Source organism: Antedon mediterranea, chromosome 8 (genome assembly GCF_964355755.1).
Source record: "Antedon mediterranea chromosome 8, ecAntMedi1.1, whole genome shotgun sequence".
In the NCBI taxonomy this organism is placed as follows: domain Eukaryota; kingdom Metazoa; phylum Echinodermata; class Crinoidea; order Comatulida; family Antedonidae; genus Antedon; species Antedon mediterranea.
The window spans coordinates 27,790,609-27,930,087 of record NC_092677.1 but is presented as its reverse complement, the minus strand read 5'-3'; the positions used below and the strand labels follow the sequence as shown (position 1 = coordinate 27,930,087).

The 139,479-nt window shown below is 33.1% G+C and overlaps 14 protein-coding genes across 25 annotated transcripts; 10 read left to right on the top strand and 4 right to left on the bottom strand.

Annotated features, from left to right (window-relative positions):
* Positions 1-1,117: 1,117 nt before the first annotated feature.
* LOC140056612 (uncharacterized) lies at positions 1,118-18,715 on the top strand. The gene is made up of 5 exons (XM_072102041.1): positions 1,118-1,301; positions 14,072-14,164; positions 14,968-15,008; positions 15,571-15,633; positions 17,791-18,715. Exons 1-5 carry the CDS (start codon positions 1,235-1,237, stop codon positions 17,869-17,871), a joined length of 345 nt encoding a protein of 114 aa, XP_071958142.1. The 5' UTR covers positions 1,118-1,234; the 3' UTR covers positions 17,872-18,715.
* Positions 18,716-21,341: 2,626 nt separating this feature from the next.
* On the top strand, positions 21,342-25,174 carry LOC140056139 (dynein light chain roadblock-type 2-like). Its single transcript, XM_072101405.1, has 4 exons — positions 21,342-21,398; positions 21,916-21,991; positions 23,935-24,102; positions 24,468-25,174. Exons 1-4 carry the CDS (start codon positions 21,396-21,398, stop codon positions 24,512-24,514), a joined length of 294 nt encoding a protein of 97 aa, XP_071957506.1. The 5' UTR covers positions 21,342-21,395; the 3' UTR covers positions 24,515-25,174.
* A 514-nt stretch (positions 25,175-25,688) lies between these two features.
* On the top strand, positions 25,689-43,444 carry LOC140057840 (uncharacterized). 3 transcript variants are annotated; one of them, XM_072103602.1, is made up of 3 exons: positions 25,689-25,800; positions 36,105-36,621; positions 38,017-43,444. In XM_072103602.1, exons 2-3 carry the CDS (start codon positions 36,142-36,144, stop codon positions 40,045-40,047), a joined length of 2,511 nt encoding a protein of 836 aa, XP_071959703.1. In that variant the 5' UTR covers positions 25,689-25,800; positions 36,105-36,141; the 3' UTR covers positions 40,048-43,444. The 3 variants fall into 3 exon arrangements, with proteins under 3 accessions (XP_071959703.1, XP_071959702.1, XP_071959704.1); XM_072103601.1 differs by lacking the exon at positions 25,689-25,800 and adding an exon at positions 33,065-33,388; XM_072103603.1 differs by lacking the exon at positions 25,689-25,800 and adding an exon at positions 33,065-33,393.
* Positions 43,445-43,939: 495 nt separating this feature from the next.
* Positions 43,940-55,366, top strand: LOC140057841 (coagulation factor XIII A chain-like). Of its 2 annotated transcripts, none has more exons than XM_072103605.1 (17): positions 43,940-44,087; positions 44,696-44,758; positions 46,752-46,956; positions 47,239-47,340; positions 47,456-47,638; positions 47,973-48,233; positions 48,982-49,100; positions 49,293-49,397; positions 49,630-49,804; positions 50,056-50,197; positions 50,320-50,423; positions 50,608-50,859; positions 51,942-52,150; positions 52,547-52,622; positions 53,066-53,226; positions 53,607-53,749; positions 54,259-55,366. In XM_072103605.1, exons 3-17 carry the CDS (start codon positions 46,755-46,757, stop codon positions 54,404-54,406), a joined length of 2,382 nt encoding a protein of 793 aa, XP_071959706.1. In that variant the 5' UTR covers positions 43,940-44,087; positions 44,696-44,758; positions 46,752-46,754; the 3' UTR covers positions 54,407-55,366. The 2 variants fall into 2 exon arrangements, with proteins under 2 accessions (XP_071959706.1, XP_071959705.1); XM_072103604.1 differs by having other exon boundaries at positions 44,645-44,758.
* Positions 55,367-55,624: 258 nt separating this feature from the next.
* On the bottom strand, positions 55,625-56,731 carry LOC140057758 (histamine H4 receptor-like). The gene has a single exon (XM_072103480.1). The coding sequence runs from the start codon at positions 56,729-56,731 to the stop codon at positions 55,625-55,627; it is 1,107 nt and encodes a 368-aa protein (XP_071959581.1).
* Positions 56,732-62,602: 5,871 nt separating this feature from the next.
* On the top strand, positions 62,603-84,762 carry LOC140057757 (uncharacterized). Its single transcript, XM_072103479.1, has 30 exons — positions 62,603-62,698; positions 63,068-63,187; positions 64,437-64,541; positions 65,381-65,497; positions 65,768-65,890; positions 66,001-66,117; positions 66,558-66,680; positions 66,931-67,050; positions 67,243-67,374; positions 67,692-67,814; positions 68,336-68,461; positions 68,628-68,750; positions 68,987-69,121; positions 69,358-69,492; positions 72,074-72,193; positions 72,526-72,663; positions 73,114-73,236; positions 73,472-73,594; positions 73,964-74,083; positions 74,873-74,995; positions 75,353-75,478; positions 76,951-77,091; positions 77,538-77,657; positions 78,148-78,276; positions 79,089-79,220; positions 79,481-79,645; positions 82,208-82,357; positions 82,859-82,978; positions 83,210-83,236; positions 83,667-84,762. Exons 1-30 carry the CDS (start codon positions 62,638-62,640, stop codon positions 83,831-83,833), a joined length of 3,684 nt encoding a protein of 1,227 aa, XP_071959580.1. The 5' UTR covers positions 62,603-62,637; the 3' UTR covers positions 83,834-84,762.
* A 14,875-nt stretch (positions 84,763-99,637) lies between these two features.
* LOC140057756 (carbonic anhydrase 2-like) lies at positions 99,638-102,553 on the top strand. The gene is made up of 8 exons (XM_072103478.1): positions 99,638-99,656; positions 99,947-99,970; positions 100,139-100,306; positions 100,740-100,885; positions 101,164-101,262; positions 101,426-101,492; positions 101,852-102,018; positions 102,362-102,553. Exons 1-8 carry the CDS (start codon positions 99,638-99,640, stop codon positions 102,551-102,553), a joined length of 882 nt encoding a protein of 293 aa, XP_071959579.1.
* A 1,376-nt stretch (positions 102,554-103,929) lies between these two features.
* On the top strand, positions 103,930-111,117 carry LOC140056276 (carbonic anhydrase 2-like). Of its 2 annotated transcripts, none has more exons than XM_072101591.1 (11): positions 103,930-104,237; positions 104,941-104,967; positions 105,093-105,260; positions 106,005-106,150; positions 106,940-107,038; positions 107,276-107,342; positions 107,450-107,616; positions 107,883-107,979; positions 108,581-108,682; positions 109,838-109,963; positions 110,417-111,117. In XM_072101591.1, exons 1-11 carry the CDS (start codon positions 104,177-104,179, stop codon positions 110,500-110,502), a joined length of 1,146 nt encoding a protein of 381 aa, XP_071957692.1. In that variant the 5' UTR covers positions 103,930-104,176; the 3' UTR covers positions 110,503-111,117. The 2 variants fall into 2 exon arrangements, with proteins under 2 accessions (XP_071957692.1, XP_071957693.1); XM_072101592.1 differs by lacking the exon at positions 103,930-104,237 and adding an exon at positions 104,720-104,849.
* A 385-nt stretch (positions 111,118-111,502) lies between these two features.
* On the top strand, positions 111,503-119,234 carry LOC140056765 (cystine/glutamate transporter-like). Of its 4 annotated transcripts, XM_072102241.1 has the most exons (13): positions 111,511-111,611; positions 111,803-111,947; positions 112,565-112,727; positions 113,815-114,358; positions 114,784-114,909; positions 115,273-115,369; positions 115,466-115,510; positions 115,739-115,862; positions 116,156-116,259; positions 116,493-116,589; positions 117,037-117,186; positions 117,516-117,675; positions 118,118-119,234. In XM_072102241.1, the coding sequence occupies exons 4-13, from the start codon at positions 113,821-113,823 to the stop codon at positions 118,186-118,188; spliced, it is 1,512 nt and encodes a 503-aa protein (XP_071958342.1). In that variant the 5' UTR covers positions 111,511-111,611; positions 111,803-111,947; positions 112,565-112,727; positions 113,815-113,820; the 3' UTR covers positions 118,189-119,234. The 4 variants fall into 4 exon arrangements, with proteins under 4 accessions (XP_071958343.1, XP_071958342.1, XP_071958341.1 ...); XM_072102240.1 differs by having other exon boundaries at positions 111,512-111,947; XM_072102242.1 differs by lacking the exons at positions 111,803-111,947; positions 112,565-112,727 and having other exon boundaries at positions 111,503-111,611.
* Positions 119,235-119,246: 12 nt separating this feature from the next.
* LOC140056764 (cystine/glutamate transporter-like) lies at positions 119,247-120,799 on the bottom strand. The gene is made up of 5 exons (XM_072102239.1): positions 120,704-120,799; positions 120,433-120,536; positions 120,176-120,272; positions 119,776-119,925; positions 119,247-119,528 (listed from the first exon to the last, which is right to left on the bottom strand). Exons 1-5 carry the CDS (start codon positions 120,797-120,799, stop codon positions 119,247-119,249), a joined length of 729 nt encoding a protein of 242 aa, XP_071958340.1.
* A 108-nt stretch (positions 120,800-120,907) lies between these two features.
* LOC140057755 (Y+L amino acid transporter 2-like) lies at positions 120,908-122,447 on the bottom strand. The gene is made up of 4 exons (XM_072103477.1): positions 121,958-122,447; positions 121,515-121,640; positions 121,089-121,191; positions 120,908-120,965 (listed from the first exon to the last, which is right to left on the bottom strand). The coding sequence occupies exons 1-4, from the start codon at positions 122,445-122,447 to the stop codon at positions 120,908-120,910; spliced, it is 777 nt and encodes a 258-aa protein (XP_071959578.1).
* A 571-nt stretch (positions 122,448-123,018) lies between these two features.
* Positions 123,019-128,881, bottom strand: LOC140056642 (cystine/glutamate transporter-like). Its single transcript, XM_072102081.1, has 10 exons — positions 128,367-128,881; positions 127,350-127,475; positions 126,780-126,882; positions 125,535-125,579; positions 125,287-125,410; positions 124,988-125,091; positions 124,807-124,903; positions 124,348-124,497; positions 123,985-124,162; positions 123,019-123,563 (listed from the first exon to the last, which is right to left on the bottom strand). Exons 1-10 carry the CDS (start codon positions 128,860-128,862, stop codon positions 123,499-123,501), a joined length of 1,488 nt encoding a protein of 495 aa, XP_071958182.1. The 5' UTR covers positions 128,863-128,881; the 3' UTR covers positions 123,019-123,498.
* LOC140056643 (avidin-related protein 4/5-like) lies at positions 128,447-133,381 on the top strand. 2 transcript variants are annotated; one of them, XM_072102082.1, is made up of 6 exons: positions 128,447-128,499; positions 129,376-129,593; positions 129,754-129,841; positions 130,166-130,288; positions 130,369-130,573; positions 130,789-131,923. In XM_072102082.1, the coding sequence occupies exons 2-6, from the start codon at positions 129,537-129,539 to the stop codon at positions 130,823-130,825; spliced, it is 510 nt and encodes a 169-aa protein (XP_071958183.1). In that variant the 5' UTR covers positions 128,447-128,499; positions 129,376-129,536; the 3' UTR covers positions 130,826-131,923. The 2 variants fall into 2 exon arrangements, with proteins under 2 accessions (XP_071958183.1, XP_071958185.1); XM_072102084.1 differs by lacking the exon at positions 128,447-128,499 and adding an exon at positions 133,134-133,381 and having other exon boundaries at positions 129,178-129,593; positions 130,789-130,827.
* Positions 133,382-134,387: 1,006 nt separating this feature from the next.
* LOC140056364 (dihydroorotate dehydrogenase (quinone), mitochondrial-like) lies at positions 134,388-139,236 on the top strand. 4 transcript variants are annotated; one of them, XM_072101712.1, is made up of 8 exons: positions 134,388-134,401; positions 135,166-135,375; positions 135,742-136,009; positions 136,282-136,469; positions 136,627-136,740; positions 136,984-137,137; positions 137,268-137,427; positions 139,017-139,236. In XM_072101712.1, the coding sequence occupies exons 1-8, from the start codon at positions 134,399-134,401 to the stop codon at positions 139,066-139,068; spliced, it is 1,149 nt and encodes a 382-aa protein (XP_071957813.1). In that variant the 5' UTR covers positions 134,388-134,398; the 3' UTR covers positions 139,069-139,236. The 4 variants fall into 4 exon arrangements, with proteins under 4 accessions (XP_071957813.1, XP_071957812.1, XP_071957815.1 ...); XM_072101711.1 differs by lacking the exon at positions 139,017-139,236 and adding an exon at positions 137,941-138,226; XM_072101713.1 differs by lacking the exons at positions 134,388-134,401; positions 139,017-139,236 and adding exons at positions 134,455-134,530; positions 137,941-138,226.
* The last annotated feature ends 243 nt before the right edge of the window (positions 139,237-139,479 follow it).

Sequence of the window (139,479 nt, the reverse complement as noted above, 5' to 3'; positions counted from 1 at the left end):
TCTGCTGAAAGTTTTCATTTTCAGTATTTTTTTAAATCATCAAGATTTAGAGCGGTCGGCAAATCTCAAAGACACGAGTTCGTCGCCATTTTGCGTCGTATCGTGTATAGCGAAGTTATGAAGTGTAGACTCTATTACGTCATCAGTCAAATATATTATTCAATTTGGAAAAAGGTAAGTTATTGTTATTGATATTATTAAACTGTCTATATCAAGAAATGAACGCGCATATTCAATAGCATCCAGATGTATCTCTGGAAATCATCGCAGAAAAATGATGCAATGATTTGACGACGTAGTTACGTCATTAAAAAAATTCGAATTATTTTTCCTGGTTCATACGGTGTCAACATTTATAAGAAATTTTAAAATGGCAGAATATTAATTAATTTTCTTGGAAAACGTGAGTGACCGTGTGTGAGCAATGACTGTACCAAAGTAAAGCTCCCATATCCATTGTGACAATTTAACCATCATAAAAATGCAAATTTCAGCTGAAAAATAAAGATACGTTGTTGGTCAATGAAAGGATTTTGAGTTAGTCATCCACTTAGGTAAACATATATATGCAATATAATAAAATACATAAATGACATTTGAAATTAAATTTAATTAGAAATATTAATGTGTTTCGTGCTCTTAATACAAAACAAATCTAGGCACACTAAACCTTGGTTTCCACTTGAACACAATAATCTAATAGCGTACGCGCAGTGCAAATTCGTTGACCAATTACAAGTGATAGTTCAGACGTTCCATCGAGCCGTGATTGGTCAAATCAAGTTGCGCTTAGATCCTTACGTTGCGTCCTAGGGAAAACCAACTTATTAGGCGCAGACCTACATATAAACATTTAAATAAGGTATCGAAGATGTATTGCTTTTTCTCTCCAATAATTTACACTTATCTTTATATCTTTACTTACGCAAACCCATACATGATTGACTTGTGACATTACCATGGTTACTAAAACCAAGTAAACACACCCATTATGCAAGAAAGGGCGACACTGGTTGGTTCGTTGCATTTCAGCTGGAATCACTAAAGCACGCCCCCTGGGCTAAACTACTATTTGATGTAGAATAAAACATTTATATTTAAAGCAGGGATGCGGCGGCGGAGTTATAGGGTGGAACTGCATTTGATAGTTACTTGAGAAATAAAGCAGAGATACCATAGTTGTGATTAAGGTTCGCGGCGGCTCAGTGTAGTGTTGTTGAACAATACAACAATAATGCTTGTAATATCACCAACCAAATTAGGACTTGTCTTGGTTCTTAGTTTGCTGCTAACACATATAGGTAAGTTTTGTTCTTAAATCTTTTTTTATTCTGAAATTATTGTTGATGTTATTAAGTAAGTTTAAAATTTCCTGGACGAAGTCCAATGACAATGTTTAATTGGATTAAGTATACAATGTTGAAAATAGTTCTTTTTTTCGATGGAATCAGTGTAGCTTTCACTTAAAAATTACCAGAACTTTAGCATTATTAATTAACTTAAATGCTTTAAGTACTTAAGTACATCAACAACTTGTGTTTTTAATTTACCAAGACAGCTCGGTAAAATGTTTATCTATTAAAATGTAGCACTAAGAAAACATTGCAAGAAAGGTGTTGTTAGCGGGTGTCATTCAAAAGTGTCTGCTGTCCCATGGCTTTATTAATTCGTTGATAGAAATGTCAACAACGCGAAATTAATATAACGAGATATTATTTTCTGAAAGGCACGCATAGTACATAAAATCAGCGTAAGCAGACAGTTACTAACAACGTGATCCGCCCAGTGTGGATCATCTAATGAGGAAATAATACAGCATTAGGACCTATCAATTAGAAATGGTTAAATCAGAGAATGTCACTTCCCCAAAGGTGACAATCTGCTCATATGACATTTAAAGACAAGATTCATGACTACTATGAGAAAAAGTAAAAATTGAAAAAAATTTCAGGAGATAAAAAAACCCAACCAACCGAGATTCGAACTGCTATAATTAAAAAAAATCGGTCGAACCTATATTAACGATGGAAATTCTGCCAAAAGTGTGCAAACCGAGATTCTAACTGCTAAGATTAACTCAAAAAGCGTGCAAATCGATTTTTGAACTCGTTCGAAAAAAAGTTCTAGCGAGTGAAACAAATCGGTCCAACCATGAAGAGTATGCAGTATAGTTTTCTAGATATAGTCCAACCGAGATTTGAACTCAGAGTGAACAAAGGGTCGACCCAACCAGGGTTGAGTTTCTAACTCGAAAAGGTCTGCTAAGATTGAAAAAGAAAACACGACTTATAATCAAGATTGAGTTTCTAACTCGGAAAGGTCTGCTAAGATTGAAAAAGAAAACACGACTTATAATCAAGATTGAGTTTCTAACTCGGAAAGGTCTGCTAAGATTGAAAAAGAAAACACGACTTATAATCAAGATTGAGTTTCTAACTCGGAAAGGTCTGCTAAGATTGAAAAAGAAAACACGACTTAATCAAGATTGGAACGTCCTGCTTGATAAAACAAGTAAAACGTCATTAACACATAAGCAATCTAAACAAGACTGTCTTGAAAAACAGGTGTGGCAGTGTATTGATTAGGGAATGGAAGAAAGTCTCCATTACAATCCCACTTGGAGCCTACCTATTGATTGCGATCATAGTGTAATTTAATTATTACTATTATTGATTTCGTTAATAATGTAATGAAATAATGACTAAATCATCTGTAAGTTGAACAGAACGATTTGACAGGGTAACAGTAGGTTCATCAAACTAAGCCGTTGATATTTCATTTCTTAAGCTCTGTCTTCACTATCAAAGTAGTTTGACAAATACCCAAATATGGTAGTAATATGTTTAAATATGGTAGTAATACGACATCATCAATTCCATGTTTGTATTTATTATGTTGTGTTTATTCTTTTATGTTTTTTATGTAAAAGGGTCTTGTGAAAACAGAAGTGTAAACTTCTCTATGCAGGATCCTTGCCATCATTTATGCTATGAAACTATATTTATAAAGGATGAGTAAATAAATGTGAATTGGGAAATTATGTATGGATATATCATATTTTTTGGCACATAAAGTTTGATAATGTAGACAGAACCTTAACATTTTTTTTCACGTCGCCTAGCAAAATTCTGGAACTCCCGGTGGTGTGTGGAAACTCCAGAGTTTCGCTAGGCGACGTGAAAGAGGTAATATATTATGTATTTATGATTTACGGTCATAAATACGTTCCAAATAATTCGTGTTTGAAATTAAAATTATAAAACAAAATATTGTTTAAGACCATTTACCAATCAGCATCAAGATGTTTGCTATCAAAATAGGCCTAATATAATAGGTTAGGTTAAGTAATATACATCTTTTTACCAGGTCTTATATAAACGCGTTAAATATTCAGTTACTATACCAATGCATAATATATCAGGCTCTCTACATTCTTTGTCTTTTTTACCATGCCTCATTTACGTCCACCTTATATTTAAGTTAAAAACTGTTGATATTCTCACATTCACATTTATTTTACTCATCCTTTATAAATATAGTTTCATAGCATAAATGATGGCAAGGATCCTGCATAGAGAAGTTTACACTTCTGTTTTCGCAGGACCCTTTTACATAAAAACATAAAACAATAAACACAACATAATAGATACAAAAAAAACCATTTCCTATATACATTTTAGAGTTGTTCAATCATCAATTATTTCATGTTGAATGCTGTAGGATTTTTTTTATTAATATTTGAGTGTCTAATACAAATATTTCGTATCCAAAAAAGAATGGTTTAAAACGATTTTGCAGACTTGAAAATGTCTTCAAAATATGAATATTTTACCTTGTCGTCACATACGTTTAGGAAATGTCTATGCATCTAATCGAAAATCAATTTACTTTAGTGGTTTTAAGGTATTGTTTCTTAGCGTAGTTTTGTTACAATCTATTATCATTCTCTGTCGTCTACTTCATTTTATGTGATTTATGCCGCTTCATCTGGGAATGACAGACTCTATCAATCTGTTCAAATCTTAAGAGAATCATTACGTCATATACATTAAATGGTTGCTTCTCAGATAGATATGAATTGCGCATATCATTTTGAACATGCAGATGCAGGTATGTATTTAGTTTAATCAGGGAGTTGTAAAATAATAATATTTTACAACTCCCTGGCTTAATAGGTCCCTTATTTGTTTGATAAAACAAATAAAGTTTTCCTGTTAGTTGATATGAATAGAATATAATTTCGACTTGCTTTATCTTTGTCATACCTCTACATCTTTCCTATTTTGTCTTCGATCTCCTTGTTTTTTTCTATTTGTTTGTGATTTAATCATTAATGAATTAGTTTAGTAATTTCTCCGTCCTCAAATTTACAACAGCTTTCGTTGAATCCACTCACGACTACGCAAGTAAAAAGTATCTCTGATCATGCGCGAAATGATTATATACTCAACATCGTAGCCGAGTGGCGCGCGTCTCTCACTATCGCCTTTTAGACGCGCGTGTACATTTGTTAAGGTTTTGAGTAGGAGAGGGTACTAAGCAGCGTCGGGTTTAATCTTCAACCAATACGTCATCATCCGTGCCGCCACCGATAACATAGTGGATTCACTGTATTAAGTAATATAAATTACTTTTAGTAGACCAATTCAGTCATATTGAACATTTTAGTTTTATCACGTTTTAATACAAATGTCTATATTATTGAACAGATTATTTGTTTTTATGTTTAATTAAATTTATAGAGTATATTAAATATTATTGTATAAAGCGGATTCATCAGGTAATCGTATTTCAATCTCTCGTGCATACCAACACTATCAATTTGTCCCATTTAAAGATTAAACTATCAGTTTGAAACTTAGCATCACATTGAAGCACCATTAAGTGTCTACTTTGTGAGAGAATAAATTATCCATAGTCCCAAAAAATAAGTTGAATAACCACTAGACAACAAATCCATCTTAACGAACATTGTCCAAATTTAAGAACATACTTAAAAATACGAACAGTTGTCTTAACTCCCACACGAAGGATAAACAGGAACGGACATTTTAAATCCGGAGAAAGAGAAATTAAAATGACGGAGGACAGGTTGGGGGCGTTCTGAAACGTTATTTCCACGTAAATATAAGCCCAGGTATAATTCTGAATACATTAAATCCGATTCATATCCGTCGTCTTAAAGCTTGGTTCCCACTAGAACGTAACGCAGATGTAAACGCATAACAAGCGAGTTGACCAATGACAAAGTGACATTATAATCGATTGCTTGTGATTGGTCAAATTCGTTGCGTTGCGCTTACAACGACAATATTCATAACAATGGTTGAAAACGGGCATTTGATTTTCTCTGACATTTTTCGTTTGTGTCTTTTTACAAGAAACAGCCTTTAAACAAAAAAAAATGCTGTAATCTGGTAGTAAGTAAAGAGAAATATTCGTCAATTTCCAATTTAAAATAGTTCAATAACCACCAAACAACAACCCAAATTTTACAAGAAGAGTAAATAAGCTAATTTTTAAATACATAAATACAATTATACGCGCGCGTAAACACCTCATTACAGCCAATTAAATGGTTTTTATTTTGAACTCTACTCTAAAAATAAACATGATTTCCGACAATTTATTTAAAATTTTAAAATAGTACTATTAAATTATAAGAACACGACCATGATGAGCAAAACAAGTCATTTCGACCAATGATGACGTCATCAATGAAATGCCTTAAAACGCGTATTGAAAGTGGGCACGTTGAAGTGATTGATCGTTGCATCAGAGTAACGATTCAGAGTTGAATAGATTGTAGCTTTCTTTCTACCTTAGTAAGTGAAATGTCCACTACGGCAATGATTGATGCAAAAATATGACTTTCATGTCACGTGATGATGTTCAAGATTACGTTCAGGAGCGATCAATCGAATCTCCACTTTTGCGCTTGTTGTTGATTTAACCTTGTATTTTAATCCATGCGTGTAATGTTTTTACCAAAAGTTCATTGTGGTGTCGTCGTCGGCAAATCTTGCCATGTGTAAACGCAAAGCGTACTTGAGCTGAATCTCGGCAGGAGATAGATAATTGGAAAGGTGTATTTGGCACTTACATACAATCCATTGCATTCATCTTTCATCTCATCAATATTTCTATTTATCTAAAGATTCGTACAGAAATCCTGTTGCTTTATGTTCAGACTATGTAATGTTATTCAATTGTTATTCGATATACGCTACACTCATATACTTTACATAGTTATGATTCCAATCACACCAAAGAGGAAAACGTTATTAGATCAGTTTGTTTGTTTGTTATCCATCCACGACCATTTTCTTCCTTTTTTAGATACCACTAAAGGTTTCGACCAATTAACCAAACGATGTATTTATTCGACTGTCGCTTGTCATTGGTTAACTAGCTTGCGTTGCCCGTACATCCTTGCGTTGCGTCCTAGTGGGAACCACGCGTAACTGTAGCTAACTTGCCCTCGTGTGGTTTATGACTTTCTTTTGCATAGGCCTACTTAACTTATGATAGAACACGCTTGCCCTCGTGTGGTTTATGGCTTTCTTTTGCGTAGGCCTACTTATGATGGAACATTTTTCTAGGGCCATGATTTTTGTTTGTTTTGCTGATACTTGTTCTTATCACTTTTCTTGAGTTATTGTTTGGAAAGTGAGTTTGACCAAAATCAATAAATAGTCTTTCTTTTGTTCTTATACAAACATCTATCTTGATTGAACGTCAATAATTTTGGAATAAGCATATTTTTCTTTAGATATAATTGAGCCTATTTATCTCAATTACCCCCATAAGCAATGTCTAAGAAAGTTTTGGAATTGGAAAATGTACATTTTTTTTTAAATGTTACGTTTTAATGTCAACATAATAATATCTTTGAATCAGACGGTTACCTAAAGCATAATTGTTAATAGTTGTTATTAATATTTAAAATTAAATACATTAAATAATTGCCACAGGGTGTTTGCGATTTTGGATAAACATCTACATTTCTATTTTTAGTATTTAGACCAAAAAAAGAAAGACTTGAAATCTTTATTACGCTTTGATTGTCAGATTTGGAACAATAAAACTAAAATAGTTTGTGGGAGGATAGCCTACTGCGCTCAAACATGAAAGCGAATATTCAACACATTTCCCATCAATGGTTAAGTAAATATAATTTGAACTTGAAAACAGAAACCTTACAAATGGATGACAAACAATTAGATATAGCTATTATACTTACTAGCCATTATCACGAGTACTGTCATACCTCATTCCATCAGCATTAGCTATTTCTTGTGAAACTCATGTATAGTGTCCATGGAATCAAACGAAACCGGTGATTACAAAGAGAATCCGTAGTAAACAGAAATGCAATTATTTTGAACCTCTATGACCTAGACAAGTAACAGGATTAACCGGAATCAATTCTCATAAGACCGCCATCATCATTTTAATAATACAAATAAAATGAGAAGTTAAAGAGAATATTTCTATATTTAATTGAAAACAGAGGTTGTCTTTCACGCTTTACTTCATGATGAATAGTTGATAGAAAAAGTATAATGACACTTTAAAAATATTTCTTAAAATTTTCCATATAAATTATTAACGATGATCTAAAAATATTTAGAAATTTCATATAAAATGATAGTAAAGCAGATGTATACATAATAGTTAGTAGAAATTATTTTCTGTTTGAATGGAAAAGGGAGGACATTATAAAGTAGTTCTCTTGCAACTTAAAAGATAACAAGTAATGTTTCGAATCTGTAATGTAGGATTGAGTTTACCTGAACAAGGCGATGACAATATTAATAGGCCTAGAAATTACCCATAATACCTCTTTGTTAGGTATCTTGGCTGGATGTGGTAAACGTGACAAATTTTTTAAGTTGCATTCTTTTTGATCATTCACGATTATAGATAGAACATCGAATACTAATTATACTTACGTGCATTTATTGGCGGTACATCATTTTAATGTACATATTTGACTTGAATAATCTTTGTCATCTTATGTTTTAAAGTAACCTTAGTTACTTCTTTCTACGGATATTAACTCTCGATGACTCGAGTGGTTGACGCTAAAAAAACGCAGTATTTGAAAGAATAATGGTTGCTAATATTAGATATGACGTAACCAATGGCATTTGATGTCTTCGGCATTGCAGAATTAAGATTTACCAAAATTAGCATCAACTTTAAAATTGTCTGAAGCAATTGCAATACGTCTTTTATCGTACATTCTGTCAGTAATATGCCATAGTGATATCACAGAAAGTGGACGCGACGCGCGCCCTACAAAATGCATGTCATTTTCATCAGCTTTTGATCGCTTCATTTCTCAACATGGTTTATTTTGGTATTTGATAAATATATTAAAATTTGCATTTACGATGTAACACATAAGGTGATAAATTAAAATTGAATTATGTTTTATAAAACATATAAAATATTGATTTTATATACAGTATCTTCCACTTTTATTCATCATCTTTTTGTCTTTGTATTTTATCGTGATACGTGATGTGTGTAAGCTACAATCTAGAAGGATACTTATATCTAGGTCCAGTTCATTAACTTACTTACTGTAGTGTGAGCTCTTGTAATTAATTCTGTTTGCACATTTTGAATAGGTTAATTGGTGGCTTAATGTACAGTTAGGTGTTCATTTTGTATTACACACACTTGTCTATTCCGTTAGCTTAGCACCAGACAAACATAAAAATACAAATGTGTATCAATTTATACACACTCCCCCTCAAAACCTGCCACATATCTACAAATTACTGCTCTAAACTACTCCAGCTCATTATAAGTTTCGGAAATATTCACTGTTTTAGGATCCTATCAAAGAACTTAGTTTGTCGTGAGATATATATCAATCGTATTGCATGATTACTTTTATTTTTCTAACTCAAGTCTCCACAACGCTTTTCCTTTTCAATCTATCAAATATGTTAGAAAATCCTGTATATAAATAACTATGGTTAAAGTAAATGATAAATTAAGTAAATTGTAATCAACCAACAATCTTGTATTTAAGCATACATTACTTTACTACAGAATTAAATGTAATTGATTTGACTGCTAACCGACATCAAACCTATTTGCTATTGCTGATGCCAAATATGTATGTGATACGACTTTAAATGATAAATGTATATTGAAATTGTTCTCCTTTCGCATTGAAAACTATTTATAACTTCTCATGTCTCTTTGACTGAGTTTCTTGTAAAAATCGGCAGTATAAGCAGAGGAACAAGCAATTTCATTTATCCTTTAAAAATACTGTATAATTATAACATTTCGGACAACATTGGGTCTATGTAAGCAAGCGAGTTGACCAATGACAACCGACAATTCGACAAATCCATCGTTTGTGATTGGTCAATTCGCTTGCGGGTGAAACCAGGCTTTAGCTGGTTGCTGTGACGCAGACTGGAGCAGCCCATGGGCTTAATCGAAACTATAAATAAACCAATTAGTAAAATAGTAATAATGAAGCATGATGAATAGTTAAAATAATTCATAAATGGAGTTATCACGTGAGAATGTTTTGTTAACTAATGAGCTTGTTGATCAGCAAACCGATATTTAAAAATAAAATACTTTTGATTGTAGAAATCAAAACCTACAATTAGGATACTTCATCTAAACAAATCTTATCACGTTAACCTACTAACAATATTTAATTAAAGTTTTGAAATGCATAATAATATAATATGCATAGATCAATGCCTATCATTATCTTATAAGTATGGCGTCACAAATGTAGCTTTTGTAGTAGATGTTCACCCTTTGCGAGGACCATCGCGTGACAGTAATAATTATATTACGTTACACATCATGAAGCGTTCGTTTTCACGTAGTTCTTGCAACACACTCGCAAAGACTAATCACAACTTACTGCCGATCCGTAAGGATCTAATGTTATTGTTTAAATTTTTTTTAAACCCCATAATTCAGAAAGCAATATTTAAGTTGTGGCGTTTAAAAAACTTAACTTTGACTATTTCACTTCGGCAGTCTATGTATTGTTTTTTACTGTCACCGGTGATGCGTTCAATATTTTTTTCAAACATCTCGAAATCTGTCTACACTATCAAACTATGATGTGAACATATATGGACATGATGATGTCATATCACTACCATATTTAGCCATATCACTACTGTATTTGGGCACATCACACTTTTGTCGTCAGACTAGTTTAATAGTGTAGACAGATTTCGAGATGTTTGAAAAAAAATATTGAACGCATCACCGGTGACAGTAAAAAACAATGTTTGAATCTGCGCCAATTTTATTACACAGGTGTAAAAGTTTTTAAATTAAGAAGTTCAATGCATTGTGGTTATTGTATCCTTCAAAATGAACTTTGAACTTCTTAAATACACACACAAATACATACTGATGAATACATAAACTGTTTCTGAAGTGAAGTCCCAATACAGGCTGTATTTCAATTCTTTGATTTATGTATTATACATATTCGTAATGGATTTAAAAATCAAAATTTTGTTTTAAAATGCATTGATAACATTGGTAACGGTTTTGCATGCAATTCTTATAATATTATGCAATGTTATTTACGGTTGATGCATTTAGAAAATTAATGTGAATAATGTGTTGAAGTAGTGTTACTATATAATAAATTAAAACAGACATTCGATTATTTATAAGGCATTTTTTCAAATGAATATTGGTCGTGATTTCTAAAATAATAAAAAAACGTGTTCTAAATTAAGTAATAGTTAATGATGTCGGTAGTAAAACTGCTAAGGAAACAATCGAAACTGATGCATTTGTTGTTAAGTTTCGTCAATAATATAATAGTATGTGATTTTGTCAAACAAAAAAAAGAAAAACGCCAGCAGCATTTGTTCTATTTACCAATTTGTAATATACTTGGTTCCCACCGTATGGACGTAAGCGCAACGCAAGTAATTTGACCAATCACGATGGATTATCTGAAATGTCGCTTGTGATTGCGCGTACGTCCTTGCGTTTACACACATCGTCAATTGGTATTTATAATTTTTTTTAGCTGCTGCAAGGCACTAACAACGAGTTTAAAGTTTTCTTTTCTTTTCCAAGAATATGTCTGCTTCATTTTGCAATCAACCATTGCCCTAATGATGTCTGGGTATTGTATGGCAATTATTCATATTATATCATTATTGTTTTCTAATTTGTAATAATATTAATATTTTTGAATTATAAATTAATAAATTTAATTGAATTGAAAAAGAAAAGATAAAATGCCTTTAGATATTTGATATACGGTATTAAAAAGATTTACATCCGGGCTATCGCTGACAACACAGATCACTGTAATCTAATTCGTAAATTTGATTCTAAATGATAAGACTATTTATTTCGTTTTGAATATAAAAAAACAAGATTATGGTCGCTTCAAGCAAAACTAATATTGTATCAAATATTGACGTAATATGTTTTTCTAATACAAAATAATGAATGATTCCTTTTTGTTAAATAAACAAGTGTTTGCAACTAGATACTTGAGATTATATTGCAAGTGACAATGTGTTCTTTCCTTTGTGTTGCTGCAATTTTATATTAATTCAGAAATGTAATTCCTTTGATACATTATAACATTTCCTATAGTAATTAGTTTTACTATCGTTGCTTCTTAATAAATCATATAAAAGGGTCAGACAATATTATGAGTTTTTAAAAGAATTCGATACAATTGTATCGTTATCATACATTTTGAAAAGAATATAACTAAATATGCGCGTACATATCACACTTATGCGCGTATGTATCACAATGATGTGCGTGCATTTCACAATGATAAAATATGCGCGTGCATCAAAATGTTAAAATATTCAACATTCAAAGTTGTTTTGTATCTTCATCCGGAAGTTATGACCATTTACCAACGAACCCCAACGTCAAAAATTCATAATTAATCTTGTTTTTAATCCAAAAAGAACATTCCAACGAAAATTATTATGACTAAAATGTGGTGACTATCAGGCCCAATTACTTACTAGCTTTAGGCTGACGTTTATGTGGCCCTAAATGCAATTTTGATGGCAAAACATCAACTTGATAAATACATTTTTAAACCATGTATTAAAAGATTTGTTTTTATAAGATGATAGTGTGTTATTTGATAGTTATTATATAAGTGTGTTTAAGGCTAAGACCTTGTGAACACAATGTGCGTCAACTAGTGCTTCTCTTCATTCTCTTTCAAAGAAAAACCTCTACACATATTTGTATAATAGTTTGTTTATTGTGAAATAAATTTATCATTTCACAATCTTCTTTTTTCGTCATCAAATTATGATTATTTCATGGTAATTTTGTTTCAATTTTAGCCGGGTTTTGTATCACTTCAACATTTTCTATCACTTTAACATTTTCTAATCTGTTTTTAATATCATTTTATCTTGTTTTATGAATTCCACTTTTCATGAATTGTATTACTTTTGTAATTAGTATTTTTATAATCTCCTCGGCCTTTCTCCTTCAATTGTATTAACATTTTATACCATTTTAACTCTAAAATAACTCTATCTTGTTATTGAGGATCATTGTTGTATTTGTATTTCTCTCCTCGTTTCCTTGACTTATCCGTCGCGTTTCCTTTTCTCATTATCCTCAGTATGATGTATGAGCCATTCAAAAGAATAGAATATGTGCAATTGTTTGCTAACGATCGAATGAATTGTAGGTTTCTTTAAAAAGTCAGAGACTATGTTATGTCAGAAATATAGAGGATTGAGGAATTGTGAAAACCGTTTCAGATCTTCAACACTGTACATGCAATGTATTTAATCAAAACTTTAAAAGATAGTAACTTGTATTGTATTATCATTTATTTAAGTTTTATCACTTTGTATTATTTAATTATTCTTCTAAGGTACAAAACAATATTGTAAGATTTTAACAATAAAGTAGACTTGTATCTTGTATCTTGATACTCAAAATATAGTACTGTATACTATTTACAATGAAAGTATCAACATCATTAGAAAAATCATAACAATCTACATCAGAGAAGAGAACCACTTGTTCCGTGAACACAGATTCCTCCGTCGAAATGTTTTCAATTATTGTTCATATCTATCTTCTTACGAATACCGTGTCCAATTAGAAGCATTTCACTGAAACTTGTTAATTGATTCGATATACATCTTTAGTCTTTTTTATATCGTCCACATCGGTCGACAAAACTTAATGTTTTTATCTTCAGTTCAATTATCTCTGTAATGGACACTACGGGGGTTTAATGGAAATGATTCAGATTGCTACGTGAATTCATAATTATGAATTATCTTAACCATTGCCGCGTACCGTCCACCTTAACTTTTAATTTTATCCTCTGGCAATGTATTTATATTAATTACTTTGTGTGAAGTAAAACGTATGTTGTAGTTAATTTACTGTTAAAATCTTTAATTTACTTTATGTTTTTGTAAACTTTTAAACTATCATGAGAGACGGGATAATGCCACAAAATAGCCCGTGGCTAAAATAGGGAATTATTGACATTTAAATTTATTTAATACATTTTTTTATGTTTCTCTGAAATGTAGATTAAAATATAAATTTCATTATTTTGTTTATGACGATATGATGTCTGGTGTTATTATCTCGCGCACGTGGAATAAATTCGTAAAATGTTTCAGTATTGTTAGGAACGTGACAAGATAGCGGTTTAACTGACCAATCACCACACTCCAAATCCACACGGCTACTCAAACCTATCCAAAGATATAGCATAAATTAATGACATTTATGGTTAGGCCTAAAGCTTGGTTTCCACTAGGACGCAACGCAAGGACCAATGATAAGCGATGGATTATTTTGAACTATCAGTGTCATTGGTCAACTCGCTTGCGTTGCGTTGCGTTGCGTTGCGTTCTAATGGGAACCACGCTTTAGAAAACAGAACAAGGGAAAAAAGATTCATAGTTTAAAAAAAATAGTATTTACTTAACTAAACTTGATTAACTTGATCGTTATTATTCTTTGCTTAAAGTTATGATATTAGACCTATGCAATAATCAATGTTTTCTTCCTTTTTTAGAATCTGCACAACTGGCCTGTTCTCGTTGTAATTCGAGAGCTTGTGTCTGTAGGTGTTTGAACAGAATTGCGTCATTAGACCCAACAATGTTACGTAAGTGTATCTTTCAGTGACGTATCAAGAGGGTCATGGTCTCTTCAGGGAGACCGCTCTTGTTGATTGTCGCAACATTATCACCCATGGATGTTTTAATTTCTTTAAAAATAAACCATTATAACGATTGCACTGCGCAATAAAGCGGAAAGACAGTGCGCATGTGGACAAATCAATCCACGCTAAATCGTTGAAGTTGAGTTAGTCATGACGTCACAGATTAATGTGTGCGCGTGTCTGTCACGCTCTATTGCTTCGTGCCAATCGAAATGAGGACAGTTTAAGACTGGTTCCCAATTGGATGCAACAACAATACAACGTTGTAGGTGTAAGGCAAGTAAGTTGACCAATTAAAAGCGACAGTTCGAATGATCCATTTCCCCGTGTTGTTGATCAAATTACTTGCTCTTATGTCTCTGTGTGTGTGTTGCGTCCAACCAAGTGGGAATCAAGCTTTAGAAAGGAATGCTTAATTTTTGCTAAAGCTCTGTCTACACTATCAAATTTAATGTGACAAAATAAATGTGATGTGCCCACATATGGACATGATGATGTCATATCACTACCATATTTGGAAATATCAATACCATGTTTGGGCACATCACACTTTTTTGTCAAAGTAGTTTATTGGTGTAAACAGAGCTTAGAAATAAAATCTCTATGAATTTACTATTGGACAATGCGAATGCAAACGTCAATGATCTTCGTAGTGTACCATCTTCTAGTATTGTTTATCATTTCCGCATTTCATTTACCTTCTAAAGAATCGATGACCGTATTGATTTCGTTTTTCTTTTTTTTAGCAAATTTTTGTAGAAAACGATCGTTTCCTGAAAGTGTCCAGGTAAAGTTTCATCTTTAATTGTGGTTTGTAATTTCAAATTTTAAATGAAAAACACAAACAATACAATGTTGTAATTATACCATTGCAACGATCACTACAACAACAGCAGCAAAAGCTTATGATAACATTTATATTAAAAATAATGATGATGATGATGAAGATGATTACGATGATAAATGATGGATGATGATGGATGATGATTATGATGACGATGAAAATGATGATAATGATCATGATGATGGATGATGATGGATGATCACGATGACGATGATAATGATGATGATGGATGATCATGATGACGACGACGATGGTGATGATGACGACAATTATGATGATGAAGATGATTGTGATGATGACGATGACGATGAAGATAAATATTTTACTCATACGCTCCTAGACACGCAACACGTTTCTAATAATTCTTGATAAAAACAATAATGGCCAACATAATGGCTATACAAACGCGACTTGGGGTTATTCACCGTCGTCAAATGCTTTCTAATAATGTTCTTGAAACTATTTTGCTAATATAGGTATAATTAATTTCAACCTTACTTTTTAGGGTCACCTCGAGCAAGAACCCACGCAAACTGAAAGTTCATCAGATCTATCAAGGTGTAAAAAGGCAAGTTTTTATGTTCAAAATGAATGAGAGTCGAGTTAACAATGTTAGTATGACATGTTGTCAAATATCAATACTGCGTACCATATCTGATACTTCTCAACAATAATTGGATGCTTATGTAATTGTTTTGTTAGATGGGCTGTGAAGTCGATTTTCACGCGAGTTCATTGCTTTAGGGCCTGTTCACACTGGGGAAAATACGTCGTTCTGAGGTCACTTAACAGTGCTGGAAATGTTCTAGCCAATCGGTGTTAATGTAACTTGTCTGACGCCTTATCATTTTTTTATTTAAAAACATACGTAAGACATGTCAAAAAGTAGAATGATCCGTTTCATTTGGGACATTAGCAAATTAAAATTTACGGAGAATGACAAAAATAATATTTTGATGGTTAAGTTATATTTCTACGTTTGTTAAATTGTTTTAAGTGTACATACACCACAGAAAGGCACATAACTTTTACATAAGAATTAAAGTGGTTGTACGCGCGCGTGAAACTAATGATACGAGTTTTACACGCATGCGTATGAATTCAATTGCCATAATAATGTACGCGCGCGTTAACTTTTAGGCTTTTTTTCTAGAAAGAAAAAGAAACTCACTCAAATATTTATCAAAATAATATACAGTGATAGATACCATTATTTCATCATGAAAAAAATAATGGAAAGAAATTTGATAGAAATTGAAATAAAAGCAAAGATGTCCATATAAAATGTCCGTTTTAGCATTATGAAATATAGTATGTAATCCATCGTTGACATCTCGAAATACGTTGTTGGAATAATATTTAGTTCAAACCAGACATTATTAGTTTTTGACAAGAACATCATCTTTCTGCTCGGACATTCATTTCTAGAGCAGTATCAATTTTTTAAGATGAAATTGATGTTTATACAATCTGCCTTGTCTGACATTTTCTATGAAAATAAAAATGCTGTCAAAAAAATGTGTTTGCCAACTCCGTCAAAGTTGAACCCACAAATACATAGTCGGAATAACAGGTAAAAATGTAATATTAATAATTAATTTTTATAAATCCAATATGAAAGTTTATGTCATTGTTTAATATTGAATTAAAATGGACATGCTCTCCGTAAAGACGCAACTCAAGGACTTAAGCGCAACGTAAGTGATTTGACCAATCACAAGGATTATTCGAACAGTCGGTTGTGATTAGTCAACTCGCTTCCGTTGCGTCTACGTCCTTGCATTGCGTCACTAGTGGGAACCAAGCTTAATAGACAAAAACAGATGTATTTCTTAATGGCTTTTTATAGCTTATTGATTTCTATTTTTCCTGATATATCATATTTCTGTTAAGCCGCTTTTTAAAATCTACAGTAGTAGTGTACCGTGTCATTTATTTTCATAATATGTCATATTTGTATATCATTCCTGATACTTACTGTGATATATTGTTTTTATTGCTGGATAATGTCAAATTGAAACTTAAGATAACCAATATAATTCTGTATAACTGAATTGAAAACATACTGTAGTTTTTTATTTTATTTAAAGAACTCTTAAAATGATGCCGATAATATTTCAGGCAAATCACATGGTTTTAAAGATCCCTCTAAAATTATTTACCTGAAAAAATGTCTGTCAGACAATGGTTTTTGGTTCAAATTAAACGTTTCTTTTCTCTTTTTATAAGTGAAATTATTTTTAAACTTTATTAAAACTGAAAAAAATTGCCTATTTAAAGTCTGATTTTATTAAGCTTCATTTGTTCATGTTTTTTGGGGGGACAATACATCTTTAAGCCTAATCTACCTTTGCCTAAGTAATATTAGTAGACCTAACTCTGAAAACAGCAGAAAACAATGTTCACCCTCTCCAACCATTATTCCATACAAAAGCGCACTTGTTTTTGGTTATGATCCTTGAATGTCACGTACAGTACTATGTGACGCCTTTACCTAAACACTAGCATCATAATACAGACCTCACATGTGATACAATTGTGACACGGTATTGAGACTTGTTGATTGTGTGTTTTGTTTATGTTTCGATTAGTTACACGTAATAATCGTGTTTTGTGCGCACGCGTCGTCACGTAGTGTATAATACTTTCACTTGTGGTGTAAGGATTTGGTTGTTGTGTTCTTCAGCGATTAATAAAATTAATCTTGAATTAATTATCTTTTCAGCTTATGAGCCTGATGCAAATTCTGTTAACGTCGAGCGCCAAGGAAAGGAGAATTCTTCTCAACACATGCACGGACTATTAAATTTTTTCTTTTGCGCATTTAATAACAAAATATTTAAAAAAAAAACATTTAAAATGTAATAAAAAAGATACCTTTAAAAGGAGAGAAAGCTGTGGATTGCATACTGATGTTAAATTGAGCAGAGTCTTGTGTTTTCCTCGTCTTAATTATCGCTTCAATATCCGTTCCATTTTGACAATCGAGGTCATAATATTTTGAAATGTGGAGAAAACTATACTGTCAAACTTGTAATGATTGGAGATTGTTTCACCGTAGGAAACAGCACACTAATAAGAATGAAATAGCTAGTATACCTACTTATTTTCTAAGTGAAATTGATGTATAGTCTTGAAGAATAATTAAATGACTACAGGCTTTACGTCGGTAATCTCATAACAATACGACGGAATACATACAGCAGCTAAGTTAAAAGAAATGTATCTGACGTTTTTAGAACGCTAGAAACGAACATTTAATGTAAACACATATTTTGACAAATAAATGTCAAAAAGATTAATAATAATTATATAACATATCTTGAAATGTCTGGAAATCGCGAGGTTTATTGATTTATTTTTAAATGGTATGTAATCACTAATGTGACGTCATTTATTCGACAACTGATGTGACGTCATTTATTCGACCACTGATACCGGAATATAATCAGATAGTCCATTATGTATAAATACATTCAATAAAAGGTTATTTTTCTATTAAAGTATTGGATTTATTTGTTTAAGTATTAAATTACTTTGTACTGAGAATTCATTATTATGAATAATATTTATTTGAAAAGTGTGTGTGAGTTATTTTGTTTACTTTAGTTTCAATGTAGAATCGAAATGAACAATAAATGGTTTTCAAGCTCTTGTTGTAAGTGTACACGTTGTTTTAATGTAAAAAAGTAATTTTTATTCGTTATGTCGAAAAGGAAGGTCAAAATGAATTAGTAGGCCTATTTTACCTCCATAACACACACTTGGTCAAGTGTATCTAAAGCTTGGTTTCCACTGGAGACAAAACGCAGGGACGTAACGCAACGCAAGCGAGTTGACCAATGACAAGCGACAGTTTGTCATTGGTCATTGGTTTTAACCAATTACAAGCGAAGTTATAGACAGTTAGCAATCACAAGCGAATAAGCCATCGCTTGTGATTGGTCAATTCACTTGCGTTGCGTTACGTCCTTGCCTTGCGTCGCTAGTGGGAACCACGCTTTAAGTTGCGTTTACGTCCCTGCGTTGCGTTTTAAGGGGAACCGAGCTTAATTGTCCCTATAATATCATAGTACAGCATCATTATGTGTTTCATAATGTGGGCCTACACTGAGTATCATAGCCCATAATCTAGACCTTAAACGACACAATGCAGCGCCACATGTGATACACATGTGATTCTGTATTACGGAATTATCCTATGATACTGGTGAAGATGTGGCGATACAGCACAGTATTCAAAACATCTTGTGTGTCAGTGCTGCCCCTTTTGCATTTGTTGCTACTATTTTGCTAAGAGAGAGAATAACGTTTTCTTTATTGCACTGACATTTTACCCAACTGTCCTCATAGGCTATTAATTTGCCTCTTTCTCTCATTATAAAGATACATCAACTGTAGTCATTTAAGTACATGTTACTATAAGTTGTTTCAGACAAACATCGCCACAATGTATTGCTAGTGTTGTTGCTGTTAAAGGTGTCGCCGCGAACGTTCATCGTCACAATGAATTGCAGTGTTGTTGCTGTTAAAGGTGTCGCCGAACGTTCGTTCATTTTGCTTACTATTATTAAAATATTTATTAACAAAAGTTATTGTATTGCCATATAGTTATTGCTTTATAATAATACAATTAACATAGTTACTATAGAATAATCCCTTGTGTGTGTGAATCTTCAATAGAAAGTATATGACGCAATAAGGACGTACGCGAAATGCAAGTAATTTGACCAATCACGACGCTGACATCCGAGCTTAAATTATGACGGACGTAAAACTTCCGCATAATTCAGAAAATTAAATATTATATAATGTATGGGTTCACTAATGGTTGCAAATTTTAAGGATACGTTTTACTTTATTCAGGTTCACACGGCGGCCGTATGCATAGCCGGCCACGCGCTTAATAAGATCACACCTAATGATTCAGTTGATGAGACGTTAAATTTAGCTTATTAATTTCAAAATGACATTTTCGGGTTATTAGTTATAATTTAAATTATATAACGAATAATGGATATTAATTTGAAATCAATTCCCCACTCATTTTCACATAATTACGTTTCATGATTCCTTTTGTAATACATTTCGAGGGAAATGTATTCGAATTCGTCGTGTTAAAGGCAAAAAAGAATACATTGTCTATGTCTATTCATATATATATAAATCAAGGAGGTTAAAATGAATTATAATTATTCTTGAAATGAGCTTGCAGACACGGCACTTGTTTAAAAGTGTTATTGTACATAAACTTTGTAATCGGTTGCATCCATCATTCCGTACGTACCTGTAGGCAGCATTCACTGTGTTGTGTTTTAGAAGTCTAGAAATAAGAGTATAAAAATAACACTGTTCTATGTATGCATGTTCAAAGCTTGGTTCCCACTAGCGATGTAACGCAAGGACGCAACGCAATAACGACGTACGCAAAGCAACGCAATAACGATGTACGCAACGCAACGACACATTGACCATGACAAGCGACTAAAATTTGAATAATCCATCGCTTGGGATTGAGTGAGAACCCCAGCTTTAGTAAAAATAAAAGGCATGAAATAAAATGAACCTGAGACATTTTTTCAACCTTAGAATGAAATGCTGCTGCTGTCCGTAGGTCTACGTCTGAATATATATATATATCTCTCTCTTCTTCGATTCCCTTCCCAAATGTTTGCTTTTAATCATAAACCTGATGAAATTAAATGTCATTTATAGTAATCAAACCATTTGAAAAATTCGGTCGAGGACAAATAGAAGATGAACCGAACTATTTTCATGATTTTAGTAATGTCTTTCTTTATTTCCATTCATAAACATTGAGCATAATACAAAGAGATAAAACAAAACAAAATTGAAATTAATTTATTAACAAAATCATATAAGATAAGATATAAAATAAATCATGCAAGCAAATTGAATGCTGAATATCTTTTCTGAGGCCTACATGCGCGCCTATAATGTTGATTAATTGATGATGATGACTTGGTGATGAAAAATGAATTATTAATAAAATGGATGGATTAAAAAGATGGAAATAACGACACGGATGGTGCTATGATAATGTTAGCGGAGCCTGATAAATTAAAAACTCTGATTTATGATGTAGGCCTATAGTAATGCATTTCATTGACATTCATATAGAATTAATTTGTATACAATCAAATCAGTAGGCTAAATTCTGGAGATTACAGTTATTATACAGTAGTTCTTATACATCGAAAAAAAACTCTATGTTGAGGGCGCTAGTACAAAATAAATTGTCTAATTCTTATTTGACGCATGCGCTTTGTAGTATTTTGTCCGTAGCAACGATCCAGATCGAAAAAAAACATGGTAAATTTTCTGCTTTTTCTTATTAAATTTTAAATTGAATATACGCTATTTTACGTCAGATATATATTTTAAAATCTAGAGTTGCAAACATATAATTTTCATTCTACTGATGTAATTATTTTAGATGCAAATATGTATTGACGCTAGGCCTGTCTGTCTATTTTTTTAAAAACTTTTGCGGTCGCTAGCCAAACTGCTGCTGCTGTCTTCCGGGTGAACGAGAGACTGCCTACATAATAGGCCTAGCCTTTTTTTTTAATGTTTTTAATTTATTTTGAACTAATAAATGCCGCCTAAGGCTACACCTTATTTCATTATCTGAATATCCGTCATCATTGCCCCACATTGATTGATATTGTGTATTCTAAAAAGTAAATTAATATTAATATTATACAATTTACATTAAAAATTAAAGATGGCATGATGGTTTTAGTTTATTATATGTTAAATGTTTTTATTGAAATTATATAGTAAATGTCTTTTAATTCGTAAATGTTTTTTATTGTATTTTATTTAGTCTGAGGTTGAAGAAACTTTGAAGAGAATCCATTCCCACAAGGGAGTGGTTGGTATAATTGTTGTCAATAATGAAGGTACAGTATAAAACAATATGTGACATTCAATCATTCATAATATACAAATAATGAATGTTTATGAGTGTAATGGTACAAATAATGGTACGAGGTGAATGATAGCCGAGTTGAAATATAACCTTTCATCATTCACCAATGCCATTATTTGTACCATTAGGCATTACACGAATACAAAACATTCATTATTTGATTTATATAACATCTAAATAAATTCCTGTCATTTGAATCAAATAAGGTAGCCCGGGCCTAGCCAAGGCTTAATACATTTCATTCACATTGATTAAAAACAGTAACATTTGGTTTTTAATAATTTTATATTAAATGTCATATTTATATGGATTTCATAAACACACCTACTTTTGTGTTAATTATGTCAACAAACGACCAAATAATCCTAGGCCTAGCAAGCAAGGCTAAAACGCGTAGGCTAGGCCTAGCTTAATACTATCATGGCCTAGGCTAGACCTCTCTAGGCCTAGCTTGGCTGAAAGGCAAAACTTCGACAGACAATTGGAACTTATCTAGGCTAATTATGGTTTTTCCAACAATTCCACGTCTTGTAGGGATGTCCCCATTAATTAATACAAATCCTAAAAACGATCTAAAGCTAATTTAAATGCCTTTTTGAATGAAATTAGTACATATATGTCCAAATCATACAAAAAAATCTGCTGCTCGCGGTGGTGTTTACAAACGAAACTGAGGCCAGACGACAGGTGGCGCTTTTGTATTTCACAGTACAGAGCCATATTACAGTATCTAAAATGTAGGGTTATGTATACTAGATTTTTTTTCATCCGCTGACCCACATTCGTCCAATCCAATTGGAGTATTTATCGACAACACCCTCACCTGGAACAACCATATCTCCCACCTTTGCAATAAACTTAACTCTTCTATTTTCCTTTTCTCCCGCACTAGATGTTTCCTTAATTTTTCCACTGCCCTTATTCTTTACAACTCTTTATTCTTACCCCACATCGATTACTGCCTCACGGTGTGGGGCTCACGGCCAGATTCAGAAACTTCAAAATAGAGCTCTCCGAACTATTCTCCAAGTTCCTTCCCGTCAACTTTTTAACACCATTTCTACTCTTACCGTTTCTCAACGCGCTGACTATCAAACGGGCTGTCTTGCCTATCAAGCCTCTAACAATCTCGCTCCAACTAACATCTGCCGTGGGCTTGCCAGAATTACTGCCAATGGAAGAATGGCTACCCGGCAACTTTCCAGGGGTGATCTCGTTGTTCCAAGACCTCAGTGTGAACTTTTTAAACATTCTTTTAATTATAAAGGACCTACATATTTTAACTCTTTAGACGTTTCTATTAGAAATTGCAATACCATTTTAAATTTTAAAAGTAAATTAAAGAATTTTATATGCTTAATAATGACTCTTTTTAAATTGTTATCTTCTTGACCTTTATATTTATTCATTATTCAATTTTAACTATTGTAATACATTTGTTACTTATTATGTTTTATGTCGTATTGTTGAGGGCCCCTTAAAATCAGCTTCCGCTGGCTGGGTCACCCTCGTGAAATATGGTTGAATAAATAAATAAATCAATCAAATGACAGGAATTTATTTAGGTGTTATATAATACTTAATAGATAATGGCTTCCTAAACTTAAAGAAAGCGTTCAAATTACTATTTATTTTTATATATTTTATTTTTATATCATCTGTCTTACAGTAAGTATGCCCATATTTAACTGCAAAGTAATGAGAACAGTAATTATATTGACATCTGATTACTGTAGATTCTCTCAATTTAAATGTTTTCTATAGGCACACTGTTCAGATAGTCAGTTCCATCAGTAACTCATTTAGTAATTAATCAGTATAATATACTGTATACTGTTTTATCCTATCTTTCTCTACAGTACAACAATGATGTTTTTCTAATCTGTTATTATTGCTTTTCTACTTTTTACAAAGGTATTCCTATCAGATCAACAATGGATAATTCAACTACTGTCCAGTATACTGGGTTGATGCACCAACTTATAGCTAAAACACGTAGTACTGTCCGAGAGATTGACCCCCAGAATGATCTGACCTTTTTAAGGGTTCGCACCAAGAAACATGAAATTATGGCTACTCCTGGTAAATACTGATAATTTAAACTATTACATAATGTCCATTAGTGAAATTTTGACAAGTCGTCTTGTTTAAAGAAACCAAGTATAGTCCCATGGGCCTACATATGAAATTTGGTGGAAATTAAAGAGTGATTATACTCAAATTGAATTAATAAAGTTCTTGGTTTCAGATTTAGCCTAAATTTTGCAGGTGAGAATATAAGTGGGCTAAATCACTATTATCTTCAATATTTTATTACCATTTTGTTTAAAAGAGATCACACTTTATTAAAATAATTAGAAAATGTTAACATACGTAAGGAATAGATTAAATTATTTTTAAATATTTATAAAATAACATGTTTTTTTGTTTGTGATGTTTTGTTACAGATAAAGAATACTTTTTGATAGTCATACAAAACCCAACCGAGGGATAAAGAAATTGTTACCATGGAAACGTTGTAAGAATCGCATGACTTTGTATATAGTACTTGAAGAGTCTTTTATTGAGGCTCACATTTCAGTCAACACTAAAATGACAACAATTTAAATCAACTTTGGACTTATTTTGCATTATTTTATGCGTGTTATTGAGTCACTTGGCTTTGCTGGCCTAGTTTAACTGAGGTACTCGAGACACTTGCTATGAGAACTACCTTTGTGACAGCCTTGCATCAAGTGTCTCATGTATTTATCCCAGTTTAAAAGCACACAAAATAAAATGTGTATACATTGCTGTTGTAGTTTTAATGTAAGTTATATAATAATAATATATATATATATATTGAATAAAATTAGCCATCAATTATTAACAGTTTGGATTTGTTTAATCTGTCGAATCCAATATTTAAGTCTTTTTGAATATACAGTACTGTAATGCTTAATCAAACTTTATGTGACAAAAAATGTGATGTGCCCATATGGACATGATGATGTCATATCACTACCATATTTGGGCACATCACACTTTTTGTCAAACTAGTTTGAACTTAACACAACATGTTGTATTTAATATACTCTCTACAATATTGTTTATCTTTATTATTTATTCCTTTCAGTAACTTATGAGAAAAATAAATACACTTGATGGCTAAAGATAGCAATTTGGTTTTCATTATTTTCATGCTTAGATGTTGAGAAAAAACTGTACTATCATGGTTTATTTCAGGAATCACTTATGTACTAATAATAGCATGTGTGTAATTGACATTTACAAAACTGGAAAACATTAATGTTACTTTTTGTGCTTCCTGGACCCCGCCCTAAAATAACATATTGCCTAATATGCATCAGAATTATTGACACGATAAAGGGAAAAGTTTGCAACGAATATCCACTCATTAAGTGTTTGTATTAATTATCCGTATTCGGAGTTTAACAACGTTACAGAATGTTAATTCAATGTATTCTTTATGGATTTTACATCGATGTACAACAGAGATGCTTTCACACGTACCTACGAAGGCAACAAATTATTTGTTATACTTTGCATGCTGTTATGTAGTACTGTAGTGTGAATCGAGTGTTTTAACTAGAACAGCGCCACCAAGCATTTTGTCATGTCTTGTTTTGGTTTTTAGCGCAGCAGCTCTCTCCCCCCGCCCCGCCGACTTCTATGCCTGGATTTGTCACAAAAAACTCCAGTATTTTTAATGTAGTGTTTTGGGTATCATTGGTTTTTGGGCACACCAACAATCTAATAAGGCAGTCGTCTTGCTTAATGGTAAGTAATAAAACTATGAATTACAAGGCTCCGTAAATGCTGTATCCAATATATTGCAGCTTTAGCCTAACCTAGGCTGCGCGGCGTTGAGGTGGTAGGCAGGCCTACTAGAGAGAGAGTGAATCATTGTCCAACGTGTACAGATAGTCCAGGGTAGCCTAGGTCTAGGCCTAGTCTGTATATTCCTAGCCTGTATTGTACTGTCTAGGTTAGCAGCCTAGCTAGTTCATGTCAGGTAGGCGGACATTAAGTACCGTTTTTAAGCTAACTAACCTTTTCTGCCTCGAAACCAAATGATAATCACTACACTGTATTTTTTTACACAAACATTTGACATTTTGATTTGTAAGTATTCCTTGCTTGCATTGGCATTATTGCATATTGTTATTTACCAGTTTTTAGCTAGGTGACCTTGACTACTAAGCCTAATTAATATTATAAAGTAGTTAATTTTTACTTTTCCTCCTGGACACACTGATACTGATAGTAATTTTTTTTTATTTGGATAATTAATTATAAAGTCAGAACTTATTAACTACTAATAATATACTACTTGCTGCAGTAGGTTTAACGTTTGACTGATGGCTGAGAATCACTGTGGCATCCAATCCATCCTTTAAAAATTGCTCTAAAAGTAATGTACGTATTTCAACATGCAATTCTAGCCACAAAAAAGTAGGACTTTCTCCTTAAAGTGATGCACAGCATGCACTCAAATTATCTCTTGCTAAAAATACCAAATCTAATTTATAACCGACTTAACCTGGTTAAAATTTGATTTTGTATTGCACTGAAGATGTTAAGACGCTGGCTAGTTTTCACAACAGGATATTTATCAGCTTCAACTATCAAGAATTTATCCTCAGGGTAGTAAACAGTTAGTCTGGTATATTTTTAGTATAAAGTTCAGTGGCTACTGTAGGGTTAAGGGACCTTTTTTTAAAAATATAAATAGTGTAGTAAAAAAATAAGATAAATAAACACAGGCCTGTTCCTTTTTGTCAAATATGACTAAAGCTTTATCTACACCTTGTCAAACTATTTTGACAAAAAAGATGGGATCAAATATGGTAGTGATATGCCCAAATTTGTTAGTGATTTGACATCATCATGTCCATATATGGGCACATCATATTTTTTGTCACATAAAGTTTAATATAGTGTAGACAGTACTTTGAGCATCTTCAGTCGGATGACAGTAAGTAACTGATTGATAACCTTAAAGCTTAGTCTACAGTAGTACAAATAATAAGAAAATAAACATGGCTATCATCAGCTTATTCCATTGAAGACTATTTTAAAGGTTAATCAGCTTTATTATGTTTTTGGTGTTGTGCTATTTTGGTATGTAAAGTTATTTTGTGTATATTCTATTTAAAGTCTTATTTGTTTTGTGTGATTTATCAAGAAAGATCTTTTGATTTTGTTAAATCATAGTGTACTTTGTGTTTATACTTGCAAGTCTGATGATAATCTTTTGTTTTTGTCAATGTTTTGACTTTATTTTGTAAAAATGTAGGATTTATTTGTATCCACTCGGCAGATGTTGTTAGTAAAATAAAAGTTCAACTAGACATGAAACTCGTCACTTTGACGAGTTAGTTATCCGCACGACAAACGCCACGTGCACGTCATACGTTGGAATATTGCACACAGAAAAAGATTATGGCATTATGACCTGAACTGAAGAATATCATATCTTGTTAGTGCTGAATTCTGTCTATTTTGTGTCATATAGTATATACAGTATAATCTGTATACATATTACATACAGTGTAGAATGGTGAAATTACGGGACCCACCGTTTATTCCAATTTTTAACATGGCGACGGTATTAAAATTAAACACTAAGATAGCAATTTCGGAAGGACATTATCTCACCAACAACATATTAACGTGTAGAAGAAATTTGAATACGTAGAATATGGATACGTGCTCGTTTAAATATGATGAACCATGAGGCAAAATATGAAAATACGACTTTTTTTATTCAACTGGCCATATGATGACTTCACAACATCTGATTGGCAAAATGCTCACATTAATTTGTATCTACAGTCCAATAGCTTCCAGAAAACGTTTTAATCATAATTATCACTTTTTATTCTTACGAGCTATAACAGATTAAAATTTACTGTAAAGATGAAATTAATAACCCTGTTAATTATAATTTTTAGGCATGATGACGTCATAAAAATTGAAATATTTTTAACTCATGCGAAAGATAGTTGATTGACGGTCTAGACAATATTAAAATCTCGGAGAAAAAGGAATACAGATAGGCGTGATGTGCTCCATTGAATATGATGAGCAATAACGAAAGAGACAAAAATCCTATATTTTTCATTCGTGTGGCCATACGATGACGTCAAAATGTCCGGTTAGCCATATTGATTCATGATCCGATATCTACAACTCATCAACTTCCAGAATATGAAATTTAAAAAAAGTTCACCTCGTTGTTTAGAATCTATGACTGTTTAAAAAAAGGCATAATTTTGACGAATTTTGACAAATTTTTAAACTTTTTCATCAAAAACGCACGTAAATTATCCAATTCAACGTGCCTGTATGACGTAATTTTAAGTCGAAATTGTTTAAAAGTTGGTAAAATTACTAGAAAAGGCTGAAAAAACATAAATTACACAAAAAAAATTGTTTTCAACGCTACGTTCGCACCATGCGCGTAAAAAAATGCGCGCGTGTGGGAATTTTTTACATGCTTAAAATTACATGAAACGCGTGCGCGCGTAACTTCGTGTGAAACATGCCATTTTTTCCCCATAGTCAGTTAGCGCAAGATATAACTTAAACTTTTGTCAAGTTTCATATTAAATTGTTATATGGTTTTCGATCTATGTTAAATACGCAAAATTCGTAAAAACGCGCGTAAGTCATGTTGCGCAACTCTGACGTCATTCAAAATAGGAGGTGCACAATTTCACATAAATGCCCACAAGTTGACAAAGTTATGTTTACACGTTTTTGAGTTACGCGAGACACAAAAATGACAGAAAGAAAGAAGAATACAGAAAAAAAAAAAAAAGATGATGAAACAGGACAGTTACAAGGAGTTATCCGCTCAATGCGGATAACTAATAAATATTCAATCAAACATTTGTTTCGACCAAAATTAAACATCAACAAATAAAACAACAAAAAAGTGCAACTTATAGAGATTCAAATAATTTACTTAAAAATAGAAAGTAATTATATTTTGAAAAATTAATTCTACAAGAAGTTGAATTTCGGGTCAAAACTACAGTACCACACCTTTTCTTGAATAAAAGGTACCGGTATCTATTTTTTCCAAAATTACACCTCAAACAAATATTAGCTAGATTTTAAATTTTCAACTACCAATAATCTAAATCAAACTGCTACAGTAGTGTACCATCAGCAATTGGTTTAAAATTCCTAACTTCATCTGACTAGCCATAAAGCCTTTTAAAGCTCAGGTACAGGCATAAATTTTAAATATAATATTTTGTTAATTGTACATAAATCAAATATTTGTAAGAGAAATCCAGACGAAAAAACATGAATTTCCCTTAATATGGTCAAAAACAAAATTTGGCAAAATTCTTCCATAAAAACCAGAAAGACTTTTTTTCAGTAGTTAGGTAGTTAACCTAATGTAATCAGATGTCTGGTGACTCCCTAGACGGTGAAAAAAGATGGTGGATATACGGTGGATAATTTTTGCTATAGCATGAAAATAAAAATCTGAAGTTGAATAAAAATATCAGAAATGTAATATTCAAGTTATATTACCTATATTTAGTCATCTGCTAACATTTTTTACCACACCATTTATTTTTCATAGCTTTTTAAAATGCCTCTCTATTTACAAAATTTGTGTACAAAAGAATAGAGATTTTACTGTGTAAGTTGAACTATCCCCCCACTGATATGAAAGTGCTTATTTTCAACAAGCTCGTGTAACACAAATAAAATCCCAAAAAATTATGAAACATAGGGGAAACTATAGATCGATAATTATTGGAATGTATGATCAATAGAAATTTTTTGCCCGCACCTGGCCTTTAAACTCAAATTCTTGGAAAAAATGTATTTGCTACCCAGATATCTATGGTGGGCAAACATATAGTAGTCAATAGAGAGGACATAATGAGTTTTTCTGTTAATGTTAACTGTGGACAATTACTAGAGAGTACAATGTTTGAGTCCCAATTTCTAACGAATCGACGTACATGTAAGTACGACACAAGTGAGTTGACCAATCACAAGCAACAGTTTGAATGAATGATCTATCGCATCATGATTGGTCAACTCACTTCCAAGCTTACTGTACATCAATTCATCTGAATGTCCATCATCGTCATCCAAGAATTTATAGTGTTCAAATATTAATTTTTACCAAGATGACATCTATAAAATTATCATTTTTGATCAAAGTACAACTGATTAGATGAAATCATAAAAAAAAAACCATCATATTTTTTCAAGCCAATTTGGTTCAATTCAATCTGTATTAACATTCTAGTATGAGAACTTTTGTTAGAAAAATAGATGAGTTTTTTATTCAGTGAGAAATGATTTGCGTCGGATACAGGTTAAATGTCTCTGAGGATTATAATAAATTGTAAATTTTTCCCACCATGAAAAAATGTAAGCATTTTGATATTAGTACTGCACAAGTCTGTTACTAATTGTTGTACAGACTTTACACATACTATATTGTACACATACAATATTAAACTAAAAAAATGAATTTTCACTAAAAAAAAAACGAGCAATGACTCAGGCTGCTGGTAAATCTAAATTTCAAGTTTAATACTGTAGCACACAAAGTTTGTATTGCGTTTTTGCCTATTATGCCATTATATAATGGTGGTATAGTGGACATTCCTATTTCACAGAAGGAGGCAAGAATTGTAAATTAAAATATACTTACTACAGTACATAGTACATATTATATAACACCTATATAAATTCCTGTCATTTGATTGGACGAATGTGGGTCACATGGCGTGCAATAGTACGCACTATTCAACGATCGTTAAATAGTACTTTTTGAAACATTTTTGTGTACGAAAAAAAAACGTCTAGATGTTATATAAAACAAATAATGAATGTTTTGTATTCGTGTAATGGTACAAATAATGGCACTTGGTGAATGATGAAAGGTTATATCAACTCGGCTTTGCCTCGTTGATATAACCTTTCATCATTCACCTTGTGCCATTATTTGTACCATTGCACTCATAAACATTCATTATTTGTATATTATTCAATATACTGGTTCTGGTACTGGTACTGGTTCAAATAACCGTCTCACAGAGACATCTGGTAGCCATTGACTTAAAGTTGGCATTTGGATGTGTTACTTTTAAATGTACAGTACGAGAATGACTACTACCAAAACAACTTATCAGTATTCCCTGATTCCAAGTGCTTTATCTCAGTAACTTCATATTAAGCTTGTGATTGGTCAAATAACTTTGCACTGCATCCTACAGTAGTGGAAACCAAGCATTCGTTTTACTTTTAAAGCTTTAGAAAAAATAACTTGTTTGACTTCACCTTCTATCAGTATAAATAAATTACGTCAAGTTTGGATATTTTACGCCCGTATTCTTAAACCGGACTTTAGTCGTACCGGTAGTTCGAAAAATGACGTCATTTTAATTCATAAACCGAACTTCAACTAAATCGACTAATTCAGGCCAACCTCGACTAAATCGAGACGGATTTTGATTGATTTTTTTAGTCCTGGAGGGGGCAGGCTAAAATGGTCGACTAAATGATTTTAAACGATGTTTATGAAAAACGTAACAGTCATTGAGTTGTTATATTGGCCAGATATTGAAGAATGAAATATCTATTTTTATATTAGCTTAATTAAATATACATTGGTATATGTTATAATAATGAAAATCATCTTTATTTACAACCGTATACAAATTACATTATTTTCTTCGCGCAAGTCCGGCTTGAACTACAGTACGTCACGCCATAGCAACACTGGGAGAAATTCACCACGCGATGGAATGTTTAGGGGCCTAGCGCTTTCTTGTCACGCTATGAAGTGCGTGGTTCGTCGCGATCATACTTTGTTGGAGGCCTAAAAAATATGAAAGTTACCGTACCGCCATGGTTCCTAAATATATTTCGAAGATTTTGTTTGTTGTGTTTATTTTATTTTAATTTTAATTTTATTCATCTTGTTCTAATAATTAACGATTACAATTATTTTTCATGTATATAGTCCTGATGCGTAAAAAGTGTTGTAAAAAAATGGAAAGTGATATCAATGCGCAAAATTTTGGCTGCTCCTCAAATACTCTCTTGTCATTGGCCAATGTATAGCCTTTGTTACCCAGACGTGTGCAACTCGACTAAAAGCTCGACTTCATTAAGTCGAACTGCAAACTTCGACTACTTCGTTTTTTAATCGAATTTGAAGTACTGTAATAGCTCGAACTACGACTTTTTCAAGTCGAACTTCGAACTACAACTAAAGTCCGGTTTAAGAATACGGGCGTTAAACTCAATGGGTACTGTATGACGTGAAAAATCAGCAAATGAACAAGATATATAACAAAACATGACATTTAAATTATAGTAAATTCTTGTGAATAAGATAAAATAGATAAAAATTGTAGAGATGTTATTATAAAAAATTCATTTTAAAGAAGGAATCTGTGTGATAAGTGGGTATAGTTCACACCAACTCATTCCAAATTATGTGGACTTTGAATTGAATTGTAGGATCGAAAATTTCCTTAAATTTGATTTCCTCAATGATGTGTACCTGTAACTATGGACACTGGCGATAATGAATCCCTAGATTAACTGTCTTTTTTCTTTTAAGCATGCGATGCTGATTTTCATACATTGTTCAAAATCAAAGCCAATTTGTTTTCTTAAGCTAAAAAAAAGCCTTAATATCTGTCTACACTATCAAACTAGTTTGACGAAAAATGTGTGATGTGCCCAAATATGGTAGTGATATGCCAAAATATGGTAGTGATATGACATCATGTCCACATATTATTGGCATATCACATTTTTTTGTCGCATAGAGGCCAAAACAAATGGAAGACTCCTAACTTTTCAGTGAAAATACCGGGTTTTCCCCAATTTGTATCAATGGAAAAAAGACAATTAATGCAGCAACTATACAACGTATACATGTATTATTTTTACAAAATGTCACAAATTGTAGGGAAGATGTCTTTAAAAAGAAATTGTTCATTCATACAGTATTTCACTTTACACAAACTAGTTTAGAGGTTCTTGCATGACATTTTGCGTGGTCATTTTATCAGGACTTAAACACACCTACAGTTAAAAGCATTAAACAATTAATATTATGAAAGCCAAATTGCCCTTAGAAAATCCACCAATTATAAATGCAAAAAACTATTTATAGATACTGACATCATCATACAATTGAGAATTCTGATTGTGGCTTGAATGATAAGCGGAAAATTTTCTTTGATGTATCACTGTCATATCTCAACAATACTTATTAGTTGAATGAATTACGACAGACGCACACCATCAAAACCACTAACAGCAGCAGGCTGCAGGTATGGATCTCTAAAACGCTGTGGTTCAGGTAAAGTACGTACTTGACTAAAGGTGTTAAGTTAGTATGTATGTGTGTGCTAAACATCCTGCTGCACAAAGTCTATATTTTTAAAGCTTAGTGCAAAGTTCATGTTTTAACTAACACATGCTGAGTCTATTATGTGTTTGTTCACAAATTAAAGTGTGCAAACTTTTTATCAAAATCTTTCTTTACATTACAGTAGTAACAACAAATTTCAAATTTTCAAAATAATGTTTTAATTTAGGATGTTCATAATGTATTAAGCAGATTATGTGGTAAACATTTTGTCAAGGGAAAATCTTTCTTTTAAAATGGTAAGAAAACATGAGTTGATTTTTGGTTGGACTTTACACCAGAGTTTAAAGATGGGTAAATTTTAATGAGCTCTGTGTACAGTAGTATGTTGTTATTGAATCAAAATTCTAAGTATAGAGTAATAGTATTATTAATAATGATATTAATTATGCATGCAATGTTTTGCCATCGATTGATTGTGATTTTTTAACATGCAATGTACAGTACTACCACAAGGTTCTATGGCACAGAGCATCTTTAGATTATTTCCATAACATCAGAAATTACGAGACATTGTATTAAAAAATAATTATTCCTATGCTTTAAATGCGTGTTTGCTTATGTTATTTTTGGAGAGCGGGGTGGGGAAGGGAGGGAGGGAACATTTTTGGAGAGCGGGGTGGGGAAGGGAGGGAGGGAACATTTTTGGAGAGCGGGGTGGGGAAGGGAGGGAGGGAACATTTTTCCCAGCATACAATCTCTTAGAAAAATGCTACACAAAAAATTCACACAGATGAGCGGTAACGGTAATATAAATAGAATCTATGTTTATATTCCTTATGACCATTTACGCACAATGCCGAGCGGACGGGCGTTTTTCAGCCCAGGATAGATACAGATTCTACGTGGTATGTGGTTTACCGTCTGTGTAAATTGGCCTTTACAAAGAATATTGTGGCAGCAACAACATCATTACTGTACATAATAATAATATTTCTTGGAATAAGACTGGCAAATGTTAGCTTACTAATTAACATATTTATTTTCTTTTAGTCTTGAAATCCTTGTGCGACAGCTCATTAGTGAAATGTCAACTCGCGGCATTCTGGATAAAAATTAACCTTTCTTTAAACGAGCTAATTAATTGACTTTTAAGACTGAGATCCATAAATTATTTGTTTTGCAGATTTAATACATTATCTGGCTGTATTACACAATAGTAACAAGATTATCAGTGACATTCTATACTTTATACAACCCACATTTGATAATTTATACAGAAGTATTGATAAAATTAAAAATCAAAGAATCTCTTTCTCATCTTTCTTAAGCTCTGTTTACACCATCGAACTAGTTTGACAAACCAAATATGGTTGGTAGAGGTATGCCCAAATGTGGTAGTGATGTGACATATCACTACCATATTTGGGCACATACAGTAACATTTTTTTTGTCAAACTAGTTTGATAGTGTAGACGTATCTTTAGTAGTACACTACTGTAAGTTGTTTTATAATCAAGTGAATCCAAGCTAGATAAAAATATTTCAACAAAAATATATAGTTAGGATACTGATCATGTCTAATGTTTTAGCTAAAATACTGGGGCATATTGAGGAAGATGAAAGGCCTCTAATGGCACCATGCCAACAAAACCAGCAGTCTATTGTTTTTATTTTATTTATTTATTTGAACAATATAAATATAAATAAAAGATGAAAAAATGCTTGGCAGGGCAGCTTAAACAAAATACATCACTGTAACTCAAATGAGTCAGCTACCCCTTATAATAGTACAGTACTAGCACATTTCCTAGGAAACCCTGTAGTATATTTTTATGAACCTTCTGCTTCTGTGGAGGAATTATTTTGTGTGTATACGCTGGGAATTTATATTTGTACAGAGCAAAATGGAACCATAAACCTAATAATACCTAGTCTTCTACTCTTGTAAATTATGTGAGCATGAAAATGTAAATTACTTTAGTTTTACATCCTCAGGTGGGTTACCCCTGCTATTTGTATTGGAATAAAGCATAACATAGAATTACTTTCTTTAAAGTGAACATTTGTTTGGCGATTGGGGATATTACCAGAAACCAACAATAGTAGAGATATAGTAATATTGATAGTATTAATAGTACATTGATTATAGAATTGTTTACATTTACTCAGTATACAGAACCTTTCTAATCTTAATGTCATGGACATACAGTAGAGTGAGAATTACCTTGTTTTATGATTTTAATTTGATATGATAATAATTTAATTATTTTGTCAGTTATGTCATTAACAATATTTTTGTAGTGTCAAATACAAACTAAAAGATATTTATTAATATTAATGAGGTAATGTTAATATTGCGAAGAACACATTTTAAACCCATTTATTCTTTTTGCCATTTCCTTGTGAAAACCATTCATTTTGTTCCTTTTTATTCTGTCGCCTGGTTAAAGATAATTAATTATAAGTTAATCCATTTGATAGGCTTGTTAAATTTTAATGTATTTATAGAAAACATATTTTATGAATTATTCATTATTATTCATACAAATGTAAAAATGGTATACTGTATATTACATACAGTATTTACATGAATAATTTGTGTTACCATGACAACCTTCTCCCAGGTAATATAATTACTGTACACACAAGATTTATTTAAATTGCTTGATGTATTTAAATCTCATTTTGGTTTTTTTTCTCGCAGAAATGTAGCATAAAATGATCTGCCTCCTCGCAAGACAATGACCTCTTCACCTAAAAAAGACACTGCTTCATTTGCGGAGGTGACTGTTATCGACTCCCAATACAACCATTTCCGTGACTATGTTGACATCATACGGGTTTACAAATGCAAGCTGTGTCCGTTCTGCAGCCCTCTGGAACATGTCATCACCAGTCACATGTCCAAGGAGCACTTCCCTCGAAGATGCTTTCTGTGCAAGCAGTGTTTGTTTGTTTTCGAGAGTCGTGAGCAGTTGATAGAACATATTGAAGCCGGGCACGGTACACAGACATTGAATTGTAGTTTTGGTGAACAGACTCCTCTCGGTAGCCCGACTCAAACGTTGCGTCTTAGTGGTGTATATCAAGGTGATGAGAGAACGGGAAAGAGATCGTTGGATGATGGCGGTGTTAACGGACAATCAGTTACCTCTAGTACAAGCAATCTTGCGAACATTCCTGATGAGTCTGCAGCAACATCTAATCAACCAAATCAAAATGTGAGTTTAAGATGAATTTGAATTAATTATTTATTAAATACTGTGTAACCTCTTCAGTCAAAGACTGGTCTCCCAGAGAAGAAGCAGTGTGACAGTATTTAGAGGCAAACTAAGTAGCTGTTTATGTGAAGCGTGATTTCATGCTTTTTTTTGCATCCAAACTGTAAAATCCTTTAGATCCCACGAGAGAGCGGCTAAGCATACCGTTACTATAGTAGTAAATTCAATGCAGGACCATTATAGTAACAGTTTTACTAGCTATTAGCGGTCTAGCGTTTGACTTACTGTAAAAGGCTTTACATACAACATTCCTAATGCTCATGTTATGTTGTCCTTCAGATCTGACATTTTGTTTAAATTTAATTGTAAATTCATTTAATAAAAAATAGATTTAGATTTTTAAAAAGATGTTTTTTTTTTTAAAATAAAACATACACTTAAAATCTCAACAAATAGTATCATCCTAACTACTGTAGCTTTAGAAAAACCAGAACATACACTCTACCTATAGAGAAATTATTCACAAAACATTCTAAATTAATTTTGTTTAAACCAGAGGTTTCAGTTTTTATTTACTACTGTATCACAAATTGTATTTTTCCAAATTTGTTTGTTATAATCCAGATAGCATGATGCAATTCATCTCTTTTGTTAATTTTCCTTGGTATGGTTAATACACCTGAACTATAGCTACACTATAATATCTTTCTGAACAAATCAAATTGCTTTAATTTCAATTAAAGTACACCTACTACTTTCATTCAAAGGTTGTGTCCTTAAAAGGGGATTCCCCATTTATCCCCATACAAGCATGACATCATTTTCTGATTTGTATTGTGTGAAAAAATCATGACAAACCCTTCTCGTTATAAAGACATTGGACACTAGCTTCTAAATCATAATAATGATTTGTGAAAAAGAGTGGGCGAGGTAATATTTATAATACCACATTTTGAGGTTATCCAGAGGTGGGGTTCACTATTTTGGGGTTAAATTTAATCTTATTGAAAAGCAAATTGAAAAACTTTGAATAAGAAATAAATATTTCCTAAGTATTGTAATTGCATTCATTCATCAGTGGAAAATTACTTCCATTTCTTGTTATTTGCATTATAAAATATACATACAAATGTCAATGTTTCCTGATTAAAACAGAATAATGTTTATACCTACAGTGTATCATGATCTTCAAATGGTAGTAATGGAAATAATATAAAATATTATTTTCACTTTCATTGTCCAAATTCTACAAGAATAGGCAATTGCTCTGTGAACAACAAGGAGCTTTTGCTGAAAAAAAAATAGTATAATCTAATTTATCTACGAATAACAAAATATTTAAAAAAAAAATGAATTACTGTCTCTTTTAAAACTTGTTCACATGTTTATTTTTAGGATGGTCCACTTTCAAGTCCAGGTGAAAATGAGATAGTTCTGCGAAGACCACCGTCGCCGCAACCCGTATCACAAAACTCTCCACCAAACTACTGTACCAGTAGCAGTCAAGAAACTAAAGGTAGGAACACTGATAAATCTAACTCTGGACAACTTATGGGCTTGGGTGTACGCAAGATGTTACAGCGACGACACAGTCTTGGTGGTAGTCATCCTGCTTCGGAGCTGCGAATGGGCTTCTTTGGCAAAGCTGTTAAAACAGAACCAGTCAGCCCAAAAGAATCGTCAACTATTCCTACTCGGGAGGAAGTCAGACCTGGAAATAAGGACATTGCATCAGCAGATAGTTTAACAGATTCCAATGAGAGGGAGTCAACGTCTAGAAGCAGTATGGTATCTTGTCCTGATGATTTAAAAACAAATGAAAGCGAAATTCACATAGCGCTACCTGTTCAACGGGATGTCGCTGTTGTTAGAGGAATCCCATTCCGACCAGAACCAACAGAAAATGTTAAAAATGATAAATTCCAAGACGGTATGGAAGTTGAAACACGGGAGAGAAGAGGTGCCGCATCACCTTGTGAGGAGCAGCAGCAGCAACCAAGAAATGATTTTACATTTAATGATACAGTTTCAAAGTTGCAAACACTGCCTAAGGCTGTTTCGGCTCTTGAACTCGGAACAAGGGCAGACCTGGTAACAAATACAAAGCTTGATACAAGAAACGACTCAAAATTGTACCAAAGAGATAAACCACCATCATCATTACGAGATATAGTTAGTCATGTTATGGAAAAACATCGGCATAATAATGAAACTGCACGGCGACCAGCCCCAATTCCATCTCCACGATCGGTTGATTTCTCAGGACAGTTACCTGGAGTAGATTACCATGGGCCTATAAAGACTAGGCCTAGAAGTTACAGCATCACAGAAGGAGAAATACCCAGCTTCCATAACCAACAGATTGATACCTTAGATAATTCTAAAGTAGGATTAAGGGATGAATTTCATGGACATTCAACCGATTTAAAACAGTATGGTCAAACTGGACGTCCTCCGACCGGTGCAATGCCACTCTGGTATCCCTACCATCAACAACCACCAGAGCGAGACCAAGAGAAGATACCAAGAATGGTGCCTTGGCCTTTTCCGGGGCACTTTCCCAACGTTAATCCATCTCTGACCTCTGCTAATGTTTCCACACCAAAGGCACCGGAAGAGTCTGTTTTATACCGCTACCTGCGTAATAATCCTCACATGAAACGCCGAAGGAATTCTATCGGAGTCATGAATCCAGTAGAAGCAAACAGAATGAGCCTGCCGTGGCCAACTCAGATACCTTCGAATGAGATGGTCGCAAGATTTGGACCTGTAGCACAAACTCACATGCCATGGGGTACAATACCAGGGTTTATGCATGGGTATGGACTTGGGGATAAGGTGCATTCACCTAATTCAATCGCAAAACACGGTAGTCAAGTTTCACCAAACAGATTTGGGGAATATTTAGCAGATATAGAGCGGAAAGAAGGTAACCAATCAAACAATTCAGACCAGACGAGCAGCGAAGGAACTCAAGATTTAGCTCAGGTTGATGACATCACTAGACAAGTGAACAGTGCCATTCGTAGCACCGGAGGATTTTATACTGAACAAAATGTAGATGATGGCGGCAACGACTACGATGTTGACGACGAAGAAAGCAGATCTGACGACGGTCGGAAACGCAGTAGGAAAAGCACGTTCAATATTTATCGGGAAATTCCGGAGAGGAAACGTAAGCTTGATAGAGTTGAGGAGGAGAAGATAAAAAAGAGTTATAACGCTGATGGAAGCTTTGATTACTTTACACTGACAGGGTGGAAAGCATATAAATGTGAACTGTGCAAGAAACGGCGATTTAAAACAGCGTCCGAGTTAGAAGATCACAAACGATTAAAACATTCAGGGGACTTGAACCAAAAATCACGTAAACTAGTCTTTCATGCTGTTCACGTTGATGAAAATGAATTTGATGAATCAACCTGATAAAACATTAAAGAGTCTAGCTTTGTTCTTGAAGAATTTTCTGTGAAGAGAATGTGAAGGAACTAAGTGGCAGCAGAAGACAGTAGATGAAGAGTACAGTCAAAATTGTTTAGAATTGGCGAAACCTTTAGAGGAAATATGTCGAAAAGAAGAAAAGTATTTTTTGTAGAAACGTAACGAAATTTGAGATGATTTTATGTATAAAAGATTACATGTAAATTATGTAAAATGTAGATGATAATTTGTGTAGTATGTTTTGAGAGCAGTTTTCTTTTTTCAATGCAGCTGTTTGCCAATGTCTGCCATACCAAATATGTGGATTTTTTTAATCCAAAAAGTTTGTAAAAATATTTTGAACTGAATGTAATGTAAAATAAGATGCTATGCTTTAATGTTCAAACATTTGGTTTGAGCAAATGTTTTTTTTTTATGTGACGAGCGAGAGTGAACAGATAGTAGAAGTTTGGCTTCTGTTTTGTAGTACGTTGTTGCGTACAAATATAAAGTTGTTTACTGCAAACAAATATAGCACAAGTACTTTTTGTATTAGGTCTTAAATACCTTTTTAAATAAATGCAATTCACAAGTGAATCCAATATTGATTTTAAATCATTTTTAAAACTGATTTAATGATATCATTTAATAGCGATCCTAATTTGATATGATAGTTAACTATTATACTATAAAATAATAAGAGGCTGTGTTTAAAGATTCACAAAAGTCCAAATGTGTGTTTAGACGATTCTTTTTCAAAATGAAGATATTGTTAAAGACACCTTCCCTACGTTTTTTTAGATCTAATTTAAGATCATAAACTATATTTAATGTAAAAATATACTATATGGTCCTATTGCGATAACTTTTTTCGTCTTTAAACGGTTAAAAATGTGAAAAATAAGTCAATTCTAATAATTATAGCGGCCCGCTATAAATCCCAAAATGCATTGCGCGCGGATTGATATTTTTGTTTTTCTTCTGTAATTCACCCACTTTTCGATCGATCGTGAGGCCAAAACAAATGGAAGACTCCTAGCTTTTCAGCGAAAAAACCGGGTTTCCCCCAATTTGTATTAACGGAGTCTGGCGAAAATAGAAAGACAATTAATGCAGCAACTATACAACGTCAGGCTAGGTATATAGCTAGCGTACGATGTTCGTACGTTACCGATGTTTACCAGCTAGGCCTACAAAACTAAGCCTAGCTAGGCTGCCTAAAGACCGTCCACGGGAGGTCAGTCGCCGTGAGCTACTTAGGTAGTGCATTGTTTCTCACTTTTTATCATAATTTACCATAAAACGTACATTTAAGACAAGGAATGACCTGGTTTAATGTTTTTAAAGTAATATATATGTATTATTTTTACAAAACGTCACAAATTGTAGGGAAGGTGTCTTTAATGTTGCTAATCTGTCATTGAGGTACTTATATTTTGTCTTGATATTCTTGTACAGGAGGGCCCGGTCTCTTTATATACTAAAGTATTACACTGTGTCTACATATTTGTACAAAATAATATGTAAATTATACTTTAATCTGTTCCTCATATTCCAGTCTGAAATAGATTTGTAATTTCTTCCATTGTCCTACACCTGTATTAATTAAAAATGTCATGATGTAAATCTTTGTAAACACCTGGCCTACTGTAGATGCTAATTTAACTTGATATTCTGATGTATGTACAGTATGCCATGAATTTGATTGTTACCAGAATTAATTTATTTTAAAAGTTTACTGAAATATTTGTGTATTGAAGGAAATTAATTTATTAATTTAGACTCAAAAGATTGAAATATGTGTTTATATAATGGTGACGTGAAACCTGCTTTTTCAACAACTAAAAACAAATATTATATTGTAACTCTCGATATACTATTTGGAAAACAGACTGATGCCTTACTGATTTTTGAACGAGACTTAGGTCATGAGGTTGAGCGAAATCCTGGTATATTGTGGCAGAGAATTATTTTAACAAGTGATTATAAAATCCAAGAAACAGACTGATGTCTTCTGTGCCGAGGACGTACACAAGGCTTAGGCCGTGAGGTAAAGAGAGATCCTGGTATTGTGTGGCAGGAGGGGGCAAGTGTCTGTAGAAACTAAGCTAGGTATTAAAAAACCAGCGTAAAGTTGCGGAATATTTGTTTTAATTGTCGCTGTATTTCAAGTGTAATATTTTAGATTAATTTGTGTAATTTGTAAATATCAGCTGATTTGTGGGTTGATGGGTACAGGATATTAATACAGGATCAAAATGAAGAAGATGATGAATTAATTATTTGTTCTTAAAATTAACTGAGTCACCAGCTACAGTATATTGACCAAGAAAAGGCTATAGAATTGTCATAGGGTTGTATGTCAGATGTTACAGAATTCTATATCTAGATATAAAAAACTCAGTTGATACATGGAAGTATCAAATAATTAGTTTGTACCTCAATACTTGATCCAACATGGGTTAGGTAAAAGTGAAATTGGACCAGTTTACGGTGATTTAGAATGAACTTACTGTATGTTTGGATATTTTGTAGGAATGTAATATTCTGTGAAGATGGCTTCCTTGAAAAGTTATAGCGGAGGTTAAGTGGCCACTGAGCCACAAACAGCAAATGGTAAACATTCCATATAAACAAGAGTATGGGGTTCTTTATGTATTTTAATGTCACACTTGAATGTCAAGAATAAGTCTACAAATTTATCATTAATACATTTTGGAAAGCGTTTACAAATTTTAAAGTAATTTGTCAGCTGCTACTTTACAGATTTATTTTAAAGTTTTTCCAACTTTAGCAAAATCCTTAATTGACACAGAAGTGTTTAAGGTGATGTCATAGATAATTATAGTTTATCATAAAGCTCAAGTTCGTTCTAATTCTGCTATGCTGTCAGAAGGTTCGAAAACATTATTTGCGACATCGCCCCTTTAAAATTTCGGTATAAATCTTGAAAGTTAGAAAAAACTCTCAAAGAAGTCCGTCAAAACAGGAGCTGACAATAAATAAATTTGTTAAATGTACCATTATTTTTTTTAACACAGTGCATTTGATTAGTTGTGTATAATCATCAGATATTTCAAAATATTTATAAGTGAAACGTTTTGTGTCACTAAAACATTTTGGGTCTTAAATTGGTGTAAAAAATATTTAGTATTGAGTACAGTCACCTATACCCAATTTTAATATAATATGTTAATTGTAATTTAAAAAATGAATTCAAATTATAAAAGAATACATATTTTAACCCAAAGAATTGTAAGAAAAGAATATAATTATTTTTATGAAAAGGGTTTTACAGAATGTTTTGGGGTTTACCATAATGTGTAAAATATTTTACAAAGTTGTATACATTTGTTATGTACAGGTGGATATTATGCAAATAAAGCTTGCTACTTACACAGTATGCAGGTGTTTCATTACTTTGTGTGTACAAAGTGTTTACCCAAACTCAAAACCTTGTTCACGGCAAAGCAAATTCTCAATGTAAAAAAATTACAATGTTGCACTTGCACAAAATTATCTATATTATGTGTCCACATATGGCAGTATGATAGGCAAGTTCTATAATATTGTGTCACATATGTGTGTGGGATGCACCTGTTGCTTGTGGCCTATTACAGGCATCACATGTGTCACTGTATCATATAACTTGCCTACTGTAGGATATAAATTATAGATACAGTACCAAAAAGGCAGCTATGGATTTAAACAATGTATTTGTAGTTCAGCTTTTGCTAGCTTTACATCCTGTTTTGAATATTTCAAAGTTCACAACAAACACATATGAACACATACGTTATTTTTGCCATATTTTCTATTGTTTACAGTACAATAGTCAAACTCATAACAAATGAATAATTGAGTAATATCATTGATGAATTAATCCTTGGGTTTAAAGTTCTTATTGTCTATAAATACTGTTGGTGCACATTTTAAAGTGCAAGTGCTTGAGAATAACAGGTCCATACTTAAGTACAAACCTAGAGAGTGTGTACGTACTGCAGCAGAAAGACTACCTGTTTTAATTCTTTTCAGTTTTTATGATGGTAAGTATCACAATAATTAGTTTTAATGCGTGTAATTAACTTGGTAACATGGTATTATTTCTTCCCCTTCATTTTACATTGTTTCTTTGTACTCCCCAATTTTCTCATTTCATCCCCATTTTTCTTTTACCACTCCCTGTTTCCTCTATCTACATTTTCCCCCACTCTATCCCTGTTTCCCTTCTCTATCCAACTTTCTCCCTCTCTCTCCTTACTCCTCTCCTCTCTATCCCCGTTTCCCCTCTCCATCTCTCGTTTCTCCCTCTCTCTTCCCCAAGCATTTTTCTTATTTACCCACTGATAACCATCACATATAGCTCATATCAAGTTACTATCATATTTACTTTAATGTCTGATTATAGACATTATAAACATCCTCTGTCTGTATTCAATGTTTTCAATAGGAACCTACTGTTATATACAGTAAATACAAAGTAAACACTTCCTCAAAAGCGGAACAAAGTCCATTAAATGTCGAACAGAATTCAGTGGTTTTGTTCACCTATATTGGTTTTGACTGTATAATAATAGATTACAATCTTTATGTGTTGTTATAGATAAAGATTCAACATATACATTTGATTGCTGTTTTCATTTGAATTCTATAGATGAAGTGGGCCGTGTGTGTTGTATTGTTCTTCGTTCAGGAATTTGCTATCTATTGAGTTGAGGTAATATTTGATGTTTTTTTGATAGGTAAGGCTTTAGTTATCAATACAAAGTATTGGCTTGGTTGTAATTTTACAGGTAGGTTTTCCATTGGTTGCCTTTATTGTTGCTTAGGCTGAAATGGTATGCTATTCAGATACTACTGTATTTAGTGAACTATATCTATGGCTATACAAAGTAATGTGATAGAATTGTATAAGTGATATGCTATGAGAAACAGGTCTGTTGAGCTATATTGAAGCCCATATGGTGAGACTCAAAAACATCTGTGTACTGTAGATAAGTGCATGTATATACAGATTCAGTTCGTCATATTGTCATTGAATCTTTTACAATAGTTTATTGTTTAGTTTTCTATCCAGTATTTGTAGGCTCTACGTTGGCTAGAGAGCGAGTCCTGTATCGTTCTAAACATAGTGTAGTGAAATAAACTAGAGGAGCCAATCGTATTAAAACTTCAGCATTAGCATTCAACTAGGTACTTAAAGCTTAGTTTTAGTCATTTTATTGTGAATTGAACCGGGTCTTTCTTGTGTAATCAAGTACCTTATGCACACGGCTATACAGAGTCTCACTAATGACGTGAATGTACACAGGAATAATCCTTTTCAATCTCCATCTTTTACTAATCTGTTTTTAAAGTTCATCAGAAATCAGGATATTTGCAAAATAACTACGCATTAATGTACACATTTGATAAACATATGTAGGGATCTATTTATGATAGGGACTTCATACTATCATCATCAACATATGTAGGGATATATTTATGATAGGGACTTCATACTATCATCATCAACATGTGTAGGGATCTATTTATGATAGGGACTTCATACTATCATCATCAACATGTGTAGGGATATATTTATGATAGGGACTTCATACTATCATTATCAACATGTGTAGGGATCTATTTATGATAGGGACTTCATACTATCATCATCAACATGTGTAGGGATCTATTTATGATAGGGACTTCATACTATCATCATCAACATGTGTAGGGATATATTTATGATAGGGACTTCATACTATCATCATCAACATGTGTAGGGATCTATTTATGATAGGGACTTCATACTATCATCATCAACATGTGTAGGGATCTATTTATGATAGGGACTTCATACTATCATCATCAACATGTGTAGGGATATATTTATGATAGGGACTTCATACTATCATCATCAACATATGTAGGGATCTATTTATGATAGGGACTTCATACTATCATCATCAACATGTGTAGGGATCTATTTATGATAGGGACTTCATACTATCATCATCAACATATGTAGGGATCTATTTATGATAGGGACTTCATACTATCATCATCAACATGTGTAGGGATCTATTTATGATAGGGACTTCATACTATCATCATCAACATGTGTAGGGATCTATTTATGATAGGGACTTCATACTATTATCATCAACATGTGTAGGGATATATTTATGATAGGGACTTCATACTATCATCATCAACATATGTAGGGATCTATTTATGATAGGGACTTCATACTATCATCATCAACATGTGTAGGGATCTATTTATGATAGGGACTTCATACTATCATCATCAACATATGTAGGGATCTATTTATGATAGGGACTTCATACTATCATCATCAACATGTGTAGGGATATATTTATGATAGGGACTTCATACTATCATCATCAACATGTGTTTCAATATTGTCAGTATTTTCATCAAATTTATATTTCTCATTCAAATGAATAATTTTTCGTTATATCATCAGTTGCTGTTATTTTTATAGTATTTTATTATCATCATTGTTATTATAGTTTTAACATTTTAAAAGTTTTTTTATGATAATAAATGACGTATAAATCAACTTGATAAATGATATAACATAATTTGTTCTATTAACATTTGGTACACTGATGTAACCCTTTTCAATTGCCTCATGAAGGATGAAATAAAGTTGATTGGTTGATAATATTCATAATCATCAAATATTGTATTTTTTCTAGATCATGGGTAACCAGCCATCCAGTGAAAAGAGCAATGGGGCTTTAAGTAAAGACTCGCCACTCAGGAGATCAAACTACTTTAGAAAGAGTAACTTCCGCAGTGGAGGTCGAAGAAAGAAGAAGCATCCATCACCAGGGACACCCAAGACAGGCTCTCTTCGTTCATCTCTCAAATCGTCAGGCCCAGAAAAGCAAGCTTCACCAGGTATACTCATCTCTAAGTAGGCCTACCTGTGTTATTGTTAGCCAGTAGTTAGAGAGACACACCCATTCCATAACAGTACCCCACTTTATAAAGTAAATCAGATTTGAAGTAATTTCTTATTTCATTGTTACATTTCAATATATTTGCAATCTTGAATCAAAATTTGATAAAAAATAACCAAAGATGGACTTCCCTTCAAACAAATCAACCTCCCTCCCTCGCTTTCTAATCTAAATTTGAAGACTTATTTCATGTAAATTCTGATTGTTTTCAATATTTTAGGACTGATAAATGGGCCTGTTGCTAACCGTTTCCATAGCGACGATGGAAGGATGTCACCAAGAAAGCTTGAACCATGGAAGCTGGAAGCGCCCCCAGACACAGGTACAGGCTTTTAGGAATTTCTCATGTAGAACCTGAAATACTACATTACGCTGTGTTGCATGTTATGTACCATAAAATGTTTATTTAATTATAAAATTGTAACTTTTATTTTCAGGTGGGCAGTTGTTTGTTAAGGCAATTGAGCTCCATTGTCTGACCAACAAAGGGTTCCACAGCACCGAGGAATATCAAACAAAGGATTTGATCATCCGTCGTGGTCAGGCTTTCCAGATTAGTGTGCTGTTAGACCGTCCATATCAAGAAAACACCGACTTTATTAACATACAAATGAGAACAGGTATTGTGTCTCTACTACTTATTCTTAGCTCAGTTTAACAGCAAAGAATCTTCTTTTTCATACATACTCGTACATTTGCCTGAAAATTAGTAACAATTTGGTAAATTCAAACAAATAACTTTGTGGTCATTTAAATGCTGTAAAACTCTGTCTACACTATCAAACTTTATGTGAAAAAAATGTGATGTGCCCATATATGGACATGATGATGTTGTATCACAACCATATTTGGGCATATCACTGTCATATTTAGGCACATCACACTTTTTTCTCAAACTAGTTTGATAGTGTAGACAGAGCTTTATAATAAAATATAATATTTCTACATTTACAGGAACAGTTCATAAAATAAGTGATGGCACATTAGTTCCAATACCAATAGTAAAAGAATCAAATAAAATCAGTTGGAATGCTATAATAAAGAGCATTGAGAATTGCTGTTTAACCTTGATGATTTGGTGTCCAGTAGAAGCACTAGTTGGGAGGTATAAGTTGATGATGAAAACAAGAGTACAACGAGAAGGACTTCCCGAGAGGGTGTTTATATACGAACAAGAAGAACCTATCTATGTACTGTTTAACCCCTGGTGTGAAGGTAAAGGTAGTCTCTATGTTAGACTTGCCCCAAGTCTGTAGGTATGAAACACCATGTGTTCAGGGTTGGTAACCAACTGATATAAGTTGTTAATACCTGTTTATTATTTCCTTACCATTTGTATTTCTGTCTCTTGTATTTGGTATAAATTTGACTTATGATAAATCCATTTGAAAAATAAACTGACGATTGTTTTTGAGTAGAATATTATTCATTGTATTGCACAAAGTTTCAGATTATTTTCATTATATTCCAAGTAGAGCATTCTGAAATCACTATATTTGATTAAAAACCCATCATAGAATAATACATGAATTATATTTTAATGTAATAACTATTATTGCTTTGTTAATAAGTAGAGTTCACCAAATCTGAAATGAAACAGTTTCAGTAAAACTTGATTACAATTGATCGGCAATATCCTAGTTCAAAGTGCAACATTAAACCTTTTTACTGTTATTGAGTATAAAAGCTATTATGTAAATGGTGTACAGAAATAAGTAATACATGAAATACTGTAAGTAGGTTGGGTTACCATGTAGAAAAGGAAGATATAATAATAATATACAATTAAAATACAATACCATTCCTAATGCATAATTCAAAATTAATGAAAAGTTCTAAAAAAAGATTTTTTTTTTACCCGAAAAACTTGTAACTAGTCTTTTTAAATTCAAATGGTTTAAAAGCAGATCTTCTAGTTTTTGAAATATTTATTATTTATCTTTCAAGATTGTTTCATTCATAGATGATGCTGTTTATCTCGGCACAGATGTTGAACGGAAAGAATATATTCAATGCGATACTGGTTTCATCTGGTTTGGAACTGCAAAGCAACTCAGAAAGAGAGCTTGGGATTTTGCTCAGGTTTGTTTTAACTTGTTTTATCTGGTTTGCCTTGCTCAGGTTTCTTTAACTTGTCTTGTTTTCTTAACTAAACTGGTCAAAGTTGTTAACATACTGTAAGCTGTTTGAATAATCATGCTGGTAACAGCATTGTTGATTGCAAATAATAAAAAACATTTTAATGTTTGTTGGATAACTTCTTCTTTTTTTCAGTTTGATGAAGGAGTTGTGAGGTGTATGATGTTCATGATTGAATCTAGAGTCAAAGTTGCAGCACGAAATGATCCAGTTAAAGTCTGTCAAATTCTATGTGATGTGGTAAATATCAATTTATGCACTAATTATTAGTAATGATTATCAGCAGAGCCGTACGCAGGGGGGGGGGGGATTAATATATTTTTGGACTATTTTCATAATATTGAGTACTTATTTATTTTAAGACCCTATAAAATGTGGACCTTTTGCAATCTGTAAATAGCACACACCTCAAGGGCATTTTATGTGAGTGTGTATAAACTCACAGATTGCCTCTCTATTTTTTCACCTGCAGCTAAATGGTCATAATGAATACGGTGTTATGGAAAGTCGTTACAATAATAAATATTCCTTTGCAACTCCTCCAACAACATGGAACAGTAGCCGTATGATATTGGAAGAGTATATGCGAACCCAGAGACCGGTCAGATATGGACAATGCTGGACACTGGCTGGATTACTGACCACAAGTACGGTTAATCATTGTATATCTAAACTCATACATGTACAGTTTTACTTGTTAGCCGGATAACAATGATTTTTGATTTCCACTAAATTCCAGCCTATACCAAATAGAACAAATGGGATCGCTTCACTTAAAGTTAAAAACAAATCAACCATTTTGTTTGTGATGTTTTCAGTCGTACTGTAGTTCAGACTATCAGCGATTCCTAGTATTTATTTCACTAATTCATCATAATATCCACCATTTCTCTTTCAGTGTGTCGCTGCATTGGGATTCCTTCACGGTGCGTCACCAGCTTCAACTGTAACCATGACACCGAACAAGACACAACAGTTAACGTCCATTTTGATTCCAATTCAAATCAACCAATAGAAAACCTGAATGACCAATCCCTTTGGTAAGCTCTTTATACTAACTTTAACCTTGCAAACAAATAAAATAGAACACACATGTGAAAATTAAGTCTTTGCCAGGCAATGCACATCGAATTTAACTAATTGATGTTTGATTACTTCGTAGGTTCTTCCATGTTTGGAACGAGGTGTGGATGACAAGAAAGGATCTACCGCAAGGCTATGACGGTTGGCAAGCACTTGACCCGACCCCTCAAGAAACTAACAAAGGTATTTCTGTTTATTTTCCCCAAGTTGAGAGACTTATTACCTGTTTTTATGAATTGAAACCGGTACCTTTAAATGCTATAAAGCAAGAGCATCTACAGAATATTTCCCATGTGACACCAATCAGATTATTCAATCAATTGTTTTCTGAAGAGAAGTTTAAACAGCTTTTTATAAATTGAAACAGGTCTTCGTAGCATTGGTCCAGTACCATTAAATGCTGTAAAACAAGGTCATCTATATTACCCACACGACACCAATCAGCTTTTTACTTCAGTCAACTCACTCACAACATTTTGGACTTGCTTGGAAGAATTTGGTGTGTACAGAAATATGACTATGGCACAGCAAGATGATGTCAAAGGTCAATCCGTCTTCACAAAGCAACCAGGAAAGGGTGAACCAGAGGATATTACAAACCTGTACAGGCATCCTAAAGGTACCATTATTCAAAACAATTATCAGGGGCGGATCTAGGATTTTGAAAAAGAGGGGGCAGATATAGGAAAAATAATTGTCTAGGGGGGGTCCGGTGGCATGCGCCCCCCCCCCTCCCCCGGAATTTTTTCTAGACGCCCGGAAATAGCATCTGACGCGTTTAGGCCAGTCGATTCTTGTCATATAATTATCTGAATATAGTGGGTTTTATAGACAATATTTACTATACGGTAGAAGCGTGTTTTTTTGTCGCGAATTTTTACATATTTTTTACGCGATTGTTGGTTTCTTGGTTCTTTCAACGTTGCTGGGACACATGGACGTGAAGTTTTGCAAAGCCAAGGCCGGTCACGCGCAGCCGGGCCCGTGTGAAAATTGAAAAAGTTACGGGTTTTGATGCTTTAACCCAGCCGGCCTAGGACATATTTTCGCTGATATCTTAATCTAGTCTTTACAGTAAAGACAACATTAAATTAAAGTGTTTTTATATTAAAATTTAGTTTTACTTACACTTGTTATTTTGAAATATTAGACTTTAAAAGAGCACAAAAAACATCGTCGCGTTGTAAAAAATAAGAATTGTCACAAACAATGATGACGTAATTTATTAACTATTTGATTGGTCAGTCAGTTTTACCGATCGTAAGGTTGAAGTTGAACTCTGTTCAACTTCTTTTAAAAATTGAAGATTTTAACGATTTTTAATGTTGATTTGTACCCCCTTTTCCTGTAAAATCGTTGATAAAATCGTATGTAAATGGGTGCACAATATATATATATACCGTATTACAGAAAGGGGGGGGGGGGACCGTCTGCCTTTAAATCCCCCCCTCTAAATCCGCCCCTGATTATTTATTAATTATAACCATTAATTACCATTCTTCATCTTGCTTTAAAGTTAAAAAAAACCTCACTACTTCATTGAAATCCTTAAGGAAACCTAATCTTTTCTGATATTTAAAACAATTGGTGATCATTAGGAAAAACATAATGCTACCATCAATCCCTTTAAGATTTCCTTATGGCTATTTCCTTTCCCCTACATTCCACATTAATGATCTATCATGGTGTCTTATTTAACAGGAAGCAAAGATTACAAGATGACGATGCAGACAGCAAATGAACTAGGTATCCAAGCAGTTGAGGAAAGAAATGATAAACAAATACATGATGTCATCATCACAATTGAGACACCTAGTGATGTAGTTGTAGCGGAAGACTTTGATATAACTATCACAATGCATAATACAAGTTCAGAGGAGAGGAATGTACATGCTAAGCTTTTGGTGTTTGTAAGTTATCCATTTGTAAAATACAGTTGAAAATATTCAAAAAGAAAATTCTATTCTTTTGGTGTTTCTATATGCCAATTGTTTCCAAATGCGATTTGAGTCTAAGGACGTTGATGTTTTGTGTGAAAAAGTGTTATCGAAATGATCAAAATAGTCTAAACTGTTTCCAAATGTGATTTAAGGTTATTCTAAGCAATTTGACTTTGTTATACAATAGTTTACAAGTAAATATTATATCATTTTCACAAACACCAGCGTTTTTGTGTGTGTATACTGCAGAGTTTTTCTAGGCAATGTAAAAGAATTTGTTGTGTGACTGTATTGGCGATGGCTAGACAATTGCTAAAACTCGCACAAAAAATATTGGTTTTTTTTTAATTGGTCTTCTTTTCTTAGGCATGCTTCTACACTGGTGTTACCAAGGCACGATGCAAAGAGGAATTGCTAGCTGTTAATTTAAAACCAAGTGAAAGTAAGTTTTAAATAATCAAATCTTTATCATACTGATTTATAGTATTTTCAAAATGATAAGAATAAGGATATTAAATGTCACTAATTTAATCATTCCTGTGTACCATTATTTAACTTAATTTGTGAGACATCTAAAGAATTGATTGTGCAACCTGGTATGTACCTAACAGTATTAGTACATACTACTGCTTCCATCTAGTTTCTCAGGTTGAGCCTTCATTAAATAGTACAGAAGGACACACATACATATTATCATGGCTGTAGCAACCAGTGCGGTTGGTATTGTTTCAACCTGACCACTTTTTCACAGAGGCCTTTGACAACCCAGTGGCTTGAACAAAGATTGTTCCCATTTTCTTCCGAAAACCGGACCACTTTATTTCTTGTGGCTACATCATTGATCAATCTCTGTCCTTAGGTATTTTTATTTTTGTTCATTTAAAGCTAGTTCATCAGTTGTACATATGGCTGCATCAGACTACATGATGCAACTAGCAGATCACAGTTGTTTAAAGATTTACCTGGTTGGTACACTTGAAGAAACTAAAACGAAGCTCATCGCTCAATCGGATATGTGCCTTGCTCGTCCTCAACTTGAAATAACAGTAAGATAGTTTTTTATATTTAAAGATTTTCTTGTTAAAAAGAAGCCATTAGAAGTGTTAGAAGTCATCTGAAAAAAAACTGGCTAAAACAAGTAGTACATTAGTAGGATAATAACGATTTTGTTACAAAATAGATCTGCCAAATCGAATTCCAAATGTTTTCATAATGTTAGTAAGCCAAGGTCTGTCTACACTATCAAACTAGTTTGACAAAACAAGTGTGATGTACCCAAATATGGTAGTGATATGCCTAAATATGGTAGTGATATGACATCATCATGTCCTTATATTGGCACATCACAGTTTGTGTAGACAGAACTTTAGTATGTTGCTTTCTGAGGTCTCCAACTCTGATAAAATAATGTTAAATCTTGTTATAGCTTAAGAACACAGAAGGATTGAAAGCTGACGAGATATTCTTTGCTGTCTTCCATTTCATGAACCCAGTGAGCATGGCACTCACCAATTGTAAGTTATCAGTTGATGGTTGTGGTGTAGAGGCTGTCAAGTCAGTTGACCTACCGTAAGTACACTCACATGCTGAACAGAATGTATATTTCACCTTTCATTACATTATAAATTGTTAAACCATAGATGTGGGTAACTGAAATTGTTGTCATTTAAACTAACCTGTACTCATTGCCTTTTACACCTCCTATTAGTAAAGCATGCTGCAATCTTTGAGTAGTCCTAATATAATGCTCTGTCTACACTATCAAACTTTATGTGACAACAAAATATTATGCCCATATATGGACATGATGATGTCATATCATTACCATAATTGATCATATCCCTACCATATTTGGGCACATCACACTTTTTTGTCAAACAACTATGCAGTATTCAGTATTATTTCTACAAGTCTTAAATAGGTATATTTCAATTTATATTACAAAATTCAATGTAGATTGCATGTGATCCAAGAAAAGGAGTTCTTATAAATGTTTTTCTCCATTATGCATTTGCTTTTCATGTTTACTTACATTTCCTATTATGTTATTATTTTGTGTGTGTTATGTTTTATTGTAGAGATATTGAACCATTCCAAAATCTGAAGACAAAGATGAAGCTAAGATTAATTAAAGGAGGTCATCAAACATTAATTGCTGGTTTTACCTGTGATCAGATCAACAACGTTACAGGCTACATCGAGCTTGATATTGAACGACTTGTCTAGGCAAATCTCAACAACACAAGTGATTTCTAAAAAGGGGTAAAGGGAACCCCTCAAGGTGTAAACCCACTTTTTGTGATTAAGAGGGCTATCCCTCAGACCATAACATTGATGCCATTTTTTATGTGTTTGTTCTTTGTGTATGATTTCAAAATGAATCAACCAATATGAGAATTCAAGAAAACATTGCCCAACATATAATATCTTATTATCTTGTTATTTTACTTTATTTTCCTAATGTTGAGGTCAAGGGTCAAGGTGTTATCCCCGTCATCCCTGGACCCTTTACAAGTGCTGTCACTCTATGACAGATTGTGTGCTAATTGAAGAAACAAGAAAGTGCCACTCTCCAATTTCAAGTTTTTCTGTAAGGTAGTTTTTAGTTATCTTAAAGCTTTTCTTACATTATCTTACAGATCATTTTCTAACATATCATTTTCTTACATATCATTTTCAACATATCATTTTCTAACATCATTTTCTTACATATCATTTTCTAACATCATTTTCTTACATATCATTTTCTAACATCAATTTCTTACATATTATTGTTAAGCATATCATTTTCTTACATATTATTTTCTTACATATCATTTTCCTAAATATTATTTTCTAACATGTCATTTTAATTGAATTGAATTCTAACATGTCATTTTCTTACATTTTTATTTTGAGTACTTCCGTTTGATTCTGTTAACTATGATGTCATAGGATAGTCTGATTCGTTCTCCTTATATGGTAATTCAAAGCAGTTTAGAACATTTTAGGTAATTCTTTTTTGTCTCATTTATCTTATCCTTCCAACCTTGATAGAAATCATTAAATTTTTAATTTTGCTTTAACTTTCAAACATACTTTTTGTTAAACACAATACAATTCAAATATTTAATTTTAGTTTAATACATTAATTATATTTATACACAATTATAAATAGAATGTTGTTTAATAATAAATTGAAAATGTTATAATTTATTTAAATATTTAGGCTTATTGGCCGTATATAAAAATGATTGTAAATGTATATAATATGATATAATAGAAATTTTAATAAATGTAATCCAAATTTTATCTTCATTACAACACTTTTTTTGTACTGACAGAAAGCAGAACATTTCAATATAAGTCTAGTCTACCCTGACAAACTTTTATTTACAATCCCAGTTTGTCAAGGAACGTTTCCCAAAGTTTGTTTGTATAGAATGTCACAATTGTTTTCTTAATTTAAGAATTATTTGATATCTGTAAATTAGTTACATCTGTTTTAAATCTTTTACAACGGCAGACGATCTTCTTAAAGTTATTTTTAAATATTGGTTTTGTTATGGCATAAAGCAACGGGTTGATGGTTGAGTTGCACCAGAGTACATAGTTGACCAACTCCCAAACCGTGTTGCTAACACAGTCATCACAAGTCACTGACGTTATCGAAATGATGTAAAGAGGAAGTCTGCAAATTAAAAACGCGCTCACTAAAATCGATAGATTCTTAGCTGCTCGTCTGTGCTTGTTCAGCATTTGAGTGTTGTTTGATTTTTTACTTTTTTCAGAAACGAACGCGACTTGGTTTTTACTAACCAAACCTTGCGATCTTTTACGAATGTTAATATAAATTATTACATTAAAAACGACAATCGCTGTGAATGGAATTACAAATTCGATTACAAACAAAATTGAATTAAACGCCACGCTACCAAGCGCTTCCAATTCGCACTCTTGGGTATAATCCACCCAGTTTTCACCAATCCATATCGTCCACTTGAACACTGTTAACAAGTAAAATGTTATCACCATCGTCCAACTGGATATTATCATGATTAAGACGCGTGTCAGACTCTGGAATTTAAAATATTTTAACTCTTTCGTAACGAGCCAATAACGGTCCAAACTGATAAACACCATTGATATGACAGACATGAAGCATGCGATGTAGTCCGCTACAAGAAAGAACTGACATACACTCTTGCCAAACGGCCAATGATCGCTCAGAACCCAGAGCGAGTTGAGCGGTAAGGAGATTGCGCCTACGATAAGGTCCGCTACAGACAGCATTAAAATGAACCAGTTGTCGTATCGCTTTCTGATATTGACATCTGTGATGAAGCTAAGTATCACCAGAAGATTTCCAAATATAGTTACAGCGCACAACGAAAACAAAATGAACGATAGTACAATTGCTGATGGTAGCGGGAATGCGTAAAATGAATAGTCGCCGCCGCCGTCGTCATTTAAGCCGCTTCCATTGATTGACGGAGTGTTTATTCCAAATACAGTAGAGAAACCAACATTATCAACATTGCTTGGTAAAATAGTCGAGTTATTGGTGGACATTTTTATCGTTTTTGGAGCTCCACGTTGACACAAAATTTGTTTATCGGTATAACGACGTACTTTACTGCTGCCGGTCCAAATTTAAGAATAATTTATTACCAGCTAACTTTTCTAATTATTTTGTTAGAGTAAACTCAGTTCATAATTATGGCATAGGTCCTTTGATACTTATCGTCCTTATAATTTTGTTACCGATATGGGTAGAAACACTATCTGAGGACATGGTCCAATTTTATGGAACAGTATTGATGCTTCTATTCGTAATGCATCATCTGTCAAAGTATTTAAAAAGTTGTATAAAAATAATTTGCTCTTAACTTATCAATGAGTGTTACAAACATGTTTACATTTACATTGTTCTTTTGCTTTTTTTGGTTTTATCGCACTATCTTTGAGTTCATATGCCAACATGTTTAGCTAGTATTGTCTCGTCCTGTGCTTCAATTATGTTTGTATCATGTATTAATTATTTTGTTAAGGTGGCCAAATACTGTACGAGCTTTGCTCTTTGTTTGGTCATCCTTCCATTTTTGCATATACTCATTACACTTGTTTATATTGGAAAATAAAAACTGAAACTGAAACTGATATTAAACCGATATGAATCCACTACGGCAAGTTCTACGGTTAGTTTACTGATGATGTTCAACAAACTGATCGAAATTGGAATTAAAGGGTTTTAATAAGTGTATACCTATCGAAGGAGTTAATGTATAATTATTGCATCAATTTATAGCCTGGCTTCACTTGTAACAAACTACTTTATGATCCATTTTGCTGTGCGATTATTGTCCTCTCTGTATCATCAGATTAATTTGAAATCTTTCTGAAAAGAAACAACATTGTATTGTAATTAATTTTATTGATCTTTTTTTAATGTAATGTTTTAAGTTACATTGTTTAATTTTTTTTCCAGAATATTATAATTAGTTCTTATTTGTTGATTCGATAGATTTTGTGTAAAAAGTAATCACTAAAAGTAGCACATCGATTTGTCCGGATCTTATTCTAGCATTTTATCCAAATTAGTATTATTTGAATTGAACAAAAATTACTTACGGGAAATCTAAGAACATTCTTAGAAGCGTTTATAGAACATGACTTTTCTCTGGGGTTTCTTATTTATAATATGATGATCTTTTGAATTAATAACTATTATAATAATCATGTACAGTACAGTGAGAGATCCAATAAATTACCCACGTCGTATTAAGAGTTGTTCGTGAACAACGCGGTTAAATATATCGTTTGTTTCACAGTGTAACAACCTTAATAAGGATTTATAGCTTGTGGAACGTTTGAGGAACCTCGCTAAAACATAGTGTTTTTTTAGTCTACAGCTCACTATGTCAGTCGGTCGGTCGGTTGGTCGGTAAACACTAACTTGAGCGCGCGACTACTGTATATGGCCTTGTTATCTCTGATGTCTACCAGACGTATATTACTAATGTTGTTGTTGCTATTACATTGTTTGGTATGAATGCTGAGAAACCCAATAAATAATAAAGAGCTGGGAAGACGTCGATAGTATATTTATTATTTTAAGATAATGTTTTATTACAGAATTATAAATTCAAAACAAATTAAAATGTCGATATGAATCGTTTTCTCACTGTAAGCTACCGATCTCGAACCAGTCATAAACATTAAGATACAATACCGTAACAAATTGAATGCATGTAAAATATTTGATTTACAATATCTCATTTAACTAACAAGTTTCGAGATATTATAGCCCGAATCGTTGTTATGTACAATGATTAAACAATACTTGTAAAGAATAATTTATAAATTTTTTTATTAACACGCTATCAGAAATAGCCTATATAATAATATCTTAAGCTTCTGAAATGTTCTGTTTCGTAAACTGTATTATTTTTATGATTTATTGTTTCCAAATGATAGAATAACTAATCTGAGAGGAAAGCAAAGCAATTATTTAGTAGAACACTAATCATTATTTGTAACAAATTTAAGACAACCGGATAAACATACTTATCTATACCAAATTGTCATTACCGATGAAGTATTTAACATTAATGTGTTAACATCTAATTTTAAGCACAGTTACTTAAGTAAATTAGTATGATATTTGAGCGACAACTAGCGAAGCCTAGAAAAGTTTAATTACAAATTAATGATTCTTATTACATGCATCAAAGTAAAAACGCAAATGATTTTGGGTATAATAAAAGTTATTAAAATTCATCTTTAAAAGAGAGAGAGACTGAGGGGGGAAAATATAAAAACAATACAATGTAAATTGTATTGATTCATATTGAAGTTATTTATATAAAGAGATCAGGCACAGAACATTCATTCTAAACCGCCCATTTTTTATGAATTAATTTGTAACGATAAAGATGAGGAAATATCTGTGAGAATGAGAAAAAGTCGCCCCAACCAAAATGCGAACGCGGAACCTTCTGCTTGATATGCAGATGTCCTAACCATTAGACCAATTCTATAGCTATTCGTTGCCGTGTGTATACTATTGTAAATTTACCGTACTTTTGATATTTTTGTTAGTATTTCTCCTCATTCTTAGTCTTTCTCCTCCGCCCCCCCCCCCCCCCAATAATCATCATAAACATTCTTAAACTATAGAACATCGTTTTCATACTTACTCATGTATGATTATTAATTCCTTGGTAACTGTTGTAGACCTACCTCAGACCATCATAAACATGAAGGATTTTGACTCGTGACTTAAGTCATAATCACTTACCATCACGCATGATACTTATTACAGGCAAACATCTGCAAGCTAAGTTCTATATCTATAGATCGTGTAAATAGACTTTAACCGCTTATTAATATAGATCGTGTAAATAGACTTTAACCGTTTATTAATAAGACGACTGTAATTTAATTACTCTACTACCATCAATTTGATATTATATTGGTAAACATTAAGGTAATCATCGTCATCGTTTACCTGATTTGACCTGAAAATTATGTAAATTATATGGTTATTAATCGCGAATTCTATGGCATCCAATAGATTATGACTTGTCGCTTATTTATTTTGTGTAATTGAGGTACGTGTGGCTTTAATTAGGTGATCATTTAGAATAAAATGATCACCTATTGTTATTGTATGAAATCTTTATTTTTTTTTCTTTTTATTGTTTCTGTACACTATTTTGTGTAACAATTATCTAAAAAAGTTTAATGTCAATGATTACCAAAATTTCAGAATATCTTTCAAATAATAAAACTTAATCCTAATAAGCTTTCCAGCGTGATCACTCATCCGTGACGTCATTTATACGCCATTTTGCGAAAACACATTATCAATCATATCTCCATAATTCATTGTCACATATTAATGAAATTCACTACACGTAAACTTCAGGTCAAGGGTAAAAATATTAGCAAATAAAAACGCACGCGCACGTAGGGTCATGCACGTGAAATCGCGTGTTAAAAATTTAAAACGCTCAAAATTAAGTTTTGATCAATTTAGAGCATGAATTAGGCCATTTGCCTGTTTCAAAAATTTGTTTTTACAAATCTCATTCTACTCGCCATCCTTAGTACATTCACCAAATTTGAGTCAGTTCCGACTTAAAATAACGCTATACGCGCACGTTAAAAATGACAAAATGCGCACATTAATTTTACAAAAGTTCTGAAAATGGTGAAAAATAGGTTTTTTTTTAAATGAAAATAATTCTTCAGAATGCAAGATGACCCCCGATTTTTTAACTTATTCTGGAAGCCATTTAGTTGTAGATATGAATTCATGTACACATTTTACGTACAAAATGTTTTGACGTCATCAAATGGCCACTTGAATTTAAAAATTAGGATTTGTTATCTTTTTCTGTAGATTATCACATTCAACAGAGCGCATCTTGGTTATGTGTGCTCGAATTTCGCATAAATGTCAGTATGTGCTTGCTTAATTAATTATCTTTATCATGAGTTGACACTATTTTCATTTTAATGACGTCATCACGCGTAAAAACTTGAATAACGTAGGCCGTGTAATTTCACCTTCGCAGTAAATTTGAATATCTTACAGGTCTTCAGAATTGAAGGTTACCTTTTTTTCATATTTTTCCTCAAAGTTATACACATTTCAAAGAGCGCGCACAGCGCTTCTACGTGCCAAATTTTTTTCCAAATCTTATATTTTTTTGCTCAATTACTTATCTTTCGAAATTGTCATCTTAAAGTTTAGTTTGATAACGTCATCATGCCAAAAAATTAGAACATGTGTGTCCCGTAATTTCACCTATGCTACACTGTATATAGATATACAGTATATACTGTACATATTGTATATGGCATAATAGGCACAACTCAGCACTATAAGCGTATAATAGGATGGCATACATCAACATTTTCCGACCGTATGTTAACGTACGTGCATGTTTAAAAAAAATTAATTTCAGTAAAATGATAAAAATGATCACCTATAATTCGTCAAAGTGACGAATTAAATTCTAGTTGTATCTTTTATTTATTTGTTGCTGGTTTAATAACTTAGTTTGTCTTGCGTTTGTTTATAAATGGACTAAAAAATAGACTATTTCAGCTGTTCGAATGATCCATTTTGATTAATCAACTTACGTTGCGCTTAAACGTCATTTCGTTTCATTGTCCTAATAAAAGAATACCATATTTATTATGATTAGTTTTCGATATTTTATTAATCTTAATCAAATTATCGAACATGTAAGGTCAATTCCAGGGTGAATATGCATACAGATATGTATATGCTGTAGGTTTATTGACGCCGCTATGTTTGTATAATACATGTTATGAATGGATGGTAACCCTGACTTACATCTAACCAGCCAGTGCTAATATGATCGAATGAACCGGAACAAAACTAAGTAATGCATAGTGTGAACGTACTGCGTTCATCAACACGTTTCTAGAAACTCAACCAACGGGGTTGTTTTCTGTCAAAACTTCTCTACTTCAAATTTAGTTAACAGTTCCTCAAGCGAAGAATATCTTTTGAGTTTCACAATCTAAACTGACTGAGTTCGTGACAAAGTGTAACTCAAAACTTCTCTAGAAATCCTAGCTGTTTGTTATGCTTATTTTATTATCATATGAGTTTCAATAATAAAATGTGATTCTTTAATATTAAACTAGTTATACAGGATGCAATACATTGGTTGAAAGAGTAACTAATTTCATTGTGTAAGACACACATTGTATGTTATCAAATTACACAAATGCCCAGGCATTTAAATTCATTGTTAGTAATTTCTGTCTATTTCCGTTTTCTTGATGAATTTATCTTTTTCTATTTACTGCAGTTTAGGTCACCTCTGTCCCCTTTAAGCGTTTAATGTTTATGTTTATATATGCGCATTGGTCTAAAGTTGTCTTATTTCCACATATTATGGGTGCCTTTCTCAAGATAGCAAATAAATCAGGGCTGTGATTGTCCCACATGCGCACAATTGAAAAGTTTGGTGAAACCTGCACGCGCACGTCCTTTTACACATTTTACGCGGCGCGGATTGAAACATAAAGCTAACTACAACAAAAGAAAAGAATCAGATCGGCTACGTTTAGTAGGCATTACATAACGTTCTAAATTAAATCCTTACTTATTATTATCATCATTATTATCTAACAATATGGGGTTCTTTGAAATCATGACAATCTTTCTATTGAGTAACCTCCATCATCGACCATTGTGAAAGTAAAATCGCCGCCTCTCTGCGTGTCATTCCTACATCGTGTTTCGTTACAAATTTCGTATCGGCTAATTGGCGTGCAGTAAACACAATGAAATACATAAGATAAAATGAAGCATATAGGTTCTTTTGTTGTCGATCGTTGACAGAAATTCTACCAGGTACGAAGTAGGTTTCCGCATTTTAACAGTCGCTGCAGTCGACTGGTGACCCATCTTTTACCGTAGAACATCCACAATGATGTCGTCAATTTCTGTAGTTGTCTTTCTTGCGATTGTTGATGTCGTTATTGGTCAAGGTAAGAATAATCTTTATTCAAAAATCTACGCAATGTAACTTGACTTTGGATGCATGTATTGTTTTGTATTGATCAAAACATTAAGATAACAAACATGCATGCGCGCGTAAAACAGACAGATTATCACAACGTTTTACGCGCCGACTCTTAAGCTTGGTTGCCACTAAGACGTAACGCAAAGACGTAAACGCAGCGCAAGCGTGTTGACAAATGACAAGCGACAGCACGAATAATCCATCACTTGTGATTGGTCAACTCACTTACGTTGCGCTACACCCTTGCTGCATTGTGTCCTAGTGAGACGACAAGCAACTAGACACATCTGTAAATGTTTTATTGTCTATTTTAATTATTTTATTTATTTTACAGCATCTGTTTCACCGTGTGCAAGTTCTCCATGTAACACCAATGGAATATGTTCAATTTCCAGTGATTCGTCGTATATTTGCCTTTGTCAAGTTGGCGATATAATGTTTGAATGTCCACCAGGTCAGCCAGTATCAATATTTTGTTATTTTATATAAACTTAAATGTATTATTAGCTTTTATTAAGCTTGGTTTTCACGAGAAACGCAACGCAAGGACGTAACGCAAAGTGATTTGACAAATCACAAGCAATGGATTATTCTAACAACAGTCGCTTGTCAATTCGCTTGCGTTGCGTCTCTAGTGAGAATCAATCTTTACTTATAATGTTGACAATATTTCTTTATAGAAAATGTATTTATTATATATCTATATCGTTTCTGATTTATATTTTCACAATAAACAGTTATTTATCGCTGACAAAATACCACCATGAATAGACACGAATGTATCAATTGATTTTTAAGGATGAGTTGAAATCTGGTATTTGAGTAAACCTAAATATAAGTTGTGAAAGTTTACCATTGAACGGAACGCAAGTACTTTGTCCAATCACAAGCAACAGATTATGACGTTATCAAATTACTTTCGTTTAGCGTAGGCCTACATCCGTGACACAACGCAATAACGTAAGCCCACAACGCAAGAAGCGAATTGACTAATGACAAACGACAGTTTGTATCCATCGCTTGTGATTTGTCAAATTACTTGCGTTGTGCTTACGAACGACGTCGTTGCGTTGCGTCCGCGGGTGCGGCGTCCGGGTTTGATAAAAGTCGTAGAAGTACTGCAGTGAGATAGATAATTAGGCCTACATTTAGAAAGCCGCTTGGAAGAAAATCGGAAAACAATTACTATATTCATTAATTTTCACTTTTATCACTAAAGACAATATATAATGGATTTTTTTATTGAAACAAGCAAAATTACAAAGAAAATAAAACACTGCTGTCTGGCTGAATTGCAAACTATATTTACAATACATAATCGTTCAAAAACTTTCTTTCTGATAAATAAACCGAGCGATTTGTTTGTATTTCCACATTGAAACAGATTGAAATGTTGTGCTTGTCTGGTAATTGTCCACAGCACTCCTATCATTGCATGCAACCATTCGTAAAGTTTCGCTTTGAATAACCTTATGACGTACGTAATAACAGTATTTGCAGTGGAAAATTAAGCATAGAGCGAGCTCAGCAGCAGTTTAAGAAGTATACAACAACAATGTGCGGAGACAGAGACCGCATGTATGGGACTGTAGGCTACTAAATCTGAATTCTACATTTTAGTAGGTTCTAAGTTTTTGCACTGGTCACCGGACGTCTTAACAACCAAGAGAATAACAATTTATATGAATTGAATTATCTTTCAGGTTGCACGGACAACCCGTGTCTAAATGGTGGCGTGTGCACACCTTCTGGTAACCATTATCTCTGTGCTTGTCCCTCTGGTTTCAACGGTCCACAATGTCAACTCGGTGAGTTCCAATGTATTGTATTTCATATCTATTATCACAGAATTATTCTACATGGGTAAACATAGTAGTGGACATTATAAATATTCAATTGAATTAGTCAAAATATTAAGCATACCACAAGATACATGCGTAAAATAGGACACGATTATCACAGTCTACGCGCGAAATACCTAGATTGCACACACACCTGTAAAGTAAATGCATATTTAAAATATAATGCCCGTTTGTTTACGTGCTATAAGCTTAATACCGTAACAACTTTAAAGAGTGAGTGGCCGAGCGGTTAAGACAGTGGAACCGTAATTACGTAGCCATAACATCGGCAAGGGTTCGAGGCTCACTCGCTCCATGGTTCTGGTGGTAGAACGAGTCTTCTTGGATAAGGACTATAAACCGTAGGTCCAGTGTACACGTAGCTCATGCGCACTTTAAAGAACCTAGTACATCTTTCGAGACGAGTAGGGGGCTACCCCGGTGTACTAGTTCACACAAACACAGCCACTGTCACACACAGCCACTGCAAATTGGGACTGGACCGTTTTAGAGTTGGTCCAGATCCTTCACTAACTGTGTTAGTGAGAAGTCGAATAAATAAATAAATAAATAAATAAAAAAGACCATAACTTGGTGGCGCTTCTGTTCTCGATTTTGTAAACTAAAGAGAGGGGCTTAAATCTTTAAAGATGGGCATCTTTAGGGGGAAAAATAAATAGGTGGGGCCAGAGGGCTTCTTTCGAGGTTTTATGGTACCTGATTTTATTATTTTGAACCGTTGTGATTGAACGGACACTGAATTGTTTCCATATTTATGTTTTACCATTACATATTTATTATTTTAGTTGTGGATCCATGTGAATCAAATCCTTGTTCCAGTGATGGTGTTTGTGTGGCTCAGTCTAATAGTTTCATTTGTTCATGTACTTCATCGTGTGTTTCTGGATCTCGATGTGAAATAGGTTAGTAATCTCACCCTGCCGCACACCTCATTTCAATTATTTTCAGTAGTATCTGTCAGTTTCCTGTTTGTTACAATGGATGATATTGTGAAATTTTATTTTAAAATATTATTTGTTATATTCATATTCATTATATAGTAGGCCTATTGGTATATAAATATTAAGTTATATGGTCACAAGTGTATGCAATTCGGCCCAGGTCTCTGTGAAAGTATTTTTTGTCATAAATGAAAAAAAAAAATAACATATAAACGAATCAATTGATTTCAGAGATGATACCACCATGTGAAAACCATCAGTGTCAAAATGGCGGCGCATGCGTACCTGATTCAGATTGTTCTGGATATACATGTGTCTGTCCAAATTGTTTCACTGGTCAATTCTGTGCCACTCGTAAGTACAATACGCTATCATTAATTGACGCGCGTATACTGGCGCGTATTCAAACATACATGCGCCCAAACGTCTTGTGTCGTCACACGTTTTACTTATTATATTTAAAGCTCCGGCTTGTAGCTCATCTCCGTGTCAAAATGGTGGACAGTGTTACCATGACGTTACGTGCTCGGTGGCAACTTGTATCTGTTCAGGTTGTTATCAAGGCGATTTCTGTGAATTACGTACGCAATTTTTTTAAACATTTTATAGTTAAAATTACCGCTATAAACTAAATTAATTTTTATATGTTTATTTTTTTTATGTAGTGAGTGAGTGGCCGAGCGGTTAAGACAGTGGAACCGTAATCACGTAGCCATAACATCGGCAGGGGTTCGAGGCTCACTCACTCCATGGTTCTGGTGGTAGAACGAGTCTTCTCGGATAAGGACTATAAACCGTAGGTCCAGTGTACACAACTTGCTCGTGTGCACTTTAAAGAACCTAGTACATCTTTCGAGACGAGTAGGGGGTTACCCCGGTGTACTAGTACATCACCAACTGGGCCCTCTGGGAGATCAGTCTTTGACTGAAGAGGTCACCCAGTATAAAGATAAAACAAACAAACAAACAAACATTTTACGTGTTGTTTCACACATAAGTTGGTTTTCATTTTGAATTACAGCTCCTGCTGTTTGCGCAAATACTGGCTGTGTGAATGGAGGTATATGCCAAACTCTTCCTGGCACATGTTCGAGTTCAACTTGTGTTTGTCCAGCATGCTATACAGGGAGCAACTGTGAAATAGGTAAATCTCGATGTACTACTACTAGCATTCTTCAACATTTACGTATACAACTATTCCAAAATACTTCAATTTTATTTTATTCTCATGATACATCATAATATATAATAACAAAAATAAAGTTTAAAAAAGTAGAATGCACATAGGCTGAAGAAACGTAAATAAGCCCAGAATGCTTTAAGGCTAGTTCCGCCAGATAAAACATAAACATTTCAAGAGAATACAAACAAATACATATTTAGATTATTTTCAGAGTTTGACCCATGTGACGGTCATCTGTGTCAAAATGGTGGCGCATGCGTACCTGCTTCCGATTGCTCTGGCTATACCTGTGTCTGTCCTGAATGTTCCACCGGTCAATACTGTGCCACAAGTACGTATATTGTAGTGTATTTCAAATTTTATTGGTAAAACAATATTTCAACAAACAAAAATAGTCGTGCCTGACAGTGACGCGTTCTGTAAAACACTTAAGCCTTCTAACATATATATGATTTTGTGAATATTTACAATAGCTTTTTATAAAATGCCTGAATGAAGAAAATAATGTTGTTATTTCTTACAGTTATTACATCTATTTGTTCAACTTCTGGTATGTTGTGTCAAAATGGCGGACAGTGTTTTGATGATCCTATCCTCTGTAACCGTTATACCTGCAGTTGTACCCCATGTTATACAGGACCAAATTGTGAACAGTGTATGCATTTATTTCATTAAAGTAAAAAAAATATTAATGATTAAAATTAAGTTGGAGCATGTATGCAATTCGTACCACTTTATCTTCACCCAAGATCCACAATCTCTGAAACAATTGACTATGGGAAAGTAACAACCAGCAAAAAATAATCCCATAAATTGAGAGAAGAACTACGGTGAACAAAATTTCCAATAATAATAATTTTTTGTAAATGGAAGAACATCAATCTTGTTTTGAATATACAGTATAACAAATCTTTTTTCACTTAATTTAATGATACAGTTAGTTAGAAATTAGTTTAATATTTACTATTGCAGTTGTTAGTCCATGCATAGACCAAGCATGTATGAATGGTGGCGTATGTACACCAATGACTGGATCTTGTACAGAATATTTATGTACTTGTCCTCCCTGCTTCCTTGGAATTAAGTGCGAACTACGTAAGTATACATGGTCAATCCCGTAGCATAGTATAGTATTTGTACAGGGGATTTTGTTCACAAAAGGCACTTTTTACCCTAAATGGCAATTTTTACCCTAAATGGCACTTTTCCACAAAAAGACACCTTTTCCACAAATGGCACTTTTTTAAACAAAACACTTTCCGCAGACATCGCCATTATGTTAAGGCTATTTTCATCACTTTCCTCTCTAGTTTCAAAATAGAACTAAAGAAAAAGGAGTTTATTAAACACACCAGCACTGGCTATGAGCTTGATAATGGTTGAAACTCATCAATTTACTTCTTTTTATAGCAAAATCAAAATTGAATTTGTAATTATACAAACATCTGCCACTTTTAGAGAAGGAATCTTGCTTTTTCATGAGTAAACCGAAAACTTCATTAAGCAAAAAACATTTTTTATTATTAAATGTCGTAAACTTGTGAGTGAATAATTCATTAAAGGCAATTAATTAATTTATTTGAAGTCGTGAATGAATTAAATGTATTTCTGATTAGCCATACCAACTCCATGTGAAAGAAATGAATGCCTAAATGGTGGTACGTGTTTAATCACGGAGAATAGTTGTACCGAGTTCAAATGCTTATGTCTTGAATGCTACGAAGGAACATTTTGTGAAGACGGTATGTACACCTGAATTTTATATTTTTAGCTGCTTTTTCTGATGAAAAACTCCGATCCGAAAAAACTAGATTTTTCAGTATTTGTTCCCTGGACCTGACAGTAGTACATGCTGCTGTTACTAGCATAAATATGTCAGTAATAAGTTGGTTATTTTTCTACTACTAGTGGTCGATCCATGTTTAAATCATGCTTGTAAGAATGACGGAGTTTGTACCAATCTAGTTGGAACTTGTCAAGATTATGAATGCGATTGTCAGGGCTGTTACACTGGTGAAAAATGTGAAATGTGTAAGTAAATAAACAAATTATTACTAAATCAATTTCAGATACGAATGCTTTCTCCATTATATAATGCATTTTTAAAGTATTGCTGTTAAAGCGAGATAGTTTGGCACAGTCTTTGATTTTACTGAGTTGAAATTTTTATTTGCGTTCAGTCAAAATCGAACTTTTTATTCGTAATAATAATAATTATATAACATTTTGGGAAAATGTATGTACTTATTAATTATGTTTTAACTTAGTGGTCGATCCATGTGTAAATCATACATGTATGAATGAAGGAGTTTGTACGCCTACCAATCTTAATCTAGCTGGAACTTGTCAAGATTATCAATGCGTTTGTCCTGACTGTTACACTGGTGACAAATGTGAAATGTGTAAGTAAATAAACAAATTATTACTAAATCAATTTCAGATACGAATGCTTTCTCCATTATATAATGCATTTTTAAAGTATTGCTGTTAAAGCGAGATAGTTTGGCACAGTCTTTGATTTTACTGAGTTGAAATTTTTATTTGCGTTCAGTCAAAATCGAACTTTTTATTCGTAATAATAATAATTATATAACATTTTGGGAAAATGTATGTACTTATTAATTATGTTTTAACTTAGTGGTCGATCCATGTGTAAATCATACATGTATGAATGAAGGAGTTTGTACGCCTACCAATCTTAATCTAGCTGGAACTTGTCAAGATTATCAATGCGTTTGTCCTGACTGTTACACTGGTGACAAATGTGAAATTTGTGAGTAAATGAACAAATTATTACTAAATGAACTTCCTATACAAAAGTTTCCATTATTATTAGGTGATCATTTAGAATAAAATGATCACCTATTGTTATTGTATGAAATCTTTATTCTTATTCTTATTATTTATTTCTCTCTGTACAGATTTTGTGTAACAAATATCTCAAAAAGTTTAATGTTAATGATTACCAAAATTTCACAATGTCTTTCAAATACGTTAACTTAGTCCTAATAAGCTTTTCAGCGTGATCACTCATCCGTGACGTCACGTATACGCCATTTTGTGAAATCACATTATCAATCATATCTCCATAATTCATTATCACATATTAATGAAAATCACTACACGTAAACTTGAGGTCAAGGTAAAAAATATTAGCAAATAAAAACTCGGGCGTTTCAAGGTCATGCACGTGAAATCGCGCGTTGAAATTTTAAAAAGCTCAAAATTTAGTTTTTATCAATTTAGAGCATGAAATAGGCCATTTGTGTGTTTAAAAAAATTACTGCGCAAAAACACATTTTTGCGCACGCGATTTTTAAAAAGGGTAAAAAATAAAATTTGATGTATACATCATATTCTACTCACAATCCTTAGTACATTCTCCGACTTTGAGTCCATTCCGACTTAAAATAACGCTATACGAGCACGTTAAAAATGACAAAATACGCACTTTAATTGTACAAAAGTGCTAAAAATGGTAAAAAATAAGGACTTTTTAAAATGAATATAACTATTCAGAATGGCAGGTGACCCCCAATTTTTTTAACTTATTATGGAAGCCAATAAGTTGTATATACAAATGTATATACACATTAGACGTACAAAATGGTATGACGTCATCAAATGGCCACTTGAATTTAGAAATTAGGAATTTTTATCGTTTTGTGTGGGTTATCACATTCAATAGAGCGCATCTCCGTTATTTGAGCCCGATTTTCGCACAAATTTTAGTATGTGCTTGCTCAATTAATTATCTTTCTAATGAGTAGTCAACATTTTTATTTTGATTACTTCATCACGCGTAAAAACTTGAATAACCTAGGTCGTGTAATTTCAGCTACACCATACATTTGAATATCTTAAAGCTCTTCAGAATTAAAGGTGACCTTGAAGATTATAATTTATTATGAAAGCTGATGAAATGTAGATATGAATTCATATAAAAATTAAGCGTATCGGATGTTGTGATGTTATCATATGGCCAGTTGAAGTTAAAAAGTAGTTTTTAAATTTCTTTAGTCGAAGTTATAAGAATTTCAAAGAGCGCGCATTGCGCTTCTACGTGTCAAATTCTCTTCCAATCCTTATATCTATTTGCTCAATTCATTATCTTTCGAAATTGTCATCTTCGAGTTTATTTTGATAATTCCATCATACCAAAAAATTTGAACTTGATGTGTGTCCCATAATTTCACCTATGCTACACTGTATATAGATATACAGTATATACTGTACATTGTATATGGCATATAATAGGCATAACTCAGCACTATAAGCGTATAATAGGATGGCATACATCAACATTTTCCTATCGTATGTTAACGTACGTACATGTTTAAAAAAAATTTATTTCATTAAAATGATAAAAATGATCACCTATAATTCGTCAAAGTGACGAATTAAATTCTAGTTGTACTTTTTTCTTTTATGACCAATCAAGTATAATTTTCAATTTTTGAGTTGAAACTTTTCTTTGCATTCAGTAACTTTGTAGTTTTAGTTTTAAATAATAACCAATCGTTTCGGGCAATTTGTTGTTATTATATTTTGAATGAAGTGGTCGATCCATGTGCGAATAACGAATGTATGAATGGAGGAGTTTGTACCAATCTTGTTTGAACTTGTCAAGATTATCAATGCGTTTGTGCTGGCTGTTACACTGGTGAAAAATGTGAAATTTGTGACTAAATGAACAAATTATTACTAAATCAATTTCCTATACCAAACTATTTTCCATTATTATTGTTACTGTTGATCTTTTGGCACAATCAATTATAATTGTAAACGTTAATGAGTTAAAACTTTTCTTTGCGTTCAGTAAAAACTTAAATTTGTAGTTAAGTTGATACTTTCATAACTTTTATTTTTAATCAATGACCAATCGTTTCGGGCGATTTGTTATTATATTTTGAATGAAGTGGTCGATCCATGTGCAAATCATGAATGTATGAATGGAGGAGTTTGTACCAATCTTGTTGGAACTTGTCAAGATTATGCATGCGATTGTACGGGCTGTTACACTGGTGAAAAATGTGAAAATTGTAAGTAAATAATCCACAATCATACCATCAGTATACTATCGAAGGATCTTTTTGTTTGTGTGTGCGTGTGTGATATGCAATGCATAAATTCTTACTGTATGAATTTTGACAGAGAGACTGGCGGTTGGAAGTACCACTACTGTACATCAATTACGCAAGATTCTGATATTCGTGGCAATGCCTGTACAGATTGAAAAACAAAATTCGCACTGGAAACAAAGATTGTTAGATAGCATTCAACTCACATTCAACCTACAGAATGTTTGCTATAGTTTGATTGTAAAGATACACCGTGTATTTATTTGATTTCAGATACAGACCCTTGCCAATCTTCACCTTGCCAGAATGGCGGCTTGTGTTTGACAGCTGATAACTGCCAATCGTACCTCTGCCAATGTAACGGATGCTATGAAGGGTCAAGTTGTGAAATAGGTAGGCCTAGGCGGCAATATATTTTAATGATTGTGGTAACTTCCCTTAAACTTTAACCAGCTGAAGGGGGTTGAAGCACTTTGAAAACAGTTGAGGTTGACCACGAGGTTAAGAAGACACTTTGATCAAATATTGGCATTATAATCATCAAAATAGTGGTGTTGCCAAACATTGATTTTGAATGTTATGTTTATTATACCTTATGCAATAACGTACACTTCGTGTAGAAACTCAAACGGATACTTTGGTGTGTGAAAAGACTTCTCTTGACCAATGACTTTTGACTAAACTATCAATTGAATTAATGATATCTAAAATATTGTTTGTAACAGCTATTGCTGACCCATGCCAAACGCATCAGTGCCAAAATGGTGGAGTTTGTATCCGTATGCAGACTTCAACTCCTGCCTCCTGTTCCATTTACACATGTGCATGTCCAGCTTGCAATACTGGACGATATTGTGAAACATGTAAGTTGTAAGTGGGGATTAGATATTCCTCGCTTAATGATCTTTAAATTCTGAATTATGTTTAATCAAAATCAAGATCATTGCAGCATCATTTAATATACCAACTTTATGATTGGAAATATTAAATTATTATCTTTATGATGCAAGTAAAGTATAACGAAAGTTTAATGTAGAGAATGGTTATGCATACATTCTAGTTTATCTTTAAGCTTGGTTCCCACTAGGAAGCAAGAACGTAGACGCAACGTATCGACGCATAGTGCCGTAAAAACGTAACGTTACGCGTCAAAATTGGGAACCGAACACCATTGTCTGCTGCTTTGTGTACGTCGCAAAAAGTTATGCGAAATTGATTTTTTTTAAAGAGTATTTTATTACGTTGCGTCGGTTACGTTTCGTTGCGTTTTTTCTAGTGAGAACCCAAGCTTAACTCCTTTACATTCTTTAAAGTGGTAACAGGATGTGACAACCATGAATGTCAAAATGGTGGGACATGTCAACCAGTTGAAGGAACATGTAATCAGTATGTTTGCTTATGTGAATCTTGCTACAGTGGATCACTATGCGAGATAGGTAAAGTAGTATCCTATTATGCTATGTTTTAACAGTCTACATTGTGTTCAGATTGTTTTATCACACTACACTGTAATGTTAGTCCACATGATGGAACCTCTCTCCTTCTGTAATGACAAAGTTACATAAAACTCTACAGCCTGGTAGTGGTAGTGGGCAAGGTTACATTATATTGAAAATATCAAAAACGAACTGGAAGAATAAATACTGAATCCATTATTTATTGTCGTTTCAGCCCAATCTGATTGTAACGTGGATAGCTGTAAAAACGGAGGCACATGCGTACCTGGACTGACACCATGTGACGTCCCATCGTGCACCTGCCCACCTTGCTATGCTGAAACTCAATGCCAGACGTGTAAGTAATGAGGTTGTGTGTGTGGCAAGTATTGCTATATTTAAGCCAGTAATACCCTTCTGTTATTGGCCAATTTCTTTTTGCTGTTGGTTGGTTTAAAAAAATAATAGATTGTATTGTATAATTGACAACGTAAAAGACAACCTACTACAGTAAGTGTCTCAGTTGTCCAGGCTTCGTTTAATGTGACGTAAAATCATCTCGTATGGATAGCTGTAGTGTACTAACTGGTTGAAAGGGTAGTGTGTGGCTGGCTGCCATCGGATAAGAGTTTCTGCGGTAATCAATATAATATAATAATATAAAACGATGACTAAATAAATGTGAATGAAATGAATTGAATCATAATAAGTGTAATGTTATCAACAGATATAAGTCCGTGTCAAGGTATTGAGTGTTTGAATGGTGCTTCTTGTGAATACGAAAATGGCTCGTGCAGTTTCAGTTGCTCATGTACTGGATGTTTCACTGGACAACTCTGTCAAACCGGTAAGAAGTCATCAAGTATTATGGTCTGCCTTGATGGCAGGATCCTGGTCTGCCTTGATGGCAGGATCCTGGTCTGCCTTGATGGCAGAACGTTAGTCTGCCTTGATGGCAGGATCCTGGTCTGCCTTGATGGCAGGATCCTGGTCTGCCTTGATGGCAGGATCCTGGTCTGCCTTGATGGCAGAACGTTAGTCTGCCTTGATGGCAGGATCCTGGTCTGCCTTGATGGCAGAACGTTAGTCTGCCTTGATGGCAGGATCCTGGTCTGCCTTGATGGCAGGACGTTAGTCTGCCTTGATGGCAGGATCCTGGTCTGCCTTGATGGCAGGACGTTAGTCTGCCTTGATGGCAGGACGTTAGTCTGCCTTGATGGCAGGACGTTAGTCTGCCTTAATAGCAGGACGTTAGTCTGGCTTAATGGCAGGATCCTGGTCTGCCTTGATGGCAGGACGTTAGTCTGCCTTGATGGCAGGACGTTAGTCTGCCTTGATGGAAGGACGTTAGTCTGCCTTGATGGCAGGATCCATCTGTGATGAGTGTACACGCTAATTCACTACAAGTAGCCTAACTGGAAGCGAACCGTTGAGCAGAACGGTTTTACTCAAGAATAATGTCTACTTTTAAAAATAAGATATTCGAGTAATCAAGTAATTTCGACTTTGATTTAATAATTATTTTTTTTATATTTCGGAAAACGCCGAATGTTTTAAGTAGTTTATGTCAGCTGCTGATTTCAAGGATTTTTTTCAAAAGTTTTTCCAATTTTGTTTTTCATCTGAAAACTTTTAGAAATTGGTAAATGTTCCGCTAATTTATGTCTGAACGGAGCCACATGTGTCGCAGGAAATAACTCTTGTACAGACTACACATGTACTTGTCCGCCCTGCTACTCAGGACAATTCTGTGAAACAGGTAGGCTACCGGCTATTTTGTGATTTTATATCTACTAATATGATTTTTATAATCTACTACTTGAAAACAATTTTGTAATGTATATGTAAATTTATATTTTAAGTTAAGGGTGCCACAGATCAACAACTTTGCTTGCTTGTAGATATCATGTTTTTCACACTTTGCATCTGTTCTTCTTTTGATATATATTTTGAATTTTGTGTGAAAAATAAAGAATACTCAATCAATCAAAAAAAATCAATATCGATAGAAACAAACACATAAGATGAATATAACAACATTTAAAGGAAAAAAAACAACAAAGTGTGATGACGTGATTCAATCTGTGACTTATTTGTTGTTTTTATTTTTGTACAGACTTCAACATCGGATGTCAAAATGATCCATGTAAAAATGGTGGAACGTGTGTGCGTGCTCAAAGTAATTGCGCCGCCTATGAATGCAAATGCCCTATGTGTGTCACAGGTCATCTATGCGAGACTAGTAAGTTATACTATTTTTAGAAAATTTTCAAAGAAACTAAATTGTGCGATAAAACCACAAAAAGCAAAAGAATTTTCTGATGAGCTCAACAGTTTTTTTAAAATTAACATTAACATTTATTTGAGACAGTCCAGGAAAAATGAAAAAAAAAACCAATTTACATTTACATTTAGTTAAATGGTAGCAATAAATAGGAACTGTTTCAGGGATCGGAACTTTTTCAGGGATCGGAAAAGGAAGTGAAACAACGTATACCAACCACTAAACAGCAAAAAGACTTCGAATCGAATACTACAAAATAGTTTTGGCAAAAAAGTTCAAATGTTGAAATCTCCAAAGAACGTCCAGTAACTTTTTATGCTCGATAAATAAATCGGTCATTCTAGGCCTACACACAATTTTTACGAGCACCATATAATATATTCTCTTTGGATCAAAGCTGCAGTTGGAAAAACTGCCACCAAGTTTTATTTACATTGGTGAAACCCAAATAGACCCGGCTAGGCAGGATAGAAATCTAGGGGTTGAAATGGATGCAGGTATGACTATGATTTCTCATATCTCAAAAACTATTTCTACGTCGTCTTTTCACTTACGAAACATCCGAAGGATTCGAAAGTTTATTAATGAGGCAGCAGCTAAACAACTTGTTCATGCTTTTGTCACTTCACGACTGGATATGGGAAACTCATTGCTATATGGGCTACCACAAAAACAACTCCACAGGCTTCAGCTGATTCAAAATACAGCGGCACGAGTTGTTAAAAAACTACCAAGATATGCACACATATCAAATACCTTGGAAACTTTGCATTGGCTTCCTGTTAGGTACCGCATTGTTTTTAAAATATTACTCTTTGTTTTTAAGTCTATTAATGGCATGGCTCCTGAATATATTTCTGACATGCTTTGGCTGTATGTTCCCAGACGGAATCTGCGTTCTAGTGATACGCTGCTTCTACATCAACCTAAGTCTCACCACTCATGGGGAGACAGAGCTTTCACCGTTACTGCTCCTCGTCTATGGAATGCTCTACCGAGCTCTATCAGATTTTGCAAAACTGTTGATACTTTTAAAAAATTATTAAAAACACATTTATTCATTAAGGCATATGGAAATCATGAGGTTTCTTAAAGTTCTAGAATTGTATAGTATACTTTTTCCTAACCAGCATTATCTTTGGGGTGCCTCTGTCTTGGTTGTTGTCTCTGAGCACCCGGTCGTCTGTGGCAAGGCAAATGTGTATCCTGTTCCTTTGTTTGGTCACCTAGGTAGGGGTCCGGGACCGCGACAGAACGAGAACGGATGGGGACCCTCCAAAGAAATTGCATTTTATTTGTCGGGCATTTGTATGATTTGTTTTATTTTTTTTAATGCGCCTTGAGCACTCTTGAGTGGTATGTGCGCTATAAAAATCCTGTTATTATTTTATTTATTATTATTTATATTAGCTGTTTATCGTTTCCCTCAGAAATTCATCCATGCAGTACTGGTGATCATTTGTGTGTAAATGGTGCCACGTGTCAACCAGACATGTCAGACCTCTCCACATGCTATCGATATAACTGTACATGCCCTCCGTGCTTTCATGGACAATTTTGTGACGAAATGGGTAAGCTGGATTTGTTTTTGAAAAGATGACAGATGCAAATGCCAAAAAAAATACATTTTCCCACTCTAGGCTACGCGCAACGTACGAATTAATGTGACCAATCACACGAGAAAGCTATAATGTTCATCAATTGTGATTGGTTACATTTCGTGCGTTGCGCGCACGTATGGTAAACGTCATAACAACGGGAAGAATTTTATTGGGCATCTAACAATTATCTGTATATAATTTTTGAATTGATGGTTCCTATAGTTTATTTCTTTTTTATGTATTTTTTTTATTTATTTTTTTTTTATTTGTTCATTTATTTTTTACTTATTTTTTTTATTTATTTTCTTTTATTATTATTGTATCTGTTTATTTAGTTTTTATTTATTTTTAATTTATTTTGCTACCTCTTGAATGAACTTTTATCGTCTAATTATCCTACCTTTTTTACGCTTCAGCGTTCCCTAACCCGTGCTCTAGTAATCCTTGTGGCAACGATGGCACATGCATCAAAACTGATTGCACGACATTTGAATGCGAGTGCCAGGATTGTTATGAGGGAACACGATGTGAACTACGTAAGTGTTTATGTAAATAATTATACATCGTTTGTACTTCCTTAACGATGTTTTGACAATAGTATCCCAATTATGAATGATTCCACTGAACTTTCGAGTTAAAATAACGCATTTGAGGCATTTGATAAATAGGAAAACTGCCTTAAAATATCTTGTATCACAATTGAAATCAAACCTTTCGTTTATGTTACGTTATGTTCGTTGTTTATTTGTTGTATTACCTGTCTCTACTCAAATCATGGCTACCTTAAAATTGAATCTTTAGGTAATTCTAAATCATGAATTTTAAATGTTGTTCATGTTAGGGAGAGATTTTAACGATAAAGTGTGAATAATTAAACGTTTTACTTTTCGTCCAAAAAAACCCGTAATTCGTTAAGAATAGAAACCACGATCCCCGCATGGATCTGGTTATAATATACCATTTGCTTTCTAGATATGCCACTAAGAATATGTTTAAAAGATATATATATATATATATTTGTTAAAGGTAAACTGTCACCATGTGATACAAATCCGTGTAAAAATCAAGGAGAATGCCAAAATAATGGCCCGTGCGGAACTAATCTGTATTCATGTGTTTGTCAATTTGGATTCACTGGAACAAACTGTGAACAATGTAAGACGGTTTTTTTTTCTACATTATGATAATGAGTCCTCCGCTAACGAACGTCAAAGTATAGTGAGTCCTCTAATTTCGTACTGCGTAACAGTACTACGTTAAGATAGGGAGTTCTATGTTGACGTCATAGTCCCTAACCGTACTACGTTAAGATAGGGAGTTCTATGTTGACGTCATAGTGCATAACAGTACTACGTTAAGATAGGGAGTTCTATGTTGACGTCACAGTGCGTAACAGTACTACGTTAAGATAGGGAGTTCTATGTTGACGTCATAGTCCATAACAGTACTACGTTAAGATAGAGAGTTCTATGTTGACGTCATAGTTCATAACAGTACTACGTTAAGATAGGGAGTTCTATGTTCACGTCACAGTGCGTAACAGTACTACGTTAAGATAGGGAGTTCTATGTTGACGTCATAGTCCAAAACAATACTACGTTAAGATAGGGAGTTCTATGTTGACGTCATAGTGCATAACAGTACAACGTAAAAATAGGGAGTTCTATGTTGACGTCATAGTGCGTAACAGTACTAGGTTAAAATAGGGAGTTCTATGTTGACGTCATAATGCGTAAGGATAGGTAGTTCTCGGTTGACGTAATTACCATAATGTCCCCATCCGACGTAACTCTAGTCTAAACGTACCAAGTCCTGAATGATTCCGCCGCTGGTGTAATTCTGACGTACAGTATAAGTACGTCAGAATAGTGAGTCATCGGATGACGTATACGTATACTATGTCATGATTGAAATACTAATGATAATTTTAGTAATTTATTTAGATATTATTAATAATTTCTCTCCAGCGACAATCGTAAACAGCGACAGTTGCCTGAGTGACCCATGCATGAATGGAGGGTCCTGCATGACACTGGAAGATGGTCATTATGTGTGTTTGTGTGCTCCAGGGTACACAGAAAAACACTGTGCAAGTGATGGTAAGCAAAACAAATGTCCAGCATGTTCATCACCGAATAGTAGTTGTTTACACGTTTTCTATTTTTTTAGCCATAAGTGAAAGTCTGTATTAAGCGTGAAAAAAGGTGTCTAGAATTTGTTGTAACTTTGTACGAAAACAACAAGCTCTTGAGAAAGTACGACAGGTTATAGTGGTAAAGGGTAGTTTTTTGGGGTAGCGTTATGATGTCTGGGGTTATTAGATCACTCGTGAAGACCTCGTATATTTTATTTCTTTTAGAGTTATCCCCTGAGACTAATGCTTGTTCTAGTGATCCATGCGAGAACGAATCCACTTGTCGTAACAGCTACCTGAGTAGTATGGGTAACTCAGGGTTCTACCAGATGCAGTACGCTTGTATATGCCCTCCCGGTTTCACTGGAGTCAACTGTGCGTCGACAACACGTACGTATACACTACAAAAGCTCCATAAAGCTGTACATTATCAATCTAGTTTGACACAATGTGATCTGACCATATATAGTAGTGATATCCCCAAATATGGTAGTGATATGACCAATTATGATAGTGATATGACATCATCATGTCCATATATTTGATTTTGATTTATTCAATATCGGCTCATTACAATTACAACAGAAAAATATATAATGAAACAAAAAGCCAGGATTGTCACAAGCGAACCCAATCACTGTTTAAAGACTTTCCTTTATATGGGCACATCACATTTTTGTGTCACATAAAGTTTGATAGTGTAGACAAAGCTTTACAGTAAAATTAGTACATGAACTTTGTTGGTCCATAGTCAGTAGAACTTAATTATAATATGCTTATTCCCGTGTGTTCTTACATGATTTTACAGAAATAAGAAACTCGATCCGCGTGCGCTACGAACATCTTGTTAATGCGTCTAAATTATAGGGCTTTTGCCTCTAATAATTTTTCAACTATATTTTGTTACATCGTTCGATTCAAAAGAAATGAAAAGAATAAATATTGAAGAAATTAAATCGAAAAATATCAATCCTGAATTTATTAGAAGACTAAAAGTTATATGTTCTAAACAGCGAATCTGCTTAGTATTTTGCCCGGTATTTTGGCACACATAGTGTGTCATAATCAATCAAAATCAAAGAGTACACACAGTAGGCCTACAAAAGACAACTAAAACTAAGGCTTGAGGCAATTATGTCTAGACTTGTGTAACATTTGATCTATTTTAAATTGAACATTGCGTTGGCAACATCAGTGTGTTCTTGACTGAATACCTTGTATGCATACAACAACAAGTCGCTTTAAAATTGACACAACACTATGGCGCGCCAAGCTGTCATTTATTCAAGCAATAGAGATATCGCAACTAAGATATCTTTATTTCCGAATAAATGACAGCTTGGCGCGCCATACAACACACTGTTGATTGATGAATATCGTCTGTTCTACCACCAACGGATTATTTTGGCGCGCATTCTTAGAATCTTTTAATTGATCTTGATAATGACCTCATAAATATTCATTCAATAGTCCGATCACAATATTATTATATCATGAAATAAGTCAATATTTAAAAAGATGCTATTAATTTACCATTCCATAATATTTCGATTCATAGTAAAAACAAATTTGAATTTTGCTCATTATGCGACAACAATTCGTTATATGGAATTAGGCCTTCTACAGTAGTGGCAATGGACACGTTACTACCGTTAACACTTTGACTGCCAGAGGTTTTTCAAGTTAGAAACTGCCACCGCCAGCGTTTTTAGCCCAATTCGATGTTTATATTAAAGCTGATTGAAACCATTTATGTGATCTGATTTATATTTAATTTAGACTAAAATAATCATAAAGATTTTAGCTTTACAATGGTATCAAGAACGATTTTTAAATCACAATATGTAAATCGTAATAGTAAAATGAAAGTAACCCACTTTTTGAGTTTTTCGTAGTTTCGCGCAAGAAAGTCGAGATATTCGCGATTTTGTGCAAGACATTACAATATGAAAATATCGCCCGGTGAGATCAACAAACAACGAAAAAGTTACTTACACGGCACCGATAGGCCTATAAAAATAAGTTATCACTATCGAAAAATGTATTACATTTTATAAATCATAAATCTTATATCAATGTTTCGCCAAAATCCACATAGTAAAGACACCAGGCCTAGTTAACCAGGCCTAAAGTTGGTCCGGAACCGTTTTACGACTAGGCCTAGGCCTAGGCTAGCCTAGTACTACTAGCCTAGCCTAGATAGTAAACTGATGATAATATCCATACCATTTCAAAACAAGTTTGTTTCGTGAAACTCGGTCACTTTCAGTAAAACACCAAAACAATTAGGGTATACATACAATAATAAAATTAAAGACTTCATATTGAAAATGACTCCATTATTTTTTATTCAGATAACAAACAAACATGTCAATCCACAAAACCTTTGTAATGCTTCGGCGGCATAGCTAGCGCGCGACCGATACACAATGCGCCAAGCCATCGCTCTACGCGCTACTGTGATGCGCGGTGTTTGTTATTTCGACAGGTACCATTTTGACAATCGTTCGTAACCAGATTAGTTACTTTCAAATTGTAAAATATTGACGGTCCAGACCGAATATAGTGTTCATATTTATAGTATATACCAATAATTAACCTATCTACCGGATTTCGTAAAAAAACGCGAAAAACGAAGATCTTCGTGTTTGGCAGTCAAACGTTGTGTTTCCAAAAACGAAGATCTTCGTGTTTGGCAGTCAAAGTGTTAAAGTCTGATACAATTTTTATCCGAAACATATTTTTTAAGAAGAATATGAATATTCTCATTCATCCAGGTAGTATTAATTGTATAAAAATATCAAAATAATCCACGTAGCTAGCTATTTACTAAACAAGTCCAGTGGATTAGTTGATATCTTTCTAAAATTAAAATTGTTGAAGAAGAAAAAAATAATTTATTTAAATAATAATCATGAATATTGATATCATTTGAACGTTCTTTAATTTTAGAGAATGATCCTATTGGTGACGTGTGTAGCGTGCGTGTGTGTGACAATGGGGGCGTTTGTTACAATGTCTATCAGACAGATCTGGATATCAACGTCTACTTCTTTTGTGACTGTCCCGCTGGTTTTATTGGAAAACATTGTGCTGACACTAGTAAGTCTTTATAACAATATAAATATATCTGCATAAGAAGAAATATCACAAAATTAATTTAAACAATTATTTATTCATATGTACTATAAAATAGTTATGGAAAAATAACATAATACAATTATGTTTGTATAGTAAAATAGATAAAACCATATTAATGAAAATGTTATATATTATAAATATTCAATGTAGTTTATGTATAAATATAATATATATTTTTGTGGTACGCAGCAACCAGAGAAAAAAAAATCTTTTTTAATTACATTAATCTATTAATCATATCAATCTCATATCTATTATTAGGCCTAATATCGTTTGATGTGCAATATACCGTTTTTGTCATCACATTGTCACCATGGCGTCAACATACTTGACACGCGCGCGTTTAAACGTCGATGAAAATAATATTAGCATGCGCCCGTCATCATATGCCACTGAAAATATATATGTATGTAAATTGATTGAATTCGGTTTCAAGAGTCTTTTAAAACATAACCATTACAGCTTCAGATCCATGTAGCAGTAATCCATGTGAAAATGGCGGCTTTTGCAGCTCGTTTACAACTTCCTTTGAGTGTCAATGTACATCACCGTATGCAGGCACCACTTGTTCTAATGTAGTTGGTAAGTGCAACTTTAATTTAACACTTTCTCCCATACAAAGTTCTATTCATTGATATTATTTTCATTTCATTCATTTCATTCATCTTTTTATTTCGGAATATCATGGTGACATAATATTATATCCATAGCAAAAGAGAGAAAAAAAAAAATCTTAATCTATGTCAATTGTATGCGCAATATGTTATAATTAATTAATCAAACATATTTATTGTTGTTCTTTAATTATTGTAGGTAGGAAAAAGAAAAGAGAAATTAACGGTAAGTAACAATTTGCTATTTTAAATTAAAACAAGATAACTATTCTTAATGAGGATAGCATGTGGTAAAGTTGTTTTATATGATAGTGATGATAACTTTAAAAGTATGACAATATAGGCGAAATTGTGCGTGCAATGCAATAGTGACAAAATATAAGACGTGATGATATTGACGACAATGGACTAAGCAGCGATTAATATCCAAGTTCAAGTTTGTTTCAAACAATATCATATAATAAAATATACAGAACATTTGATAAATTATTAAATATAATTGTGTGAGGACACATTAAATCAAGGTTTTAAGTTTGGTCTTCCAGATAAAAAATATATGTAATTAATTTAAGAAGAAAAAGTGAAACATAGGCCTAATAGTTCTGATTTTAATTGTGGTCTAAACGTATAACTTTGATAAAATCCGTTTTTACTAGATGTATCGATGGTAGATTTAAGCTTGAGAGACGGAATACATAGTTCATCTGGGATCGGCACAGATCGAGTTATTCTAGCCGTATCAATAACCATGTTTCTTGGAATGTTGGTTGCTGTGGTGATTACATTTAAGAAAAAACATGTAATGAACGACCAGATTTCCTAAATTATACTTTGAAGTTATTACTCTCACAAATATAACTTACATAACATTATTGACTTTTTTAAAGTATTAAAACATGTAAAGTGTTTTACAATAAGGACAAATCTCCCTTGAAAACAAAAACAAATGTTTCCAGTAAAATAATGATCCCTTGTATAATAATAAATTATCCTTTAGACGCATCCAGAAACTAAACATATATTTTGTTGTTTAGCCTATATTGTTACTGTTAAGATTTAAATTTTGTATAGCGCGGTCTCACCGTATTCAACACTTGTTTTCTTTCAAATATAATATACATTTATCTCTAGATAAATAATTAGTTCAAATAAATTTTTTTCTAGGCCTAAGTAACTGTGTAATCTATAATAAATAATTATTTAAAATAAATTTATATATATATATATATACTGATTATTGCCGATTTTGGCACTATTTAGGGTACAGGTAGGTTATTATATTTTAATAGCAAAGTCATAACATAGTTATAATAGTTCATGCTTTATGTCTTATATATATATTGTCTATTATATTATATAGGCCGATATAAAAGACTTTTACGATATTTTATCATGAAGTGATAAGGTCTGCGACATGTATGCCTACCATACAACAAGTTCCAAATACTATTGAATGTACTGTAGAAACAAGATCACTCAATAAAACTTTTATACTTATGCTTTTACTTACGGAATCAACAGTTCCCAATCGGTATATTGTTGCAGTCATGCGTTTTTCAGGAATTTTTGACAACAAGCATGGCATTCAATAACTGAACGGGTTGAACAGTGGTTATGTCATTGTTCCGTAAGGCTAGACAGGATACATTCATCAAGACATCGGAAGATTTTCATACATTGTTCTATATTGTTTATTACCTATATCTACTCCATAAAGATTAACTATTTGTATAAAAATCTGTATCTGTGTCAAACCCATAAAATTAAGTTAAAATATGTTAACAATAGGCCAACTTTGTTTTTTTCTTCGGCTCCTCAAAAACACGAGGTGACAAATCGGTCAACTTGAAATGATTCAAAGGGCGGATCCGGGGGGTAGCGCTATGTGTTATCCGGTGGTTGTCTGTCTTCGTCAAACGTGGTCATACAAGGTAATTTGCGGATACAAAGGTGGGGGTAGATTTCGAAAATTACAATTTAAAATATAGGTTTTGTTCAGCGCCTAATTTTTAGGCCGTCGCCCCCGTTTCAGAATCCGGAGTTGTAGATAGCGGTTCAGTTTCGAGAAAAGAAAAAAATTCGATCAATCCAGACGACGAATATCAGTAGATTATTTTCTGTACGAGATCGTCCCAAACTGTCTCTTGATTGGTTAAATTGTTTGCGTTGGGACGTCATAGGATATAAGATATATATTTATTCGTCCAATAAATTTTGGAAATTTGTTTTCCTTTGGCATTGTCACATTAAAATACCTAAAATAAAGAACTCATAAAACAGTTACATACATAGAACAGTACAAATATTTTAAATACAAATGAGTTAATTGAGAACCAGGTTCGGTGTTGAAAACAGAGCCAAGATCAAGGTTGAAAACACTGTAGGTCTAGTCAGCTAGTAGTCCGTCTAGTATACCTGTATGGTCTAGTGGTGGTTCACCTGTCAAAGTAGACGAGGTAGACACATTAAATGTTTTGTAGCCCTCTTATAAATAATGATTTACTGCATACGGGTTACACGTTAAGCACCGTAACTTCTCCAATTGGATGATTAATGGAAACAGTCCTTGACGTATTGCGGCTTATCGCTTTATTAAATCGAAATGTCAAAACATTTTCAACAAGGTTTCTGTTTAAAATTTAATATATCATTTTTATAAAACGTTTCCTTAATGAGTTTGACCACCTGTATTCGATGCAAAACGTGCAGGCAGTGTTGATTACGGGTTCACTGATCTTTTTTATGACCTGGATGCATCTCATTAATTTTTTAATGAATGCACTGCTTTCTGCTTTCCGTGTGAACGGAACAATGTCATATTTTCAGAAACCCTATTTCTTTCTTACCTTTCTTTCATTACCCCTGACTTAGTTCTGTTTTCTTACAGTTCTTTCGTTTTGGAAACAATGCCCATGTCTATGAACCATGGAGTAGACGTTACCCCATGCTATAAACCCCAATGCAAAACATCTGCGTTAGTAGGGCAATATAAAATATAAAAGTGCATTTCCATTTTATTGGTAAAAAGAATAATATTTTGGCACACAGAATAGAACATAAAAAAGAATAACCAGAGACCGGAACAAGTGCCTTTAAATCGTTTTTTTTTTTTAATTCTATGAGAAGAAGGTTATGTGTAGGCTACAACTCATCAGGTAGGCCTACTATATTACGTGGTGTGTATATATACTAATTTGTGCCGGGTAATGAAGTTGATCATTGTTCTCGAATTATTTTTAGTTCAAAGCCTTTGAATACCCTTAGCATATTCAAATAGGCTATATATAGGCCTAAATACGTGTGTCTGCCACCCAGCATCAATATACCAATTAGCATAAATATGCTAATTTTCCCAAAATGGTATAGACCTAGTGACACTATTCTCGACTGCCGCTCCTGCCACCACCACTCAGAGAGCCATTCGCTCTCCTGCCACTTATACGCTGCCTGAACCTGACGTCATCGCGTAATATCGATGTGATGCGCATAGAGTACGCTCATCATGTTCGAATTTGATAACTTGTTGAAACAAAAAAGGTAAAATGCAGGTCTATATAATTCGTAGTAAAGGTTCTTAAACAATTTTTGTAATCATTAAAATGCTTTTTGAAACGGTCAAAATGAAGTGGTCTTTGAATGATAACTGGCGGGTGATCTTTGTACCGCCAGTAAACTGATTGACATGCTTGAGTGATTTTATCCACAGCTGACGTATTGGATTCAGAACAGAACTTTCATTTGGTAAACCGACTTTGAAAGATGAACACCTGGTATATTCTTGTCCTCGCCGCCTCAGCTGTGGTATCAATTGCTACGGCCTCAACAGGTAATTGATGTTTTTTTTTCTGAATCGAATAATAAGCATATTATAATAATATTTGTTTCATGTCATTATGTCTAGTAAATTATTCATGCCGTAAAGTGTATTTATTTTCCAATTTGGTGATTTATTAATTGGGAATTTAATAACATAATGTTAATAAATTTTATTTTTTACTGGGAATTGAATAGACTTGTTAACAAACAATGATCAAATAAGTACAATACTCGTACAAATTTAAACATCGTTTGAATTTTAAGTGGTTTTTACCTGTGAATGGAATGGCCATAGCCGCCTATATTTCAACCTAGGCCTACGTCGATGTCTAACTTTCAACATTTGAGACCAATTATGATTATTTTTATTGTCAGAGAGTTGTTTTTTTAGGAACGGTTCTCTATGTAGGCCCTACTATTAGGATTAGGTCTATTTTAGTTTTCAGCATCGTTTAAAATAAAATTGTTAGTAATAATAATGAGTAATCATGCTCAAAGGCGCTTTACAAGCATTATTACCCCAGTATTTTTTGGGATCAAACACGTATGGAAACATACTCCCATAATGCAGCCGGTAACCAGCGCAGTTGTGTCTAGATCTAACTGGGTACCCATTTATACACCTGGGTGGAGAGAGGCAACGTAAGTAAAGTACCTTGCCTACGGATACAAGCAATGCGGCGAGAGTTGGATTCGAACCTAGGTCTGACGATCGGTAGTCCAACGTCCAACACAATGCGCCACACGCCCTCACGTAACATTTGTCGTCTTCCAGGATAAGTCAAAAAACGGTACTTAGTACTTAGAAGGACTCGGTCCAAATCTAAATATAGGCTACAATATTCATAATTATTATTAATGATAACATTAGGAACATAAAGACAATTAAAACTAGCCTATTCTAATTCTGTATTAATGGAGTGTGTATTTATTATTTGTTATAACGTAATTAGAATTCAAAACTTAGTTTGTTTTAAAAATTAAAGAAGAATCTAAAAAAAATCGTTTGTTTCTTACTACTGGAATTTTTTAACGACAGGTTTACCAATTCAACTAAACAGCCTTTTCTTATGAAATCGTATTTTCTGTCCTATTAACTTATTTTTTAAGCTAATATTTATGATCATCAACATTTTAAAAGCTTGTTTTAAGCACCAACCAAAATTGAATCAGTTATATTAAAATGTAGTTTCCCGTTTTATGTTAATCAGCTTCGGCTGGATGAACAACACTAAATTATGTTGAAATAAATAAAATAAATGGTTGGTTCGACCTGCTTATTACCAGAGAAGAATGAAATTATGTCACTCTTAGTCTTTTCTGCTTAATACATAGTAATTTATACATAGTATTATATCTGTACTTTTTTCACGCTGCTGCTCTAGCCCGCTACGTCAAACGAGATGACTCATTCATTAGATGAAATCAAGCAGCAGTATAGTACCGTATTACATTTTGATATTTTTGTTAAAATGGAAACTCGACTATAATTAATTTATAGGTACCACCTGTTGAGTCCAAAAAAACGGCTGGGAAAAGAGTCTAATGACAAATCCCAAAGCATTTCTGGTATTTATGAGTCCCATGATATTACTATAATTCACTGTAAGATAATCATTGAATTATTATCAAAACAGTCCATTGAAGTTTTTGTTTGTAATAGGATACTTGAAGTATCTAGGCGTGATGAAGTGACCCCCAGACTTGACCTTAGCAATAACAATAAGCGAGCAGCGTTTTTTGTAAGAAATATTCTTGTTTTACACTAATTTGTCCACCTTTCATTTTTCTTTCCTTAAATTAATATTTATTTTTCAGTGTTATTAACCATTGGGCATTTGATACCAATGTATTCCACATCATTAGTTTACTGTGTTTTCCCTTATTTTCTCATTTGTTCTTCCAATCTTTTATTTTTATATCGGCATGGTGCCAGGTATTTGGAATACCAAGGAAGATTAAAGGTTAAACATTGCCTACACCACGCCTTGGGCATTTTGAAACAACGTTAGTTAGGCTAAATTGAACACCAAGTATGTGATAATCAATACAATAATATGTATTCTTCTGAGTTACACTGTGTACTATGTAAACACAATTTTTAATTCATAATAAAAGACAAGGAAGATTAAAAGTTAAACATTGCCTACACCACGCCCATAGGCATTTTGAAACAACGTTAGTTAGGCTAAATTGAACACCAAGTATGTGATAATCAATACAATAATTTGTATTCTTCTGAGTACACTGTGTACTATGTAAACACAATTATTAATTCATAATAAAAGACAAGAAAAAGATTACAAACAATAGCAATGATAGTAAATAGCTTAAGAAAAACAAAAAGAAGAGCAGACAAGAACAACAAGATTCTCGGATAAGGACTATAAACCGTAGGTCCAGTGTATACATCTAGCTCGTGTGCACTTTAAAGAACCTAGTACATCTTTCGAGACGAGTAGGGGGTTACCCCGGTGTATTAGTACATCACAGCCACTGATCACCAACTGGGCCCTCTGGGAGACCAGTCATTGACTGAAGAGGTTACCCAGTATAAATAAATATTTCAATCAATCAATCAATAATACATTTATATGAAAATACTGTATATAGGAAAAGTGTAAAAATGCATTTATTCCTCTGGCTTCCATAACTAAGGTAATAGCATGGGAATACCAGCAATTACAAACGAATTCTGATATTCAAAATTTATAAATATTGTTGTCATATGGGTAGGCCTATAGTATTGATAGTGACTACACCTCCCTCGGTATAAAAATAACGACTGAACTTTACCATTGTAAACGTTCGGTAGTATTTCATAATCTATATTCAAACAAAACAATTTGATATGAACAGTATATAAAATGAGTATATAAGATTGTGATTTATATGAACTTTGTACTGTAGGTCTATTCGCGAACCAATTTACAGTGACTTCATTTTAAGTGGTGACATATTTCAGTACGACGACTGGACCTAACATTGGACACAGGCGGTCAAACTTACAACACCTGTTGTGTGGTGTTCACTATATATTGAGTTTCGCTGCAACTTAAGTACTTGACCATGCCAATAATTGAAAGAAAACAAATTACCGGTACTGGAAGGATTTTCTTCCTATTATTTGTGGAGTCCCTCAAGGTTCCCTGCTTGGGCCTCTATTATTTTTATTATACATAAATGATATCCATAATGCCTCAAATATGTTTTCTTTTCTGTTGTATGCTGATGACACAACCCTTATTTACACTGATAAAAATATAGATTCCCTTTTTAAAATATCAACGGCGAAAATCTACCCAAAATGTTAACATACTTTTCTGCAAACAAACTTTCTGTTAATCTAAAGAAGTGCTGTTGTATGGTGTTCAAAAATTCTCAAATACCACTAAATACTAGTACTTTTAAACTAAAAATTAAAGATCAATTAATACCTATTGTTGAGAAAACTAAATTTCTTGGTGTTTATCTGGACTGTAAGCTAAATTGGAAACATCAGATTACTCAAGTCGAAAACAAAATATCCAAAAGTTCTGGTATCATATATAGATTATCATCTTTCATCCCTCAAAACATACTCCGGATTCTTTACTGTTCACTAATCCTCCCTTACCTCACTTATTGTAATATTATTTGGGTAATACATACCCGTCCTACTTAAACAAACTGTTATTGATCCAAAGGAAAACCGTAAGATACATAGCAAATGCTCCTCCTTTATCCCATTCCAATCCTTTATTTTCTTCATTTGGTCTTCTTAAAATTCAGGATATTAACCATCTTCAACAAAGTGTTTTCCTTTATTCATGGCTAAACTCGATCCTGCCATCACACTTTGATGATTTATTTAGTTTCAATCTTAATTTTCATAACCACAGTACTCGGAGCGCAAATCAAATACGTATTCCTTTTTTTAAAACTACTTCTTTTAAACATAGCATTAAGTTCACTGGTCCTAAACTTTGGGATAACGTACCAGTTAATATAAAAAGTGCTTTGTCTAAGAAGAGTTTTTCTTTTAAATTGAAACGGCACCTCTTATCTAGTTATGTTTAATTATCCTTTCACTCATTGTAGTTTTGATATTTTTAGTCTTTTCGGTACCCTGAATCTAAAAGTCTTCATTACTGTTTTTGTCCTGTTTCCGGTTCCCGTGTTGTCCTGTTTTTTTTTTTTCATTTTCTATGGGCTGCCTTATACAAGCTTTGCTTTTTAGGAATGTTGCCCCTCTTATTTTAATAATTTTTACTGTTAATTTTATTTTCTATGAAAGACAAGAGAAATAAATGTTACTTTGATTGAAGGGAAATTATTTTGTTGAAAAAATAAAATATTTTGTTTTCATCAGTCTGTCATAATTGTTCTTTAAGATTTAACCTTCTGACTCTGTTAACCAAATTAAAGAGAATGGGGATTATAAACGGACACTACCTGAGTAAAGAAAGAGAAATAGGATTACAGTACTGCCTGAGGAGAGAAAAAAAACATATTGATTGATTATTGATATATTATTTTATTGTCCGATTTTAATCTCGAAATGTTATAATTGGTTTTTTTACTTCGCAATTCTGGCATTGGTAATAAATATTGGCAATAATATTAATGAAATGAAATTATTTTATTTTTTCAGTTTTTACTTGATCTTGGAAGCTTTTCTGACTGGCTGAGAAGGAAACAATTTTTTTTAAATAAGATCAAAAATAAAAATAAATATTTATGTTGTTGCTACATTCGATTTCTGTTTCCAAAGTCGGTATTCTGTTTATCCAGTTGGTATTCTGTTTCTACAGTCGGTTTCTGTTTCTACAGTCTGTATTCTGTTTTATCCAGTCGGTATTCTGTTTCTACAGTCGGTATTCTGTTTTATCCAGTCGGTATTCTGTTTTATCCAGTCGGTATTCTGTTTCTACAGTCGGTATTCTGTTTCTACAGTCGGTTTCTGTTTCTACGGTCGGTATTCTGTTTCTACAGTCGGTTTCTGTTTCTACAATCGGTATTCTGTTTATCCAGTCGGTATTCTGTTTCTACAGTCGGTATTCTGTTTCTACAGTCGGTATTCAGTTTCTACAGTCGGTATTCTGTTTCTACAGTCAGTATTCTGTTTCTACAGTCGGTATTCTGTTTCTACAGTCGGTATTCTGTTTCTACAGTCGATATTCAGTTTCTACAGTCGATATTCTGTTTCTACAGTCGGTATTCTGTTTCTACAATTGGTATTCTGTTTCTACAGTCGGTATTCTGTTTCTACAGTCGGTATTCAGTTTCTACAGTCGGTATTCAGTTTCTACAGTCGGTATTCAGTTTCTACAGTCGGTATTCAGTTTCTACAGTCGGTATTCAGTTTCTACAGTCGGTATTCAGTTTCTACAGTCGGTATTCTGTTTCTACAGTCGGTATTCAGTTTCTACAGTCGGTATTCAGTTTCTACACTCGGTATTCTGTTTCTACACTCGGTATTCTGTTTCTACAGTCGGTATTCTGTTTCTACAGTCGGTATTCTGTTGGTACAGTCGGTTTTTGTTTCCAAAGTCAGTATTCAGTGATAAATGCCTTCTTAGCATATTTACCAATTGGTGTAAAGTACAAACGTGCGACAATGATGAATTTTGCCGTTGTATATTGTTTCACCGAGTACCCTTTGAACAGTCCATACAAGTGTTTATAATATATGTCACCACTTAAAATTAACCACCACTTAAAACATTCTCGGCCCTTCATTAAACTTTACTTGGATGACAATTACGAAGCATTTATTCTGTATTCGTGTCGTCATCGCGTATATTTCTTAGGGGAATGATCCAAAATATAGGATTATCAAAGGCCTAAACTTCGTCGCGTATATTTCTTTTTAGGGGCTGATCCAAGATTATCAAAGGCATAAGCTTAGATTATCAAAGGCATAAGCTTTAAATGGTAATACTACAATTAAATTCAATTCTATAAGTAACTTTGTTTCGGTAAATACATATTCATATTCATTCAAATCCATGAAGTGTATTTAATGACTGATGATAAAAGCAAAATGGAACAAGACGTGAGAATGTAGCTTTTGACGTGACGCAAAATGTGGTTTAACTGTGCTTTTCTACAGTAGATTCCTCCACATTGTCTGTCTTTTTTGACTGATGACACAAACAGGTACTGATACGTTTCAACGTTCGGTTTCATCCAGTACGCTTCAACTCTTAATAAGCCAATAATAATACAATCCAAAATCTAGACCCAAGGCTATAAATTAACAACTGCATAACAAATGTTTTCTTGTACAGATCCAATTGAGGCATTGACACTTTCTATGCTGATTATTAGTGTGTAGCAGAAATTATATTTACGGAATGTTGCTAATTAAATCTTTTTTTTTGGAAAACTACAACTGATTGTTGTTGTAAAATAAATACACGTGACTAAAAAATAATTATTATGATGATTTCTTTCAAATCTGGAATTCGTTTTCCATTTTGGTATTCAAAAAAATAACTGATGGATTTTTTGTAATTGTTCTGTCCAGTTTCGTTGTAAACTGTTAATAAAGATGTTTCAGTCAGCCAACAGTTTAATTTGGTTTTTCATTAAAATAGCGAATAGTAAACCTACCCTCACCATTTGTTATTTTTATCTGTTTGTACTACTTCAGTTAGTTCAATTTAATTTCCTTAGAAAAGGTTTATTTACCAAGCAATTCACTCGGCAATTCACTTGTCAAATATTAACCAAAAATTCAAATCATTGGTCAAATGCATAGGAAAATATGGTTTGCTTTCAAAATGGTGGTAGTTGGTTATCCAATACCGACTGTAATTCAAGTTCCCCTCCCTAACGTTCGAATATAGGGGGATTTTTCCCTTGCCGCTCAACTGAAATGTTAACTGGGAAAGTTTCATTTCAAGGCTACTATCGTACTACCCAGATCTTTTTTTTTTTTTTTTTTTTTTTCTCTTTCGTGGGGGTCACCCACATTTATTCATTCTTTTTACAAATATATATTATATAACATACATACATTTTTATAAAAATAAAGAACAATAAAATGCAATATAACAGCTAAAAAGGCACTATATCTATACATGTACATAAAATCGATGGAGTAAAAGTATGCTTTAAAAACATACATTTTATGTTTATTGCAAGTTATAGTAAAAGTACAACTATTTATCATTTAAATTTACTTTATATTAAGAAATGTATTAAAAAGTAGCTGTTTCTTTTATTATATCTTAAATCAGTACTCACAATTTGTTTCTTTATTTCTTTTGACCTTATATTACATCCGTTACAAATATATACACACATACACACATTAATATACCTATTTACATTTACGAATCAGTTTAATCTAGTTATTATAAACACATTATAATTATGCTACTTTTTATGTTTTGGCCTTGTATAACATTTGTTTCATTCCACTATTTCTATTCCTTAAAAGTTCTTTTCTTACTATGTTGGCCCTTTACATTTACCAGTTTGTTTACTTATATGTTTGACCGTGTGTTTCAGTCTATGTTTTACCCTAATACATTTATTTCTATCATGTATTAGTTTTAGTATAAGTCTAGGTGTTAGTTTTACACTACAGCTTGTACTAGTTTTATATTTTTCTTATTTTATGAATTCTAATAATTTAATTTTAACATCATTCCATTTTATAACTGCTTTATACTGATTACATGCGTATTCATTTTCTATAAGATTTTTTAATTCAAATTTAAACATATTCAAGATACTTTTTGATTCGTTACCCATCATGTTATCTAATAAACTAAGCCTTATGCGGGATTTGTATATACAAAACGTAAAGATAGATGTTAGCTCATTTACAAGTTTATCTTTGGAACCAGTAACTATATCAAACCAATGTATTGGCGTTTCATTAGGAAAACATTCAACAATAAGATTATTGAATTTCCTTCAAACTGGCTTAATCACTTTACACTTAAGTAACATATGTTCTTCGTTTTCTATCACATTCTTACATCTATCGCAAATATTAATTTTAGACAATTTCCAAATATGTAATCTTTTATTACAAACAAGTATGCGATGTAAAAGTTTAAAATTGAATTGCGCAACTTTTACCATATGTTTCATATCTTTGACTTTATTATTCCATATTTTGTTCCATACCATAGTCTTATTTAAAAACTCTGCTTCCCATTTTACTTGGGAGATTGGCACTGTCTTTAGTTCAAATATAAACTTATCATAAAAACCTGTTTTAACATTTGATTTGAATAATTCATTTTTAATATCAACATTAACTTGTTCTTTCTCTAATCTATGTCGTGCCAATACTTCCTTCCATTCAATAGGAATAGCATTCATGAGCTTGAAGTATTCTACCCAGATCTTAATAATAATAATAATAATATTTATTTGGTCATCAATGTAAAAATAACCAGGAATGAGAATAGGCTAAAGCCCAAACAGATTCTGCACTCACTCCATACAATACAAACAGTTAAGATAAACCATATACAAGAAAAATACAAATAAACTATACATAACATGAAATATAGTGTTTTGTTAGAGCAGCCTTAAATATTGAAATTGTTTGTGAATCTTTTATGTCATTTGGTATTTGCTCCCATAGTCTAGGAAAGGAAACAAATACAGAATTATGAAAAGTATTGCCTTTCGAATTCCAACGTAAAAGCCTACCCGGACATCTTTCACTAGTTTTAATATACTCATTGAAAGAATGGGGGCAGTAACCTTTCAATAACTTAAATCCTAATGAAAGTCTATGTAATTTAAACAAGTCATCAATAGATAATTCAAGCACTTTCAACCTATGAAAATAAGATGTGTCCCAGGAACCTTTCTTTCTAAACATTATTATCCTTGTTGCTTTCCTTTGTATACTTTCTATTCTATTAATATGTGATTTCTCAAATGGTGCCCACATTGAACAACAGTAGGTAATCACTGGAAGTAATAGAGCTTTGTATAAGTTCAACATAGCTAACCAGGACATATTTTTACTACATTTTGAAATGAAACCAAGCAATCTGCTTGCTTTACAACATATATAATTAGTTTGTGTATGACAAGACAACGAAATATTTACATAAACACCTAGAAATTTGAATTCTGTAACTTTAGGAATATTGTCTGATTCTATGGTATAATCCCAGTTAACTATATCTTTACATCTTGTAACATGCATTACGGCGCATTTGACAGGATTTAAGGGAAGTTTGTTTACATTTGCCCATTTAGCAATTGAATCTAAATCCTTTTGAAGTAATTTACAATCATTATTGTTATAAATAGGACGTGATAATGTGTGATCATCAGCAAATTGAAAAAGTGAAGAAGAAATATTATTTACAATATCACTTATGTAAATCAAAAATAAAAGAGGGCCCAAAACTGACCCTTGTGGTACCCCTGAAGTAACATTTACCCACTCTGACTTTTCTCCTCTGTAAATAACCCTTTGGCGTCTATTTGAAAGAAAATCTGTAATCCATGCATTAGTGTTCCCACCAATACCACAGTTATTAAGTTTCTTAATTAATCTTTTATGAGACACCTTGTCAAATGCAGACGAAAAATCAAGAAAAATAATATCAATATTTTTACAGCCTTTAAGTTCTAAGCTCTTTGCCCATGAATTAAAAACTTTTGAAAGTAAAAGTTCAGTACTATACATTTGTCTAAACCCAAACTGATTTTCTGAAAGGATATTATTATATTCTAGATATTCCCTTAAACGATAGCAAAGCAATTTCTCAATAATCTTACAAATTATGGGAGTTAAAGACACTGGACGATAGCTTTTCATTTCGTCTTTGGGTTTTCCATTTCTTTTGAAAATAGGTACAACATTTGCATCCTTCCATTGTTTTGGTAAAATACCTTTTTGTACAGTTAAATTAAAGAATGTACATAAAACATTAGCCAATTGTGCCTTACATGACTTTAAGAATATTGGAAGCAAACAATCAGGTCCTGGTGATTTGGATACATTTAACTGTGAGAGGGCATAAAATACCTCAGGCATCACAAAGGGTTCACATTCAAAGTTGGTAAGACAATCTATTGTATCCAAATCACAATGCTGATCATTATCTATGCAAAAGTTGTTTACAAATTGTGTATTGAAAAGATTAGCCAACACATTAGCATCAGATACTATTGTGTTATTTATCTTAAAGCTAATAACATCTGAGTCATTTTTTATAGACCTTATATACGCCCAGAATTGTTTTATATCAGTTGTAGCTTTGTTTGAAATATTTACAACATAATCCCGATGGCTACAATATATTGACTTTTTTAATTCCCTGCTACAAGATTTGAATTTATTTATGCTTTCTTCAGTTCCTACTTGTTTAGCAATTTTGTACAACTTTCTTTTCTTTGTGCAAAGCTTTTTGATTTCTGGAGTTATCCAGGGAAAAGATTTTGATTTTTTACCTTTCTTATTTGGTACAGATTTTGAAATTGCAAAATTGATATTACTAGAAATAGTTTCCCATATATCACTAATATTATTATATTGAAAACAATTCTCCCAATTAAAATTATCTAATATAGTCTGCATTTTTGAAAAATCAGCCTTTTTAAGAGCATATACAGTTTTAGTTATGTCCTTAGCACGTTTATACGACACCTTAACAGAGATCTCAACTGCTTCATGATCACATGATTCAAAATTATAAATTGTACGACATTTTTCAATCAGTAGTGGATTAGAAACAAATACTAAATCTAAGAAATGTCCTTTACTGTCACGTGTAATATACGATGGTTGTTTTAAGACTTGAACTAACCCAGTAGAGTTTGTTGCATCTAATAGACCATTCGCTAGGCTAGTTAAACCACTACTTTTATCTACCTGTATATCATTCCATTCAATATGTATATTAAAATCACCAATAAGCGAAACCCATTTGTACTGAGTCATTTTTCTTTGTACTTTTTCTAAATTGGTGTATAAAGCATTTGTGTATTGAATATTGGAAGATGGTGGTCTGTAATATACACCTATAAGAATTTTCCCAATACCAGTGTAACACTCTAACCACAATAACTCCAGTATATTATCATTTAGTTCATGACACTTAGATGGGTGTAATGATGTTTTTACAGCAATAAGTACTCCCCCACCATGTGAGTTTCTATCCTTTCTAAAAACTATATAATCGTTATTAAATATTTGACTATCATAAATGGAATTGTCAAGCCATGTTTCTGTCATAGATATAATATCATAAAATGAAGAATTAAATCGAGAATTTATATCATGCAACTTATTTTTAACACTTCTTACATTGCAATAGAATACGTTTAGCTTGTTTTTACTATCAGAACCTAATTTTGAATCTATCATAAAATCACTTTGGTTTACATTATTACTTAAACTATTATCATAAGTACATTCAGCATTAATTTTAGCATTAGTAATAGTAATTGGTTGTGAAGCATTAACATTGATTATATTAATTTACATTTCGTTCTTGATCGTTTAACACCATTAAGTTTAACACCATTAAGTTTGTGTCGGCTATATCTTCTTTGCCAATAACTCACTTTCGCATGTCTTGAACTTGGCATAGCTTTGCTTTATGTCCGCTCTGCTTGCATTTCCAGCAGATAACTGGACCTCCATGCCGACACACTCTATTTGTATGTCCACTTTCGCTACAGTAGTGACATCGAACATTCGCTGATTTTGTGCGCTCTTGTCTCTTGACTGGGAAGAGAATAGACACTACTTTATTTATACTCTTTATCAGTGTAGATGTTCCATATTTGTTAAGGTGGAGACCATGGCGTGTAAATTTGGAAGCATCATATCCTTTCTCGGAAGAGAATGCCAGAGTGTGGTCTATAAAACAATTTCCATAAACTGATTTCAGCATCTTATTTGCTTCTAGCACTCTCATATTTATTTCTGGATCATCCAAACGCGGGCAAATACTTGAAACATAGATGTTACCAGATGTTTTATGCCTCAAACGAACCATAAGATCACTGAAATCCTCCTTTAACTGATCTAATTTAAAGTTCAGCTCACTACAATCATTTGTGCCAACGTGCAATATGACATTTTGTACTTTGCTAAGATCCATTTGATCCAAAGTATCAGAAACCTGAGTTGTGATAGCACCGCGTAGTGTCTTCACCGCTGTGTCACACAGACCCTTAGTCTTGACTAATTTCAACATTGAGTCGCCAATTATTAGGTTTCTTTTATTCTGTATGGTAATATCAGACTGAAAGTTTTCAGCTGCATGATTTTTTTCAGAAGCTAAGGCTGGAGACTTAAATTCTTTCTGCAAAGCATTAAAAGAGTTGTGTAGTGCAATAGACTGTGAGTTTGACTTACACATTACAGGATTGCTAATGGGATGAGAAGCTGTATGAAACTCATTTTCTGTTAATAAAGCTTGAAGGCTGGCAATCTGAGTTTCCAAAGAGGCATTTCGCTCACATAACTCCTTAAAAGATGATGCAAGCTGAACGAAATTAGAGTTAACATCTTGGTACTCTTGCAACTTCCTTTTAGATTCAGCAATTTTGTCCTCACAGCTTTTAATCTTGTTCTTCAGTAATGGGGTTTGATCCCAACTTATCGGTGTCTGTATACCAATATCAAATGTTCTAGTTTTTGTAGTCTGAGTTATAGAATCGCAGTATTTTGGCCTAACATTTCCTCTTGATGGTCTTGACTTCTTTATACACCTTGGCGTTGAAGTAATTGGGTGTAGAAAATATTGAAATCCAGTATCCGATGTCATATCTTCGCATAAGGACTCACAAACACTTGATTCTTCCATAGTCTTATTAAAAGTCGCTGATGCTAGGCTCAAACTCAGGTTAACCATTGTTTCAATTGTATATGTTGTAGTAATGTATAAGAATTAGAATAAAGTAAGTCAACAAAGAACATACCGACGCACAAAACATAACAAAACCATACCATACCTCATCTTGTCTCTTACGGTCATTCCCCCTGTGCCTTAAAAAACTCTCCCTCTCTCCTTTTGTTAATCACCAACTCTTTTTGTAAGTGTACTATAATGTAAAAAACACACATATATACCGTATACAATATTATTAGCAGATTTGGTTATGAAATTAATTTTTGTTTTCTCTTTTTTTTTAGGTTGGAGTTACTCAGGCAATGACGGTATGGTATATTTAAATTTATAACCATGTCATACTTATATAAAACCTATCGTGAATATGTTTAGTAAAACATCTGATCGCTTTAGAACACATTAGTTTACTACCTCTTATCATCACATTAACCACGTGTTCTCCTGGCTCTCAATTGTAACACTTTGTGTTTCGATAGGTCCTGCTTACTGGGCTGAATCATACCCACCCTGTGGCGGAGAAAATCAATCGCCTATTAACATCGACACTTCCAGTACAGAAGAAGGCAATTTGGGAACGTTCACTTTTGTTGGATTTGGAGATGTTACAGAAAAATCCATGAAAGTAACTAACAATGGTCATTCATGTAAGTATAACAAATTAAGCACTATATGACATGACTCACGAAGTACATGACTAAGGGTATTTGAGTATTGTATTCATCGTCGTCATCGACCAAATCTTGATTTCATCTCTACAGGCCTTCTTGTCTTGTATTTAGAGTATATGTGTAATGATACCGTGGTATATATCAAGGCCTACTCAGACAGCATCGTAGGACGAGTCCTGACGAAACGTCTTGACTCGTCGGTGCTGTCGGAGTTGAATCCCGATGAGACGACTCGTCTTGAGATAGCGTCGGGCGTAGTTTTTAGGTCGTCGCTAGAACATTAAACATGCTTTACTTTCTCCCGACGAGACGATTCGTACTCAGGCCTCGTCGTACGACATTGTCTGATTTGGACTTTAGTCAAATCAACTTAGATTATGAAATATTATCTAATTTTGTTTTGTTGTAGTGCAAGTAAGTCTGACAGGAGATTATTCAGTTTCTGGTGGTGGACTTGGTGGTACCTATAATACTGATCAATTTCATTTTCATTGGGGTAGCAGTGATGCTGTTGGATCTGAACACAAGCTAAACAACGCTCAATATCCTGCAGAGGTTGGAAATAATTACAATAACAAATTTATTTTATTTGTCCTAAACAACACCAAACCAAATAATTTGGCAAAATATGTAAAGCACGTTGTTATAAAAAATAGCAACTATTAAAAAAATTGATTTTATACAAATGAATTATCGATACCTTTAAATGACATGCGCAGAGTAAGTTTGATAGAATCAATTTTGCCAAAGCATTGCCCCCTCAAGTTGACCTATTTTTCATGAGTCTCTCAGATGTGTTGTTAAGTTCTGCATACTTTTGTTTTCTATTTTAGATGCACATGGTTCATTACAATAGCATATATTCAAGTACAACTGACGCTATTGAACAAGGTGGTAGCACTGGACTTGCTGTACTTGGCTTTTTCTTCCAGGTACGTGTTGAAGAAAACTTTAATTTTAAATAGTTGGTATAGGCCTAATGGGGTGGAGGGGATAATTTTTATTGATGTATTTTGTGTATATTTCTTAATATCATTTCAAGTATGCCTATACAATGAACCGCCCTCACAAGAACGTAACCATTATTCTTTGTAGGTGTCTAACGAAGACAACTCAAATTTCGAAACTCTTCTGAACTCTCTAACGAATGTGCAAGAAGAAGGTATGGTTAGTTAGTTCTGTTTAATGTGCGAGATGGAGGTATTTCGTACGTAAGTTACGCCACACCATGGAGAAATAAATCAATAAAATTAAATTTCATGAAGCTGATTTGTAACCTGTAACTGTTATATATAAATTATATTATACGGTATGTTAGATATTGCCCGCATGAAAAACATTTTTGTTTTTTTAAATATGCCATTTTAAAGTGTTTTTGTCTTTTTTTAAAGTGAAAACATTCTTTTTCTTTTGTTTTTTTCCCACAAAACTATTTTATTTTAAATAATTAAAACTGCAAAATGGCCTGCTTAATTGTTGTATATTGAAATACTATTTATATTATTTGGTTTCTTACAACAGAAGCTACATACGACATTCCTGCAAATGATGTTTTTACTCTGGAGAGTCTTTTACCAGACAATCTTGGTGAATTCTACCGATATAATGGTTCGCTGACAACTCCGAATTGTGCTGAAGCTATCATCTGGACAATGTTCAAAGAGCCGATATCTCTATCTAGCAGCCAGGTCAGAATAATATATCTTTTGATTGTTGTTTCTCCAAACACCTTCGCATCGATGATAATGATCTGATGTCATATTGTGGTGATCCTGACGTCATAATATTGTGGTAATCTTGACGTCATATTGTGGTGATCTGGACGTGTGATCGCGATCGATTATTCATCGTTAATTTGCTTTTTTACAGGGGGTTTATTCGCTCTCACGCTTGACGATGGCGAGCATGCGAAATCGATACACTGACAATTAACTGAATACTGAAGATTTTGTTGAGGGTATTTTCATAGGTCTGGTTTATAATTTGATATGTATGCATAAAACTAACTTTTATTTACTTTTTTATTTTCAGATTCAAATGTTCAGAACTCTCCAAAACAGCCACAACGAGACGATTGAAGATACCTTTCGACCAGTACAAGCCCTCAACGGCCGCACAGTTATATACTCTGATCCGGACTACGAGCCATCTCACAGCAATATCATTGCGCCCTCAATTATGGTTTCGTTCTTGACTTTCTTGATCTTTTCTGTTATGAAGTAGATCTATCTCATTCTCTTTTGTACATTCTCTTTTTGTTACCATTTTTTTTTTCTGATCTTGTCGAAAAAATAGGAAAACACCGACAATGTTTCACGCAGTCCTTTCTAGCGCCCTCTATTGCTCAAAAACTCGCTTTACACCATGTCCTGCGCATGTCAAAACATTTTTAATGCTTATGTCAATTAATGATTGAGATCAAACGGCTTTAAATATTAGCAGGGAAGAGTACCGGCTATCTACTTGATTGATGACGTCATTATTCGCTTGCTGGTTTTGTGGGTTTTTATATATTTGTAATTTTTTTAAATTTTTATATTGCTTTTAATTGGTCAATTGCCTTGTGCGTTCGTTCAATCGCGTTTTACGATTTGCCACTTTTTGCGTTGTGTGTACGTTTCACAGTACTGTACAACCAAAGACTTTACATTCCAACACTGCAAGTACGGTACTGTACTAAAAGTGGTAAATGCTCTATGAAAAACAGCTCATAAGATACGAATGTTCGTAATTAGTTTAAAGCTTTAATGACTGTAACTTTGGAAGAATTAATTCCTTCATAGTATAACATAATAATATTTCAGTTCCGATATATTTATGATCAATAGACAATTATATATAAATAAATATATGCTAATTAGTCGAATTGTGCCATCTGCATATACGTGTTTTATTCTAAGTTTCTTGATTTATTTGTATGCAAGTATTATTTGAAGACTTCTAACAGGCGGCAGTTAATACAAGTTTCTATCTAAAATCACTGTTCCAATAGGCTAAACATGAGCCAAAGCATAAACAAACGCAATATATATTTGTACTGTAACATTGTATGGTGTTTTATTGTTTACTATAACGCAGTATTGTCATGCTCTCGGTGCCCCTCGGTGACACTTACTATTACATTTCGTTCAGTATGAAAGTAAAGTACGTGATGCTTAAATTAATGAACTAATCAAATGACACTAAGACGTGTACCAATATACAATCACTATTTAAATGCGTCATCAGATTAAAATCATGTCACGTGATTGACGTGAGTGTCTATTGAAATTGTCCTATATTTTTTTATTCACAAACTCCACACTACTGTATTATGTTTATCCCTTTATATATAAAGATGTGTTTTCTGTGTCAAATCCATAAAATACGATCGAACAATGATCCGGAAACGTAACATTGGTTGCGTTTGTTCTCCGAACCGCAAATACTTTAAAAGTCTACTACACGGTACATCATTGCGAAATTCTACACAATACAATGCATATCCTTCAATTTAAAACATTTATATATTCCAGATATTATTTATATTAGAATTTTAACCTTTGAATCGTGTTTTCACTCTCGTAATAGGCCTATGTTGTGACTCTTATTGATTGGTATCTGTCTAATACTAAAATACCAATCATTGAGCGGCATGAATGGACATTGTATACTACCATTCAATGATCTTTCTAATAGGTTAATCGTATTACTGCTACCCCAGATACGTGTCGAGTGCTCTTATTCATTGCTATTGTTTGGCTGGAGACTGTGTTATCTATGTTGACCTCCATAAGCCGTAATTATAGCAATAAATAGGATAAATTGGAAATGTCATTTGTATGCTGATACGTAAGCCGTAACAAGATGACGATCTTGTATAGAGCTATCCTCGCCTTTACTGCAGTGTCAGTTGCTATCGCCGCAGGTAAGAAATTATTTTACCATTTACAATTTTAGATTTTCAAACTTTGGAAGCGAATAAAAGTAGAAGACCATCTCTTATAATTATAATAAGTAGGACCATAGATAAATAAGTTGTTCAATATGTACTGTATATGTATTTTATTTTATTATATTACATATCTGTATAATATTTGAAATATAGTAGTTTCACTCTTTCCTCTGATAATTAAACAGTATTACCAAAATTAAGGATGATAAAAAAATCTCATTTCTTAATAAAATCAATAAGCCTGATTTTCTATATATATATTTTTTTATAATTATAAAGTATAAAGACACGTGACTCTTGACTTTTTTGCAATTAAGTTTTTGAAAATTAAGTTGATATTTTGGATTTTTGTTTACTGAAAAGATACCTTGTCAATTCAACAAATTTTAAGATAAAACACTACGCCTTTTTGGAAATATATCAAGTTGTTTTAACCTTATCATAATTTTCTTTTTGCAATTTGTAATTTTTATCTTTTATTTTAAAATGTGTGGTGAAACCAATAAAACAAACAAAACTATTCTATGAAATGGTGACATATTTGACGATCAAATGATTCAATCCGACTGGGTTTACGAGGATTAGGTAAGAGCAATGATATAATAATTATAATAACCTATAGTTATTCAAGATTTAAAGGCATTAATTTGGTATTTTTCTTTTTTTTTCTATATAGAAAAATGGAGTTACTCGGGCGAGGATGGTATAGTACATTTTATTGTTTTAACCATTCCATATTCATTATATCTTTCTGAAGCTATATACGAAAATATTTTGAGTTTTTAACCTCCTCATCATTGAATTAACTTAATTGTTTTGCTTCGATAGGTCCTGCTAACTGGGCTAATACATTTCCAAACTGTGGCGGAGACAATCAATCGCCTATTAACATCGACCCTTCCAGTGCAGAGAAAGGCAATTTGGGAACGTTCACTTTCGTTGGATTTGGAGATGTCGCAGATAAATCCATGGTAGTAACAAACAATGGCCATTCACGTAAGCATAAACCTTAAAATTACCGCAGCATGAAGCTACATTCACAAACTCTAATCAACCGGCACCGTTCAATTCTTTATTGGGTAATTTTTATTTATTTATTTGGAATTACACCTTTAGATCGGTGGCACACTTAGCACAAAGGTGCATCCTTCAAAATGAAATGTCACTCTCCCTGGTTTAACTAGCTTATTCCAGTGTCAAGTAGCTTGAGGCATTACCACTGTTCTATCACTGAAAATATCGGAAGTATAAATGGGGAATAATTTAATGTTTGATCGGTTAGAAATAAGTCTGCTCCGATAAGTCTATATATATTTATCTCTTTAATGGGTGTCTCTCACGTTTTTTCATTTCATTTATACATAAATTACATAGAATAAGCTACTTTTTTACACTACCTTCATATTTCTTATTGTATTATATATTATACACATTAAATATAAATAAGTATAAATGTATAATTCCTTTTGAAAGTAATTATTTCAACTTTAATCATGTTTTGCTTCGTATATAACATTATCTATACATAATAATGGTTTTGTAACTATATCATAATTTCATATAATAATTTACAATTTTATTTTTGGTTTTTTTTTTTTAGCCTACCGTATATTTTTAACGAAGACCCGAAGAAGTCTAGCTATTAAGCCAAACGAAACTGTTTTGAAACACCTTTCTCATTGTTTAAAACGTATGATCTTATTCCTATCTTATTCCTTATAATCTTGTTTTTTATTTAAGTGCAAATAGACCTGACAGGAGATTATTCAGTTTCTGGTGGTGGACTTGGTGGTACCTATAAAACTGCTCAATTTCATTTTCATTGGGGTAGCCGTGATGCTGTTGGATCTGAACACACGCTTAACAACGTTCAATACCCTGTAGAGGTAACACATGATTGATTTAAAAGAAAACTTGTCAGCAAAATGAGTTTTTATTGCCACCCTACAAATTTTAAACCAAGGCTATTATCCATTCATTTATTTGTTAAATCAGTTATATAACAATATACGGTATATAAATAGGATCAAGGCATTTACTGGTAACACAATGCAGTTATGCTTCAAGTAATATCATGAAAAGTGGTGTAACAATAATCATCACAAACTAATGCAATGGAGTCATCCTTTAATAATAACGCCGTACAATGATAGTATTAATTCATGTCCATTCTTTCAGTAATACATTCGTGACCAAAGAACATAACAAAATAACTGATAAGTAATGTTAATGGTGTACGTTCATATAGTCGCATTGTGTAGTGGGAAAAAGAATGGTGCCTTACCATTGATCATTTTGACAACAATATCATATTCAGTATTGATTCCTCAATCTTTATTTGGAATTTACATCAATTAAGGAAAACTTCATAAAGACAATCATTAGTACTTAGAACATTATTTCTCCATCTATCCCTGATTTAAATGAGTTTGGTGACAATATCGGGAGACCTACAGCCTTATCACCTACAAATCTTGCCTAAGTTCGACCTTGAGTCCGCCACTTCACTCTGGATTTCGGTTTATATTGAATGTAGGCTAGATTATTGATAAAAACACAGAAGAGGTTAGAATCTATTTCCAGCATCACCGCGGCCATTCTAAGCAGTTTCTTCTGTGTTAGTCTGCCGCTCGAGTTTAAGCTGTCTTTTATATTGTGTTTGTTTTCTATTTTAGATGCACATTGTGCATTACAATAGCATATATTCAAGTACAACTGACGCTGTTCAACAAGGCGGTAGCACTGGACTTGCTGTACTTGGCTTTTTCTTCCAGGTACGTGTTGAAGAAAGCTTTAATTTCAAATAATGTGGGGTGTTTTAAATCGGCCTACAGTATATCATAATGTGCATATTTTGGGCGAGATTTTTTTTGGTACTGAACTAGTATCTCGCCGCGTACACTCCTCGTATAATTTTTATTGATGTATTTTGTGTAGATTTCTTAATATCATTTCAAGTATGCCTATACAATGAACCGCCCTCACGAGAACGTAACAATTATTCTTTGTAGGTGTCTGACGAAGACAACGCAAATTTCGAAACTCTTCTGAGCTCTCTAACGAATGTGCAAGAAGAAGGTATGGTTAGTTATTTCTGTTTAAAGTAAAGTAGCCTACCAGCTAAGTTAGGTTAGATTCATGGACCGGACAAAAATCGAAATTTGTTATTTGGTTTCTTACAACAGGCGATACATACAACATTCCTCCAAATGATGTTTTTACTCTGGAGAGTCTTTTACCAGACAATCTTGTTGAATTCTACCGATATAATGGTTCGCTGACAACTCCTGGTTGCAATGAAGCCGTCATCTGGACAATGTTCAAAGAGCTGATATACTTATCTAGCACCCAGGTCTGCATAAATTGATTGTTGTTGCTCTGACTTTTCTTCCCTCTGATTACACATTCTAATTTCAAAAATATAATTATTGCGCATTTTACTGCACGCATGTGTGTTGCACTACTATATAGCATCGCAAACTGTAAACGAGGCGAGGATGTATTTGATCATTATAAAGTCTACTGACATTTTACATCAAATATCGCTTTTAAAGTTTGATACAAGATTGATTTTGTATCATTATAGATTTTCAGTTGTGTTTCTTTAATTTGTTTCAGATTCAAATGCTAAGAACACTTCGAAGTGGCAACAAAATTATTCAAGACAATTTTCGACCACTGCAAGCATTAAACGGACGTATAGTTACTTACTCCAGTACGTTGTTCACACATAAATCGTAAGGCTAGCGTGGCTTACGCCGGATTGAAATGCGGCCATTGGCGTATTCACTCGATAATGACTAGCATTAGAGACATTAGTGCAAGTTATTCATAATATTTGACGGTTTTAAATGTAGAAATTAAATGAAAAATCTTATTGCCCGCCAGCGAGTGCTTTCTTATTCTTAACTCATTTCTTTCCCGAAAGTCAGTTTGGCTAGTTCCGGAACAGCTTTCGGATAAAATTTACAAACATGATCTAACCGTGAAGTAATTGGTAAATTTGGAAATAAGGTAAACATTATGGTTAAAACTAAAAGTAGAGTAAATTTCGCACTATGGGGGGCATATGCTGGTCATGCGCGCGAATGACATTGATTGATTCTAAATATGAGAATCGTTCCTATGTAGTTATAGTTGCCGCCAAATTTTCTAAAAGATGGAAAGAAAGGTAGGCCTAAATAAGGTATTACTTTTCAATGAGTGTCAGTTGTATGTTATAATCTTTTATGATTTTATATTTTGAACCGTTTTATTTAACGGACACTGAATTGTTTCCATATTTATATTTTAACATTACAAATTTACTTTTTTAGGGGATCCATGTAACCCAGACCCTTGCCAATCTTCACCTTGTAAAGAAAAGGAAACGTGTTTGATAGAGGCCCAATGCCGATCATATTTTTGTTGTGTAACATGTAAGTAAAAATAACACACTTTGATTCCCATTAATTGAATCCAACACAACGACGTAAGCGTGACGTAAAGCGTGGTTCCCACTAGAGACGCAACGCAAGGACGTACTCGAAAAGCAAACGAGTTGACCAATGACAAACCACTGTTCGAATAATCCATCGTGTGATGGGTCAAATCGTTGCGTTACTTTATTTTTTTTTTTTTTTTTTTTTTTTTTATTTATTACGGTATATATAAAATTACAAAAACAATAGCACATAGCTAATAACGTTTGTATTACAATAAAAAATATTGAAATGAAATCTATAAAAACTACAATAATAAATTCGGAATATACAATTACAAAATTTCACAATTATTCACTAAAATTTAAAATATTAAGAATCTTAAAATATATACACAATTTTGGAAAATACAATTGCACTTTTATTTAAAAAAAAACGAAAAATTTGCATTATAATATACTAAAGTAAAACCTATCTGCACTGTTCTTTATTTGATTATTATTATTATTATCTTTTAGTATAGGTGGCAACATTGCACAATTATTCACTAAAATATTCACAACATTAAAAATCTACAAAAATATATTCCTTCCTTGCGTTGCGTTGCTAGTGCGAACCAATCTTTAGCGCAAAGTGAGTTGACCAACACAATTATGTGGCATTTCAATTTTCTTATGGTTGTAACGTCCTTGTTGTGCGTTGCACCATTAGTATAGTGCTACAGTTTTGGAGAATTCTAGGTCCAGTTGGCGACTACCCGACGACAATGCGTGTAAGCCATAGGCCGCCGAAAAAATGAAATCAAATCTTCTTAAAGATGTATTGTCCCCCAAAAACATGAAAAATGAAAATTAATTAAATCAGACTTTGAATATGTTATTTTGTAGTTTTAATAAAGTTAATCACTTCCATAGAAAAAAAATAAAATTATGTTTTCACTCTGACAAAATAAATGGTTAAATTCGACCAAAAATCCATTTTTTTTTCGATCCAATTTTTGGTCAAAGTGGATAACTATTATGTTACATTAAAATGGAATATTCAACAAAACATTTTGTAAGAATTATTTTTTCAGGGGGACAATACATCTTTAACTGCAGCAAAACCAGGAATACTTTGGCTCTCATTCTTCTTCTATACCATTGTTTTTAGATGACCCATGTGAAGATCAGAATGTGTGTATGAACGGCGGGACATGTTCTGTCGGCCCAAGAGAAACCTGCCTGCTATATGAGTGCACGTGTCCTCCTTGTTATTCGGGAACAAATTGCGAAAACTGTAAGTAATAGATTGATTTGAAGAGTTATAATGTATGTGTAGGCATAATATTAAATTCGTGTGAGTTTGCACGGAACAAATTTCTCTTCAAAAAGTCGGAGTCGCTTGATGGATATTGGACCGTAACATCATTTCATGACAAAAGAAATCATAAACATTTATCTACGTAGAACTATGTGTTTTGTGGATTGCGCCACAAATTGCGATAAGATCATGGAATTATTGGCATTCTTGTAGAGATTGATTGATTGATTGATTGATTGATTGATTGATTGATTGAACATAAAACAAGGTATACAAAGAAAAATTCGAAACTTTAATTAAAACTGGAACATTGCTACTTAATTAGTTTTTAAAATACAATTTACAATTTTTAAGTTTGATTTTAAATAAGTTAAGACACAGCTGGTATTATGATCAAAGGATGAATCAATTTGATTGGTTTGATTTCAGATACAAATCCGTGCGAATCTTCACCTTGTCAGAATGGCGGCTTGTGTTTAATAGGTTCCGACTGCCAATACTTCTGCATAATATAGTAGCCTGTGAGTGAGAGGTTGTTTCCAGTCACATCGATCTTTGTTAACATTTGTAATCGTGTTCTTTGTTATTTTTTAGGTGAATGTAATCTAATAATTGAAATTTGTAAAAACGTAGTCGTTTAGAATATTTCATGGGGAAATAATTAAATCATACCGTAAGGCTATAACGTATTTCAATGTATATCGGTTAAACATTAAATAATAATTTTGTTTCAAACAATAATCTTTTTGTAAAGGTACCAGTAGACTGACCTAATAGTAATAGAAAGTTAAGGTAAAATAAAAATTTACAGAAGTGTAATTTTTAATACTAAATGTTTTACTGTATTTGGATATTTCATGCCTACAGACGAACAAAAAAACACCATCATGTATAATAAATTACTTCAAGATGATAATGAATGATAACATAAAATAAATCAATTGTCATTACTGGAACAGTAGGCCTACATGTTTTTTTCATCTCTAGGTTTATTTTATTGTTTGTCTTCCTGTATGATTGTTTTAATTAAGAAAGAGGACTCAACCGATTAGATTACAGTAGGCTATAATACTAAAAAGTACACCGAAAAAAATGTTATTAAGCCTACATGAAATGTATTTTATAGGAGACAGTAAAAAGAAAAAATTCAATATTATGAATTTAAGTAATTGTTGACTTTCATTTAATAATAGAGAAAAGGAATTGACACACTCATGTAATAACAACCAAAAAGGCCTAATCCTACATAATAGTAGGCCTGGGCCTAGTAATTCGCTGAATTCAAACCAAAGACAGAATAATCAAAGTGTTTGTCAAACCAGGGAAAAGTTAAATTACAAACAATTGAACAATGAAGAAACGTTTCCAACGAGGTCAGTAACGGGGTCACAATTTTGTTTTTATGTACAATTTTGTTTTATTTTGCGCACGTTTTATACGTCGTGTCTGCGCATGTGTACTATCTTTGTATTGTATGTAGCTGCAGCTGTCTAGTCTCCTCCCCCTATTCTCCTGCACGCACGCTACACCCGGCAGGCCTAGCCTATAAAGAGCTAGCAGATGGAATGTTTTCCCTTGATTTTTACGGAACTTCGCAATGAATATCACTACTTGACGAATTGACGTGTGTAGTATACTTTTAATTTCTAGATTAATTGCTAGAGCCTCCTTTTTAGTTAGGCCTAACTAATAATAGTAATACTAATAAATACGGCCTTCCGTCGTCTAGTCGGGACCGTCTATCTAGCCTAGGCCTAGTCTATTCTTTAATCCATGGTCTAGCTAGCAAAACTAACAAGATTTTGTTTATGCTAGCGAGCCCTCTACATAGTTCAGCCTGGTGGAAAGCAGTAGGGAGAAAGAGAGGTCAACTCGTCCCATTGAAATTGAAGTAGCATATTTGTTGTCATCATATTATATTTATTATGGATGCAGCTCAGTGCTGTACACTGAGCAGTAGGTAATACTACTATTTTATTTACTAATAATTTAATAGAACTAGAGGGTGAGCTCGCTTCGCTCGCTCCCCCTCTAACTAGGAAGTGTAGACGATGGTTCTCGGAATGATAATGTTCTCCTTATACGTTTTCTGTCGGTTACCATTATTGAAAATGCTTGACATTCGTAAAACTAAACTACTTTGTATCACAGTGTTTTAGATGATTAATAACATTTTAAAGTATAGTTTTTATTGTTTGGTAGGGCCCTTTGGGGAGGCGGAGGTCATTTGAGGGAGGTGCTTATTCGAGGGATATATGTTAAATTTTTTAGTTTTAATAATATGGTAACATTTATAATCAAATGAAATCCTCTAATAGATATGAAAAGTGCTAAAAAAGAATAACAAATGCTTGGTAAATTGTAGATAACAGTGCGGTGAATTTTACTACAAATAGTATAATTGTGTTATTATAAATATGTGGATGGACGTTTATTAGATAGTTGGGTTGGGGGGGGGGGGTTTATTATTCAAAGTGATGTTTTATTGGAGAGGCGTTTATTCAAATGAATACCATCCTAATAATTATTAATACATTATTTAATTTAATCATCTTTTGAAACTAACTGTCGTGACAGAGTGGGCCCAAGAAAGAAGACATTACGGCTTGCAACATGGGCAGACATCTTGGGCCTAATGGGACACAGGAAGATCGCCTACAGTTATTCCTGCAAGCTTACTCAATAAAACTCAGCTATCGGGATTTCACTCGAAAAATGTCTTATCATCAAATCTCCCTATGTAATTTTATAATACTATTCCCCACAATATATTCTGATTGTTTATAGCGTATATTTAATTTGATCTTTATTAATTTGCAGTATAATTCCTATTATTTAACTACTGTACCTTCACACACGCGTGGTATCTATATATAAATTATGGTTAATTCTGACATATTTTTCGTCTTCCAAATGTCTTATCAAATCTCCCTATGTAATTTTATAATACTATTCCCCACAATATATTCTGATTCTTTATGGCGTATAATTAATTTCATCTTTATTAATTTGCAGTATAATTCCTATTATTTAACTACTGTACCTTCACACACGTGTGGTATGTTTTAAAATAAACAAAAAACTGAAATGGCTATGATTAATGGCCAATTTTTTTTTCGTCTTCCAAAGGGACACTGTATTGATTGATGGAAAGTGCCTGTTTCCAGTCACCTTTAGGGTCAAATCTATTATTTTAACTGCTCCCTTGTGTATAAAAGAGAGAAAATATTTGAAACTAAGGCGAACTTATCTTAAACCCGGAAATTACTTTGACCGGGAAGAATTGAAATTGAGAGGAAAATCCAATGTTGAAATCATAAATGTTGTTAAAAAACTCTTTATAATATCTTCCTAAGATATAAATATGGAACAATAGCGTCGGCGTGCACACTAATGTTATCAAATCTACGTTTCGCGGTACATCTCGGATAGATAAGGTAGGTATCCAAGGCGGAGATTTGTACCGAAGTTTTTGCATTGTGCTCGCCTATGTCAGAATTAACCATAATTTATATATAGATACTGTATTATACTTCTATAGGCCTATTACTAGCCTATTTATAGGCCTATTTCAATCTATATACCCTACATGCATTTTGAGGAATGCTGCAGCAGAAGCCAGACTGTAGTAGTAACTACTACTAGGGCTAGTCCTATTGTGCAATAGTACTAGGCCAGGAGGGGAAATTCAAGCTACTGTAGACTAGGCCTATGTAGTATCTGTTTCAACAATTAAGACTATATTAATAAGCAAAGTCATTTTATTTTAAATACTGTACAATTTTATAAGAGGAATCGCGTTATTTATCCCTTAATTTTCTTTTCAGATAAAAATGAACAACTTTATTGGACAGTCTGTACCGCTGCTTGCTGAAGACACTACAACAAGTGAAGAGGATGAGGAACTCTACCCTAAATCTTCCAAATTATCACCTGCTGCTGCTGCAGACGACTCTCCTATAGTACTTAAAAGGCAACTAGGCCTTGGTTCATGTATTGCATTAATAGTTGGTTCTGTTATTGGGTCTGGAATCTTCATCTCACCGAAAGGCATTCTTCAAGAGGTGCCCGATGTCAGTTTGTCGTTAATGTTATGGGTTATTTGTGGCGTTGCGAACACACTTGGAGCCCTTTGTTACGGAGAACTCGGCACTACCTACTCAAAGTCTGGTGGCGATTATGTCTACCTGCTTGAAAGTTTTGGACCGATGGTCGGTTTCTTGCGGATTTGGACTTCGTTGATCGCAGTACGCTCCGGAAGCATCATGGTTGTCCTTTTAACAGCTTCTGTTTACATTGTCAAACCGTTGGTTTCACATTGCCAGGAAGTTCCAGATATTGTTATAAGTTTGATTACCTTAATATCAATGTGTAAGTGTATATTATCTCACACTTATATCTTCTGTGACCCGCAGTACAGTATACAGTTTCGTTCCTTTTCCACTCTTCAAATGAATTTAAACAGTTTTAACATAAGTATATACAGTGTACTGTATATGAGTGGATGGAGGTCACAGTAAGTTCATTGAACTTTAAGTCAGGACCCCAGTGTCAATCATTTATAAAGCTACCATATTTGTGCATATCACTACCATATTTAGGCACTCAATTTTTTGTCAAATTAGTTTGATAGTGTAGGCAGAGCTTTAGATCAAAAAATGATGCCTTTTCTTCCTTTTTTGGAAAAACCAAACTTTTTAATCGCCATACAAACCTTTTCCTATACAAAATTATAATCTTGATTCTGTATATTATGTGTGATATAATTTTTATAATTCTACTCTTTTGTTTTATAGATTGTCTGTTTTACCTGAATTGTGTAAGTGTTAAATGGACGTCAAGATTACAACAGTTCCTAACATTAGCGAAAGTTCTTGGACTCATCATCATTTTGGTACCAGGGATATTTCTATTTATTCAAGGTGAAATAAGTTCCTATGCATGCATTTGGTTATCAATACAGTAGTACAGATCCTTGCACACAATATTCAAACACTAGATTTTTAAATGAAGGAGTATAGACTCTAGTTAACACAGTAACTCTTTTTTTTGACACACAAGGAATCTAATTTATTTACAAACAAAACTAAAAATGCTCGTAGTAACAAGGTAAAAAATAACTAGAGAATATGTTTTTAAACGTACCTCTATCTATCAACTTAAAACTTTTCTTTTTAATAAATAATGCTAGTATTGTTAGGCGATTTGTTGGGCGCAGTTTTACATTCTGGAATTAACTAAACCAGGTTGTCTTTAAAATGATTTCATTATTATTATTTTTTCAGGTAATAGAGATAATTTCTCAAATGGTATTGAATCACACATTGAAATCACAAAACTTCCTCTAGCTTTATATTCAGGGATGTATGCATATTCAGGATGGTACGATTTTATTTTTGTCATTTTTTAAAGAATAACTTTTGAGTACAATTTGTTTTTTAGAAAGTTAAAAAAAAATAATTTTCCTCTTATTTATAGGCAGTGTCTTCCTCAAATGACTGAAGAAATAAAGAGACCACATAGGTAAATAAACAGACATAAGCGCTTAGCAACATTTTATTAGGCGCTATATAAGACCATTATTATTATAAGAAAGGGGGAAGAACAATTTTTATTTAATTTCATACACATCCAACAGCGAGTAATTAGCCAATTAATACTAATATAAACTTAATTAAATTAGTAATAAAAATAGCATATTATAATAATAATTGTGGTTTACGATATATATCATATTTTGTTTGTTTTCAGAACCATTCCAGTTGCTATTATCATCTCCATGGTGATTATTACATCATTATACCTTCTGGTCAACGTGTCCTACTTCACTGTTCTGTCTGTTGACGATATTCTTAACTCTGAGGCCGTTGCCCTGGTGAGTTGCTTTACACCATTGTACCCAATGTGTACACACAATGAACCCCATTACGTTGTTGACATTCTACAACAAAAGTAGTTACAGAACAAAACTATAATATATCACATCGCAAACATGTTAAAGTGTTTATTCAAACTAACATTAATTTGTACTCTCTGCTGTATACAGTATATACTATTTTTCGGAAAGGGTCATTTCAGGTCGGTGGGTTTTCCCTATAATCCTAGCGTACCCTAAATTTGATGATCTATATGGTTTATTGATTATTAAACATTTCACTCTTTCGATAGACCTACTGGCAGTCTGCATTTAATAAGATGTCATGGATCATCGCACTAACTGTGTCAGCATCTTGTATTGGGTCCGCCAATGCCTCAATTCTTAGTACATCAAGGTCAGTTGGATTGACTGTGTTCCTTATTATATCAGATTCAGCAATAACAAATACAAATTGAATATTAGTTTAAAAGGTATTTAGAGAGCTTTTGTTTTGCGACGACCAACCTAAGTCGGGGCAATCGATGTTGAAACCAACAAACTTGTGTTTTGGTGAAGAGCGAGGACACACGTCCAATATAACATGACGTAGTTCAAAGTTACCTACTATCTCAAATTGTTTTCTTGTAGAATGTATTTTGTTTCATCACGTGAGGGACAGCTGCCATCATTCTTTTCAATGATTCAAGTTAACTGCAAGACGCCAATACCTGCTATACTTTTAATGGTTTGTCATTACGTTGACATTTTTTAAATTTTTATGTATTTACCACAAAACTATATGCTATAATATTTGTGAAATACTCTATTAGACTCATTGTTTATTTACAGTAATTTATATTGCTTTTCCATAAGCTCTGTCTACACAATCAAACTAGTTTGACAAAAACAAAGTGTGATGTGCCCACATATGGTAGTGATATGCTCAAATATGGTAGTGATATGACATCATCGTGTCCATATATGGACACATCACATTTTTTTGTCACATAAAGTTTGATAGTGTTCCATTTCCATCTGACCTACATTTAAATCTATTTAAAAAGCTAAATGAAGAATGAATGATTTAATTTCATTATCTTTATTAGTCTTGAAGTGCGTGTTTGTGAAGCATGCTATTTACCTTTTATCCATGTCTACAGATTCACATCACATGTTCTTTTATTGTTGGTAGGTTCCATTTTGCTTACTATGTTTAACAAGTAGCAGTGTCTACAGCCTAATAAACTACTTAAGTTTTACCAAATGGCTTTTTCTTGGATTATCTGCATCAACCATACTATACAACAGATGGAAGCATCCAGAATGGAACAGACCATTTAAGGTAGGGTGAAGTTTTGGAGAAGTAATTTTTTTTAAACAAAATATTTGGTTCTAATCCTTTTTAGTTAGAGGAAAAATAGCAAAATCAGCACTGTGGTCAAGTTGTCAAAACAATATAGATTATCTGATAAAACTCTTAAAAAGTAGGAAATCTTTTGCCATCTTCCCCTGACTGTTATCAGAAGATAGTATTTATATTAATGTAGTGTCATTATTCTATCCTGTATTTTATGTCATCAATTTTGATTTTCAATGTTAAATATTATTATGTATAATCATCAAATCATTCATTTGCAATCTATTGTTGTTATCATTTGTATATTGCTTCAGGTTCCCCTGTTGGTACCCATCACGTTTGTCTTGTTTTGTTTATTCCTGGTCACCTTAAGTTTGTACTCTGCTCCTATTGAGTGTGGTATTGGTTTAGGTCTGATGCTTTCTGGGATACCTGTTTACCTGATTAGTAGAAGACAATGCATTGGCAAACAAAGTGAGTACACCCATTTTAATTTTTACTGGAAAATCAGAAATTGCAACTAGCACAAAAATGTTAAATTAGAATTATTGGAATACAGTACATTTCCAATAAGAAAATTTGCGCTGGTCTAAATTTGTTCGGAATGTGTTTTAATAGTTAAAAATAATTGCGGAACTTTTGGACTAGAAAAAGTCTTATATAAATAGTCGCGGAAAACAGTATACGGAGATGAAATATAAACGTGTTTCAGCGAAGCAGTAGGTCATGAGGATGACATTATGCTGTCACGTGCATAGTTGTTTCGAGTCAGCGATCACTGAAATGTTACCAATTTTATGCAAACCCATAGTAAGAGGTTTTATGGTAAATAAGCCAAACTACCTTTGTTCATTTTGATCTTTGTCGAAAAAAAAGGACCCCTTCAAAAATTAAAATTCTGCAATTTATTTTTTAGGCTACATAACAACTTGGTTGCAGAAACTTGTACTTATTGTTCAACAAGAAAAGTGTACTTACATAGACTAACCTGTGTTGGTAGAGGAACTTATATCAGGGAGAAACAAAATATTACTTTTTACTATCTTCCTGGTTATATCATTATGGATATGAAATTTATACCGGTGTGTTTCACCGAATATATAAACCCACTAAATATATAGTGTGTGCTTTTGAATTTATATTTTAAATATATTTTATTTTTAATAAATTAGTAAAAGTTATAATATATATATATCTATTGAGCAAATCCACCTGAAGTAGAACCACCATTGAAAAATGTAACTAACACTTAAACGATTTTGAAGCGGTTGACATTTTTATATAACAAAAAAACTAGATGCAATATAATACATTTTATTATACATTTTTGTTTTTATTTAATCTAAGAAAACTTATTGTATTATTACAGATTTCATTAATGGTTTAAAGAACTAATATTTACATAATTTAAAGTCATTATTTTATTAATAGAATATTGCAATTTCATTTAGAAACTGCAATTTAAATTTGTTATTTATGAAATAAGAGAGAATCATTATATATATACATATATGCACCTCTGTTTGATATGAGAGAAGGATGATCTTAGCCAGGGCTCAAGGTTAATATTCGGGTCCATAAATAGAAAGTGATGCAGGACTATAATAAGAATTTAAAAGGTACAAAGTAAAGAATGAATCAGTTGGAAGGTGATACAGGGTCCATATTTCGACGGGGATACAGGGTCCATAGATGGCGAGTGATTCAGGGTCCATAGATGGCGAGTTATTCAGGGTCCATATTTCGACGGAGATACAGGGTCCATATTTCGACGGAGATACAGGGTCCATATTTCGACGGGGATACAGGGTCCATAGATGGCGAGTGATTCAGGGTCCATAGATGGCGAGTGATACAGGGTCTATAGAGAACCAGTAATATAAGGTCCATATGTGGAGTTTTATACAGGGTCTATATGTGGAGTTTTATACAGGGTCCATAAACTTAATATATAAATGTATAGTTCTAGTTTAGTTTTAACATTTCAATCCTCTTTTTTATCGCCTTCAACCACCAACATGAACTTTTGACAAAATAAATTGAAATTATCTGAAGATAAAAGAAAAGTATGAATTAGTGAATGTGTTTGAAGTATTCGTTGCAGTTGTATTATTATACTTTATATTATACAGTAATTTGTAAAACTCACCCATTCCTTCGTCAAACCAAGATGGTTTGTTTGTCCACCGCACACCTATGAGATAAAGTGGTATACCAGCAAGCATGATAGCTAGTCCAATCCCACAATCCTTTGGTGCAGAGTAAAGAGATACAACAACGACCAACAACGCAAAGCAGGTGAATATGATTGGTACTGCTAAGTTCACCTGAGAAAAAAAAATAAATCAAACATGAGCGTACTCCTAGAAAATGGGATTTGAGGGGGTTACTCCGGTGTACCAGTACATCACAGCCACTGATCATAACTGGGTCCTCTGAGAGACCAGTCTTTGACTGAAGAGGTCACCCAGTATAAATAAATAATAAAAAACAATAATACAGTCATTTTTTATCGGTACGTTTCGCCGTGTACTATTTTCAAACTATTCCTGATTTTTATATTAAATAACAAACCTTAAATGGACGTTCCCAGTCCGGATATTTTATTCTATAGTAAGGAACAGTTCCAACAGTGAGAGCGATAAACAACCAACGGGTAAAGCTTAAGTAGTTTATAAGACTGTACACACTGTCACCAACAAGTAGTATCAAAGCAATTGGAATCTGAAAATGAATAAACATGGTACATTGTACTCTCTGATATTGGATATATTTTTAGCCTGGGTGATCAACCAGAAATCATGGACTTCAGAAATTTAGCTAGTAATAGTTTTTTGTTTATACAGGTGATTTTCCAAAAGTGTGGTAGAATATAGAACTTAAGTTAAACTATATTCAGTTGTAGTAGAAATGCAGATGTAACACTAAGTAGTCTTTGGACCAATTGCATTGCAAGATAGCAGCAGCTAATTACCATAATGACTGCAGACGGCATTGGTGTTTTGAAGTTTATGTGAATCATTGATAACAGTTTAGGTAATTGACCCTCACGTGACGCTGCAAAGTTCATTCTAAGAGGAGAAACAAATAAGAACATAAGTAAAGGAGAATCTTCCAAAAAAGTAGAAATTATTTGGAAAAGGAACAAAACGGGAACGTATAAATGAGGTTGCATCTTGCATTTAGAAAAATGTTCGGTTCGAGTGTAATATAAATGATTGTCAACATTACCTTGAAGTGGACAAGATCCCGCCATTAATTGCACCTATACAAGAAAACGCTACCACAAGCGATAATATCCAGGCCCAGTCTCCAAACACCTTCTGACCAAAACTCTACAAAAGCAACATACTAAACGATAATGATGACTATAAAATGATGATTATTGGAGGTCTGATGAGAAAGATGGCAGAAGGAGCGAGGTTATTGCGTCAAGAAGGAATATAAAGAAAAGAATTGATGGACGAATTTGATGCAAAGAACAAGGCAATACGGTATTTACCAATGCAACGGCGTCAGAAGCGAGAATCTCAGCTGGTGATAGAACAGTGAAATATGCAATATTTGCCATGATGTATACACTGGTAATCACTGTCATAGCGATGACTGTTGAAACAGGAAGAGTTCTGAAAATTTGTAATTATATTTGTTTAATAATAATGCAAATTAGAAAGTACTTTCAATATACTAAAGAATGTTTAAAGATTTATAAACCGTACCTTGATGGGTTGATCACTTCTTCTACCATAGCAGCTGTAATTTGCCTAATGATAAAGACAAAATATATTTGTCATTACCAATTAACAAACAATCAAGAGGTTTCTTATATTGCATGTTGGATAGTAAATCTAATATGAAGTTATTGTGTAATACCAGTAGCAACTTACCAACCAGAAAATGCAAAAAGGCCAGAATAAAATGCAAGAGGAAGATCTATCCATTTAAATTGTCCGTCTCCTTTGAATGCGTCTTCAAAGTTTTCCGTGTTTCCTGAAAGAAACAAATTAACTTATCTTAACCATTAGGACATTTTACTTGGCGTAAACACGTGGTGCATACATTCATTCTTTTTCTAATGATATGGCTACCATCCTACAGTTGTGAGTCTAAATTTGCTAGTGTCTATTTGGATGAACCACTTTGACCAGTTTTTTGTCAACAATCGAAGAAACAAAAGAAGTTTGGACAATGTTTTATATGTGCTTTGAGCCGTATGTGAAGACGTTTGAACCGTTTTTTCAATAGTGATGAAGAGGTGGTCAATGTATCTGATGGATTAGGTCATTCTTGTGCCTCGCAGATAACATTCTTACCTTGGATAAGAAGCACGATACCGGCTATGACAATCACAATCAAACCAGACACTTTCACGATTGTGAAAAATACATTCAAACGAGAGGTTAATGGAACGCTGACGCAATTGACTAAGAAAACCGCACCTGCAATGAAAACAAACATTATCAGCTATTATTCTGTTTACATGAAGAGATAGCCATGAGCATTGACTGGGTCACGTCATAGACAAGTTAAAGTTCAAAAATTTAATATCCTACATAATTTATTTAACCAACTCTTAATATTCTACAACAAATCTTTCTCTAAGAACCGTGTCAAGAAAATAATTTCCACTTTTTTTCATAGATTACAGATTGTAAATAAATTATTGTATTACATGTTGCTTAGTGTTACTTTATTGGAACAATGATGTTGATTTGGAAACGTTCGGCCTGTTTAATCCATCTATATAAATACTTACACAAAATCGTGGCAGCAAGAAGACGGACAGCCAATCCTGGAACAGGACAACTAGGATAAAAAGGAGTTAAAATATAAGTAGCCGATGTTATAGCAAGAACTGCCCACGTGCCAGTCCTAACAGCTGCCAGACAAGTCCAAACTCTTAGAAACGCTGTCATAGGCCCAAACGATTCCAAAAGGTATATAAAATCTCCTCCAGCTTTTGTGAATGTTGTACCTAATTCTCCATAACTGAGAGCACCTAATGTTGAAATTAAACCACACACCACCCATATTATCATGGATAATCCAACTGTATGTGTATATTCTAAAATTCCTTTTGGAGAAATGAAAATACCAGATCCAATCACCGTTCCGATAATTAACGATGAAAATGAAAATATCCCGAGTTGGCGGACAAGCCCGATTCCTTCTCCATCTCCTGTACTTGATGTTATCGAACCATTTGCTGATATTTTGGATCCAATACTCTGCTTGCGTGTTTCCATATTGATGCACAACTAGGATGTTCCTTGTTTCACCAAACGTTGTGTATGATATGTCATAGCAGAGTTCAAAGTATACACGCCTTAGCTATCATCAATATTCTACGTTTACTTTAGTTGTTTGCATTATGATATTAATTATCGCTTGGTAACTTATCAACTTCAGTTGACCAATAATCAACTTTAGTTGGCAATTATTGTGTAAGGCACGTTTCTAAGTGGGGGCAATAATGACTTGTAATGGTTTGAATGATAATCAAATTAAAATTAATTAAATGCTCGTACGACATAGTCGACATTTTAGTATTTATCTCGCGACGACTTCACTGCATCTCTCCTCGTCAAATAATTTTGTTACTAGATTTTAAATCAACCTGTTCATCATCATCTTTCTATACTGTGAAGAACTTCTTTGTTCCTTGAGTATAGTCGAAACATTTATCATTTATGCAGTTGGGCTTCATGATTGTCCTTAAACTGTGTGTTCCACACGTTTCATATTATTATTACATTACTATTTTGGATTCCCTCTAGCCCTCTAGTGACTGGGTTAATATTAAAACAAACACTCTAATTGAAAATTTCCCGTAAGCATGTTTATTTAATCTCCTAATTGATACATTAAACAATGTTTGGTAACTTAAATGAAAATGCTATAATAATATGTCCACTGTATGAGCAATACACTTTTCTACGCCACTAATTCCTGCACATGCGTGATGCGTTGTATTTTATTGAGGTAGAGGTGTTAAACTGGTTTTCATTATTTAGAACTAAGCACTATGGTCCATTGCTTTACAGTAAATGTAAACTGTATATATATATTTATATTTGTTAGCTTGTTATTAATTAGTCGCGTTCGCATTGCTTGCCTTTCTGTCTGTCCTTATTACCGCCAACCTGTTCTTTACTATAGAATACTATTCACAATGGGAACATGATGATCCATTACACCAGTTATAATGTCTATACATAAACCTATCATTAAAACATGCAAGCAAATAATGACGTCATGCTGTAAACGTAATTGAATTATTTAAATCTCCTTAACCCTTCAGTACGTCTTCGTTTCTTGTTTCACCACAAGAAACAGTTTTTGAAAGAAGATCGTCATTTTTACTGCAAAGAAACCGAAATTGCTTGGTTATTGTTTTCAGATGTTTTTAATTATAAATTAAATGATTAATTAATTAATAAAGTACTTTTAATTAATAGTATACAGTCATTTAGCTGTATGAGTGTTATTGATAGTAGCATTTTGACATTTTCCAAAATGTAGAAGTATTACTGCACTCACTTTATCTAACTTTAATTAATAAGTTTTCTAAATTGATGAGAATAGTATTATAAATTTCCCAAATAGAAACTCAATATAATAATTTAATTTTAAATTAATCAATTTAAGAAGTAGCCTACACGCATGTCAACTTTATGACGTCACTGAAGAATTACATGATACGTAATTTGATTGGTGGTACTAATTTTGTCATTTTGTGGTGTAAAAGGGGTGCACAAGTTGTAAAGAAGTCAATAAACTCACCCGTCGCGTTGTTAACCCAGTCTGGTTTATTTTTCCATCGAACTCCCACTAAATAAACTGGTATACCGGAAATAAGAATCAGAAAACCTATCCCACACTGCCTTGGTGAGGAATAGAGTGACATGACAACCAGTAACAATGTGACTGATGTAAACGTGATTGGCACGAACAAAGGTACCTTAACAAATAACGAACACATAATTAATACAGTGGTAATGTTTCAAGATGGTTCCACTCCGACCATTTGTAATAAAATGCCAGTACACATTACCTCATGTACACCTACTCTAGTCCTCGAATGTTGCACGAATATTACACGCGAATAACTTACAAATTACAAAACACAAAAGTTGGATACTATACCTTGAATGGTCTTTCCCATTCTGGATGTTTCCATCGAAAGTATGGAATCGTTGCCACAGAAAGTGAGACAAACAGCCAACGAGTAAAACTTAAGTAGGTGATCAGGTCGTACACACTCTCACCACACACCATTATTACGGTTATAGGCAACTGTAAACAAAGATTGTTTTAAAAAAATCAATTTATCTCGATTCTAAAATACTATACAGAAACGGAGCGCTTTCGGCAAAAAGGAATAATACGTGAATAATTGTTTGTAACTACTGAGGAGTAGCTTTGCGTCAGAGTGTTGTTTTATAAATCACAAAATCCCACCCGAGAGTTACTTGCGTATTTTGTTCGCAAGTATTCACAATGTACTTAGTAAGTACAAATTACGTCAGAGTAGGGCAAAACATCTGACCAATTACGTGACTGATAACTATTGACGAATATGAAGTTAATGAATTAGTTTCTTACTATGACTGCGGCTGCCGGTAGTGGCGTCTTCTTGTCTATTTGTATCATCGATAGAATGTGGGGAAGATGACCTTCCCTGGCGGCTACAAACATAATTCTGAAAATTAAAAAGATAGTATAATTTATTGCTATTTTAAAATTCGATTAGTATTAAAGAGAGATCTATTTTGATGAACCATACCTTGAGGTACTGAATATTCCTCCGTTGATGGCTCCAATACATGACAATACTACGGCTAACGAGACGATCCAGCTAAAGCTTCCAAACGCCTGCTGAGCAAAACTCTAAGAAATATAAATAAATTATGAATTAGGTACAATAATTAAATTTATAGTTGTTTTGGCTCAGAATATAAGAAAGAAGATAATGACGTAATAAATCAATTTTAACTACCATTCTGATAGTTATTTCGGCTCAGAAAATAACCATGATGACGTAATGATGAGTAAGATAATGATGAATAGTAACAGATTACTAACCAGTGCAACTGCATCGGAATCCAGTAACTGCGTTGGTGTCAAAAGTACAAAGTAACCGACGTTTGCTGTTAGATACACAGTAGTGATAATTACCATAGATATGATGATGGAAAGAGGTAACGTTCTGTGGCAAAGAAAACGGATTAAATCTTAAGAAAATGATGATAAAAATTACGAAAAAACTAGAATAATTGCGACTACTATTGTTATAATTAGGATGAACATGATTACTAAAGGTAATATCTCACCTTGCTGGTCGGACAATTTCTTCAGCAAAAGTGGGTGTGTATTGCCTGTCAATTAAAAATAGCTATGAATTAAAAAAATATAAGAACAACGTACAATTTCATACTTTAATAAAAAGCCTGATAAGCATATACATACATATACATATACATATACATATACATATACATAATTTATACATATACATATACATATACATATACATAATTTATACATATACATATACATATACATATACATAATTTATACATATACATATACATATACATATACATATACATATACATAATTTATACATATACATATACATATACATATACATATACATATACATATACATATACATATACATAATTTATACATATACATATACATATACATATACATATACATAATTTATACATATACATATACATATACATATACATATACATATACATATACATATACATAATTTATACATATACATATACATATACATATACATATACATATACATAATTTATACATATACATATACATATACATATACATATACATATACATATACATATACATAATTTATACATATACATATACATATACATATACATATACATAATTTATACATATACATATACATATACATATACATAATTTATACATATACATATACATATACATATACATAATTTATACATATACATATACATATACATAATTTATACATATACATATACATATACATAATTTATACATATACATATACATATACATATACATAATTTATACATATACATATACATATACATATACATAATTTATACATATACATATACATATACATATACATAATTTATACATATACATATACATATACATATACATATACATAATTTATACATATACATATACATATACATATACAATTTTCACCTTGATTTTTAAGCACCGTACGATCCATGCCACATTTTTTGTTTGTTTTTTTAACAATATGTTTGAATTTGCAATTAAATATTTTATTCAATCACCGTCAAATTTGCAGGCCCTAAAATAGAACCTACCAACTGAAATGAAATATTCCCAACAATTCATTCAAAGCTAGGTATCGATCTCATTTTTCAAAAAATTTAACATTTTTTTCCTGATTTTTTTGTATTTAAGACAGGACTACAATGCAAAACAGGTTTTCTTTTACCTGATTGTGTAATTCTCTATAAAGTAGTTGTTAAATAAATAAATAGATTACAAAATAAATTTTAAAATACCATCCGGAGAAGGCGAACAAACCCGCATAAAATGCAAGTGGTATCTGCTGCCATTTGATGTCAATCGTCTTTTCAAACGAATCTTCAAAATTCTGTATTTGACCTGAAACACAAAAAATCATAACATCCCTCTAATGAAATGAACTGTTCCAAGATCGGAGCATTTGAATTGACAGTTTCAAACATAATCGGAAGCAAACATCCCTCTAATGAAATGAAGTGTTCCAAGATCGGAGCATTTGAATTGCACCGGTGTGAATTGACAGTTTCAATCATAATCGGAAGCAAACATCCCTCTAATGAAATGAAATGTTCCAAGATCGGTTCATTTGAATTGACAGTTTCAAACACAATCGGAAATAAACATTTTCGTTAATGCACCAGAGGATTTCAATAAAACCTTTATTTTTCAGTTCTTGTAATTTTTGTGATTTTCACGCAAATTAAACAACCTCGAAAGAGAAAGGGCTCATGATTGCCAAGTCTAGTGTCAATAATGTAAGAAAGAAATGATGCATACATGATAAACTGTAGATAGAAACGGTCAATTACAACAAAATATAACTTTACCTTTACAAATAAAAACGAATCCAGTTAATATGATGAGCGCTATCCCAAGAACCTTTGCGACTGTTAGTATCACTTGAAGGTGCGTTGTCAACGGAACGCTGACACAATTCACGTAGAAAATAAACACTAAAACCCAATTTTGGAGAAAAAAAAAGATTTTTTTTAACGTTATAATAATAAAGATAGAACGATTTTAGTCGCGTGGAAGCGACTCTATAGTTCACTATGTCGGTCGGTCTGTCGGTCTGTCGGTCCGGTATCACTATGCGTTTTATCGCTTTTTGACCTTATCTTGATATCAGTTTAATCTAGCTAAGTCAATTTTTCACAGTATATTCCTTATGGCCAGGAATCGATGTGGTTATGTTTTCACGGTGCGCAATAAAAAATTACGCGGTCTACGCACGATTTAACGAAATCACGTTTGTAATCATATCTTCACAACCATGAATCACAATTAAATACAATTTGGTACTCATAAATTTCAGGGCATAAATCATCATATGGCAATACAATTACGTGCGTAGCGCATGTAACGCATGCGTACGCGCGCTTAAAATTTTCAAAATTTATTTTCGATGAAATAAGAGTACGTTTCAGGCAATTTTAAGCGTTTACAAAATTGCCATGAGTGCGCGTTAAATGTTATTGCGTACTCTTTTTGACTGATTTCTGTTTTCTTGACTTACTTTTCAACTCGAAATTACGTTATACAAGCACGTCAAAAGTGACAGGCTACGCACGTGTAAATTAAAAAAATATAACTGTTTTAAAACATTTCAACATTTTTAAACATGTTCAGTAATTTCGGTCAGTTGGTAGGTTGGTCGGTCGGTCGGTAAACACTAGCACCATCTATATGGCCTTGTTAATTAAAATAAGGATCGAGTAGATTACATTTTAAATTTTAGAGATTGCCATAAGTAAACTGTTTAGCAAGCCACACACTGGAATAAACGTTTTAAACGTAGTTTAATGTGACTCTTTTCTTCCAATTGACGTGTTTATTACTCATACCTAAGATAACAACAGCGATGAGTCGTACTGATATATATGGAAGTTCTTCACAATTTGGTAGAAAAACTCGATGGAGATAAGTTGCAGCCGTCAAAGCTACAACCGCACTGGATCCTGTCCTAACAGACACGAGGTAAGTCCAGATACGAATAAAAGCAACCATAGGCCCAAACGACTCCATCAGATAGATGTAATCGCCACCTGATTTCGTAAAAGTCGTCCCGAGCTCCCCGTAACTCAGAGCCCCTAATGTTGCCAATACGCCACATAAAGCCCATACAATCATAGACGCTCCGAGGCTCCCTGTATTCATCAATATTCCCTTTGGAGATATGAATATCCCAGATCCAATAACTGTACCCACTGTCATGGTGATGCAGGCTACCATGCCTAGCTGGCGTACAAGATGTACAGGGCTAACTTCATCTTTATTCGTCTTCTTGTCAGCATCAGTTTTGTTGTCTGCTTGTGAACTGGATGCTACGTTCGCCTCCATGTTTATTGGCTATATGAAACCTTTTCACAAGTTTCACTTGATGACACGATTACTACATGCACAATTTTGGAATTGCCCATTTATTTTTATGAGTTCACTTTAGCTTGTTGTTAATTAAAGTATATAATTTTAAGGAAAGCAAGGATTTTGGTTTAAAACATACCAGTGACATGTTTTGAAATGATTCGATTTCAAAGTTTGTTTGTGTATATTTTATTTGAGAGTGCGCTGTTAACAAAACCATGTCAGTCATGACAAGATGGTAAAACAATCATGAAAACGGAAGTATAGTAACTTTTACCATGTACAGCAGTAGTACAGTACTGGTATATGTATTAAATAGTAACATTTTCTATGATTGATAACATGCTTGTACTTTATTGGATCCAACCCGATCCTTCCACCATTATACTTCCAACCTCAATTTTTCGTAAATGCTGGCTTATAGATTCATTTTAGAACTTCATCTATTTCCATCTTCTTCTTGTATTTCAACTTGGATCCACCAAGCAGTGCTTTTCATGAACTCAAGTTAGAAAAAAGAACTTGACACCGGGTCACCACAGGAATCGTACCATATGGTAACAGATTGATTGTGTAAGTTCAATTCAAACATCGCTGTTTTTATCTACCAAGAAGTCTATTTTCCGTGAAACTACTACGGTAATTAAATCATGTATCTACCACTCATCTTGATGTTCGCAGTCAGTGTACTTGCTAAGAACAGTCAGGTTAGTATTAGAAACTTTTTAAAATCTTAACATTTTTGAAATTCTACAACTCGTATATAAAAAAAACACAAATTGACGCCCATATGGGTCCAAAAGCCCCGTCGCATTTCGCTGCTTCATAATCAGAAAAAGATCTTCAAATATATTCATAATTTTATAGATAAATGACGTAGAAGAACCATCAACTGACTTGCCAGAAAAGGAACAAGAAAACTTGACCAAGAATAAAATAGGCAAATTTATTTCAGGTAACAAACGTTTTTGAAAAATAAGATTGTAAAAAACTATTATTAACGTGGATGCACCACACACCAGTGACCGATGCATTTCAAAAGCTAGAGTAAGTGGAGCAGTTGTAGCCTTCAACATTAATGAAGAAGAGGTCAGTTGTAGCTTTCAACAATGAAGAAGAGGTCAGTTGTCGTCAGTGACAAATTTAGAAAACAAAAAGGAATATAAATAAAACTGTTTTTTCTGACAGTTTACATATTTTCCTCCAACTACTTAATTAGAGCCTATCTCGTCTGAAGCTTGATTTATTAGAAATTCTTTTTACTGGTTATCTGCCTTAGATTGTAGCCTTCCGGGAACATGGGTCAACCGTCATGGATCAGAGATAATTTTGAATGTCACTGAAGAAGGTCACGTGACTGGCAAGTATTTGACTGCTGTCGAAGCAACAGAAGGGGCTGCAGGTAGGTAAACTATTTGCGCATGCGTAGTAGCTTATACATGTATAAATAAATAATTATAATTCTAACATTTTTTTTACCAGGAGAAGGACACGTTCCTATCTTTGGTCAAGCGTCACCAGGAGATCGACATCGGACATTTGGCTTTACTGTCAGTTGGAATGAAGGAGCTTCGACCACTAGCTGGACTGGTCAATGTTTTTTCTGTGACGGCAAGGAATTCCTAAAGACCACCTGGATTCTGACGAGTGAAGTGACCTCCTGTAACAAAGATTGGTTGGCTAACAGGTAACGTGAACAATTGCAAATGTTCCAACACACTGAGTTGTCCTATTTATTATACAACCAAGAGTAACGTGTACTTTATTGACACGCGGGAGGCCCAGTGCATGCTATGTATTTTTTCAGATTACACGTGCACACCGACTGGTGGTGTACGCTTTAACTATTTATAATTATGTATTATAGAAATAGATTGTTGGATTTTATTTTTCATATTTCAGAGTTGGTCAAGATGAATTCACAAGGAAGAAGATGTAACTCACATCCACGTCAAACAGCGAAAATGGGACATTAAGTGTTCCGAGAGCCGTTTTCATTGTTTAAGTTAGCCGGAGCCTTTTTCGATTGGCTATAAATAGAAAGTTAACGAGCATTTCGAGCGACGCGAGTTCTGACGTCCGTGTTTTATAGGCTGTCTAAATTTCCTTTTTAACGGGTTTATATTAAATTATATTGTTGTTTGATTTATTTCTGTTAATAAAGAACATTTATATTAAACAAAAACCACAACAATAGCAATTTTAGTTGATTATGGATTAATTTATTTGAATTCTAAGATAAACGTCTAAGCCAAGTGTAAACGTAAACAAAGCGAGTCATACGGCGAAAACAAAAAAGTGAAAACTAACTAATTTGTTAAAATAGCTAACATTAATTTGCAATTTTTAAATGAAATTCTGAAAACGCTATAATATAGTCTTATATGCATTTTCAAAGATTTCCAAATATAAGCTTGGGGTTATTTTTCAAACAAATTCTATAAGGAGTTGAAGATAGTGTATTTTGAGCGAAAGTGCGGTGCGCGTAGGCCTAGGAATACGCGGCAAGGCTGGAATACTCGTTTCCTTAGGCGACGAGAACGACGGAAAATGCGCTCCATCACTGTGCTCTCAATTTTAGTTCTTGTTAAGTGGATGATGCAGAATCTTATAATATGGGCATATAAATTTTAAAATAAAGTGCTCAACTTTCATTTTTCTTATAATTATGAAGATTAGTGTGAAGTGGGGACTGTTTGCATGCCTGAACGGCTGACTTGGTAAAATACTGAAAAATCAGTCAATTAGTTAGGCCTAGGCTAATTAATTAATGTACACAGTATATAATGTCATATTTTTATGAATAGAGCTAAAGCTAGTAGGCTTACTAGTAATCTCATAATAAATCTGTTAATGTCACCTTTCACTAACATATGATTGATTTAAGTATATGCTGAAAATGTTTACTTTTTATCGGAGCTAAAATGAAATTTCACGGTTCCCTGCTTTTTATTATAATAATGGAGCAATAAATGAAATACAAATACACACCAATTAACATTTTAACTTTTAATATTATCACAAATTGCACCTTAAAAATCAGACAACAAGTTTTCTACATGAACTTAGCTAACATTTTTTGTACTAAGCCTAATCTTCAAAAGATTTACTATTACTGTAGTAGGCCTATTACCATTATTTATTTGCCGATTTGAAATGTACATTTAAACTTTATTAAACTACTGCACAACAACCAACCGCCACTTGAACCTTTAAATAAGTAAATTAGGATAAGTTAAAGTTTTTAAAAAATAAATGTCTCTGGCAATACATCTATAAATATCAATAATTACAGTATTAATAGTGCTTTTTGACATTATATGCCAGAGGTAAATTAATATGACTCATAAGAAATTGTTGTTGCTTTAATGCTATTTGTATTGAAGTATGTAGAACAATCCTCTGGGGTCTGTAAAAAAAACAAAACATTCAATTAATAATAATCATTATTTAATTATATGTGTATATTTATTCTTATTTTCTTAGGCCTATAAACAACGCGCGCCTGACAATGAACACGCGCCAATAATGCACGCACTACCCCACTATTATAGGCTAAAGCCTGGCTCTCCTACTGTATTACTAGGCCTAGACTATATTGATTTATAAATAAAACAAAGAGGCTTTGTAGAGTTTTATGATTTAAAACAGCTTTCCTATATATTATATGTTGCCCTTATTAATTTACAAAATCACATTTTTTATCTTATGGCGTAAAAAATGATTTTAGCTACAACCATGTGTTCCATTTTCAATATAGTGAAATACCCAAGAAGGCACATGTTTAAGCAGCCATTAAAAAAAAATAAAAAATAACCCCAACGAGATTTTTTTATTAACTACTATTGAAAAATCAAATATTCAGAAACTATAAAACCCACCTTCTAAAAAAATTGCGTTGTTTTATTACAGCCTCAACAAATTAGACAAAATTTTAACATTCGAATAGCCTAAAATTGTTTAAAAAACATCGGTGTAATTCACCCTTGTTTCACACAAATATAATGGGTTCGTCGATTAAAAAACAATATCACGTGGTTCGTAGATGCCTCGTCAAAGGTTTTCATGAATTATTCATTAGTAAATAAAACCAAAAGTTCCAATTGGCCAGTTTGCAAAAGCCTAAGATTTACTTTTCAAAACAAAGTTGCTTCCGGGTAATTGTCAACGCTGTCTCGTGTGCAAAAACGATTCGCTGCCGATAGAGGGCTCACTACTTTTTGTCCCTGGTGAATTGAGTGTGAACTAGAAACACACACATTAAATGATAATAATAATATTTTCATCAATATATAAATTTAGATAGTTATTGCTACTGTTAACGGTTGGAAATATTAAAATAAACCTTTATGAACTGTAAAATATTAATAATAGCTAGCATTATTTCATTTCATTTGCCTAATTTTTTATATACCCGCGTATTATTTATTCGAATAAAAGCCTCGCTTTGAAGAAAAAAAATTATCGCCCGTTATATTATTGTTATGCCGTCGACGATTTCTGTATTTTGTGTTTGATTTAGTGTGGATTGAATTCAATTTACAAAAAAAAAAAATTTAAAAAGTAGGGAAGATTCTTTGGGACTTGAACCCACGAACCTCAGGTTGTCAAACTGTGGTACAAACCGTGCGCCACACAAATACAAAGTGTTTGAATCGTAAATTAGTTCAATTCAAAATTTTTTTTATTGATCTAAGCTTGTTTCATCTCATCACGTGAAAATTAACTTCAGTGATCATCATCATGTGACAAATACCGGCGAGTGATAAAGGCCCTTGAGCTCGCGTTGTCACATGAAACGCACTGATGGAATCGGCGAGTGATATAAAGGCCCTTGGGCTCGCGTTGTCACATGACACGCACACTGATGGAATCGGCGAGTGGATGAATTCGCACAGCAGGGATGCGAAGTTATTTTTAAATTTCATTCATTCTTTTTATTTATATATTATTATATTATATTTTAGCTAAAGGGCATGTTAATATTAACCTAAATAAACATAGAGACATCCTAAAAAAAAAATGAAATAAAAATTATTAAGAGAGGTAAACATTAGACATTTGTCTTTTATTTGTTTGCCGCATCGTCAGCCAGAGAGCTACGGAAGATATCTTTTGGTAAAGCTAGCTAGCTCTCTAGTCTACGAAAGCCCATTAGGGCCAAAACAAATATATTTACTTTCAGAAATACGAAATTTCGAATTATTAATTGTTATTTCGAATTATTAATTCGTTATTTCGAATTATTATTTCGTTATTTCGACTTAATAATTCGTTATTTCGAATTACTTAATTCGAAATTTCAAATTATTAATTCGTTATTTCGACTTTTTAACTCATTATTTCGACTTAATAATTCGTTATTTCGAATTATTAATTCGTTATTTCGAATTTTTGAAGGCCAGGTAATATATATATTTTTGGCCCTAATGGGCTTTCGTACTAGTCAATCTATAATACCTCTCTATCTGCCGACAATTTATTTTTGCGATAGCGCCGTGAGCGACGGAATATGGTATGAATTTCTGTTATTATTTTACTGTATTTTTATAACAAAGATTTTAGAAGATTTTATTAGGTTACAAATAGTAAATAGTAGGCCTAGTAGTAGTATGATGACTAATTTTACCATTTTCCTATCCTAGTAAGTACCAGCGTACTACTACCAGCTAGCCCTAGCCTAGGTACAGTCTGCAAAGGGCAGATCACTGATGTGGACGCGTGCGGGTTAGCTTCTGTTGTAGAGGAGTTAGGCCTAGCTAGGTCACCGTCACGGGTACCGTAAAAACAATGACATGCCCTAATTTTGTTGTTTGTTATAACATAATATGTAATTTTAAATCTCATTTATTACAGCTAGGCCTTCTATATGCCTATAATATTGCTTTGTTGCACGATTTTTAGTTTGTAAACTTAGAACTATCATCCACACATGGTTGGACGATGTAAACAGTTGTATGGGGCGCCACAAAGGAAAAAATGTGTCAAGGCAATCCAAAAATCTTATAACCGAAGGCTAGATCGTCAACTCCAATGTAATCGCAATATGAAAAATGATTCTTCATGTAGGGGGAACCAACAAGATGGCGGCTGCAATCAATCATTTGTGTGTAATAATAGTAAATGTAGTTGCTTAGGTTTATATAATAAACAACATACAGGTGGTAGGTTTAACCCGGAGCCACCTTTAAGAAGAAATAAACTGCATACTGTATGTTTCCCACGTATGTTTTAATCTGTGGTTAAAGATATCCTCCAGGTTCTATTTCTCTATTGCAGGGTAAGCTCCGTTCAGCAGGTTTGATAATCACCAGTGGTTCAGCAATATTTGCCAGTTATGCCGCCCTCTCTGGAAATCAGAAGTTCTACAAGCAGTGTTTAATGCCATGTTTTCAGTTGCTAGATGCAGAAACAGCCCATGTATTGGGAGTGAAAATGCTGTCTTTTGGTATTGTTCCATTTAAAACATATCAAGATCCTCCATCACTGGTAAGTTGGTGTCTTGCATAAAAGTCATAAAATACTTACTTTTATTTCATCCAATGTAAAATGAAAAATACAATTTTTAAATTTAAATGGAAGGTGAACCTTAATCTTTAATATTAATTTTACAATGTAAAATAAATATCAAAATGAAGAATGTTGACAGCATGAAGATAATGATATATAGAATGTCCAGAAAGGTTCCATATTGAATATTGAGTGTACTAGTACACACACAGCCACTGATCATAACTGGGCCATCTGAGACCAGTCTTTGACTGAAGAGGTTCCTAGTATAAATAAATAACAATTAAATTCAAATATGGTAACTAATTATACTCTATTACATTTTATTGTTTCAATCTTGTGCAGACAACAAGTGTTTGGGGTAGAACCTTCAGTAACCCTATTGGTGTAGCTGCTGGGTTTGACAAGCACGCCGAAGCGATGGAAGGCCTTCGTAAGATTGGCTTTGGATTCATTGAAGTAGGGAGTGTCACACCGCTACCACAACTTGGTAATCCTAAGCCTAGAGTGTTTAGGCTGACAGAGGATGAAGCTGTTATTAATAGGTATGGATTCAATAGTGTTGGACATCCAGTAGTAGCAGAACGAATGAAAAAGTTTAGGCAAAAAACAGGTAAAAAATAAAATTTACCCTGTCTACCGTATTTAATCAACATTGGTATACTGTAGTGTTTTTGTTTGTTTTTTTTAATTAAATATATTTTTTAGTAATTTATCTCATTTTCACTGTTTATCTCTACTACATACATCTTTGATGTTTTTGAAAAATTAGTAGAATTAGTAGGCCTACTTTGTGAAATTAAATATATATTTTTAGTAATTTATTTTTACTGCGTAGGCCTACTATTTTAGTATAAATTCTTGATGTATCTAATTTTCCTACAGAAAAGAGTATTGTTGGTATTAACCTGGGCAAGAATAAGACGTCAACAAGTGCGGTTGATGATTACGTTTTGGGTGTGGAATGTCTTGGTGATTTTGCAGATTATTTAGTTGTGAATGTTTCAAGTCCTAACACGCCCGGGCTGCGAGAACTTCAAGGAAAAAAACAGCTTCAGGAGCTGATTATAAATGTGGGTAGTTATTTCCATATTCTCAATTTCTTTTTTATATTTATGTATTTTTGTAATCATTAATTTATACTCTATTATAAGTCTTCATAACATAAAATATTAATTTTCTTTTCACTAGAAAGTACTTTATTCAATGTAATATTGTTGTGATTTCCAGGTGTTGAAGGCAAGAGACTCGTTGCTAAGCAAACCACCAGTGCTCATTAAGATTGCTCCAGATTTAACAAGTAAAGATAAAAAAGATATTGCAGATGTGGTGTTAGACCCTAAGGTCAGTCGTAAGGTCGTTTTGTCTACCTAAACACTGAATTTATATTATGTAAGCTTGACAACTATGACACCCATAGCCACTAATCGGGAGCCTACCATGTAATACCATCCCTGCCACTACCTCTGGCCGTTTTTACTTGTTGCCCTACCCTTGGAATACACCACTTTTTTCATTTCAAAAAATTTTTCTTGGTAATATCATAATCTTATTTCATTTAATTATTTATTTTACATTAATTTTCAGAGCAGAGTTGATGGTTTAATAATCAGCAACACAACTATTTCAAGACCATCATCATTGAAGAGTCAACTAAAGAGCGAAACTGGCGGTCTAAGTGGTAAACCGGTGACAGATTTATCTACAGATACAATACGAGAAATGTACAAACTTACTAATGGTATTGAATATTCATTTTGTCTTTTGTTTATACAAATTGTTTATTAAATACAAAGTACATACAAAATTAGTTGAATGTAGAAGTTGTGAATTACCAATAAATGTGACATTTGTTAATTTTATTTTGTAAGGAAGTTTACCAATAATAGGCGTTGGAGGTGTAAGAAGTGGGCATGATGCCTACGACAAGATAAAGGCTGGTGCCTCATTGGTCCAACTATACACAGCTATGGCCTTCATGGGACCTCCTCTTATAACAACAATCAAGAAAGATTTACACAAACTAATTAGGTAATATACTTTATGTTATTTTTCGATTTATGTTATGGTACAGTACATTTATTTTAGAGTTTTGCCACAGTTCCCACAATGCACCATTAAATAAATTAAGAGTTGAGAATATTGTAGATTTTCTAAAAATCAATTTGAAATACATTAACAGAAAGTGTAAATATTGTTACTGTATTAACAATGTTTTTAAATAAATTTATTTGAACCAGTAACAATTCACCTTTTATTGCCAGAAATTAAACAAAAAAAACATTAGCAATTTCAATAGGAAGAAGAAGAATTAAGAAGAAATAGATTTCTCTAGTCCAGTCTAACCTCCTTTACAAATTAAAACGAAAAAATATAATGTTATTGATTAATTATTAAGAAATATTCAATACCACTGTGGCTAAGACTCCTATCTGTGAGTGAGATACAAAAATATAACCGCAAAATATTTTTTAAGAAAAATAAATTCCCCTTTGTCAGATAATCAGACAAGTAAATTAATTTTAATTTTTCCATTTGTTTTAGGGAAGATGGATTAAAGAATATTACAGAAGCTGTAGGAAATGATCACCGATAGTTATCATCAATCATGTACTTCAACCTAGCTACTACTAGTAGTGTTATCTATTAGTTTCTAGCATCTTTCAATTCACAAGGAGTATTAAAATATAATAATATTTTGTGTTAAAAATCTATAGTTTTGTCTATTAAAGATTAAGATTACTGTATTAAATAAAATAATATTTCACCGTTTATTTTACTAGCTTTAGGCTGTTCAATATTTATATTATTTTTCAATAAAAACAATGAATGACGTCACAAAATGGTGTACATCATTTGTACTGTATTATAAACTCTTTCTAGATTTCGGATAACTTTCCCCAAAGGTATAACAATTGGATCCTACGACCAATTTCACAGCATGTATAAAAAGTGTCAAAATGGGTTTTTAGAAATCTCTTCACAACAATATTAGCACAAATTACGCGCATATAATAATTATCAAACTGTTGAAATATTAATATAAAATTAATTTAAATTATTTTCAGTAAATCAGTTTCGGGGAGGGGGCGCGGAGGGGTATGGGTGAATAATTTCTACTATGCCTGTAAATTAGTATAATGCAATACTACTGTAATATAAATATCTCCCTCTTTATTATAGAAAGCAGAGATATTACATTCAATGCCTAACGTCCGCTAGAGTGCGCTTTTTAATTACAAAGAACCCTCAACTACGGTCCATTTGAAGCAGAATTTAAATAACAAAATACGTCACAATTACAAAGAGCTTTCAACTCACCCGGGTTCAACGGCTCAACTAGTTAAACGTCAGGCAGCGGAGTGTCAACTTAAAGGTATGTGGTTCAAGTCTTTCACTAACCGTGTAATTAAGTTCTTCTTTCAGCAAAAGTAAAAAACGTGAAACCGTCTTCTCGAAATAGCGAAAACAAATAACACGCACGAAAAAAAAAACAAATATAACGCGAAAACAAATAACACGCACAAAAAAAATTATTTTCTTTTACCTCTTCTAAATAAATTCCCCTTTGTCAGATAATCAGACAAGTAAATTTATTTAAATTTTTCCATTTGTTTTAGGGAAGATGGATTTAAGAATATTACAGAAGCTGTAGGAAATGATCACCGATAGTTATCATCAATCATGTACTTCAACCTAGCTACTACTAGTAGTGTTATCTATTAGTTTCTAGCATCTTTCAATTCACAAGGAGTATTAAAATATAATAATATTTTGTGTTAAAAATCTATAGTTTTGTCTATTAAAGATTAAGATTACTGTATTAAATAAAATAATATTTCACCGTTTATTTTACTAGCTTTAGGCTGTTCAATATTTATATTATTTTGCAATAAAAACAATGAATGACGTCACAAAATAGTGTACATCATTTGTACTGTATTATAAACTCTTTCTAGATTTCGGATAACTTTCCCCAAAGGTATAACAATTGGATCCTACGACCAATTTCACAGCATGTATAAAAAGTGTCAAACTGGGTTTTTAGAAATCTCTTCACAACAATATTAGCACAAATTACGC

Coding starts and splice junctions, on each gene's coding strand:
- LOC140056643 (XM_072102084.1), top strand. CDS start 129,537: ATGTATCTACCACTCATCTTGATGTTCGCAGTCAGTGTACTTGCTAAG. Junction 130,289..130,368: donor AGCAACAGAAGGGGCTGCAG/GTAGGTAAACTA, acceptor TTTTTTTACCAG/GAGAAGGACACGTTCCTATC. Junction 130,574..130,788: donor AAAGATTGGTTGGCTAACAG/GTAACGTGAACA, acceptor TTCATATTTCAG/AGTTGGTCAAGATGAATTCA.
- LOC140057755 (XM_072103477.1), bottom strand. CDS start 122,447: ATGGAAACACGCAAGCAGAGTATTGGATCCAAAATATCAGCAAATGGT. Junction 121,641..121,957: donor TCTTGCTGCCACGATTTTGT/GTAAGTATTTAT, acceptor TTTTCATTGCAG/GTGCGGTTTTCTTAGTCAAT. Junction 120,966..121,088: donor CTTTTTGCATTTTCTGGTTG/GTAAGTTGCTAC, acceptor CTTTATCATTAG/GCAAATTACAGCTGCTATGG.
- LOC140057757 (XM_072103479.1), top strand. CDS start 62,638: ATGATGTCGTCAATTTCTGTAGTTGTCTTTCTTGCGATTGTTGATGTC. Junction 73,237..73,471: donor TGGATCACTATGCGAGATAG/GTAAAGTAGTAT, acceptor TTGTCGTTTCAG/CCCAATCTGATTGTAACGTG. Junction 82,979..83,209: donor CACTTGTTCTAATGTAGTTG/GTAAGTGCAACT, acceptor TAATTATTGTAG/GTAGGAAAAAGAAAAGAGAA.
- LOC140057758 (XM_072103480.1), bottom strand. CDS start 56,731: ATGTCCACCAATAACTCGACTATTTTACCAAGCAATGTTGATAATGTT.
- LOC140056364 (XM_072101712.1), top strand. Junction 136,010..136,281: donor AAAGTTTAGGCAAAAAACAG/GTAAAAAATAAA, acceptor ATTTTCCTACAG/AAAAGAGTATTGTTGGTATT. Junction 137,138..137,267: donor AATGTACAAACTTACTAATG/GTATTGAATATT, acceptor TTATTTTGTAAG/GAAGTTTACCAATAATAGGC.
- LOC140056612 (XM_072102041.1), top strand. CDS start 1,235: ATGCTTGTAATATCACCAACCAAATTAGGACTTGTCTTGGTTCTTAGT. Junction 15,009..15,570: donor CGTTTCCTGAAAGTGTCCAG/GTAAAGTTTCAT, acceptor CTTACTTTTTAG/GGTCACCTCGAGCAAGAACC. Junction 15,634..17,790: donor ATCTATCAAGGTGTAAAAAG/GCAAGTTTTTAT, acceptor TTATCTTTTCAG/CTTATGAGCCTGATGCAAAT.
- LOC140056764 (XM_072102239.1), bottom strand. CDS start 120,799: ATGACAGTGATTACCAGTGTATACATCATGGCAAATATTGCATATTTC. Junction 120,537..120,703: donor CTTCTGACGCCGTTGCATTG/GTAAATACCGTA, acceptor TTGCTTTTGTAG/AGTTTTGGTCAGAAGGTGTT. Junction 119,926..120,175: donor TGCCGTCTGCAGTCATTATG/GTAATTAGCTGC, acceptor ATTCATTTTCAG/ATTCCAATTGCTTTGATACT.
- LOC140057840 (XM_072103602.1), top strand. CDS start 36,142: ATGACCTCTTCACCTAAAAAAGACACTGCTTCATTTGCGGAGGTGACT. Junction 36,622..38,016: donor CTAATCAACCAAATCAAAAT/GTGAGTTTAAGA, acceptor GTTTATTTTTAG/GATGGTCCACTTTCAAGTCC.
- LOC140057756 (XM_072103478.1), top strand. Junction 99,971..100,138: donor GAGTTACTCAGGCAATGACG/GTATGGTATATT, acceptor GTGTTTCGATAG/GTCCTGCTTACTGGGCTGAA. Junction 102,019..102,361: donor TATCTCTATCTAGCAGCCAG/GTCAGAATAATA, acceptor TTTTATTTTCAG/ATTCAAATGTTCAGAACTCT.
- LOC140056765 (XM_072102242.1), top strand. CDS start 113,821: ATGAACAACTTTATTGGACAGTCTGTACCGCTGCTTGCTGAAGACACT. Junction 114,910..115,272: donor GATATTTCTATTTATTCAAG/GTGAAATAAGTT, acceptor TTATTTTTTCAG/GTAATAGAGATAATTTCTCA. Junction 115,863..116,155: donor ACTCTGAGGCCGTTGCCCTG/GTGAGTTGCTTT, acceptor CTCTTTCGATAG/ACCTACTGGCAGTCTGCATT.
- LOC140056276 (XM_072101591.1), top strand. CDS start 104,177: ATGACGATCTTGTATAGAGCTATCCTCGCCTTTACTGCAGTGTCAGTT. Junction 105,261..106,004: donor AACAAACAATGGCCATTCAC/GTAAGCATAAAC, acceptor TTTTTATTTAAG/TGCAAATAGACCTGACAGGA. Junction 107,039..107,275: donor TACTTGGCTTTTTCTTCCAG/GTACGTGTTGAA, acceptor TATTCTTTGTAG/GTGTCTGACGAAGACAACGC.
- LOC140056642 (XM_072102081.1), bottom strand. CDS start 128,862: ATGGAGGCGAACGTAGCATCCAGTTCACAAGCAGACAACAAAACTGAT. Junction 127,476..128,366: donor CATCGCTGTTGTTATCTTAG/GTATGAGTAATA, acceptor ATTGGGTTTTAG/TGTTTATTTTCTACGTGAAT. Junction 125,580..126,779: donor TTGTTCGCCTTCTCCGGATG/GTATTTTAAAAT, acceptor TTTAATTGACAG/GCAATACACACCCACTTTTG.
- LOC140056139 (XM_072101405.1), top strand. Junction 21,992..23,934: donor AATTGTTGTCAATAATGAAG/GTACAGTATAAA, acceptor CTTTTTACAAAG/GTATTCCTATCAGATCAACA. Junction 24,103..24,467: donor TGAAATTATGGCTACTCCTG/GTAAATACTGAT, acceptor GTTTTGTTACAG/ATAAAGAATACTTTTTGATA.
- LOC140057841 (XM_072103605.1), top strand. CDS start 46,755: ATGGGTAACCAGCCATCCAGTGAAAAGAGCAATGGGGCTTTAAGTAAA. Junction 50,198..50,319: donor CTGAATGACCAATCCCTTTG/GTAAGCTCTTTA, acceptor ATTACTTCGTAG/GTTCTTCCATGTTTGGAACG. Junction 53,227..53,606: donor GTCCTCAACTTGAAATAACA/GTAAGATAGTTT, acceptor ATCTTGTTATAG/CTTAAGAACACAGAAGGATT.